Here is a 106,904-nt window from a genome sequence, read left to right as displayed (position 1 = left end):
GTTGTACCGCAGCGCTTACTTTGGTCACTTCGACCAGTCCCGGCTTAATAATATTTAAAAATTATGGAAACATGTGCATGAATTACATCAAACTTGGGCAAAGAGATTATTATTAATTGTAGATTACCCACATTTCTATTGTTTTTCTTAAAGAATGTAATAAATGGTAAATTAAGCACCGCAGATAAATCCTAATTTTATGATTACTAAAATATTTTAAGCCGGTTCTGGTTAGTTCAGGCAAACCATGATTTATTGTTGGGACACGCGCTTGCCGATAAGGGTACAAAAGAGATGATAATTGACGGTCAAAATTTTTATTAGTGCAATATAGCCTTAAACCTTCTGGGTTACTTTAATTTTCGTTTAACCAAGCTCTTACAGGCGCTGCATGATGGGCTGGAGCGCCATCCATTTGTAGCCACATATTATTAAGTCTTGCTAAGGGAAGCTCATCAATTAAATTTGGTATAATTTATGAGAAATTCTAAAAAAAATTCTCCCCCAAGTCGAGGGGGAATAATAACTGGTCCAGTTAAACGATTATCGAATATGTCAGCCCAAACATTAACACTAAATCGTTGCTAATGTTTGGACAATGTAAATACCTTTGGATTTTCAAAACCGTAGTAATGATAATTCCTAGTATTGTAAAATCCATCTCTTGAAAAATTTGCTTCATCGGTCCACATAATGTTTCCACAAAATTGAGGGTCATCTTGAACCTGTTCCAACAACCAATTGCAAAAATTTTCCCTTCTTACAAAATCTTCTGGCAATAATGCATGCACTTTTGTGAAATGGTAAGGATGGAGTCGCTCATCTCGAACAATTCTGCTGACTGCGCTAGACGAGGTATCCATCATATTAGCAATGGCACGACATGACGTTGCTGGGTCTTCTTCTATTAAATCTAAAACGGCTTCTTCCATTTGAGGTGTTCTTGTTGTTCTGGGGCGCCCTCGATCCCGATATAATGCTCCTTCTGGTACTACGCTCCTGTCTCCCGTATTCGTTGATTCAACCGTCTAAAAACATTGCTGGTTGGATGCCTTCTTTAATGGATATCTCTCCCGATATACTCTTGCAGCTGCGTTGCGGTGGCATTGCTTCGGCATTCGCCCAACATCAAATACATGTAAGCGTATTCATTATTTGTGAACATTATTAAATCACAATTCTGACAATTTAGGTGTCATTGGATTTGAAAGGTTTGAAGCTATTGTGATTAAAACATTTATTTGTATGCGTGTGCAATGTTGCCGCATAGTTTTTCAGGTAAAAACAGCATAAAGTAATCGCTTTAAAGCAAATAATATTGTAAAGCAAGCAATTGCTAACTGTGTTGCTAAAACCCAAAGTGTCATTTCTGTTAATTTGTCGAAAATGGTATGTTCATGTTTCCTAATTATTGAATTAAACGATTAAAAAAAAATATTTTATTAAATATTTAAAGCAAAAAGGCATGGATTTTTTTTAAACATTTTTTTGAACAGTATAAGTCATTACTCATCAATGTACCACTAAGTTGTTTCGCAAATTTTGGAACACCTGTATACAGGTGTTCCAGAAATCGTTACCCAGAGAAAAAATGCTTATGGAGGCAACAATTCTAAACGAAAATTTTGAAACAAAAATTTTTTAGCTCTAAAAATAATCGAGTTAAGACGAATTTTTTTTATCCTTTCTCGAATACTATTAAACTTAATCAATTTTTGTTTTAAAATTTACCATTTGTATTGCTGTTGGTACCCTCCCTTGCTTTATGGGTCATGAGTTCTGGGGAACCTGTATATGTACTATTCGAAGTAAAATCGCTTTTTGTGTTCCGGCCAGATTGCATTGCCTAAGCCGCAATCGTCCATATTCAATAAAAAATATCTTAATTTCTACTCCAAATGATATACAATACATAAAATAAACTATTTTATTGTTTATTATATTGTCCAACAATTTCAAAAAATAAATCAATGCAAGTGCAATTTAACATTATTCTTCACATTCAGGCATGACAAAAGAGGTGTTCTCCAAACGATAAGCATGATGCTTGATACAAAATTTTGACTCCATCATCGAGGAAGCTAGTGAGACCTTGCAATTGGTCATCACTTCTGCAAAATAGTAATTCTTCTCGTAAGTAGAGCAAATTTTTTTCTCCAGATTTGATGGTGGGTTTACTGTTGTCCATATGCGTTCTATAAATGGTTCGTCTTCAATTGAATTTTGCCAATAAACCTCAACAGCATAGGACCACTCATAATCCTTGTCCCAGATCAAAGTAGGTTGAGGCTTTGGAACTATTTTCTCATGAAATGGAGGGTCCACGTTAACAAGCACGACATTCGTATTAGAATACAGCTTAATCTTGGTAACGTTGTGTACTAATCCGAATTTGTTGTAATAAGGACTTTTAGAACGGATGTATAAATCCTTATACCTATGAAGTATTTAAAATTCTACATGTCTCGTTTAGAGATTTTCCAAAATTGTTACATGTACAAAAATAATTTACAGTGAATCTTCTTTCATTGTAAATCATACCAGGACACTGAAAAATCCATTTAAAGTCTTTCTTCGCGTGAACAGATATTAGCCAAGAATTGCGATCAAATCTCGCTTGTATCTCGGCAGGTATGATCTCTGTCTCCGGCAGCTTTTGTGTTGGGTCCGGTAGCTTTTGTGTTGGATCTGGTAGCTTTTCTGTTGGATCCGGTAGCTTTGGTGTTGGGTCCGGTAGTTCTTGTGTTGGGTCCGGTAGCTTTTGTGTTGGATCCGGTAGCTTTTGTGTTGGCTCCGGCAGCTTTGGTGTTGGGTCTGGTAGTCTTTGTGTTGGGTCCGGTTGCTTTTGTGTTGGATCCGGTAGCTTTTGTGTTGAGTCCGGCAGCTTTGGTGTTGGGTCCGGTAGCTTTTGTGTTCGATCTGGTGGCTTTTGTGTTGACTCCGGTAGCTTTTGTGTTGGGTCCGGTAGCTCTTGTGTTGGGTCCGGTAGCTTTTGTGTTGAATCTGGTGGCTTTTGTGTTGACTCCGGTAGCTTTTGTGTTGGGTCCGGCAGCTTTGGTGTTGGGTCCGGTAGCTTTTGTGTTGGATCTGGTGGCTTTTGTGTTGACTCCGGTAGCTTTTGTGTTGGGTCCGGTAGCTCTTGTGTTGGCATTGTTGGCAAAGTTTGCTGTGATTGGTTTATTTGAAAAAATAAATGTCTCTTATTGGTCGAATCTATGGTGAGTTGAATTCTCATAAGTAATATAACGAGTGGGCTGGAAATTGCCGGAAATTTTTCCGACAGACGAGTAGTTTTTTCGACGATCAATTGCACGAGTGAGCGAAGCCAATTGTCTGGAGAAACAAACTACGAGTACTGGAGGAAAAATTTCCCACAATTTCGAGCCCCCGAGTTATATTCGTCATGATAATTAGAATTTTCGTTCGTTGGTAATTGGGCCAGCTTTATGCCTGGCAAGAAAATTTAGTAATAATAATCTTGATAAGAATGAGATTAAAATGTTATGGGATTCATGATCTTCAGCTCTTGGTAGTGAGTAGGTTGGGGTTCCAATGGTCAATCCTGACTCGGTCGAGTCGTAGTCGTCGAACCGTCATTTAGGATTAGAGACCCCTGCTGCGAGGGGTTGTAAATCAATTGTATTTTGAAGTGTTGGTTGCCGACTTTTAGAAAATTGAGGACCATTTTTACATTACATTTTATTTTTTTCTAAAAAAACTATTCATAATTGAAAAAAATCAAGGAGTAAGCAAAAATTCCTAAAACTGTGCCCGTAAAACGACATGGCGTTTTTTCAGTTTTTATTTTTTTTAATAAATCTATTATGAATTTTTAAAAATCACAGTTTCCCGTGTACATTTCGATATTGTCTACACGTACCAAAAAAATCAAAACTTCAACTCTTAATTTGTGGCCGTAAAAAGTAATGGCGTTTTGCGCTATTTCCTATGCACTTCGGCCGGGGTAGGACAGAGCCTTAAGTGAAACGCGTGTGAGTTCTCGCGCGAGTTCTTGTTTATGTGTTTACACTGTTTGCAATAAATACTGCAAGTTTCTCACGCGAGAATATGGTGAGTTTTGGCTTTTTCAATTTCTCACAGACCTCTAATTTGGAACAGTTGCGAGAACTCGCGCAAGATCTAAAATGCTTGTATACACAGGAGAGAAAATAGCTCGCGCGAGAACTTCCGCAAGTTCCTGAAGCTGCGATTACACTTGCTTGCTCTAGCCCAGACCAGACATTCAAGATTTGAGTGACGTTTTTATAATTACTCAGCCCCTTTCTGCGGCTGGACCGTAATAAAACATTAAGATGCAATTGCACCCCTGATTACTGATGACACTTGATGATGACTATTATTCTATTTCTTATTAATTAACACAAAAATTATTGAAATAATAAACCAATTCATTTTAGAGACTAAGGCCCAAATTCTGTAACCTATAAAGGTACTTTAATAAAAGGATTGTCCTTTACATAAGGAAATTTCTATTCTCTAAATGATAAAGGATCCGTTACATAAAGTTGAAGTCCCTTATGATGTCCGTTGTACAACGGATGGTATTATGGTTCCTTTTTGTAAAGATTTGTCAATTCATATCAGTTTTATATTGTGACATTATCTGAAAAAACGTAAGACAATGGAAAATTTGATATTACTGATTGAAGAAGAATTACAGAAATCGGAGACTCACAAGAACTAATGCCCTCAAAAATCATCGCAACTGTTAGGAATGTCGTAATGTCGTCTCGAACAGTGAAAAGAAATTTAAACAAATCTGGATTGAGCAAAAGCGAAGACCAGCAAAAAAATATTACTCAGTAGGGAGCAAAAAGTTGCAAGCCAACGTTTTGTTAGAGACCGATGTTGGTCCTCGTTAACTGCAGGACGTTCTAGATGAAAGCACTCAGTGTCATGTTAATTAATGTACTTAATCATAAATATTGATATAAGTGGTAAAAGCTCCTTCAAAAAGAATTTATTAAATAGAGACCACAAAACTTGCAGCAGTAATTCAAGTTGAAAATGCTTAGAAAAAATCGTATATACTATTCGGAGTAGAAACGCTTTTTGTTTTTCATCCAGATTGCATTGCCTCTGTCGCAATTGTCGGGATTCAATAAAAAAATAGCTTAATTTCTACTCCAAATAATATATACATAAGTAAACTATTATTGTATTGTTTATTACATTGTCCAACTATTTCAAAAATAAATCAATGTAAGTGCAATTTAACATTATTTTTAACATTCAGGCATGATAAAAGCGGGCTCCTCTAAACGATAAGCATCTTCATTGTAACAAAATTTGTTTTCAGACATCTTGAAAGCTAGTGTCGTCATACAATTGGTCAACACGATTGCTAAATGATAAGTCTTCTTGTAAGTAGGGCAAACTCCTTTCGTCATATTTGACGGTAGGTTTATTGTTGTCCATATGCGTTCTGTAAATGGTTGATCTTCAGTTGAATTATGCCAATGGATCTCAGTAGCATACTCCCACCCAGTCACCCACGGGTTCACTTTGGGTTGAGGAATTGGTATTAGTTTAGATTGAAATGAAGGCCTGACGTTAAGGACCACGATTCCATCAATGTCAGGATACCGGCTAATGTGGGTAACGTCGTGTATTTCTCCTAATTTGTTGTAATAAGGACTGTTAGAACGAACGCGTAAATCATTTTTTGAATAATATAACGTGTTACATGACCTGGGTGTGTAGCTATCAGTTTCGTTACATGTACAAGACACACTTGTAATTACTACTGCGTCAGATGAAATCAAAGCAGGACACTGAAAAATCCATTTAGAGTTATTCTTCGCGTGGACAGACACTATCCAAGGATTGCGATCAAATCTCGCTTGTATCTCGGGAGGTAAAATCTCTGTCTCCGGCTGCTTTTCTGGTGGCTCTTTACATTCAGGTAGAACAAAAGAGGTGTTCTTCAAAGCATAAGCCTTATAATGACTACAAACATCATAGTCTTCCATCCGCAAACGTAGTACGTGGTTACAATTGGTCAACAACATTTTAATACGTAGAGACCTGCTGTAAAAACGACAAACTTTTTTCGTCAGATTTGATGGTGGGTTTAGTGTTGTCCATATGCGTTCTGTAAATGGTTCGTCTTCAGTTGACTTTTCCCAAATTAGCTCAGTAGCGTAGGTCCAATGAACCAGACGCTCCCACTCAAATGTGAAACCAGGGTTTGGAACTAATTTATTTTGAAATGGGGGCTCCACGTCAATGAACAAGTGAGTCGTCTTGCGAGGAAGATCTAGCGAGGAAATGTTGTGTAGTTGTCCTAATTTGTTGTAATAAGGACTTTGAGAACGAATTAATAATTTGTCCAATGAATAATCAGAAATATTACATGTTCTGCCTATAAACATAAAGGTAAGGTTTCTCAAAATTGTTAATGCACAAAACATACTTGCAATTAATGTTTTTTTACTCAAAATCAGACCAATACACTGAAAATTCCATTCGGAGTCATTCTTCACGTGAATAGACAGTAACCAAGGATTGCGAGCAAATCTCTCTTCTATGTAGGCAGGTAGGATCTCTGTCTCCGGCTGCCTTTCTGTTGACTCCGGCGGTTTTTGTATTGGCTCCGGCAGCTCTTGTATTGGCTTAGGCTTTGGGTCTTTATCGAAAATTATATTAAAATTGGTTCCATTTGGAAAGACTTTATGTAGACAATGACATTTAGCAGCTGCTGCAGGAAAAGGTAACTCGTAACCACCGGCATAATACGAATTCACGTCAATTACATATCCCGGCAAAACACAACGGAGACATAACGCCAAAATAATATCAGTTAGCACGAAAAATGATGCAGCTACTATTAAAATAAAGTCTAATGTGTGCGGATTCATTCTGACTAAACGTCAGAGCGAAAAAACTGTTGTGGCAACGCTTTGTCGAGTAAAAACGAATCGTCACAACGTGATTATTATATTCGAGTTGATCTTATATGGTCTTTTTTGCTAGGTCGTTAGGCGATGTTTAAAAATATTTATTGTTGCGGAAGAAATTAGAAGATACTCGTATTATTCAATGCTGTTTTAATTACCAAAAAAGAATGGTAACAAAACAAGAGGTAGGGATAAATAAACTAGGGCAGGTTCCAACAAAAGTCGCACAATATTTAAAATTACCAAATCCAGAAATGTACACTAGCCATTGTCTGTGAATTAGCTCCGCAACTATTTTGGTAGATGCAGGGGGACGACTTGATGGCACTTAAGAGATATGGAGGGTGGAAATCCACAGTAGCAGAGGAATACGTTGATGAATTTCTGGTACATAAGACTGCAACGTCCGAATCAAAACAATACTTCAATTTGTAGAAATGCACGATGTCGAAAAAAACACCTTACCCTCAACCAGTTCAACAGCATCAAGCTGGATGGATGAAGCTGTTCCTCAAGTTCTGTGGCAATGGCCTTGAAAGCACAGCATAATAAGTCTGTTGCGCCAATAATTTTTTAAAATTGTTCTAATTTTACAATTAATTTTAATTCAAAATAGGTTGACCTTTATTTCATTTGTTGTAACATCATAATTAGTTTTGTTGTATTTTTGAATAATGTAAATTGTGAAAACTCAACGATGTTACCAAGAAAGACAGTTTTCCATTACCCCGGATTGACGACACTCTCACAACTCTGTCAGGGTCGACGTGGTTCTCAACCTTAGACCTGAAGAGTGGATATTGGCAAGTGGGACTTCATCCCGAAGACAAGGAGAAGACAGCGTTTTCCACGGGAAGTGGCCTGTACCACTTTACGGTTATGCCTTTCGGGCTTTGCAACGCACCCGCTACATTCGAAAGACTAATGGAATGTGTGTTGCGTGGATTGACGTGGAAAACTTGTCTGGTTTATTTGGACGACGTTATGGTCATGGGTAAAAACTTCGATGAACACCTGAAGAACCTTCAAGAAGTGGTAGACCGGTTTAGGGGTGCCAATTTGAAACTTAATCCGAAAAAGTGCCATCTATTTCGGAAGAAAGTGGAGTTTCTGGGGCATACGGTGTCATCTGAAGGAATCAAGACCTGCGAAGATAAGATTCAGGCGATTAAGGAATGGCCCAGACCCAAGGACAAGCACGATGTGAGAAGTTTCATTGGACTTTGCACGTATTATCGGCGGTTTGTAGAAGGTTTCGTTAACATTGTTGCACCTCTGCACAAACTAACGGAAGCAAAGGCATCATTCAACTGGACATCAGACTGCGAAAGTAGTTTCAAGCGACTGAAGTTAGCTTTGTGCACTAGCCCGATTTTGAGCTACCCCAGGACTCATGGAAAGTTCGTCTTGGACACAGATGCCAGCAACATTGGCATTGGAGCAGTGTTATCGCAGGTGCAGGATGGAGAAGAGAGAGTGATCGAGTATTACAGCAAAGTGTTGAGCAAGCAAGAAAGGAATTACTGCGCTACAAGGAAGGAATTGCTGGCCGTTGTAAAATCTGTAGAACATTTCCACAAATACTTGTTTGGCCACGAGTTCTTGATAAGGACTGATCATGCTGCCCTTACGTGGTTACTACAGATGAAAGACGCCGAAGGACAAGTGGCTAGGTGGATTGAGCGGCTGCAGCAATACCACTTCAAAATCAAACATCGACCAGGAAGGCAACACAATAACGCTGACGCTCTCTCTAGAAGACCTTGCAAGGATTGCAAGCAGTGCGCGAAGATTGAAGGGCCATTGCCGGTAAACAGGATGGTTATCGGTTGTGATGATGACTGGACTACGGAGAATCTTCGGAAGGATCAACAAGCAGACCAGGAAATTGGGCCACTGCTGGCGTGGAAGGAAGCGGATAATGGAAGGCCGCATTGGGAAGATGTCTCGGAAAAGAGTCCAGGGTTGAAGGCGATGTGGGCGCAGTGGGACTCACTGCGAGTAGAAAATGGGGTACTGAAGAGGGCTTGGGAAAGCGCAGACGGGAAGAAAGTAACCTCCCAGTTACTAGTGCCCAAGAATAGAGTCCCCCAAGTACTCAAAGAGGTCCATGACGGAACATCAGGCGCTCACTTCGGAGTGAACAAAACCTTAAGTAAGGTTAGGCAGCGGTATTACTGGGTTGGCTGCCGGGAGGACGTCGAACGATGGTACAAGAGATGTTCAGTTTGTAGGGCGAGCAAGGGACCTCGAACGCGAACTAAAGGAGGCATGAAACAATACAACGTGGGAGCCCCGTTCGAGAGGATCGCTCTAGATGTGGCCGGGCCATTTCCAAAAACTGATGACGGCAACAAGTACATCTTGGTTGTACAGGATTATTTCAGTAAATGGCCGGAAGCGTATGCCCTTCCCAACCAAGAAGCCACAACAGTAGCTCGAGTCCTGGTGGATAATTTCTTCAGCAGGTTTGGAGTTCCACTCGAAATGCATTCCGATCAAGGAAGGAATTTTGAGTCTGGCGTTTTTCAAGAGATGTTTAAGCTGCTGGGAATTAGGAAGACTCGAACCACACCCTTGCACCCGCAATCCGACGGCATGGTCGAGAGATTCAATCAGACAATGGAGGAACATCTGTCCAAGGTAGTGGAAGAGCACCAGAGGGATTGGGATCGTCGACTGCCCTTGTTTATGATGGCCTACAGAGCTGCCATTCATGAAACCACGGGAGAAACACCAGCGAAGATTGTGTTTGGAAGAGAGCTGCGTCTCCCTTGTGATCTTCTGCTTGGTTCGCCTGGGGCGGAACGAAAGGAAGTACCGGAATTCGTCGACAACCTGAGAGAGACCCTACTGGATACACACCACCTTGTGAGGCAGAGGATCAAAATGGCTAGTGACAGAATGCGGTCCAGATATAATGTGACGGCTAATCATGAAGGATTCAACGAGGGAGACTTGGTGTGGTTATTCAACCCTCGACGAAAGAAGGGCCTATCTCCGAAGTTGACACCTACATGGGAGGGACCGTATAAGGTGATCAAGAGGATCAACGACGTGGTGTATCGGATCCAACGCAGCGCCCGTTCAAAGATGAAAGTGGTTCATCTAAATAGACTTTGTAAATATCACGGAGAATCAGGTGTTTGGTCTGATCGGGACGATCAGAACTAAGAGGGGGGCAGTGTTACGAGAAGATTCTGGAAGCTTCGAGCGCCAGTGCTGGAACGTTCCGCTCTGCTCTAGAGCGAGCGGTTCGTGGAATAATTCTTATTCATAGGAACTCCCGAATATTCTCGCAGCGCTCCAGCATTAGGCTAGTGGTAGGGGAATATCTGTATATAGGGGCGTAGTGATAGGATTGTAGATAGTCTAGTATTTGGAAGTCCTGTAAAGTGAATAATTGTGAAGTACGAGAGTGTTCATAGTGCACAATAAAATTGTTATTGTTACAAGCGAGACTTTTGATTTTTCGGCCAACGTGACAGTATATTGACAATTGTTTGGAGGAGAAGCGCAGTGACGACTCCAATTATTGTCTGAGATCGGTATAGTCCTTAACGTTCGTGATGCTTACATTTTTTGCACGATAGACAAATTTTGATTATTTTTGTAAAACTAAAAATGTTACAAATAATTGACTTTATTTATTTGTTTTTTTATAATTTCTGAAAACTCAAAATTTCGATATGAGAATGTAAAACAAATTAAATGGTTTTTAATTTACTATAAACTGATGATTTTAAAATTTTTCTAAATGTCTTAGTATCTTTTGGGCGATACTCAACTTTCTTATTTTAAATTGGCACCCATATTTTTTTTTCATAATTTGGAAGATATTATTTTTCTTGATTCAGAAATGTGTTATATGTTCAACTTTTACAAAAAAATATTTTTAAAAAAATTATCAAAATTGAAAAAAAAGCAACAAAAGTTAATAAAATCTAGGTGCATGGTGTCAATTATGAAGTAAGTTTGTATTTTACGTCCGTAATCTAAAAATTATACCTTTATTAATATATCACGTTTTCGATATCCTTCATGAATTAGATTTGTATTAATTCAGGTAATTGCAGTGTATTGTAAATATCTGCATATAATTTACTACAGCACAGAAATATAGATATTTACACAACAAGTATGGAAAGTGACCAAATTCGCACGAGTTTGAAAGTAGATGCACGAGGCGCCAGCCGAGTGCAGATATTACACGAATGCAAGAAAGACACTTTCCGACGAATTATGTACACTATTTTTCCTACGACCTTCCATTATCAGGAAGAAACCATAAGTTTCGACAATAGTTAGTTTCTTATCTATTCTAAATGTCATTTTTCTACGACCTCATGTAAAAGTGACTTATTCTACATAGTCAGATGGTTGATGTTTTCGTATATCCATTTACGAAAGTAAAAGTCACTAGTGTGATATGAATATATCCGCACAGACCTGTCAAAATTGTCTTGTGAGAAACGACCTAACCAATTCATTTTTATCATTATGCATGTTGTTTTACAGTAAATCGTTAAAATATTTGAGACAAAAATTCAAGAGTTACATTTGTATTAAAATAACTCAATTTTGACAGATCTGTGCGGATATATTCATATCACACTAGTGACTTTTACTTTCGGAAATGGATGTACAAAAACATCAACTTTCGGAGTCATTTAACCGTGTGGAAAATGCCACTTTCATATGGGGTCGTAGAAAAAAAAAATCTTGTATACCAGAGCTCATTACTATCGGTCCACTCGTTAAAAAGTGGACAGCAGCCCTTAGTGATTTTCATCGGTAACAATTGGCAGCAAAAGCGTTTGACCTTGACGCAACTGTGGCATGCGTAGAAGCTAATCATCTTTCACAATATTGCCAAAACTTGTTAAATTTTTATTAAAATCATTCTTTTGCAACAAATTTTTGATTAGTTATTGATTAATACACTAAACTTGGACAACGTGTTAACCTTAAAAAATCGTTACAATCAATTTTCCCCTTAGAAATTGAAAGCCAGATTTACACCCAAATTTTTTCGAAAATTTACACATGCGGAGAGTAGACTGATAGGAATAAGCTGCACTTTATATAAATTATTACACAGTGTAAGGTTATTTGCTGTTTATTAGCGAAAGCAAAAAATGGCACAGTCTTAATCAGAACTGACCTTTTGATATCCGCATAATTTTCTTGTTATCACACTTTTGACGCAATACAGTTCTCTGACGTTCACTAGAAAAAAATTCTATTTTTTCTTATTACAATACAAAGACTCCACCACCTATACATGCATAAAAAATAATTGAGGAAAACTCCTATCGCTTGTTTCCCAGCCATAAGCGACCGTAATTTAATAAACTGTAATGATTGTTTATTCCGGTCGACCAATTTTTGTTAATCCACGAAGTATACGCAGATGCTGTATTTCTGTGGTCAAACACTATTTAAATTAGATAAACGTATATCCTCAGCGTCGCTCAGTCGGAATCGCCAGTGTTCAGACTCATTTTGTAGTGAATAGATCAATTAAAGATAATTATACAACAATGCTGTGTAAAGTCGCTGCTACTTTGCTCTTGTTAGCTGCTTGTGCGTACGCTTATGAAGATTGTGGTAAGTATTTTGGATATTTTTCGAAAGAAAAAAATTAGAGACGGGTTCATTTAAGGACAAGTTAAGTACATTTCGGTACATTTGTATTTTGGGTTATTGATAATGATAAGAGTCGAGTCCGGCGTTATCGAGGGTCCAAAATTAGATGCTAATATGTAAAAATTCCATGTTCTGCTACAGTACCCGAACAAATTGGTAGTATTAACTGAAAACTTGGTATTTTCGTTATATAATGTAATGACACTGTACTTGCAATCAAGGCTGTTTACACTCTGAAATTTCGCAGATAAAACGCAGCACGAAGGTTACTTCTCATTCTTTCTTGAATTTTTCTGAGAAATATGTAATTTGATGCAAAAACATTCCTAGAAACGTCTCCAGGTGCTCTAATTGAGTCACTCATTCTATTAACAAATTGTTCGAATATTTTCCTCCTCTAATAGTTCAATATTGGAAGATCATTGTTCGTGTTGATGTAGGCACTCAAAATATCTCCCCGAAATGTTTACATTATTTTATCTTTCAGGTTCAGAGGCCGGCTCTGTGGTATCAGTCCAAGTCTCTGGTTGTTCTAACGATAAGAAATGTATTTTACACCGGAATTCAAACGCTACAATTCAAATTTCGTTCACCACAAGTGAGTATTTAGTAAGATCACGTCCGGTGCCCAGAAATTCAATCCCATGAATTATTAATTCAATCAGTGGATCATAATTTTGCATTGTCTAACTTTGAAACTACACCGAATGAATTTTTATACTGATTCAGTTTCGACCTCAGGAGGTTGAAGGTGATGCGACCGTAGATAGCGGAAGTGTCACGGTTTCGCATTTCTTTGAATTCATTGAATAAAATGCACACTTTTGTGGTTTTTAGATGCGGAGTCTGATACTCTTACCGCCATTGTTCACGGAGTGGTCCTTGGAGTGCCTTTTCCCTTCAATCTACCGAACTCAAATGGCTGTAAGGACTGTGGGATAACATGTCCCATCAGCGCTGGTCAAACGTATAATTACCAAACTACATTGCCAGTCCTTTCAAGTTACCCCAAGGTAATGATAATGAAGATCTTGCCAGGTCAATGAAACGTTAAAATATGCGGTGTTAAGCGGATTTAATTTTGCATTATCCTTCAATTGGGACTATCATCAGCATAATTTATTGCACAATAATATTTTATTCTTTTTTGTAGGTCACTGTTGATGTTAAGTGGCAACTGCAAGACAAAGACGGAAAAGACGTGATCTGCATTCTTATTCCATCGCAAATCAGATAAAGCGATCAATACTTAAGCCATGAGTTAATGATATGAACAATAATGTATTTTTAAAAATAAAGTAAAGTTTGATTCTTTATTAACTGAACGAACCACAACATTTTATCAACGAAGGACAGACTATAAAAACATTTTAGTCCATTTTTCTTGTTTTCATTTAGATAAGAAATGTATATTATTACTTACGTCAGTTAAAACAAGCGTTGAAGTTAAAAAAACACCAGTTTTTTTGTGAAATTCGTACAAGTAAACAATGCAGTTGAATTTCCTAGTTTTTCTAATACTCCCGGGATGTTTATGCGTATTTCAAGACTGTGGTAAGTGCGCGAACATCCACGTCCAAAAATCGTTTTAATCAACGCATTTTTAAGGTTCCAAACCAGGAACTTTCGTTAAAATGTCCATCACGGATTGTAATCAACAAGACGACAAATGCATTTTACGCAAAAGAGAGCAAATTACCATTTCAATCACTTTCAAAAGTAAGACAATGGGAAGAAGTTCGTTTCATTCATTTGGATGTTTTTAGATGTTGATACAAAAACTGTAGACGCAACGGCGTGTGGTAAACTTTCGGGGACAGAAAACTGTGTCACTTTTCCTTTACCACAGCCGGATGGTTGTAAGTCTGAGATAAGTTGTCCTGTTACGGCAGATAAGAAGAACACGTATTCAGCTAGTTTCAATATCCTTTCCATATTTCCAAAAGTAAGACGGTGGTTATAAAAGTTTTAGTTTTGGCAGTTCACATTACCATTGAGTATTCAAATTTATGGCCTTCAAGTCGCTTATCTTTAGTAGCAAATTCAACACTTGAGTTGTTTCAAGTTAGTGAAACTTTCTGGAATTTTAATTGAGATAAAAAATTCGCTTAAAATTGCTACTTTTCAAAGAGCGTTTATAACAGTTTATATCCGAATCATCAGTCAAATCAAAAATTTCACATACAAAATCTGTAAGTTTAGAAACCTGATATTCTTAAGTGTTAAAAATAAGTACGAAAAAATTTAAAGACTTACTACAATAATGTTGCTCCAACAATTTTTTATCAGTTTATTTTATGTTCATCCTTTCTTTGTTGTCTGCAATAAATTTAAATTACAATCTTCCTCCACTTCCAAGAATTTCATATCTTCAGGGGCTACTCCATAAAATTGAACACGGTTTTCAGGTTTCCGTTGATGTGGTGTGGCGACTACTGGACGACTCTGGGGCACCTTTTATTTGCGTCGTTATACCTGCAACTATTCGCTAGAAAATAGAGCAAGAGTGTTAAGAGTAATTATGATTTTATAATAAAGTTTTTGTTTGACAAACATTTAACACTGGCCAAGGTAATAAAATCTCACCCGGCGCATCCACCAATTTTCGAAAATATAAAACCTAAAAATTTTGGGTGAAATTAATCCTAAAAAATAAAATGGAATCAGGAGAATACCTATAAAAATATTAGTGATATAAAAAGACGTGATTAAACACATAACATATTTATTGTATGTCGTAGGAACGAAACAAATATTTTACAAAAGTATAAAAATAGGTTCATTTATCGTAATATACCATTTACAAGTTCTGTAGAAGTAGGCACTATCTTATGTACATAGCTGGAAAATTACTTAATACATAATGAATATCAGCTTTATGAGAAAATTAACTGTCTCTAAATACATGTATATTTATGTTTATGTTCGGTTAATAGGATCCGCTTTCACATTCCGACTGTTTTTTTAATTATGCAACAAATGGAAGAACATATGAAATTAAAATTCATGACTAGTATGGAAACTACCGCAAATTTGAAGAAACAAGCTGCATGGCACATAAGAATTGTAACTTGACATACATAAAACAAAAATAAAACATTAATCAAAATCATACTTAAGTAAAAACAACATGGAAGATACATAACAAAACACATTTAAAAATGTGAAATAGTACTTTCAAAACTGAAAGAAAATAATAATGGACTTAATAAAATATCCAGAAACTAAATAGAGATTCTTTTGCACCAAAAATTAGCAAAATTTTCCTACTTAACTCTTCATCATCCAAAGCTTATATAAATGGTTTGAAAAATCTGTTGGTTGGCAGTCAATGATGTGGTTGTTATTATCAGAGATTGGACTCGGTGGTGGCTGTATGAGATCATAGTCCACACTTTCACACAATTGTTCCGACTTACGTTTCTGGCGTCGGTTTTCTGTTGAAGTTTCACCTTTTTCCAAGGTCTGTCTGGCTTTGTATATTGGCTCATATTCAATCAACTGTGCTAAAAAACCTTCGTTTGGATGGATACAACAGCGGCGTCGTTTCACGCACTCGATAGCTTCTCTACAACGCAAAGAAATAACCAAAGAAACTAAAATAAATAGTAAAGTTACTTGCTACTCAGTCCATATTTCTCCATGATGTATGCTAAAACTAAAGTGGCACTTCTGGAAATCCCGTTGTTCCCATGCACTAAAACCTTCCCGTTTCTCTGAAAAGCTTCATCAATGAAGTGCTTCACGCTGGGAAAGAACCTGATGATGTTCTCAGTTACTGTATCTGCGATGTTGAGGGTTAAATAAGTAATGGAAAGATCATTGATTTGTGGCTTGATATACTGCGCTTCAATGTCTTGCCTAACGCAAATTATGTGCGAAATTCCATGATCCCGTAACGTTTTTAAACAGTGTTTCTGAGCTGAAGAGTATGGTCCCAAAAACAGCCCTGGGATAATCTCCTGCATGTTTCTCCTCATTGTATAAGTCCATTCGCTGCATTGCAACGTCGGAATCTCGTGCATCGGCTAAAATCATAAGTGGCTTAAATTATTACTTATTTTTAGAAAAAGCTTTTAGTTTGAATGACTACTGACAAGTGGGGGTTAGGTTTTATGTCAAGGCGCCAACTAAAACAAACTCGATAAAAACAAGATTAAAGCCACAGCGATGTGTTACAACACGAGATCACGCACAATTCACGATAAAATAGTGTCAGCACACGCATAATTGCGAGATTATAGCCAGAAAAAATTACTAACCTCATCTTGCTGAAATCTCACAGAACTGGAATTTACATCCAACATCTTAGTACGGCGTAATTAGTTTTAGGCGAAACTGTCGAAGGTCGGTTATTTCACTAGTTTTACGACATATCAGCCCTTATTTTATTGGAATTTTGTGGAATTTTAAACGCATTATTTCACAACTGCAATGGAGCAGCTTTAATTACTCGGGAAATGTCGGTGGACGAGGAGTAGATGACACACGCAAGCGCACAAACGCGCGGTAAATTCAAATAGGAATAGAAATTCAAACAAAATATTAAATTAAATTAACTAAAAAATCGCGAGAATTATTATGACAAAAACCGTATCACTTCATCTGTCGTAGATCCGAAATATAAAGCTTTGACCCTTTAGCAAGTACCTAAAAATTCAAACGGCCATAACTGAGTTATATGTTGAAAATTAAACGGCCATAACTGAGTTAGTAATTTGTTAAAAATTCTCACGGCTTTGGATTTAGCGTGACATTCTGCGTAAAATGAGCCAACATTTGTTGAGTTTGCTTAATAAATAAACGAGGCATTGGCCAAAAACTGTTTTGAAGAGATCATTTTGAGGTGATTTTCAATCACTGTGTTCAATGTGAAAACGACGTTTAATACCTTTGTGTTCTAGATCAATCGAAAGAGGAACTCAAAATCTATCAACTGGCTAAATTTGAGAACGATCGAATAAATGGTTTACGAGTTATGGCAAGAAATAAAAAAATTGAAAAATTTTCATCGACTATCGAATTTTGGGCTTTTGAGAACTTTTTCTAACGTAAAATAAGCCGAGAAAAACGATGGAGCAAACCGCATCTCAATATCTTTAATAGTTCTGAGATATTTAACTTTAAAAATTAGGAAAAATGAGGAAAAATGAAAATCAACTTTCCGAAACTTTGATCGGCCATACCTCAGTTATTTATTGTCGGATTTAAATTTAAATCCCAGATTTGGAATCTAAAGTTTACTCTAAAAAATTAGCGAGATATCGATATTAAAAATTTGGCATAGTTTTAGTCATAAATTGTTGCGAAAATTTGCAAATTTCGACTGTAGAAAAATCAAAGAACTATTTCTTATGTAAAAAATTGCGAGAAAAACGATGGCGCAAACCGCATCTCAATATCTGAAATAGTTTCCGAGATATCGAGCACGAATTGTTTTAAACCTTAAAAAATTTGGCCCTCTGGCGACAACCCAAACATTCAAACGACCATAACTCAGTTATTTGTTGACGAAAATTGAAAATTCTCATGGTTTTGGATTCGGCGTGACATTCTGCGTAAAATGAGTCCAGATTTGTTGAGTTTGCTTAATAAATAAACGAGGCATTAGCCAAAAACAGTTTTGAAGACGTCATTTTAGGGTGATTTTCGATCAATGTTTTCAAAATGAAAACGACGTTTAATAGCTTTGAATTATACATCAGTCGAAAGAGGAGCTCGAAATCTATCTACTGGCTAAATTTGTGATCGAGCGGACAAATAGTTTACGAGTTATGGCCAAAAATAAAAAAAATGAAAAATTTTCATCGAATGAGTCGGATTTTTTTTTCGCGAAAAATCGACTATCGAATTTTGGGCTTTTGACAACATTTTCTAAAGTAAAATGAGCATCTCAATATCTCTAATAGTTTCCGAGATATTTAACTTTAAAAATTAGGAAAAATGAAAATCAACTATGGGCAGCTTTAATTGACCTTAACTTGGTTATTTGTTCTCGGATCTGCATTTCCATCCCAGATTTGGAATCTACGCAAAATTCTGCGTAAAGTGAGGTATCATAACACAAGTTTGCTGAAAAAACTAGTGAGATATCGAGGTTAGAAGTTTGGCATAGATTTAGTCATGAAATTATTAGATTTTTTCGTTTTCCACAGAGTTCTCTAATCGAAATACTCGAGATTTTCAAATTGTTTTTCAGTTATCCTTAGTTAATCTCTCTACATTCTCTTCACAGTGCTTTAGATTTTGTGCTCAACAGTACTTGAGAAAATACGAGACTTTTTCCACACAAAGAAATGTAGATTAAAATTGATGAATATACAGAAATTACATTTTTTTTAACTTACATTATGAGTCATGTAATTCCCTATAATCCAAAGGCATCACCAGAAAATTACGTCATTTTTACACCTTACGATTAGAGTTTTTTATCTTGTTACGCCTTGTAAAAACCTTTTTCTCGAGAGAAATAAAAAAAGAGCGAGTTTACCGAATTCCTGGACGTTTATTGCTCATTTTTCAGAAAAATTAGAACACCATTTTCCAATAGTTTATTTCAGTAATAGGACATGTGTCAACATGTACAAAATAATTTAGTTCACAATTTAGTATAAATAAGAATAAACAGCCACAAATATAATTACAATGTATTCGTCCGAGATGATCTGCCAATTGATAAAAGAATGGAAACTAGTGAAGCTTTCCTTCTTACACCTAGATCTATGTAGTCCTACAAAAATATGTTTAAACTTTCCACATACAAGGTGTAGATTATAGCAGTAATTGGCTAAATAAACAGTGTTCTTTGGATTGAGAGAAAGATTTATTTGAGATCTACAATTATCATCAACGGCTGGCTTTTTGAAACAGGTAACACTTAAGACATTAACTGTTGAATTCATCTAATCTTATATTATTTTTCTCAGCGAAAACATTTTCACAAACGCAAATTTGGCAAGATAATTGAAAACAGCAATAAATATCCTTCATAGAAGCTAATATCACTTTGTACAAAAAATATCAGTTTGAACAAAACCGAGTGCATATTGCACGAAATTGATAGCGAAGATGTGCATAATACTTGATTAATATTTTCACATTAAACTTGTCACTTTACAATTACATAATGATTAGACTAGAATGTTCAAGCAAAATATATACACGTCACTTAAAAAATTAATCATAAAAAAATATACAGAGGAACAATATTAACAACCATTAAATAAATCAATATTGCAACTTAAAACTGTGCTATCTTAGCCTATACTAAAAGTATTTAAGCTAGATTTAGTTTTGTCTCTGTGCTTCTTCGGGGCTACTTTACGTCGGACATATAACTGAAACAACTGATGTTTTAACACTTGACAACATTTTATCCTTCATTACCTTTCAGGATATAATCCGTTAATAAAGTAGGGACTGTAGGGCTGTCTTCATTTATAGCTTTTAAAACTGTAAAGTACAAAAGTTAGTGCGGTTGTAAACTCAATACTTCGAGACTTACTTTTAATCAGTACTTGTAAAGTTTGATTATCCGGTGGTCCACTATCTAAGTGGTACGGAATAACAGTTGTTAAATACTAAAAACAGAAGTAAAATATTATGTTTACTCCACTTAATTCTTACTTTAGGGTCGAGCCCACTAGGTGTTTTGGACGCATTTTTTAAACTACGCTTCTTCTCCACATGGTATTGTCTACGTTTATTTTGCACAGCAAGAAGTAATGAAATAAAAGTATTCTTCAACTCCTTCTCATACTCGAGTTCGTCCCTCAAAGCCAACTCCGAAATCAGAGTCTCGGAAAACTCCCGTATTAAAACTTCTAATTCCAGAAATAATTCATTTAACTGCGACAAACTAAGATCCCGTAATTCTGTAAAATAATCTTAAATGACTCAGATAAATTAGTTGGAGATTAAGCATACTGTCTTCATAAAGAGGTGAACTTAAAACTTCCTTCGCTTTTTCCAGAGTTTCGTTCGTTTCTATTACAGAGTCTCGAGAGCCAGGGGAGCCATCTAACGAACAAGTTTCTTCCTGCATCATATCGTCGATTTCTTGGATCACTTCGTCGGCGGTTTTGAGGGGTTCTGCGTCTTGGTGGAGACCACCTAAGATAAGGGCGTGCATGTCCAAGTCGCTGGCGACGGCTTCATCTTCAGAGCTCAGCTCGAGGTCATCGTCAGGGGTCGTCACCTCCTACAAGAAAAAATTATACGTTATGTAAATCTTCATTCTTTTTATTCATAAATCGACAGTTAGTGGAGATTTTTCAGCCTTGAATACACGAAATCATTGTAATATAAACAGTTTATAACCATCAATTATCCTCACGATTTAAACTGAGCTGTTGGTTGGTTCACATTCCCAAGAAGAGTTCAGAATTGTCTTTATTAGACAATTTCAGTTACACTACAATAATGTTGGCAAAATGTTAATTAAAAACTGCTAAAAATGATTTTTCTTGGTCAAAAGAGAAAGTTTCCCGACGACACGAAACTTCTTTATCATCAACAAAACGCTGTACGTGCTGAGAATTACGTGTACCTCCGCAAACTACCATAAGTGTCTTTTATTGCCGATGGCAAAGTAACAATTTCATGAGTTTGCAGATGTAAGAATCAATAAATCGCCCCCGCTGTTACTGTCATTAGCTCGATGAAGAAAGTATGGATTTTTGACGGACTAGTAAACACCGTAGTGTGGAAGACCACACGAAATTACTTCTGTCATTAATCTCGATTGACAATTAAGTGCACTGAGTCATATCCAAAGAACCAATTTACACAAACCTAAATTAGCCCATGACGCAGAAAAGCAAAAACGCAGTTAGACAATGTGACCTTATAAAGCTTCCTCGGCTAGTTGAGAGAGTTATCCAAATGTTGTCGTTTTAACATGCAGATCATGTTACTCATAATCCTCTTAAGTAAACCAGTGAACTACCCAACTTTCCCATTAAAACTTACCTTTTCATTTAGATTTAGCGCTGGCATGTGAAGTTTCCTTGCGTACGATTTCGACCAGTCGATTGGCAGAATGTTCCCGAAGTTTCCCGTTATGGTCCACCACATTCTGTAACAAGAACATGTTAATCTTGACCTGATACAAGACGTATTGACAGAGGATAAAAATTTCAGTGGTGACGCAATGATTTACATACGGCCTTGCTTCGGGCACTAAGAGCCATTGCGCCCACGTCGAAAAGTAAAAAAGAAAAACCGCAGATGTCGATTCCAGACACGTAGTCTAGGGTTTTCTGGATATGGATGAGGACCGAACAGGAAAATAAGATATTTTGCTGAAGTTTGAGTCCATTTATTAAAATTCGGGGATCAGTTTAAACTAGTGGTGGAAATTGCATCATCTGCAACGAAATTTTCGACGTCTATTAGCAAGTTTGTTTATTTTAGTAGTCTGTGCAGCTTCTACTTGAGGATGCTATGTTTGCGGTATAGACTATGAATTACTTCTGTCAACACCCGTAAGAAGAAGCTAAAAGCTATCATATTTTACAGAATTCACAGTAGTTGTTTCCATGTTAAAATTTAATTATTTCTTTAATATCCCAGGGCATAAAAAAGTTTATGTCCCTTGTAAAAAATGCCGCTAAAACACCAACAGTAGACCCCGGCGAAGGTCTTTGAAATGAAGATGAATTTTTCAGGGTTTAGACGGTTCTATTTTAACAACAAATGCAGGAATGAAACGAATTAATTTCGTCCACAGATGTTTTATTCCTTATCAGCTTGTAAATTGCTACTCCTACATGCGACACCAAAAATGACTTTCAGGTCGTTGCTGTGAAGTGTAATAATAATCGGTAACGTTTTATTGTGCTGATATTTTTCAGATGAGTCAACCAATCGTGTGGGATATTCAGGGATTTTGGATGTATAACAGTATTTTTGTTTGTGAGCTGTGTGGGATAAATTTATTCTTAATGACGAAAAAATTTACATTAGCGTCATTCCCTGGAAAGATTGAAATATTGGCGTTGTTCAAATGTTTGTTGTTCATTAATTAATTTGCTGAATTAGAATCATGCAATGACGGTGCACAGTTCTCTGGTTTTTACTGGGAGGAAATATGTGTGTTATTCGGTTTAATAACACTTGATTGACAGAAATTGGAAATAGAATTCCAAGGAATATTTCTGCTGAAGGTTTCAGAGTAAAAATAGTGCGTTATTTTATGCAGTAAAAGCACGCGTTTGCAGGTTTTGATTCCCGTTTTTTCAATAAAAAAAAATGTTTAAACAACTTGGTTGGTTACAGTAATAAATTACTTCGGTTAAAACACAATTTGTTTGGTATTTCTGATTCAACAATACAAGTCTCGCATTGTTTTTTAAATGCGAGCCAAAACATGCAAATATTTTTAATTTCTTGGGGATTTGAAGCCATGAAAATAGTTATTGCTTGACCTGCAAATATTCTGTTTATAGCTCAATAATTCTAGTCTATGAAATTGCAATCATTCCCGTTTAAAACTATGTAAATCTGCTTCGGTTGATATATCACTTATTTATCTAAAACTTGGCTAGATGAGGGACCTCAAAATAAACTCAACTCAACTCAAAATAAAACGTCGTTTTCGGCCTGAAAAAGTTTCTTAAAAATCACTCCAAAAAGACTTTCTGAAAACCTATTTCGGTCAATATCAATTTTATTTTTGAAGCAACCTTCAGTAATTGGGGTTCATTCTTCGCGGAATTTTAAGTTGAATCGAAAACTGTGCTAATTTTTGACCTACGTCTACAAACAACTGAGTTATAACCGATAAAAATTTTCGGTTGTCGCCAGAGGACCAAAATTTTGAATCCGGACTAAAACTACAATTCGATCGATGCCTCACTTATTTTTGGAAAAAACTTAAGTTAAATGGACTTATTTTACACAGAACTTCACGCAGATTCCAAATCCCTACTCAAAATCCACGTACGAAAACAAATAATAGAGTTATGGCCAATTATAGCTTTGGCTTTTCTCGTGCTTTTGTTGCTTTTAGAATCCGCTTTCAGATATCCAAAATTCGACGCAGAAAATGATGCACCCAGACGTAAAACCGTTCAAAGGTCTGAAAAATTCATACCAATAGTCCGTTTTCTAATTGCCCGTGGACACGCGAAAAACAAGCAAGAAACACGAAAACACCAAATCACGAAACTATCCATTTTATTCGCAATTTTTTGTTTGATACGTTATTGAACCACTCGAGGGAAAATCAATACGCTCTTTATCGAGTTTGGCAATTCATTAAAAGTTCTTCGGCTCTATTTCTGCCGTCGTTTTCCGTCAAAAACAATGAAACTGATAACGTAGCTCTAGATACGCTTATTGTTATTACACCCTCATCCGTACTTAGAAGCAAATAACTAAAATGGTCCTGAATTATGTATGAAGGCACTTGAGGAAGATCGAGCGTGTGCAGAAACTGTGGGCGCAAACCGGAAATTAGCCAGTAGGTGTAGGCAGTAAAAGTAACTGAATGAAGTTTACATTAAATTTATCCGCGGAATTATTTTAGCGGTGCGCTTTTCTGTTTACAAATGTAAAACTTCGAAGATATACAAGTTTGCGCGCAAAAATTCCTCTGCATTGCAGGCGATTTTACCTCACTCTTCAAGCATCACTTGTTACCTAACCAACCAGGTAGAATTGGCATGTTTTTGAAAAGATAATTTTCATGGAGTCTTCTTCGTTTCAATTTTACAGCCATGTTCGCTCGGTTACAGCTCAATATTCGATCGGGAAATTCGGCAAAGCCAATATCCTCACGGTTTTACGACCTTCAATACAAATATCCCCTATTTATATCCCTCCTGGAAAATCTTTATGCACGCGAGGTTCAATTACGGTATAACACATAAAGCTGGTCCAGAACAGGTTTCACGATTTCAACAATGCAGACTGCTTGACCTAACATCTCTTGGTAGATTCAAGGTAAGATCGAGGGTTTGTTTGAATCAATGAAGTGGTCATACCTGGCACCTATTCAAATTCGGTGGGAAGTTGGGAACAATAGCGACTTCCTTTGGTCGATATGGTCTACTGGCAAAGATGACAGGTGCAAAATTCGGAGAGGGTGGTGGAATTAAAACTTAAAACCACAAAGCGATTCGTAACAGGTGCATTACTCAGTTTGTTATATTCAATGACTGCACGTTCCCACATTGTTATTTCTTAATCTACCACAATAAATCAGTGCAGATTGAATCAACTCCACGTCTCTTAGTTTAGCAGACCGTAATTTATAGTCAAGTTTGCTAATTATTAATAGATTTTGTAGGTTTACTGCAAATTTTTTTTGTTATAGTTGGCACGATCAGAACCACAAACCTACATATCGTGTAATGTGCGAAAATTACACAAACTTTCGTTTTCTCCACAGTAAGGTGCTTTAATTATTATGTAACGATACAGTTGAGATATCCTTGTATGGATTATGAACGCACAACCGGTCTCTTGTACTTTTGTACAGCTGTCGCACAATATTGACCGTTTGTTTATCACAATTTAACATATTGAAAGAAGGTCAAATATTTTTCAACATTCTCGAGACCATTAAAAGATGTGGGAATGATTGCTGCTAATTATTGTCACACTTGCAGCGATTTATTGGGCAAAATCTGACGAAAATTGTTTGGTAACGAGGATTATGTAAAAAATCGATTTCAGAGGTGTGGAATATTAAAATTCAGAGTCCAGGTTCATTCGACGCAAATCTTATTCTGGCGGAGAAAAAATAGCTACATTTGCACTGAATTTTATATTAGGGGATTCGTGTCCCCAAGGGCCCAGATGGATTAGTATAAAAACAAAGATAATGGAACTTTTTGTTGCTGGAACAGCTGCGTTTCCAGAGGGGGCACTTCTTGAGCCCATATGAGACAATTTTTTACAAATTTTGACAAACGCAGCGACAATAGGAATTTCAGATCTTTATGTTTTTTTATTCTCTATTTCTTCAACGAAATTTATTGGATCAAATCTTAGTGGTGACAAAATTATCAAAAATACAATTTATTCTCAAACACCAAATTTCGTCAAAAAATGCTGACGCGCGTTTAGATAGCAATGCTACCATCATCAGAGCGATAATTAAACTGGAATTTTAATTTATGATGGTAGCATTGCTATCGAAACGCGCGTCAGCATTTTTTGACGAAATTTGGTGTTTGAGAATGAATTGTATTTTTCATAATCTATTGTTTCAGTTTCTTAAGGTTTGTGAAAATTTCTGATGCACATTTAAAGTTATAATTTTCTCAATCTGGCAAAATATATGTAGAAACATAAAAACATAATATAATAATAATAAATAATAATCTAAGAGGAATAAGCACCTGGAAAACTTTAATTTGCAGCAGCACGTACAATTTTGTACATTATTGGTAAAATCAGTTTTGGAACAGCAAATTCATCCCACAATTTAAATATTTGAAAATCCGGCACCGTCTGCCTCTTCTTTAAAATTCTACGCATTTGGTTCTCAATGGACCCGAAAAAATTTAGTATCTGACCGGTAAATTTAATTACCGATTTCTTAGCAATGTTAATTAACGCAGACTCGTTTAATTAATTACACATTTATAGAAGACTGCAAATAACTCGTGTCCAGACATTAAAACGTGGTCAACAAGTCCTGTTAAAGGTCAGTCATACTGCTCATAAAATCGAAAACATATAAAAATTTAAGTAATTATCCGTATTGTCTGAACATAATTAATCGATGAAGATCAATACTTCGAGAAAAACAAGAAATTCGTAATGGTGGCGTCGGTATTTATTTTTTTCTTATCGTCTCAGTTCGTGCTCACATCCATTACCTTTTTTTCTCCACTCTAATGGCTGCGATCTGAAGATTACAGTCACACAAAGTTTCTTAAATATGTTAACGTATTCAGGGCGTTAATCAAAGAATCTTCCAACTGTTATTAACGTTATGTAAACGGTACAATTACGTAATAAAGATGTTGGTATTTTGGCACTGTAAACCAGCTTGACATTCCAAAAGAAAATATTTAGTCCCATTAATTTGCGCAATTATCGTTCACTTACTAATCGTATTGTATGTGAGACAACGGTGATAATCCTCGTCCTAAATTGGTCATTATTTATTTATTAACAAATCACGGACAGTGGCGTGGCTTTAGCTGCTCGTTATCGATTTACATGAGCGTGCAATAGTACTATAACTGGAACAAAGCCACATAAACACTGAGATATTGTGGTAAGGATAACAGTGTGGTATGCATCAATTGCCAGCAAAAATAGCCCTCGGATTATTGTCATCAATGCCCTTTTCCCTTTCCCGAGTTTAAAATAATTGGATAGCTCCTTTCGCTCGAAAATCCAGGATAACACGTTTAGCTCCTTTATTAAAACCCAAAAGAAGCTTATATCCGATTACTCATAAGCTAGAAATTTATGCACTTGAGGTTATCGCTCTTCTGTTGTTGTCCACTGTCCTATCGATTAACACGAGTTATTATTTCTGCTCTTCGTGCAGCCAACATCGCGTGACTTATTTGAACTAGCTTATTCGTGTTTTAAGAGCCGGCAGTTGCAGCAACGAATTTAATTATCGCCCTCAGGCCAACTCCATACGCTTGGTTTTAAGAAGCTGCGATCACTGTCACTTTGACGTAATGTCGAAACCGTGCGATGCCTTCACTCAAAATTTCCGATGCATTTCCGATTAGAACCTCTGGGTGCTTCGGCCGACACAAGCACTGAAGTTTGCGTGTACAAGAAAAACTGCCCCAACTGTGTTGGATTGGAAGAAGAGAAAGATGTCCTTCAAACCTCACTCTTTGCTCTCACCACTCATTTCGCACAGGTTCAATTCCGGTTGTGTCAGCTCGTCAATGCGCCTTTCGAAGAACAAGAAGATCTCGTCAAGTCTTTGGAACAGCTCGCCTTCACAGATGTGAACTTTCTCCAGGATTATTTCAATGGAAGTTTAGTTGAAAGGGTGAAAAACAGGCGCGGCAAACAAAGGTTCTTGTTAGGGCAACTAAAATCCCATTTGAAGCAATTAAAAGATGATATACAGGCGAAACAGGATAGGAAGCGGATCGAGTTATTAAATAATTTGCGTATGAAAGAGAGTTTGGAGCGGCAGTTAAAGACCCAAATTGCGGATTTAGAGCAGTTTATTCTATACTTGAAGAGTCTTCAAACCAAATGCTCGTGCAAACAAGAGAAAAAATCCTGCAAGACTTGTCTTTTCGAAATTATTGAACGGGGTTTCTCGCTTTTACAGTTTGCGGTGTTTCATTTCAATAGCTCCCATCAAAATAACCACCACTGGGGTGACTTGAGGGCCAAACTCGAACTTGCTATCATAGACTTGAAGAGGATGTTACGCTCTAATGAAGATCCAAACAACATCACCACTGTCGTCAGAAGAAGTTTAGCTACAAGTATTCAAGATTTGATGCAGCATGGGACTAAATCCTCTTTCGTGGAGCACTTTTCTAAAACTTCAACCCACAGCTGGGACATAATACTGTATTATTATAACTTTCGGAGAGGTGACGAGTTTAACTCGTCGACAATTCAAAAGTTGTCGCGAAGTTTTAACATTGAAATCGCAGGTGTTTCGCCTAAAAACAATAAGAAGAATCTCCTGTATATCATTGAAGAAATCATCTCCACACATTCGCGGTATAAAAGGAGTCGTGATTCGCATTTTAAGGCGTTCATTTGTGCGGGGCTAAACGCGAAGAGATTAGTGAATTGGTTGAATCTAATTTTCCGGTGTGGAAGTGTCATCGAGACTTTTTATTTTCCGTGGAGCTACGTGGCTAGTGCAATGCCTGAAGACGGTTTGAGGAGTTTGGAGGTGTTGACTCCTTACCGATTTGATCTTCCGGTTGATTTGGATGTGGAGAAATTTCGGATCGACAATGTTTTCGGGTAGTTTGTAGTAATAAATATTTAAGGTTACCAAAGAGAATTGTGTTGACGTTTCAGAAATGATAGAGACTCCGGGACTTGTCTCGTTTTATATCTATTAAAATTGAATTGGGTTTTAGTTGAAGAAAATATTCAGGCCCCTTTCACATTCGCGTTTTTATCGTAACGGGATCATAATTGCACACATAAATCCTCGGTCTTATTTTAAAATTTATGACCCTTGGTCGATGATCCGCTACAAATTTTCTGAAGTTCATTTACAAAGATGGACACGTCGTGTAAACAACATTCAAAATTTTACGAGCTCCAATAAAGTAAAATGATAGAACAGCTTATAACGCGCGAGTTGGATGAGAATACCACATGCAGAGAGTGTAATGGAACTAATGGAATAACGTTATGGGTCTTGAAGAAGAGTTGGAGAATTCGTTTAATAACGGATTTATGACGAGTGGCGAAGTAAACACAAGAAGATAACTACTTTTGATATCAAGATTAAAAAGACCACTTTTTTAAATTGTTGTGACCTACAAAGTTTGGTCAATTTCATTAAGGTTATCGTACTCAGAAACTCAGCAGTTTGTTATTGTTTTTGTTGTGTAAGATGGAAAAAGTGCTTAGAGAGCGAATAATTTCCGCGGCGGTGAAATGTTCGCAGGAGAAGCAGAATATTCCCTGTACACACTTGTCTACGATAACAATGATAACAGTATTGCAGTAGTCTCACGAAATTACACACGCCGAATAATATAAAAGAGAAAAGCCATTAAATTTGTCTACATTAGGTCGTAAGATTTCGAGCAGCTTGCAATGTTAATGTTTTTCTTGTGTAACATATGTTCAATAATAAACAATTTTTGCCCGCACGTCAAAACACTGGAAAATTATGATGTTCCACTAACTAAAAAATTTGATCTAGTTCTTTGCATTCATTAGCTGAATAATTCGTATTTTTTCAATGTCAGCTTCCTACGTCTAATGAATTACATAAATCCATCAACCACAACCGCAACATTGATATTGTTGCCTTCCTCTTAAACGTCACTCATTTTTTCACCAAAACCGCGTCATTACTATTTTGTCAAGCTTCTACTTCTTGAAAAGCCAACACGTTAATGGAGAAATTATCTTTACTAGCTTTCGGGTGCTTTCATCTTTCAACGAGCACGTGTAATTTTAGTCGGATTACTGTAGGCGACATTTAATGTTTCCTGTCTTGTAGAGCAGTTTTTTCTGAATCACCTTCTCCGAAAAGAGGAGTCATTGAACAGCTGTTATTAAACGATTGATGAATTTTATATTAGTTTTTTATTTGGTAGTATATAAGCTTTCAATAGGAGGAAAATAAAACTGCGTTTTGATCTGTGTTGTAATAAATCACGTTTATAGTTGATCGTAATAATGAATCCCAGGCGCCGTGTTCGATTTCTTTGGAGTTGCATGCTTAGTGTTGACTTGAAAGAAAGAGGACGTCTGAGGGTTATTTGATTTATGTCGAGATTGTAAATAATGAAGCGAAAATAATTGGTTTGCATTTTAAGCAAATAAACTCGCCATATCACAATCTGGGACGCATTTATTTTTGTTATTTTTTTCACATTTAATTTTATTAAAAATTAAATAATTGGTTCCAGTCAACTGAAAAAATGGAGTTAGGATCCTGTGATCCCGGAACCCGGAAAAGAAACGTATCGATTCAACCCTGAGATTGCCCCAATTTTGAAACTCCAATTTCCAAACAATCACCAGATATCACGAATTGGTAACGACCAGTTTCTTTATCTTTTTGTAAAAAGGTGGGCGCGACAGATAAGAGGAAATTTACTAATCTGCGATGTTTACACACGGAAGTAAAACATTTACTCATCTTCATAACGCACCGCTTTACAACCTGTTTATATCCGACGCCGCCAATTGTTTACAAATTTTGAAATAAGAATTCAATAACACTCAGTGAAATTTCCCTTGAGGGATTCAAATGTGTTAATTAACATTGGCAACGGACTTCCACTCGTTCTAGAAAGTGCGACTCTTTGTAAACACGTCGAGATTGACTAGACCTTTTTAGTCGCGACATTTCATCGAACTTTGTTCTTTACGCGACATCCGGGAGGTCCGTCCCTTTACCCTTTCGACGATGTTTTCCACGTAATTAACCCGAAGCGTCGTTGACATACATACTTGGGGCTAGGATCTACCCTAAATGAAGTTTGCCGGTGCCTGTCGCGCTTGACGTCATTGCGTTTATATTGAGAATTTCCTGCGGTACTTTGTGTCTGGATTAAACTCACAGTTGTGACCTTTGTCATGTAAATAGCCTTTTGCATGTGGCAGATAACAGTATCAAATCGTTTATGCTTCGGCATGAACTCTTCAAAGTTAGCCCACTCGTTTACATGTTGATAACAGATTGTCTGCTTGTTTATTTGTTGAGACCACGTGGGGTCAATTCGAAGATGCGAAGAGGCGGTTCGCGTCGGGGGAGTGAAATTTAGCCACCTTGACCAACAGGGTCCGTACGACAATAAAACTTTATGAACTGCAAAAACAATGCTAATATGCTAAGTAAGTTCGCGTCCCACTACAAGAATAGCAATTTTCATAAAGCGGAAACTTGCTCAATTAACGGAAATGACAGCTACTCTTCTTGTGATTCACGGCTCTGGATAATCTAGATCGTGACGTAATCTCCTTGTTTACATCTGCCCAAGGTATTGACCGGTGCATTTTCCATGGACGTCGCGACGGCTGGCGCCTCCATGTCTCCCTCATGGTATATTTTGATTTTAGTAATTTTGACGTAACAAGTGTGCGGGAAGCAAGAGGGGAGCAGCACCCTGCTTGTATTGATTTTCACCCCTCAACTAACCTCGTTTACGCAAGCGTAGTCACACAGAAATTGTTGTCAATTTTACTAGCAAGAACAATCGAATTTGCAATTGCAGGATCATAAAATGTTATCTTTGTTTAGCCTTGAAGAAGTTGAAACTTTTGGGCACCTACGCCCCTTCCTCGTTTTGTATCAAAGAAAAATTTGTTTATCGTTTTGTGGGTATTGTAATGAGTCACTGCATATAACTCCCACGAGGCTTTTATTTTGGTCGCCTTAAGAGTGACACTTTCGATTGAAAAATGGAGCATCACGGTTATTTTGATTTTTGGAGCACATAGACAATAATAGAAAAGGGATCAGTTATCAAACTAGTTGCAGCTACGTATAAATATCAATGACAGGACGGAAAATCCTGTGGAGATAAGACGTTTTCTTTATGTGCTGCTTTTCGGAATCTTGGATTCCGAACTCTTCTCAAGGCGTCTTTAAATAGCTTACACCTCCAATTAAAATTGAGGAGATCCAGCTCCTAATTATCCATAAAAAAAGGTGTAAACAAAGATCCTTTGGACTTACTGGCATTCGTTCATGATCTCCTCCTGCGTCCTGACTTGCACCGGGGCAAGCTTCTCCACCGACTCTTCATAGTTGCCGAAGCACTTGGTGATCTTGTCATCGAAGGTATTAACAAGATCCTCCAGCGACCCCGAAAACGTCTCAGTGAAATTGTCAGCAACCGAGGCCGTTTCACCCGTTTTCAAAATCACGTTTTTTGGCGCCAACTCCGTGTTTGAATTGTTGAGGATGTCCTCGTTGAAATCGTTCAAAACGTCGTTGATATCTTTGATTTTTTTGTTAAGATTGATATTGTTGAGTTCATTCTCGTTTTTTATGGTGGCATTTTGAAACTCGGTCGAACCCCATTCATCTGTTTCTTCAAATTGGGCTAGTGGTGCTTCAAATTTTAATTCGGCCATTTTTGTGGCCAAATCCCGCATGGCGATCTACCACTCCGCGTCACAGCCTGCACAACACTGCGGAAAGCGAGAAAGCGACATTCTAGCGAACGATACACCGTGCTGAGCGCAGAGATGGGCGCGGGAGAGACTGTCTTTGGGGAGCTTTTGACCTTTGGGGACGTCGACGCGGTCCACGGCTTCGAAAAGGCCAGGATAACTAGATTTATAATTGTAAAAGAAACTACAAAATTAAATTAAATATGAGGATTTTTAAAACCCGAGACGCAATCGATCCACACTGAAATAAAAAACTCGTTTAAGACCTCGTTACTTAATATTCGGTTTTTCAAAAATGGTTTCTTTTTCTTGATGTTTAAGCAAATTGAGAGGAGTTGTGGCTCTTCAACATCATAAAGAATAACAAAGTTAATGACATCATAGAGATAACTAAGTGTTCACTTAATTAAGTGCGATAATTCCGCAATTACTAATTAATTTTCAATTTGTAGATAATTTTACTCACAATTGTCTTACAAATAGGTAAATATAGATAATTACATGAACCGGATTAAAACAAGCGTAAAATATCGAAATAATGATAATGATGTGATAATTTCGTCCAATTAATTAAAATTGCTCGTTTGAGAAGAACGCAATAAAAATCGTAGATTCCCGCAAACTTCATGCTTTCATTGTTTTTCTTCAACTCATTTCAAATAACGGTGATTGTTGTCTTTGAGAAAGTTAAATAATATGCAAAATGAAAGATGATTATCGAAAGTATTAGCATCGCTTCACTAACGACGTCGCTAAAGACCAAATTATACGTAAAAAAAATAACCTAAGAAAATGCATGAAAGGAAAATGAGATAAATTTAAACGTGACTGAGGTTAGAAACCCCATTATTTAAACAAATAAGGAATCTTACGTAAAAATCGTAAATTAAAAGTACAATAGCCTCTTAATGAGAACGAGCAATAAATTTTTGTGACGGTTTGTGTGGCATATGGAGGATTCATTATAACAAGATATTATATCAAGACAATTTCGTAGAATTCTTGTTTTGATTTAAAACAGTGTTTTTCACCAAAATACGAAGGAAAACAAAGATTTGTTCGACCATAACGCACTCATCTCTACCGGGTTGATGCGTGTGATTCTGTGCGCACATTGGAACAGCATCAACTCTGGAGCAGTGATGGATGTTGCCTACCTTCGTGTTTTGATTTTTTATGATATGAAAGATAAATGAGTTTCGTGCCATGCTTATAATACAAACGATAATAACCAAATCCTGAAAGACTTCGAAAGTAATAAAGTCACTTGTAAGATTAATGTAACAGTTGGTACAAAACTGACTTTTTTGGCCATGTTTCTCTAAAATAGTTTCTAGATAAATAGTGCGAAAACTTTCCAGGGATCAAAATTTTCCTTTGTAGTTTTTCCACGTTCATGGCTTTTTGAAGTTTCCCTTAATTTTAAAATGCTTACTGGTTGTGAAACTCGGCTTCTCGAACGCGGGATATTATACTAATGTATTCAACATTTAAAAGTTGCGACCTTATCAAAATTTAATGTAAGTTCGTAAAAACATTGCGAACAGTTTTAATCGAAAAAGTTATCGTACTTATGCAACCAGTTTAATAGAAGTTATAACTAAAAATTTAAAGATAAATAAGATTAGATTAGTAAAACAAAAAAAAACGAACATTGAAAAATAATTACGTCGCAGAAATAACCGTCTTTTTTAGTTGTTTTTGTTTTAATTATTTTATTGATTGTAATGTGTATCTTTTAATCCACTAACTAGAAAACTTCTTCTGCATGTTTCTGTAAAGTGTGAATTTGCACGAGTATAAGTGCTACTAACAGATGGCGCTTCAAATCTTAGTTTACATTAAATTTGTTTTTTTTTATTTTTAGTATCCACATGTGTTACTAATGAAACTAATTAAATAAATGAAACAGACAAAATATAAAATTATAACAAATATTTGACTGCTCTACTGAGCGATGTAGCATAATAATTTTTTTAGTAGATCATTTTTTCCAATCATCAAAAATTTAGTCGCAAGAAGAACTAACTGGATGATAATATACCAGCAAGTCACTATCAGTTTTACCGGAAATAAGACTTATCTTTGTTATTTTAAATGCGACACTCTTTTAACATAATATTTTTTATACAAGTTACCATAATGGAAAATTTCGGCTTTACGGCAAGTAAGGTTATTCTCAGAAGATACGCTGATTATAATTATTGGCAGAATACCGCGTGCTCTGATTGTATTTTCCAAATGACTGATTTATTGTGGTTTTTTATCTCGGCTTTCAGCCACTAGGATGACACGGAAAACTAACTGATTAAGACGAAGAAAATTGTCATAATGAATGACTTATCAACTTATCGTTAATAACAAATATCATGAGTTTGCATTAGATAGCGAATATCCGTTTTACAAGTTTGTTTTTCAAGAATTCCTCAAAGATTATAAATAGTTCTGAAGTATAAAAAAATTCAAATTGGTGTGTTGGCGATAAGAAATGTATCCTTTTCCTCTGGAATTTTGTAATTGGTCGCAGTTTTTGTTTTTTCGTACAATTAACAAAAGCCAATAAAACCGACCAGAGTTGGATGGAGTTAAACCAAAGTTATAAAATTCTGACTATAATAAACAACAGTTTTGAACATCCCATGAATGAAAAGTTACGATCGACTAATTTGTTTAGAGGCATTTTTTGTTATAAAAACTGCTTTGATCCTGATCAAAGATTTTTTATTTTTTTTTGGGATATAATCCGAAAGTAGTAACCTTATTACTGCGGCATTAAAATCTTTAGGATTACAATATTTTAATATTATTAGAAACATGTTTAGACTTTTTTGCAGCATTAAAAGATTTATTATAAATTCATCTTCTTATGAATAAAATTGCTGTAAACTAGTGCCATTAAGAAGCAAGACTATGTGTGTCTCCAAGAATTGGCATAAAGAACGAAAAACAAAGATAAGAAAAACATCAAAAGTGGAAATGTACAAAGCAGTATACAAGGCGGCAAAAATTTAGTCCCTGCAGAAACATAAATAGCAAAATACGAATGTTACAAATAAAATATGATCCAGTTTGAACATTTAAAGTAAGAACGAACGACGACCCGTGAAATAACTAAATTTGTAATGAGGTACACAGCGGAGAAGAATATGAGGTCGAAAAAAGGAAAAAATACAGAATTCGTTGTGTCAACTCCGCGTCCATATAAATTTTTATCCGAGTCCCTTGCTGTCATAAAGTCCCAACTAATGAAATCAGCGAGTTTAATGATTATTTAATTTACTCTTCTAAACCTCGTAATGACTACCCCGAAACGAACAACGTCCACACGATGTTTGTTTGTTCCCACATTCTTATTACTCCCTAAAATTGATTCCATTTTCCACAAAATCCACTTTAATAATTTATAAACAATTAAGGATATCGAGTATGCGCAACAGTAATATGGATAAATAGGGGTTCACCATATAAACGAACCGTAAAGGGAAGAGAGATAGTAACCAAGTGTTCATAAGCTTCCTCAGTCGAAATACACATCTCCGGGGAAAACAGAGCTTCCGGAGTCCAGAATCCGCGCTCCGGAAAAATCGCGTCATTCGACAAAAATACCCAATGGTTCATTTCGAGTGGTTTAATAAGCCATAAATATTATGTTTCCATTTGTAACTCGCTAAAGCTCTTGAAAATGAAAAATAACAACACACTGCTCAGTTTACCGCGGTCAAAAATGGATTTTAATAGACACGTCCCTTTTAATATATAGCAGGATGCTGCTGTAATACATCCATTTAAAACGTATTGTAACCCTATAATTCTGTATACAAATAACGTTTGAAATTGTTGCTTCTGTCGGTGATAAGACCATAGTGCTCGAGTGATAAGATAAATAACAGTATAACAAATTTGTTTTTTGTCGTTTAGTGTTTGATATTAGAGTGGCGGTGGTGGTCACTTTTCCAATTTTCCTGCTCCACCATGGTAAGAAGAAAATTTTAGAATTTTAAGTAGTTGCACCATTTTCTCTTGCGCAAATAGGATTATGCAGATTAAGATAATGAAAAACGACGTAATTACTTGCGTTCAATTGGAAAATCATGTTGTGACAGTTATCATGAGCATTGACATGTTTGAAGTGTAATTGCTTACATAACAATTTGCGATTATCGAACTATTTGTGCAAGATTATTGATAGAACCATTTCCTGTTGACTGAATGCAAAACAAGAAATGCAGGCAATATTATTTCGGGATCAATAACAATTTAATGAGTTTTCAGGTAAAATTAAAATTTTGCGCCTCGATTTTAGTTATTTTAGAATTTAATTTCAACGTTAAATTACTTACTAGTTTTGTTATCATCATCCTCAATACGTTGAAGAAATGAGCTAGAATCGATTTATTTCGTTTACTTTTAATTTGATGGAGCCGTGTTTTGGCAGTTTAAGATCCGGCTAAGGATTTGAGTGGGATTGAGAATTTAATTTCGTTTCGAAATTGGCAGGTTGCACACCTGAAAGCGCTGGGTTTTATAAAAAGAAATGAGTTTTATTCACTGTGGTAATAATCTGAGACAAGTGTGAGGTTTCCAAGAAATAGAATAAGACGCATAATATATTATATAATAACTTAATCAATACCTCCTTATCGATTAATCTATAGCGCTTCTGAGAGTGGTAACAAGAGAATGTAATTAATGTTTTTATATTTACCACAGCTTGTGTGGTTTTCCTCGGTAAATACCGAAAGGGATTTTCATAAAACAGTCTCAAGTTTCATAGTTGAAAGTTATGATCAAGGAAACATGCACATAACTTCTCCTTATCCGACAGTTATTAATTCTAACTTTGTAGTTCATAACTTCAACAAATGTAATATCTTGTAATTATTGTTAGCGGATCGATTGTTGAGAAGAACTTTCCGCTTTAATTTGGAAAAGAGTTGAAGCTAGAAACTGTCTCATTGCAACACGCGCCGAAGATCAATCGCTGAATATTTATGACAGCGATGAATAACCAAAGCGATTTACATCTCATTCTAGTAATAAATAAAGACAGTATCGTATAGATCCTTGTAATTATTTTAATTAAACGTCATGTTGTGTTAGCGTCAATTTATTTATTTGAAAAAACGAGCACCCTCCTCCATATTTACAATTTGACCAAAACAAGTAATAAATCATATTGTTCCCATCTGCAGCCACAGTTAAATGTAATGAAATACATGTAGCTAGGTCATGTGAGCAGAACCCAGGATGTCGCTCGAAATTCCGCGCAGTATCCTGTGGGAAATGTCCTTCACTAATCCAACATTCCTTCCGATTTCCTGAAATTTCTATAAACAATACGATTTACAACTCCGATTGAATTCCTTTAGATCATATCACCACAATTCCCTTTCTAATCTTTTACATATTAAATTATAGTCGCAATGTGAATTTAAATAAAAAACATCACGTGCTCATTCATTTTGAATTCAATTAATTTTGTGATCGTTTAGCGTAATTGGAACTCAGACTAATACGAGAAGGAACATTTCCTGTTTTAGGATTATCGCGTAAATCTTTACACTGCTAGACGCTAAATTGCTCAGTTCAAGTACACAATATCCACACCCACAGTTGTCACAGACGTATTCATTTTAATTGCACACTTTTAGTTTTTATGTCCGGATAATGTTTCACGAGAAAGAGAATTGTGATCGGTTTTTCAATGTTACTCTGGTTCGGCTGTCACAGAATAGGGTCAGAATTCTCGTGTTTCATTACAAGTAGAGCAGGGCCGTATTTAAAGTAACGAAAGGAAATGAAAGGCTGGAGAATATGTGAATAAAAAAAAAGCGACACATTTCATGGAAAGAACAATACGATTATCTGATTAGATGAAAGAGCCAATTAGTTATGAACAGTATCGAAGGATTTTAAAACTTGAGCCGGAGAAAATTAAGAACTCAGTCTGAAACAGAGATTCTGTGCTGTTTTCACACTTAATGGATTTTCTTCTCGGTTCGTTTCATTTCTAGATTATTTCGCAGGCAACGAGCGATTTTGTTCCTAAAGACGACGAATTAATTTTTTGTTTTAGTCATTAAAAAGTCTTCTTTTCCTAGCACAAAAAAGAGATTCTTAGAAGTGAAAAACAGCTAATTACGAATGCATAAATATTTATCTAAATAATTGACAGATTTTCGCGTTAAAGTGGTAATAATAGAATTAATTCCCCGTACAAATGTTTGAGGTAAACAAATGAGAAAAATAAAATTAAACGCCTTAAAAGTTTCCATTTTTAGATTCAAACAATTTCCTTTTTACTCTCACCATAATTTTTCTTTTTAATTGACAATAAAACGTGTAAGACGACAAGAATGCGCCTGAATTATTCAAATTGCAGAAAGACCATAAAATCCATTCAATATTTTGTTGTTGTTTGCGTGTTTTTACGCAATTACGTTCCATTGTTTTAATTATTACATTTTTCTTTGTTTAGTGCGCCTTTTATAGTCTTCTTAGTGTGACAACTAACATGAAAAACAGCATTAATAGAGATTGCAATTCGTAATGGCATTCTTTTCATTCTTCTTGGAAAACAATCGGTTTTCCTTAAACTATTGGTTATTTATGAGTTCATTTCCAATTTCCTCCGATTAAATCTTAGAGTGAATGACTGAATTATTAATTTAATTCCGACCGTACAAATTTCCGTTCTTCTCATCAGATCGCTTGTTATTCAAAGAGCAAATTAGCAAACTCACTCTTGTTTATGTATTTTCCATTAGAACACTCGTTTTGAGTTAATGAGGCCGGGAAGTCTTCTGGCGTCGTTATCAAGATAACCGTGACTATAGCAACAAAAACTGAACAAACTCATCCAAAGCTCGTTTTTTTGTACTCTGAAACTAAATATCTCCTCTAATATTCCCTTTTCCCCATGAAATGTTAATTAATGCGAGCTTCCGAGCGTTTATGAAACGAGCAAAGCTCGAGCTTTATTTGTAGATGGTGATTACAGTCGTTTTCACATAGCGACAATGACAATTTAAATAAAATCAATAGCGAGGTAAATTGCAATTTACGACATCGTTTTCCGATTCAATGCTGTGAAGGTAATTGCATCGAGTGAGTTATAGGCAGTGTTACCAATTTTCGCAAAATAAAAGGTTTTCCAAGTAGAGATAAAATGGTCTTGGAACAGATTTTACAAAGTTTGTCAGTTTTCGGTCCGGAATCGAAAATTTTAATAAGGAAAGTGGAGTAATCCGACAGGGTAATCAATAAAAGTACAAAGCCTTCCTTCCGTTCGCTCCGCTTGTTGGGAGAAGATAAATGTGCGTGCTTATTATTTTCCTCCTTTAATGAACGAGCAAGGCTTCACTACAAAGAATTTTCTCGGTGTATAGAGAAGTTTATGTTCCCTTCAATACCATAAATTACATTAATCAAGAATAGTTGCTTGTTACTCGTAAGATTTCCATGGTAAAAATGCTAACTGGGACGAAGCTCCACATTTTAGACCTAATGTGAATCCCCGAAGTACGGTGAAAGTTCGGGTATTCCCAGGAGGAAAATGACCCAAGAATCCTCCGTTACAAACCGGTAAATTTTCGCATTTCTGGAATAATGAAAATGCCTGCAAGACTAATGAAATATTCCATGGACGCAGACGCATAAAATGTTTTTTGTGTTTTTCGCCCACAAACCCTGAAATTGATTTTTAAATTAAGATTGTTGATCGTGGGACAGTAATGTTATTTACTTGGCAAAAACTCGTGTAATTTAATATGATGGGACTTGAAGTGAATCCAGATGTTTAAAGCCACAATTGTACGTCATAGTTATAAAATTACCAACAACCTACGTGTACGAATCAGGTTTGCATGAACAATTATGTAAATTCGTCGTGAATAAGATTGGAAATTTAATTATCACTGTTCAGTATTTATACTTTTGTGCAGATTTTTTTGAATCGGTTTTTTTGTTTTAAGAGGTGTGGTGAAGGTGTGGAAAATAACTGAAATCCTGAAAAAATACGAAACGCAATTCTTTTTTTTTCGTAGATCGATTTGCAATTTAAACTGATTTTTTACAGTTTTCTGCTGATTTTATTAAAAGTATACTCAAAGGCGACTATTTTCCAACACTGTCAGAAACCCGAATTAGTAAAACTAAAAACATTCAAAAAATCAGGAAAATAGAAAAAAAAAAGATAAAAATTTAGAATCCAGGCAAGCACTGAACAAAAATTTTGAATTATAACTTCAAAACTCGATTTTTCCAAATGTGTAAGTGAAATTTAAGTTTAAAAAAAAGAAAATCTAGACCATCTAGAACTTGGGATGAGTACAAGCAACCTCATTAGGAAAAACCACTTCTTCATGCTTAGCGTGATGCCGAAAGAAATAGTAAATACACAATTAATTGAATGCCCTTCCAATTTTCCACCAACCTCATTCTCATGCTCTTTCAGCCCCAAAATTCCACTCAAAATTCCGGACTTCCACGAAATTAAACAGAATCTCTCTCACACTACAAACTATTCGTGTATCCAAACAAAATAAACTTCGCCGCTCGGAGCTTCCGATATTTGTTTTGATTTTCTCATTATTGCTCCAATTATTAATATTCCCCGGACTAATTAAGAATCAGTGTAAGTTTCCGTCGGGTTTCTTGTAAAATTCATACCTTTCTAACGACCGGTAATGACGTGAAACCAAAAGAGGGTTTTTCATATGATAACTCACTTCTTGGACATCATTAGTTTGTACGAATCACCGAAAATTTTTAATTGATAGTTACGCAAACTGGTTTCCAAGTTTGTTTATAGTTGAGCGATTTCCTACCAAACAATTTTTTAGGAAAATGATTAAGAAAGTTTCCGTTGCAACTATGCTAATCCAATAAATTATAATACAATTGATAAAGTACAATACAAAGTTGTCGTATTGGTTTAGCTAATACTCACACCTCTTAACACACCTTCTACGCACGTTTTTGCCTAAGGAGATTAAAAAAAGACGTTTTTTAATACAAATTTTCTGTTTCCGCATTCTTATCAAAGCGCCATCTGTTTCAAAGTTTAATAGCAGTGACCACAAATTTTGATAAAAAGAAAACCACAATCAGCTGTTTATTTACCTTCACCTTCGCAAAAAAAGATGCTGTCATGGCAAGACAACGGGCAAGGACAATAGCAAATAAAAAAAAAGCGCCTTTTACTTTTAGTCTGGAATAAAGATGATCTTTTTTAAAGTATGAAAGGTGCACGTGCTCAAGGTTGGTTGTAAAACATAAATTTGGCTAAAATAGTGAAACAATTTACAATTATTTTATACATTAATACAAGGAGTATCCTGTGTTTATATCAATTATTCTTTTCAGATAAATGATATAATAAGTTAATTCAAAGCATTAAAATAATTGTTTCGTCCTTGTTTGTCTTCATTAACGCGTCAAGTTCAGTGTCAGGTACCCCACATTTCAATAGTTTTTACAATTAAATTGGAAAAAAATCGTCTGTTGCGCTAGGTAATGGCCGTGGGTCCAACAAAATTACACACGCATGTCTATGCTCAAATTGACTCAAATTAAAATACTTTTTATTTACAAGACTAAAACGAACGCTCGTAAAGTTCGGAATTTAATTTAATTTATTTTTTTCTCACTTAAATGTCTACACAATCACTATTGTTGTACCCCTTTGGCAGTCACCGACCTTGGACTTCATGTTTTTACATAACAACTTTTAAATTGGCAAAAATCCACAAAAAATAAGTTTTCGTTGTAAGTCATGAACCGTAACGACAGGTTAAGTTTAAGGATTGATCCTTCACTCGAAACCTTGCTACCAGCTATGGTGATCTGAATCAAGGCTAAAACCTAGCAAATGTGTGTTAACTTGAAAGAAATCAAACAATTAATTTAAAACGTTGATTGAAATTAAAATTATGGTACGAGCTTCTGGTTCTTGTCAGAAAAATGGGATGCTAGCCAGTTGCTAGACCACGAACTTGTTGTTTACAGTTGGAGGAATAAATTTTGAGATTTCTATTTATTGATCCATTGATTTAATTATTGCGGAAACACGGCGCAATGGAAAAACACGAAAATTAATATCTTCCACTTATTTTGAATTGACAGGTCCTTTATTACCATTTGATAAATTTTCGAGAAACTTGTTTTTGATCATAATTTTCCATAAGAGCAAAATTTCTGGGAATAGACATTAATAATTTCTCAAAAAATAGCTAATTGGTGTTCTTGGCAGATCGAACACGTATCCATACCATGTTTGGTAGGATGCAGACGTCAGCAATGTTGTCGTTTTGTGTGCAAATTGTAGCATTGCGGTTCTTGAACTTTGGAATAACCCATTCCCATTTAATTACGCATATAAATTAGAAAAATGCAAATAAAAATATAAACGATAACTGAGTCGAGAAATTTGCAACAAGAAAACAAAAATATGATGAAGATTCAAATTTAAATTCTTTTAAAAATTTTTAGATTTTAATATCGTTGAATTTTTTGAATTCCCAGGACCTTTGAAACACTTGACTTCTGATGCTTTAGATAAATGGAATAAAAAGTTTTTTCGATTTTCACCAATTCTTTCGACATTTTTTTTTAAATTTGTAAAATTCTTTTTCGGATTTTTGTTGTAAAATAACTCCTGGGGCCTTTTGGAAACTTAATATTTTAATTATTTTAAAATTTAGCCCAACATGATAAAAAATTCCTGCTTCCCGTGCGATTACAAATTTTTGCAGAAATTGAGAAGCTATTGGTTTATCCCTGTTTCATTTTGCGCTATTTTCCCCTAATCAGAGTTGTTTTGTTTTTCAGTTATATAAACAGTTTTGAAGAGATAAATTTATTTATATATCGCATAAATTTAAATTAGTGCAGAACAACATTTTTATGATTTTTAAGCAAACTTTAGATAAAAGTTCTTTGTCATTTAATTAACTATAAATAGAACACGAGTTTTTCGAATATACATAATAAAAGCAAAAACCTTCATAATATTCATGCAAACCATTAAATAAATGTTTTTAACAAGGTATATATATTTATAATAAGCGTATTTTTCTCAGGTTGTGCTAAAATCAAATTTATCTCTTTGGAAAGTGCATGTTAACTTATCCATCGACTTAATGCCATTCTGATTATTTAATCACTTCTACAACAAATTTATCTCGGCTAGTAAGTCTATTATATAAGTATTACGTTAGAAAAGCCCCCAGGCAAATAATTGCGAATCGATTGCATTTTCACTCCACAATTCCACAGGAAAAATCACTCCAAACTCCCATTTTCTGTGTCATTACCGATTTATAGTTTGTTTAAACCGAGCTAAAAATCTCAACACATGCTGTAATAATTTAGTCAAACACATGTCGTCAAGCCGCAAAGTCAATAATCTCGGTTTTGGTTTTAATCGTCGACTGATTGATACTAATAAAGTATTAAAAAGCTCCACGTTAAAATGACAAAAAATAACAAGTGTTTGGAGCGTGCGTAGAACTCAATACTGCTTTTCAAGTTGAATAGGGTTCGGGGATATAATATAAAAGTGCTTGCGATGTAAAAGCAGAAGTCGCTGAAACTTTGCCAGTTCCAATCCGGATATTTTCGTGCCGTTGTAAGGATTCTTTCAGTGTTGAGGTGTTTTTCTCCAATTGACCATGGCGGTACAAATGCAACCCAGTTTCATCCTCACCGAAAAATTCGAAAAGCTCAAGTTCACCGATTTTGTGGTAAATATAAATTGTTTATACAACCTATTTTCAATGAAAACGGCCGTGTATGTTTACGTTTTACCTTCGAAACGATCGGAACATTTTAGTAATTAAGAAATCGTAGTATTTTGGTGACTCATACTCATTCATGCCACTTCCAAGACTTCCTGCGAAATTTCTTTGAAAACATTGATTTGAATTACTACGAAATTGTTACAATATTTACGCGTCAGATGTATATAATTTCATGTACAATGTCATTAAACCGTAAACAACATTAGCGAACCTACTCACGGCTGCGATTTGTTTACGCCTTGGAATAGGCGGAATTTTTTTATTTACTGAGAAAAGTTGAGATAACGTCACTTTTGAATTTACTTCGATTTGGTCACAAATTTTAATGAATGCTTTTGCAAATTCAACAAACAAGTGTTAACATACCGCGAGATGATAATTATTACATATTGCACTTGTAATTTGTTTACAACGCGAAATGGCATGCTAAAATGTCGATTAGCAACAAAATATTGCACTGTTTTCATTACATCATGTAATTTAAATGAATGGTGGGAAGTAAATACAACTTGAGAGGTTTTCGATTCAATGACAATTTTTATTCTTGATTGGGATTATTATTTAAACTAGTTTGTTTACGTCATATTTGTCACACTTTTCGGATTAGATCAAAATGTCTTGCGTAGACTCAATGTTCTTTACGAAATTAGTTCTTGTTTCTAGGAAATGTTAGCTTCGTGGCATAAATAAATTTACTAAATGAAACATAAATTGCACCAAAATATTTACCTAGTTCTATTTTTAAAGGCGTCTAGCAGCAGAGATTTGTCTAGCACAGTTCATTATTCAAATCTTATTATAATGTTTTCCCACATAGGTATTTACTATTTGTCAAGCATTTATATCGAAAATTATAGTGTTATTTATTAATTTAATGCCACAATAATTACAGAAGTTCGTGGTCTTATTTGTTAAAATGTAACCGCAAATAAACAATAATTTCTTGGTAATGTTTTGACATTTCTCGGTGCAATAACATTTTTTCTAAGCTCAAGGTTGTTACTATTATTTTCTATATATAATTTTAAATCAGTATTTGTTTTATTTTTCTGAAACATATCTTCTGTATTATGAATTTTTCGTATTAAATTTTGGAAAATTTTGCCGATTTATTAGACATTTTTTTTTTATTTGAAAACATGTTTATTAATTGCTGGGAGCCTAATATTATGATTAGAACTGTATGCTCGAGTTTTTGACAGATTTATTTCGTCTTTGGCGTTTTTTATTATATGGCCAACAACGGGGCCAATGTGAGTGAGAGCCAACGGCTAAAAGATTCGGATTTTTTTTAAATTGAAAAAAAAATTAATTGTAAAACGTTTTTCTTTCTGCCTTCACAAATCTAATTTGCGCCTGAAAGACAGGGTAGTATTGTCTGTACAACAAAGGTCAAAGAAGCAACGTTATCCATCCTGAACTCAGTTATCTTTTTAAACCCACGAAGTTTTTATGGAGATATATTGTAGAAGAAAATTTATTCCATTACATCATAAAAATATCATTTCTTCCGCACTTAATCAAATTCACGTCCGGATGAAATAGGGTCCTCCGTGGCATTGAAATGAAATATCCATTTTCAATAACCATAAAAAATATTCCGACAAAAGCATTTGAAACTCCTTGAAAAAGCAAGCACGTTTTATTGGCAATCCGAAATAAGTTTCAGGTTGTGAAGCCAAATTTCGAACGAACAATGTCCTTGCTTGTAATGACATTGACATTGCGCGTATTTGTTTTAAATAAGCAGAACAAATTCAATTTCACATTTTCTGCGAAATGAGTTTAGTTCATTACCTATTTATTGGAAACCTTCAAGGTTGGAACAATGCAACAAGTTCATTCTCAACCTTGTCAACTTGTAAGCTGTTGAAAATGACTGTCAACGCTGATTTTTGCATCATTATCTTAATTAACGATGAATTCTGGTTGTTATCTGTTTTAATTCAGTGTGAAATTGTGTTTTTGCATCATGAATTTGTAATTTTCCGTGACCATGTTGCTAATACGTTTCCAATGGAATTAACTGTGTTGGTCAAATTTTATTTGTTCATCGTATTTGCTCGCAAATAGAAAAATAAACGATGTTAAAAGCCCTTCAAAAAGGTGTTTGTTGATCAACTCTGTTTACTTCCCTGGAATTACTTCAAACACCAACAATTTATTTCATTTTACACTACCAATCTGAAATTCGCTGGGGCAATTTGCAATTAATTAAAAATATGCGAGTGCACGGTGCTGCTATTGATTTTATGTTAGCTCTGCAATAAAAGTTACCATAAAGAATCCGAAAGTGCAGCACTCAGTTACCATGGAAATAATGCACTGCTAAGGAACTCTGAGAGACAGACAATGCAATCATTTTTCATAATTGTATTTGTAATGTCGATTGTTGTTTATAGTCCGTCGATTCCGTGTCCACGCCTTCGACGCCTTCCACACCTTGCAGCCCACCTGCAGAACCCTACTCGATCGAGATAATAACAAATCAAGACAAAGAAGAAGTTGTCCAGTTCTTGCGCACCTTCTTCATCCGAGATGAGCCCTTGAACCACAGCATCGGTCTTCTGGATGGGAAACCAACCTGTGAAGAACTAGAAGACTACTCCGTCAAAGACCTCGACAACAACCTAAATCTTAAAGCAGTTTCCAACGGAAAAATCATCGGGATTTGTCTTAATGGCATCCTCGAAAAAGGCTACACCGACGAAATCGAAGAAGTGGACTGTGAGAATAAGAAATTCGCAAAAATCCTAAAACTCCTAGACCACGTCGCTGTGGAATCAAAAATCTTCTCTCATTTCCCCGACGTTACCAAAGCCGTCACAGTCAAAATCTTATCAGTGGATAGCTCGATGAGAGGCCGAGGAATCGCCAAAGACCTAATGAATAAAACAAGGTAAATGGAATTTTTATCGCGCTGTTTCGATGTTTCGAAAATCAAACGCTTGGCGTCGAGCCAAACAGAACGCAGATAGGTCAAGGTCTGCATTAATCTGAAGGTGGAGGTCGTGGTTTTTCAACGCTTTTCTCGAGGAAATTAATTTTCCTCACGCGAATTTGCTTTTACGCTACCCTTACACACAATTCAAGAATACGTCAAATCTTGCGCAGACAATCTTGTTAGAGTCTTTGTTAAATTTCCATCTCATTTCTGAGGATGATTGGACCGTGAAAAAACAGACGCGCAAGTTTTCAATTGCTCTTCAAGTTCACCCCGCGACCTGACCTTAAACTGGAATTCAGGAATTCATTAGAGTAATGGCTTCCAATAAAATAAAATGGAGAGCCACATTCGGGGGCGGCGCTTTGAGGTTTTCTCGAGTGGAAGTTATAAGCGAGGAGTAACTGTGAAGAGGCAGGAAATATGCACGGAAAAAATAAATCGCGAAGATTTCTCATTTTATTTTCTCTAGATCCCTCTCTTAATTTTATTTTTTTTATATTTTCGTTTGAAGTGCCAGGTGCGATTCACACAAGGTTGAATCTGTTGGGAGCACTGCCTATTAATGTCAGGACTACCAACTGATTTCAAAATTCGTGCACTGCTTCCCACTTATCCCCATTTTTTATTTTGCCATAAATAAGAATTTCATTTTCCTTTGATTACTGCGGTTTTAAGCAATTCCCTGAAGTCCGTTTCCACTTTTCTTTGCCAATTTAGAAAAACCGTAGTAACTTCAGTAGCCAGAAAGCAATTACTTTGAAACCACAAACCACCAAAGCTTTGCATGTTTTTTTTTATTTTGATGATTTATTTTGTTTTTTTCCTTTACAGAGAAATCGGTAAAGAGAGAGGTTGTGGTATTATAACTGCGGACTGTACTAGCCATTTTACCGCCAAAGCTTTAAAAAGACTTGGCTGCAATTGCATTTATGCTCTGAAATACGAAGACTACAGAGTCAATGGTGAAGTTGTCTTTACTCCTGAAAAGCCTCACGAAGCTGTGACTGTATACGCCCAAAGAATATAAAAAGACTACAAAAGTATTTTTGACAAGCATTCCCTGAAAATTGACAATAAATAACTTGCCAGTTGTATTCGTTTTGGAATACAATTTTAAGATAACATGTGATTGTATATAACAAAATGTACAAATATTTTAAAGATGTATTTTTGTTAGCTAATAAAAAGGATAAGGTTCAAAGTTTTAATCCGTCTCTAAACTAACACGTGTTTGTAATTAGGTGCCAATTCCTGTACTAACCCTCCGACTAGTCCTTGATGGAAGCCATCAAACAAATCATGAAAAAGCTTTTATATGGTATTTGCCAGGAGAATTACGTTTTTATTGCCGCACTTTAATCCCCGATATTTTTTTCCAGAGAACTTGCTCGAGCTCAGGGCTGCGGTATCATGACCGCAGATTGTACAAGTCACTTCACAGCAAGGGCTTTGAAGAAACTTGGTTTTGAGTGCATCTACACCTTGAAATACGAAGACTACAAGGTGAATGACGAAGTGGTGTTTACTCCTGAGAAACCTCACGCTGCTGTGACCGTCTATACTCAGAAAATATAATTCGTTGTCCTTTTTTTTGAGGTCGCACAATTTGTTTTGTCATGTTATTAAGGTTCTTTTTAACAATGTGATTTCTACGTCGTGATTATAATTATCTAACTAGTGTGGGTAATTGTGTACTTGATGTATTCATTTTGGAATACGTGGATTAGGTGGTGTTTCTTCAACCACACTGTTGTTTGTTCAACATGATCTGTATGTTTACATGGATTTGCTCATTATGGGAAAATGTCTGCAATGTGATGTATAAACTGTATTTTCAATAAAAATAAGTTAAGTAAAGTGTTTTATCAACAGGCGCATCAAGTTTTTTTAGTGATCACTACAGAACAGCGTGCTTGGTCTTACAAAAAATTGTTAGTGTTACAAGTTGGGTCAATAACATTACGAATTGATGAGTTGCTGGTTGTTAAATAAGAATTATCTATTCATGCAGGTACTAAAGTAATGCTTTTTCTGTATAATCGACGCTTTACAAACAGTGACGCTGCATATTTAAATAATAATGAACATACGTCGGTACTTTTTGCTTGTTTTACGTTGGACTTGTATTCAACATAAAGATAATATTTTGCTTGCATCCAAAGATAAGCAGAGCGGGCCATAAAAAATTAATATCTGGTCAATCAAATTGGACTTTCATTCAAGTTCAATGCCTAAACGTTAAAAATGATCAAATTTCAAGAGTTGCTTAAAAGTAAAGTGTGAGTCTGTATATTTATTTACTAATTTAAAGGAATTGATTTGCAGTTAAAGTGAAATAAAATTTAAATTTCCCTCCATTTCCCGGACTCGACCTTGCCATTACCTTGATCAGATGTTCTTGACACATGTTATGTCACAAATTAAACGTCAAAACATTTAACATGTAAATAAACCAAATTTTAATTTTTAAATAATGTTATGCAAAATTTGCGGTGACGTCTCAATACTTGCCCCCAAAACAACCACTTTATGCACAATCTCCAGGTATGTCAATGAAACTAATATAAAGAGAGGTTATCCAATCTATTTTTGTGCTAGATTTTACAAAACGCACTATGAAGTGCTCAAATTATCAAGGAGTTGTACAGGTAAAGACATAAAGAATGCCTTCATCAAACTTTCAAAAGAGGTGAGTTTAGTTTTGTTGCGACATGAACTAATTGATGATTTAGCATCATCCTGATGTCAACAAATGCAAACAATCCCATGAAAGGTTTCAAGAGATTAATGAAGCCTATAAAGTACTGGGTAAGCCTGAGACTCGAAGAGGTTATGACTTAGGTTTGGCAGTTACAGAGAGGCATTTATATGGGTACAGGCCTCATAAGGTTTACTACAGGCATCAGGGGCGAAAGTGAGATAATTATTAGCTCCGACGTATTTTCAATCGTCGTTTTAGTCCGTATGATGACCCGTCGTTTTGGGCCAACAGAGACAGAACCAGAGAGGAGTTTTATAGGGGGCAACCCTACTATGGTGTAAATGGAGTTCCTAAATTACCAAACGTGGCAATTTTAATGTGTTGTGTCTTGTTCTGTCTAGTCGGCATAGGGCTCCAGTGCTTACTTATCACGTAATTCTAGTGTTAACTTCATTGCTATATATTAATAAATTATTGCAGGAGATCTCTCACATTTAAACGTGAAGCTCTCAAAAGACGATCTCTAGAAGTTGAAAATCAGTTGAAACAGACCCGAGAAGCGGCGATAACTAATGGAAATGTGGCTCAACTGGAAGCCCTAAGAGGCAAACTCTTAGGAAAAGTAATAAAGGAGCCAGACAAATAAATCATTAAATTATTTATTTTAATACATGTGTTCTACTATAAGTGTCACATCCCTACTCACACAATAGGATTATTATGAAAATGGTGGCTTACGGAATACTCACATTCTAAACTTATGTACATACTGTGATGTCATTATTTTGATCTCCAAGTCAAACTACTTTTGTTGGGAACAAAAGTATGTGAGAAGTTGCATTCTCCTTGGTTTTTGCAGTATTTACCAAATTTGCAAGGCTTTGGATGGTAGAAAGCACAATTTACGTTTGTACAGTTAGGAAAAAATTTACATGTTTGGAGGGACGCTGCCATTTTTACGGGCGTGGAAGATGCCAGTCTCGGCCCTAGAAAAGTAGCAAATGTTACACAATGTTGTAAAAAAAAAGGGTGTAGATAGCCGTTTTTATCTGTCTCGGTAGTTCTCTGATGACCGTTTTTGTATCGTTGGATCGCAATTTGTATTATACGCCTAAAAAAAGATGCCGCGTGCTCCGATAACTTCAAATTTCGAAAAAACGCGTGCAAATAAAACATTACTTACCAATGCCCTTCGCGGCAGACGAGTGGCTATAAACGCAGTCTCTTCTAGTGCACGAGCTCCCGAATTTGCAAGCTGGATGCAAAAACAAGCACTTTTCCCCAAATTTGCAGTGTGGGAATTTCTCACAGTTGGTATTTGGATGGACGAATTCGCATTTCTCGCCGTGACGACAAGACGGCCAATACTTACACCTCTCTTTGTTTTTAACAGACGGAGATGCGTGCACTATTGGCAGTTTATCAGGAATATTTGGTTTGGCTTTCACAGGAGTGGTGACTTTATCGAAGATGATTGGCGATGGTGACCTCTTTTTGTCAAGTCTGGCTTTAATTGAGGGTTTTACGTTTTCTTCTTCTACTAAATCTTTGAATTTTGTTTTTTCTATACCATCTAGAGTGACTATAAACTTTTGTTTCAATTTACCGTTTTCGATGGGTGATTCTTCAGGTTCTGTGGCAATTTTAGTACTAGGGATGTATTTAGGAACAGGATTTGCTTGCTTGTTGACCGGCGATGGGATATATTCAGGGGTTGGATAAGGATCTTCAGGAGTCAGAATCTTCTTAATTTTATTTTTTTCACTTTGCGAGATTTTCTTCCCTTTTACTTTTTCGTCCTTTTGTTTTTCTTTGTACTTTTTAGTATACAGAGCGTCGGGCTAAACAAATTATTTTATTACGATCTAAACATTGTGGATACTACCTTTGCATGTCCTACTGCTAGGGTCTGAGCTATGCTCTTTTGCGCCTCCGCCATCGCTTTCAGCAGTAAATTCTTATTAGGCTGAGGGGCATCCGGCGGAATTATTCTAGGTTTAATTTTAACCATACTTGGCACCTCTCGGTTCTTGAAAGGCTCTTCTGGTTCTTCAATCGGTTTTACCGGTACCGACACCTTAGACATGACTCCTAGTCTGTTTAAAATGCTCTGGAAACAACTGTTAGTTTTCTGTCTATACAGACACTAACACATACTTCTTTTGGTCTCTCACTCTCCCTTTTATTCCTGAGGCTGTTCCTGTACCGCCGCTCCTTCTCTTCATCCCTGTCTTTGTTCCTGGAGTCATCTTTCTTGAAGTCCGACAAATCAATTCTATTTCTTTTAACTGGGGATGTGTCGTCATTTTCGTTGGAGCGTCGCTTTCCGAGTCTTTCTAACACAGATCTGCGTTTGCTGGAACTTTGGGGTTCATCATTAGTGAATGTTATTCTGGAGTGTTCAGACTTCTTTTGGAGACTAGAAGAAGTGTCAGGTGTTGGCTCTGATTTGTTTCTGTTGTCTAGATCTGGAGCCAATAATTCATCTGTAAAAAAACAGTTTAGAGCAGTAAAAGTTTTAAGGTGGTTTACCTGGCTCAGGCTTTAAATTAATACAGTCATCCTCGTCACTCTCCACTAATAAACCTAGTCTGCTCTTCACACTTTTAATTTTTTTCTCGATATCCTCAAGTTCCTCCTCTGTGGAAAAATTCACCTCAGACAGAAGAGGAATATCAAAATTGTCCTGTAAAACTTGATCAGACGCATTGTTGTTTGTTTTGTTTTCTTTCATTATTATAATTTTTCTCTGTTCAGACAACCTGTTTGCGTTAATAGGCAAGTCGTCAGTCAATGATTTAAAAAGTGTTTCTTCACTCATTGAACTCTTTTCTGCAGCCTCTTTTTTCACCTTCTTGTCCATCTTTTTATCCTTTTTTTCTTTCTTCACATTAATGTCCAAAATCTCGTCAGACTTTCGCTTGCCAGTCTTCTTATAAACATCTAAAAACGCAGAAATAAGCTCATAAACTATTTACCTTTACAAACTGACCAGGGTTAGTCACAGTGACTTCTTTCAGTTTTTTCAACACTATGTGGAGCCAGTCGACAAAAGTACCCGTTTTGGTGGATAAAAAAAGTTGTAGATCCTCTTTCATCTGCGATTTCGTTCTTTTATTAGCCACCATCACCATTACATAGTCTGGTAGTTCATCATCTGCAAATTTTAGCCACGTTACCAAACCCGTGTCGTCTTCAAGAATCTTCGACTTACCGACATAACAGTTCAATTCTAACAACTTTGCCTTGATAGCAGACTAGAATAAACAAAGATTCAGTTTATTATTATGTAAAAATAAAAACATAACCTAAAATACGGAGTAAGAGGTGTCATTTTACTTACTCGCATTTTTTGTCCGACTTCTGCTCCTATACTGGCCATGTTTGTTCCTTTTTACACGTTTTACCAATTTTGAACCCCGATAATCAATTAATATCTTAATGACTATAATAAATTAGGTATTGTTCGGTTTGAGGGGTTGACAAGGGTTGACGGCACCGGCCGGTAAGTTGGGCAACAGCACCAGCTGTCATTTTGAAAATGCGCGCGAGAACTGCGGTCTTTCAAACAATTTTTGCTAATCGTTATCGATTAAAAAAAAACTTCATTCTTAAACCAACTGAGAATCAGATATTACTCTTTTTTATTAATGTTCCAGTTTGTCCATCAATCATTCTGATAAAAATAGCAACAATATTCAGATTGCTAAGGAGAGGCCTGAACTATCCGCTCACCTAATTTATGTAAGACATTTGATCGAACATATCGGAAACATATTAGAGAACGCCATCTAAAATTAAATCAATATCCTCCAACTCTCCATTGCAACTAATAATTAAGTATCATTGCTATAACTCCATCTAAGGTTTGACGACAACCACATTCTAAGCCATTTCAGCAATCGCATGCATCGTTAGTAAATGATCTAGATTGTGACCCACGACGGGACCTTTACAAGCACATCCAATGTAAAGGTGAAAGGAAGTTGTGCCCGTCACAACACTATCTAATGTTGCACTGTTGTAGCCTTCAGCAAATTATATTAAAATTGAGCGGAATTAAAGAGTTTTTCTTTGTAGATTACATAATGGTGTTAAATGAAATCACTTTTAGCTAAATGGAAAAATTTCTCCAACTATTTTAGGAAACTGGGCTGAGTTTCTACCGCGTGTTGCGATTTCTGTAAAAAAATTTGCTAATGATGCTAACATTACGTTTTTATATGTCATTGCTAAATGTAACATGCTGGTTGAATTTTGAGTTGTACCTTTGGAAGTAATGCACTTCCGATTGAGTTACGAGATGCAATCTCTTCGCGTACCACTGTAGGTATTACTCAAGGTATTTTATCAACTGGAATTCTTACTTTATGGCACATGTCTCGCTTTAAATTACATCAAGATGCATTAGCCAATCGTCCCTACTTGACAATACCGTATTTGTTTGCTTCATATAAAAGCAATCACAGGAAGAAGTCTTCTCAGTTGGAATATCTCAATCTACAAAAATGTTAACACTGGTAAGTTTCCTCTATTTTATTTTACTCTTCTATACGCGTTATATTTTCAGATTCTATTCAGTTTGCTGGTCACATTTCTAAAAGCAGAACCAATCATTGATCCACTATGGGACCCTTTTGGTAGTCCTCACATAGGTCCAGTTTGGTCACCCCCTTGGCTAAAAGCCCCATTATTGGATCATGGACCAATTCTCGCTCCGGCTCCTATTGTGAAGACCGTGGCGCCCATAGCCCCCATTATCAAGACTATTGCTCCTGCAACAAGTTACGCCACTGTGACGAAAGTACACATTGCACATCCTCCTACCATTGTTAAGGTAAAAATAATATTAAAAAAGTATCTCAAAAATTGTTTTATACCAATTGAAAAAACGCGCTAAAATTTGTAGTTTTGACTCAATAATTGCGTAAACGACTGATTTGATTATGTAACAAAAATGGTGGATGCGCCGGTATTTCCAAATAAAAGTTCTAATTTTCATATTTGCTTTGAGCGATTTGTAGAATTAAATTCATCATCGGAAATAACATGAACTGTCTAATCAAATGGACAATACAAATGCATTAAAAGTTTCCATGCAATTTTATAATCGTTAGAACGCTATTCAGTAATGAAATATGAACCTATTTTATCTTTTATTAAAGCAACTTACGACGTAATTCGATCCTGTTCTAATTAGTATTCTAACAAATCGATTTGGAATATGAAGAACAAAGAAATGAAAATATTTTCGCTTTTTAGTAGTAATACGGTTACCGCTTTTTTTAAAACTTGTTTGAAATTCTGGTTTTAATTATTTAATTCTTGGATTGAACTCTTTTAAGCAGTTATTGTGTAAAAATGTAAACATAATTATTATGCCATTAGTTGGAATTTTACATTTTTTAGATTCTTTCTTTCGGATTTTTTTCTATTATTTGTGTTCTGTACTTGTTTCGAATGTTAGAGTTTTTCATCTACAGAGACTGGACAAATACTGAGATATTTGTGCAATTCTTTGTTTAGCTTCTCACTTTTTGTATTCTATTTACTACCGTTTTTGCTTCCGAGAAATTTTGTACATTGTGTAGACATGCACATTAGGACATGAAGTGTGTATTATAATTACAAATTTGTTAGTTTACCTCACGTCTATGTAAATTATGGTAATTTTGAGACAAAAACAACCATTTGCATTATTGTTTTGACTTAGATTGTAAAACTGACCGTGCTTTATCTAAATGTAAAAATATTAAGTATAATACTCAGTAATTTCTTTAAACGATTTATGCCGGTAAATGGTCCATTATTAATTCAGTAGTTTAATAGTTATTGTTTATGTTTTATCGATAATTTATAGCAGTATTAATTACGAGCTGTAGAAAGCTTTCGTGTCTATCGTCATCTAAATATTAAAAACCGTAAAGTTTTTTATTTATCTCGCTCGAGTTTCTAGAAAAACTTACATGTCGAGTACATTAAAAATTAATAAATCCGTTAAACTTGCATTAACTGTTTGAGTTGAAGGCAACAACCAAATACTCTTTGGTCATGGCTAAGCACTTTCCTTGCTACAATAAAAACTCACCTTCATTTCTCGTCATAACGTCTATTAAATAGCATTAGATCGGACGCACATTATTTATTGATGGCAATCCTTTCTAGTTTAAAGTACTGATTCAGAATACCGAATGTGAATGTGTCGTGGAAACTCTGTCACGCTATATAGCGTTTATAATATGATTATCTAGAAGATTTCCATAGCAAATTTCCAGTTTATTCAATAATTTTACGTTACTTCCGGTGTTGATGACATTGCCATCTTAAAAATCGACTGCGGGGTTAATAATTTAATAAAGCGAATGTCTTTCTTTTATGCGGTTAAACTGTTTGCATACGTGGGAATAAAAAAATGATCAATAAAATTGATAGAAATTGTTTGTATTCTCAGCGACCCCATAATTTTTTTCTTGACGGGGATAATTTTATTATATTGATTTAGTAATAATTGAGTCCTATTTATAGGGAAATGTAATTGTGATTTTCTTGAATTACAGACAATCCTGGCACCTCAGCCGATTATCAAAAGTTATTATCCTGCACCCTTAGCCCTCGCGCATGGTTATCACTGAAAAAGTTTTATTTATTTCAATGTATATATGTTGTTGCAGTTATAGTCTCATGTAGTTAATTTTATAATAAATATTTGCATCATTTTTGCATATTTCACCTTTATTTGTAGTGGTTGATAATGAGCTTTGTCAGGGTTATCAGCTGTACCACAATTAAAACGTTATTGTCATTCACGCGTGTGATTCATCGGAAGCTATTACTTTATAAATAATTTATATTGTTTAAAAGTTTCGTAATCGATATGCAAAGAGCATCGATTTACTCTATTAGTGGTACAGTAACTGACGAGTAGTTTACCGGTAAAGTTCTCGCGCGCAACATGACACACTTTGTGGCAAGTAAAACAACCCTTAGTAGTTTTCTGGACAACAGACATGGATAACTATGCATATCAACCTGATGATAACGGCAAACCATTTGCTATCACAAGTAGGTTTCCTTCTTAAATTATTTTAAAGCAAGATTCGATCATTTTCTAGGATACCCGTCGGTTACAAGACAAAATAATGACTACTTAGTTGAAGTAAACTCCAGGTCCAAGTTGTAAGTAATTTTTAATCAATATTAAGTTTTAATAGAGAGTTTATCTTGATATTGGGAGTTGTAATTGGCAGGGGGCGGCGCGCGATCATGCGGTAATTAAAAAAGAAAAACGACGTCTGTTCAGTCTTTATAAATTTAAGAGTTTTTTGTTGCCATTCTGTCTAAAGAGTTGGATGAGATTTGCGTCATTCTCAACCTTCGATTGGAAAATAATCTAATTGTAAGTATGTATTAATATTAAAGCAGATTTATATGGAAGTGAGGCCTAATACCACGCAGGTGTGTTGTATTTTACGCTTCGGTTAATTTTTTTAATTTTTTTTTGCGGTTTTATGTCTACAGCAGTTGCTAATCCAAAGCAAAGTTTTTTTTAATACTTGTGCAAATGTAAGAATATATTGCATCAATTTTATCGAACCAAAGAATTCACTTTGATGAATTAATCAATTTCTATGTAAATTTTTAATGAAGCGTTTAATTTTAAATTAACTACGAAGAAAAACGTCTGTGAACTATCCACAATAATCAACATGGAGAATCATTATTGGATTACTAAATTAATTACCTGTTTATTGGCTTGTCTCTTTAACTCGGAAAATAATAGAAAACGACCAATCACTTTAATGACGATTTAAAAAAATATATTTTTCTGTTAACTAAATGTTATTACAGTAATTAGTTCAAGAATGTACTTTTTTCTTGCATAAATTGCCTTCAAATGAGTGAATATATGCATGTATAAATAATTTGATATTTAAGATGAAAAAGTTTTACTCTACAAGTCAAAATTTTAAATGGTTAACTTCCGATTTTTGGATTTTCGGTTCTTGTTAGATTCTTTCGGTTCACTGATTTTGATTTTGAATTGTTGTATATTTAAAATTTATTTTAATTCTTTTAAATAAATGCTACACAGGTAGGTAGGTGTCAATTTTTCATAAAACTCGCTCATTGAATCCAAAAAAAAGTTAAAAAAGTTGTATAGGTAAAAAAAAGTTAAATCAGTAGAATTTTAAATTTGACATATTCAGATGTAAATGAAAAAGTTCTGTGACAAAAATAGAAACAAAAATTCTCACAAAAACGTTTATTGAATTTAGACTTTTTTTCAGTTCTTAAAATTAAAATTTTTAAATCTTAAAAAATTTCAGAGTGTGAAACAGATTTTTATGAGTACCTATGAATTGAAGTAAGTAGTAAATACATCGATAAAATAAAAACAAAATGTCAAGGTAGGTAAATATGTGTTTTATTTTGCCAGACAAAAATGTTTAATTTTATTTTTTGTGATAAGTGAATAACAAAATAAAAGTATCGTAAATACTTATAATAATACATTTATGTACATACACATTATTCATACTCATTTGATTAGTCATTAGTTTTGAATGTTTTGTAAGAAAACTATGCATAAGATAAAAGTTATCTTTTTATAGTTTTTCTATTGAAATAAGAAAATTCAAAATTAAATATTTGTCTCTCATCAAAATTTAAGTGTTTGGAAACTACAGTTTTATTATAAAATTTTCAATAAATAAATAATAAAAAATGTAGAAATCAGTCGTAAAAAAGCTAATAATTATTTATTTTTATTTCATGCCTTTCATAACTCTTACATTTCAATCAAGAAGTCAATGAAACCCAAATGAATATAATTTTTGTTGCGTGTCCGGAAGAATGAATAATTCCTGTTATTACTGATAAAAATATAGATACAATTTTATTTTTATTCCCGTGCCAAATACAATACCCATTCATCACCCGTCACTTTTTCAACCCTTTATCTTACAAACTTTCCAGCCTGAAGAACCCAAAATTTTACAAGACACTTGTAGCTGTCCTAATTGTTCTGGTCGTGCTGCTTTTGATCGTCATCATTGTTTTGGCAGTATTGTGTAAGTCATAGAAAAGAATTAGCTTGAATTTTGATGGATTTTTGACACCCTATTAACCTTGACATTACCTTTTTGGTTCGAGGAAAAGTCGTGTTGTCAACAATCAATACAAAATTGTGTTGAAAACAATTTTTTCTTCCAAGTAATTATCTATTATACAATTATCATTACAGATTCTATGAAATATTACCAAACTCGGCTGTGTACCACAGAAGAGTGCCTTCGTTCCGCAGCAAACTTACGCTTATCAGTAGATTTCAGCGTAGATCCCTGTGAAGATTTCTATCAGTTTACTTGTGGGCGATGGACCCAAGAACATCCAAACCATGGATGGTTTCCGTCATTTTCAACGTTTTCAACCATAAACGAACACATTCTGATTGATACTGAACGGCTTTTAACTTCAGAGAAGCAAGAAGATGAACCGTCTTCGATTCAACAGGCTCGGAATTTATACCAATCGTGCATGGACACAGGTTGCTATAATTTCCGAAAAAGTTTTCGCTCAAAGTAGTTTTTCAGAGTCGTTGGAAGCTGTAGGAATGTCCGTTGTGCACAAGTACTTAAAAGAAGTGGAGCTTCCTCTCGTTCCTAGTTTGTTCACAAAAACTGAAGATGAAATCGCGGCTTTTACCTTTGACTGGTTGAAGACCGAAGCTGTGATTAAAAAAACCTTCGCAATGGATCTTTTTATCGGTTTTAATGTCGGGTCGAGTCTTCTCAACCGGTCGGAGAATATTATTTATATGGGGGTTCCCACACATAATTGTCCCTTACCCAGGTAAATCAGTTTGGTACCCTTCCATAATTAGCACTGCATTTTAGCCCTCTTAAAAAAGACAAAAAAGCGGAAGACCAGATTGACTATGCAGAGCTCAGAAAAACAACAAACATCAATATTATCAAATATATGATCTCGACTTTCTACAAGAATGTTACCGCTGAAGACATCAATGAAGACGCGGTACAAAAAGCAGCTGAAGTATTAGTAAACATCACCTCTCACATCGATGAATTAATTTCGAATTACACTGTACTGGCGGATGACATAGTTCCGCATACTTTCAAAGAACAAGAAGATAAAGTTAATCAGATCCTCACCGATACGATAAGCAAAGATTACCCTCAGCTCTACGAAAAATACGTTGGTTACATGTTCGAGGGTGTTAACGTGACAGTGAAGTACGAAGACCTCATTTACTACAGCGTGGACTTAGAAGAAGAGTTCCTCCCCAAAATTATAAGTTACGTCATGACTACTTCTGACGTCTACCTCGAGTTGTACATGTGGTGGGTCACTGTATTTGCCATGATCATGAACACGTCCTCCGACGCCGTGGAGTACATTTTGAAACAAACAGCACCGTTTTACACCGGGATTAGTGTCTTGAGATCGAGGTGAAACGAAGACAAATTTAACTATTTTACTAGTGATGGTTGCAGGTCTTTGGACTGTTCCATCCTTGTCAATTCTTTCATGGGCATGGCAGTGAGCTATGGTCTCGCGGACAGAATGTTTACCAACAATACAAAACCAAAAGTACGTACAATTGTACCAAAATTAAATACCAAGGGTTTGTCAACAGGTTGAACAAATGTTAAACGACATCAAAATAGCTTTTGTTGAACATGTCAACACGTTGACGTGGATGGACAAAGAGACGAAGCAAGCAACTTTTGAAAAAAGTAAAGAAATGATTAGTTTTATAGGCTACCCTGACTGGTTGTTCGAAAAAGGAGCTTTGGATGTTTATTACCAAGGCGTGAGTTCCAGAATTACCATTTCACTGACTTTCTCCCACAGATTGTTTTACAGAACGACACTTTTCTGGAAAATATGATGACTTTCGTGAAAATCCTTATTCCCAGTCAGTTGGAAGAATGGAACAAAGTTAGCGAACGGAATTGGAGCACAGATCCCACTGATGTTAACGCTTACAATTCCTTCGGGGACAACAGCATCAGTAAGAAATTCGGCTTATTACAGAGTATCATAAGCTAACGAGCGAGTTTTAGATGTTCCCATGGGAATCCTGGCCTTCCCAGCGTACAACCTAGGATTAGAGTAAGTTCCAATTATGTTTTTTTTTTGCAATAACTGGAAATTTTAGAGTCCTGAATTATGGAGCCATAGGGTCCATTCTGGGACACGAACTAACGCACGGTTTTGATAACACAGGGCGCAAATACGATAAGTTTGGAAACTATAAAAAGTGGTGGTCCAACACGACGATCGAAACCTTTGAAGAAAAAACCGAATGCTTTGTTAAACAGTACGATAACTTCACAATTGAAGGACTCCCATCACACGTACTCTCGATTTTTGTTAAAAACGCAAAAAAATTAATTCATTGTTTCAGGTTCAAGGACGTAACACCTTAGGAGAGAATATAGCTGATAACGGCGGACTTAATCACGCTTTCAGGGCTTATCACAATTACCTAAAACGACACAAATCCGAGCCCAAGTTGCCCGGTTTTCAAAATTTTACAAATGATCAACTATTCTTTCTCGCTTTTGGAAGTGTAATGATCTCAGTTTGTTCTTTCAGTGTTCACATTCTTTGATTTTAGATTTGGTGTCAGACGATTACACTAGACGATTTAGAAAATGACATAGAGACAGATGTTCATTCTCCTAATAAGATAAGAGTAATTGGAACACTCCAGAATTCCGAGGATTTTGCACGAGCATACAAATGTCCCAGTGGTACCAAAATGAATCCTGGGAACAATAAATGTAAAGTGTGGTAATCAAAAGAGTGATAACGTTTTCAGTTTAGCTGTACATAACGCGTGAAATGTGTGCCTTTCGTGTGATATTAATTAGAGAGAAAAATATGTATTTATTATTATTAAAATATTATATTAAAGCTGCCAAGTTTGTTTTATTTCGACGAGTCTAAATAAACGTCCGTAAGATTTCACCTCCTTCTTAAAAATTTTGAAATAGGCACAGTTAATCTTTCTTGACCCATTCTGGTACAATATTCTAGCTACGCCGAAATTTAAATTTTTTACAAAAAATTATTATCTAAATCTATTTCGATCGATATCTCACTTATTTGTGGAGCAAACTTGAATTATTGGTACTCATTTTACGCAGAATTTCACGCAAAATCCAAAACTGTGCGAATAAAAAATTGAAGCGATTAAATTTCGAATAGTAAATTTTTAATTCCGAAATGTTTAAAGCTTCATATCTTCGAAACTAAGCCAGATAGAAAGATGCGGTCTTCGCCATGGTCTTTCTCGCGCTATTCTTACTTAGAATCTGCTCTAAGAGATGTCTTTCGCGGATGGTGTCTTTGCACGATACAATCTCTTCAAGTTTTTTACCATTTTTACCACAAAGAAAAGCACACATGTTTAAATCGTAAGCACGCGCCACGGAGAAAAAGTAAAAAAAAATGGAATTAACATTCTCTTCATTTACTTGTGAGCTGATAAACAGCATGATTTGCACAAAAATACCGCTAAACAATACGTCGCTTTTGACACTTTTCCCGTCAAAACATGAAACATGTGGGTTTTGCGTTCCAGAAGACTTAAGCCGCTTATCCTATTATCAATTCCCTTTGTGATTGTAATAATCATCTCAATTATAACATTTATCCGTAAAGTTTAATTTTATTAGCCAAACTAGAGTTTCACGACTTTGTAGACATTGTTACACATAGAGAACACATCGAAGAAGAACCTGAAAATTTTACAACTTCACAACACTAATGGGTACCAGTCGTAGAATGGAATCATGGAAAATGCAGTGTGGGTGTGGTAACATGCTATTAAATAAATCAAATTTTATTTAAAAATGGTTTTATTCACGAATAATTCTTTGGAATGTAGAGATGACAGTGACGGGCTTTCACGCTCGTTGTGCCATTCATCTCTAGAGAGTGATAATAAATAGCTTTCAATTCTGAGAGTGGATCAGATAAAAATGGACCAATTACTGTACATATTAAGACCTAAACTGTAAATTTCTACGCTGAATAAAGAAAAGAGTAATTGGCCAGTGCCGCGAAAGTAATCACGGGAACAATGCATTTTTACCATCATCATGTAGTCTTGACCATTCTTCAATTCTAATGACGAGATTATTATTTTAGTGAAAGTAATTTCGCCATGATATTATTAGAAAACAAAACTAAACCTCGTGACAATGATAAATTATTCATGGGAGCTTATAAAAATCTTCATAATTACAAAATGTTTATTTAATGTGAAAATGAATATAAACAAGAAAGTGTTAACAAAAAAACATGAGTTATCACAGCTCAGATTTGTAAATGGATGATTCAGCGAGAGGTAACTTCTTGTTTAGTATTTCGAATCTCCTCCGGAAATTCCAGCGACATTGATGGTTTTGGTGTTTGAACCCAGCGAGAAAGAGTTACCATATTCGGATTTTCCCTCAGAAGAACCTCCGGAAGAACCTCCGAGGTTGCTCAAACTGAAAAACAGAGATTTTCCCGTGTCGCTACTCTGAACAGGCGCTTGGTACTCTGATTGTCCTCCGCTAAAGTCAAAAGATTTTCCTCCCAAGTTCAAAGAAGCCAACAAGTCACTGCCTAGTCCTTCAGAATGGGAGCTTGAAATGGGTTGCAAAGTGATCGAACCATGGCCTGAAGCGTCACCGTAACTCTGACCATAAGAAGACTGTCCATCGCCGGAACCGCCTCCATGAGCTCCAATGCTGGAACCGCTTTCATAGCCTCCAATGCTAGAACCACCTTCATGACCTCCAATGCTGGAACCACCTCCATAGCCTCCAATGCTGGAACCACCTCCGTAGCCTCCAATGCTGGAACCACCTCCGTAGCCTCCAATGCTGGAACCACCTCCGTAGCCTCCAATGCTAGAACCACCTCCGTAGCCTCCAATGCTGGAACCACCTCCGTAACCTCCAGTGCTGGAACCACCTTCATAGCCTCCAATGCTGGAACCACTTCCATAGCCTCCACTGCTATAACCACCTCCGTAAGCTCCACTGCTAGAACCACCTCCGTAACCTCCACTGCTGGAACCACCTCCGGAGCCTCCAATGGTTATGTATTGAGGAACTGGGACTACAATGTTTTGTCGCACTGGAATTCGAACTGCATGTGGTACTGTGACTGGGTAGGGTTGTGGCACTGAGATTCTGACAGGTTGGGGTACTGGAACTTTGACTGGTACTTTTACTGGGTATGGTACTTTCCGGGTAACTGTGATAGGTACTGGTCTGGGTACAATAATATGTTTGGGTACTGGAACTGCTACTTTAACGGGACGTGGCACTGGTACTGCAACGGGTTGAGGAACTGGCACTGGTACAGTACGCGTGATGGTAACAGGGTAGGGTTGTGGTACCGGATATGGAACTGCGTGACTGACAGTGCTGACCGTAGCACCGCCACCTAATCCAGCACCGCCGCCTAATCCAGCACCGCCACCTAATCCAGCTCCTCCCCCGAAACCGCCTCCAGAATAACCTCCCGTGCTTTGGAGTTCTTCACCATGTCCGCCGCTTTGGATCGGTTGGAAACCTCCTTCTAGTTGAACATGTCCGGTAAATTGTTGCCCGCCGCTTTGTTGTCCCCCATGTGAATCAAATGAGAATTGATGACCTCCAAAGGAAAGTTCATTGCCTCCAATATCTCCAGTTGTTAACTGATGACCTCCTCCAAGAGAACTGCCGCCTCCAGACTGATGTCCTCCGTTAAAAGAAATACTGGAGCCAACGATTTTCTGTGAATCTCCACTACTAATTGAGCTGCTCAAAGTCCTTTTCACATTGTTTCTTGTATCAGCCTCGCCCTCTCGGACCATGCAAGCGACTGCTAATATCAATGATGCTACCTAGAGAAAAAAATGTAGAAATTGATAATTTGGGAACGACACTTACTGTAATGTGCTTCATGATATGTTTAGGTGAGTTCAAGAAGCAAATGAGAAGTGACGCCTTACCCTTTCTATGCACTCTTTTTATAGCTCTTACGGTAGGGAGGGCCTTTGGCGATGCCATCCATTTGCCAAAATTACTTTCACTGGAGAATCCACTGTAACATTCACGAACAACGATGTGTAGGTAAAACGGTAAATTGTAGCGTTGGATTGCAACAAAAAAAGCAGTAATTGTCTTAATGAACTTGATGTAATGACGGATGTATCGAGACGACCAGAAAAATGCGACGAGTAAAGAGAGCAATTAGAAAAAATTATACACATTTTAATTAATCAGATTAAAAAGCAGTTCGTGTTTGATGGACAAACCATTTTTATATGCAATTACATAGATGAAACCTAATTATACAATCAACCACTTTAAAGTCGGTGAGCTTCCATAAAATTTGCGATTGTAATCAAAGTTTATATTTGGGTTTTCCCCAAAACTGCATACTTGAGCACACAAACGTTTTTAATTAGCTCAAAACAAAAAATGCAGTAGTAAATTGCCGGGTAGAATTCACGGAAGCGTGTCAGTTTTGCCCCGATGTGTTCTTTTAGCCTAGATAAATCTGTTCAATTTTTTAGGCGACGCTAGAAGTGATCTTGTTATTTAACATTTAATTATTGCTGAAAGAGTACCTTTCATTATTTTTTACGGTAGCACCATATGCGGATGTTTATAAAAGTGTCCAGCTATAAGTAAAATTTAGGAAATATACCCTCAGGTTATCAACTAAATTGGTCTTTTACAACTTTAAAAATGCCCATTGTTCGTTTAAAGACGAATCGGTCAAAAAATAAGCGTTTAGCGGAATTCTACCTGTGGAAATCTCATTGTTTCAGGTGGTAATTTTTCGATGCAACGAAAGTTCCTGCGTGAATATCTCATTAAAGTAATCTCGGTGGTGAATGAGAAAGTAGTATTCTGTGAATACATACTATGTACGTCCAAACCTCTCATTGCTTTGTTTATTTTGAGGTTGTTTTTGATTTTACGATTGCTTTTAATTCTTCAAGTACAGGCGAATTGAATGACAATACAGTTAAGTTGGCCGAGAAATTACTTTTTCATATCTTGAAAGTACGAACGTCTTAATAAGAAAAAAGGATTTAATTAGTAAAGGAATGTAAAGTAATAAACTAGTCGTTTTATAGATAGTGCGTATATGAAACTTGATTTAACAGATCGGCTGATCTTTAGAAAAAAACGCTTTCTTCGCTGGTCGTACCATGAATAGAACGAAGAAGCTCCCATTCATAAAATTAATAATAGATTTTTTTAATTTTTGGCTGAATAAAAAAATAAGGCAGTATTTTATTAAATATGTTTGTTTCCTTATTGTCCTATAATACATAATAACAAAAAAAAAATAAGATTATCAAATTTGAATACTGAAACTTTGTTTCGTGATTATTATAATATGTATTTTTAGCATCCGATTTTCTTGAAATTTTCCCTCAGGCATAAATTAGTTTACGATTTTATCGTAAATTAAAGAATGCATGTAAGTGTGAAATTCCGTTAAATTAACGTTTATTATAATTATGAAGTGTGTGAGAGCACAACAAATACAACTAAATTTTTGATGGAATGCATTTTATCTTTCAATTCCATGGTATTTAACTGCTGTAATTAATAACCGTCGACTTAGTCCGCATGCCGGAACAAATTTATGCAGATATCTAGAATGTGGATCATTGTGATAATTAAATTATGCAACGCCACCACACGTTGAACAGAAGAATTTTCCATCAATGGGACATCCCATCAGTTATTTCGTTCTCAACTTTCATTCGCATAAAAAAACATGTTTGCTCGTTTTAATTTATTGAAAATACATTGCATTTTGACTGGTGTTTGACTTAATATTTAGAGTGATCATAAATGCTGGCTCCATAGCTGCCACCCAGTCCTCCGTAAGATCCGCCAATGCTAGAGTATCCACTATAACCACCGATGCCGCCGAATCCACCTCCGACGCCGCTAAATCCACCTCCGACAACCACCGGTTGTGCGACTGGGACGACAAGGGTTTGTGGGACACGGACTGGCACAGGTTGAGGGATGGTTACTGGGACTGGTTGGGGAACTGGGACACCGACGGGTTGGGGTACTGGTACTTGGATGGGTACAGTGACGGGATATGGTACAGTGCGAGTTACAGTATATGGTACTGGTCTAGGAACGTACACTGGGTTAGGAACTGGTACTGGGACTTGCACTGGACGAGGTACCACAACAGGAATGGGTTGAGGTACTGGTACTGCCACTGGGCGGGTGACGGTAACAGGGTACGGTTGTGGTACTGGTACTGGTACAGCCTGGCTAACTGTAGAAACGGTAGCACCTCTAGACCCAATTCCAAGCCCAGTACTGCCAAGACCGAAAGATCCTTGCCCAATTCCGCTTCCTAATCCATAGCCGCCTCCATAGCCGTAGCTTCCGAAAGATTTAATGAGACCACGTTTTTCCACAGTTTTGGCTTCGGCTGTGTCGGCCTTGCTGGCTTGGGATAAACCAGCGACTGCCAACAAGAAGACGGCTACCTAAAATTGAATCCCCAATCAAAGGAACATTTAACAAAAATATAGAAACTTACCGAAAAGGATTTCATGGTGGTGATTGAAGAAGCCAACACAAAATGATACTTTGTCAGTGGTTAACTACCTTTTTATATTAAAAAAAAGTGGAGGGGTTTTATTTTTAAGACAGTAAGGAATGGCTTTAGCATCAATTAGTGCTGCTTGGACGAACAATTAAATTCAAAAATTATAAATTGTTAATAATAATTATTATTGCTTTATTAGAATTTGGTTACAATTTTGAAATAAAGACTATAGTTTTGTCAACATTTGGAAAACCGAAATTATTTTGAAATACTTAGAATTCTAAGAATAAAATCGCGCGCTTCTTAATTTTGTGATATAATTCGACGTGCTTGGTTACTGATTAATATTAAAAACTTGTTGAAATATTGATGAAATTGTTGAAATATTTGTGTTTATAATTTTAATTGAAAAACTTTTTAGCAATCATTAAAATTTAATTATCTTTGTGCATATAAAAAAATAAATTAATTTATTTATACTGTTTAATATTGATAAATATTTCTATTCAAAGATTCATGACAGTACGTGAAATACATTACACTGGTCAACAGTGATTTTGTTGCCCTTGATGTAAGAGTGGTTTCGAATACTTCTATGCCAACAATTCACGAAACTATGAATGGTTTTGGAAAATTGGCTCTGATTTTTTTTCAATCTTAATTTTTATATTTTACTAAAAATCTGTAAAATTTAGAAAGAAATAGCAAGTATATTCTCAAATATTTTTTTTTGGAAATTATTACAAATTGTTTCGTTTGAATGGTTAATTAATGTACATAGAAGTTGAAAAAGAAAAAAAAATACTTAAAAACTTATGTTCAACATTAATGAAGCGCATTTTATAAGTGCGTCTTTTATATTTTTTATGCCCTTATTTACTGAAAATCTTGAAGCATTCCAACTTTTGCTGATCACGTGGCGTGCACAAAAGCGAATTTTAATATGATAATGAACAGTTTATTATAATTCGTGTTCTGAAGAGCCGACGTAAAGTCTAAATTATTAAAAATATAAAATACGCCAAAATCATAAAAACTAGAGCTAATTTAGTACTTTCAAGAATATATTTAAAAACTATGGTCTTGAAAACATAGAAATCCGCAAAGATATTCAAAGCAACAAAAAAAACATTTTTTTTGTTAAGCTGTGTTATTATTCAATTTGAAATTTCTACTATTAAAAAAAAACAAAAATAGTTTAATAAAAATTAGTATAGTAGAACCTCGATTATCCGGACTAATTGTTGCAGAGATCATCCGGATTCTCAAAAATCCGGATAACAGAATATATGTAAAAAGTACAAAAAAATGTTGCAAAACTAGAATTATTATAAAAGGTTAATAAATACAAAAATATTATAAATTAAGTTTTTTTTTAATATTTTGTAATTGTTTGATAGGTACAATTTTTTCTCTAGGTGGCGGCCAAGTCTCGAATTCGCTTGAGGTTTAGTAAAGCGACAGTGTCGTACTCCGGTTGTATTTCAAACCACTTCGAGCCATAAAAACGAAACGTTCTTGAAAAATACTCCAGTAATATTAGAAAACTCTTTGGCGTGTATTTTTTATTGGCATGAGACCAGTAATCCGGAGCGATAACAGAAAACTTTTCGTCACGTATTTATTTTTTTAAATCGGTGGATCCGGATAACCGTGCATCCTGATAATCGAGATTCTACTGTAATACATACTACTCGTACTAGTTGAACATGAAAGTTTAGATTCATTTTTCATGCATCGTAAGAGCTTATGATCGGCAACCAAGAATACAAAATTGATTTATGTTTTTTTTCAGTGCGCCAATACGAAATACCGTCTGGAAATTTAATAATAGATAAGAGGTGGAAAATGTTCTAATGTATTTAATCATTTCATAAAAATTTATTCAGTAATGCAACAGAAAAATTCCTATAAAAAATTAGTTAGAGGAGTTTATTCAGCGGTGAAAATTATTTTCTGCCTAATAATAAATTTATATCAGATTTTAATTACTTTATTGCAATAAATTATACAAAACAGTAATTGGAGGCAAAAAACGTTTTAAATTGAAGCTCTCGTTTTCACTTAACTAATTTTAAGTATTAGTTAAAATATTTGCGTAAATCAAGAAGTTTTCCGCTTGACATATTTTTTCTTCTTTGCATCATTATAATTTTATTACTTCCTATTCCATTTTTGTTTGCATAGATATAGCATCGTATTATAGATATATTTGATAAATAATTGAATTTATAATAATAATTGAATTTATCATAATCGTACCGTTCTGTAGTAAAAAATTATGTAAAAGGAATTTATTTATTATTATTCCTACACTAAAAAATGCATGTCGGCATTTTTACGAAATGTTCTTTTGATGACACAAAAATAGCCATTGTAGTAAAATAGGTCTTTATTATAAGTGCAGTATATACACAGATGGCAATACCATCAAAATCAACAAAATACTTATGGTATCACAATAGGATGAATCGATATGAAATTTGACAGATGATGAGATGAGGTGAGTGTTAAGTCTTTACTTAGTATTTGCCTCCGCCAAGAGAAATACTGGAATAGCTTGTGGCACCACCGTGACCTCCTCCAAGACCTCCAGATCCCAAAGAGATACCATGTCCGCCGCCGTAGCTGCTTCCAATGCTGATGGAGCCATGCCCACCTCCTAATCCACCGCTTCCAAAACTGATGGAACTGTGTCCACCTCCTGATCCACCGCTTCCGTAGCCGCCTCCATAGCTGCTTCCAATGCTGATGGAGCCATGTCCACCTCCCAATCCACCGCCGAGACCATGACCTCCACCGATGCTTCCACCGTATCCACCTCCGTATCCACCGCCGGATCCACCTCCAATTCCACCGCCGAAACCTCCTCCAAGACCACCACCACCACCGGCGCCGCCGCCGCCTCCTCCGACAAAGACAGGTTGAGCGACAGGTACAACAATGGTTTGTGGTACTCTAACTGGCACAGGTTGAGCTACAGTGACTGGGTAAGGTTGAGGAACTTCCACTGGGTAGGGTTGTGGTACCGGAACTCGAACTGGGACTTGAACGGGAACTGCGACGGGGCGAGTTACGGTGACAGGGTATGGACGAGGGACAACAACGGGTCTTGGGACTGGCACAGGCACGGCAACAGCACGAGGAACTTCCACAGGAACGGGTTGTGCCACTGGGACAGGGACTGGACGAGTAACGGTGACTGGGTAGGGTTGAGGGACTGGAACTCCGACAGTTTGAGTGACGGTGCTAATAGTGGCTCCTCCACCACCGCCTCCACCGCCTCCTCCGAATCCTCCTCCGACTCCTCCGCCGAAACCGCCTCCGATGCCACCGCCAAGGCCTCCACCAAATCCACCGCCTAGACCTCCTCCATGGCCACCGCTGAAACCACCGCCAAGACCACCTCCTCCATGGCCTCCGCTGAAACCACCGCTCAGACCTCCTCCATGGCCTCCACTGAAACCACCACTGAGGCCTCCTCCATGACCACCCCCGTACCCGCTGCCAATACTGCTACTAAATATTCCTCGCTTTTCAGTCTTCTTTTCGGTAGCCTCGCCGCATTGGGCAATGCTGGCGACTGCTAATACCAAAGAAGCTACCTGTTGTTTTGAAGATTTTTATAGACGTTGATGCGATGTAACCACGGACTTACCACAAGAGGCTTCATGTTGTGTGTAGAAGAAGAAACTGACAAGTGATGTCTTACCCTTGGAGAGGTGGCTTTATATATGAAAACGAGTGGAAAGGGTTCCTCCCCAATCTACCCACTAACAAGACGTACTTTCACCGGGTGAATCTGCGACGATATACTTGTAGTACCATACATTCACAACTCTGGACGCATCGCTGAACATGCAATGCCATAATCCTCCAGTTAAAATCACCGAAGCAACGAACGATTTAATAACAGATCCATGCTTCACTCATTGCTCATAAACCATAGAAAAATCATAAGAGGATTCAATGTGGGCCTACACAGCCATGCAATCTTAAAATATTTCACGAAAACACACTTCCTGTATAATTTAAGAAATTCGCTATCATTCACGAAATCAACAATGCATTTAGAAATTGGGTTGATGCATTATTATCAATTTTAATTAAGTATAATTATTACTGAAAAATCGTTGCCACACAATTAAATGAGACAATAAGTTCAGTGATGAATCCCAAAATTTAATTAACACCTAAAATAGGGCGACAGACTTCCACAAAATGCTCTTTGTTGTAATTCTCCGTGACGCAACTGACAACGCTTTTTTCACATATCCAAATATCCCAAAACAATCATTTCTGAAGGGAAATTTGAAAGTCATCAACAATAGCGAACACTTAGCATGTAGTGCAATTTTGAGACAAAGAACAGAAACTTTCCACTCAATCAATAAATCAATTAATAAAAATTGGCACGAGAAGAGGTCCCTCACCCCAATTTTGCTCCACTTTCAATCAATTTAAGAGTAATTACCCCAAATGAGGAAACGTGTTCTTTAATTGCATTGTTATCTGATCCAGAATTTAAAATATTAGCGTAAATAATTGATTAAATGGATTTTGATCGCGATTACGGTAACAGTGATATATTGACCAGGAACTTGACTGCCGCCTCCAGAGAGGACAGCACCGGTACTGAAACATTTCACACGCCTCTTCCTCAGTCGTATCTCAGTAGCAATAATTAAATCGTTAATTGAGCAATGAAAGTGGTCCAGTGATAGACTTAGTTTTACGTAAACGCAATCCCGCAATGCAATCCCTAAAGCAATTATGATAATCACGGAAAATAAGATTAATGAAAATAGTTCCCACAGTACTATTTCGATAGAATGTTGCCATCTGCGTACTGCATTTACCGCGAATCATTTTTCCTGATCACCACAACATTTTCAATAGAAAGTGAAGAAATGGAGGCTTCCTTATCAATCTTTTTTTTTGGACAAGACTTACTTATAATTTCTAATTACGTGAAACGACGCTTGAGCACGTCCAGTTGCTTAATTGTCGCAAACAACATGTCGTGCTCTGTATTTTTGTCAAACTGCAACTTCCGCTTCTATTGTAACGTAAACGCCCCAGTTCTGAAATCATAACAGTTGCGTAAGAAAAAATATTCAACGTATTGCATCGAGAATAGTCCCTGAAGGTAACACTGCAGTTATTTGCTCCAATCTCTTCAATTTTTCAACAAGAAACAGTGCTCGAGAGCATTCTGTACAAAGAGATGTAGAATTTTGTAGACTAAGTTATTTGGGTTAAACATAAAGAATTGCTCAACGTAATTTCAGACTACTGGTGCGAACTTAATGTATCTGCGGATTTTTGATTTGCGTTAATGGTAAAGTGAGAAATTACAGTCTTCCATGCATGACACTGTCGTAAGTTGTGCTATATAAGATTGGACGGTTCGATTTTCGTGTAATAATAATAACAGAGGTCGTTTTTTTAGCTTTATATCTGACTTATTGCGCCAATTTTCTATTTCTACACGAAATAATAACAGGAGTGGATTCATGTAATTTACATATGGTAACAGACGTGTATAACAATTACCCGATTTGATATGACTAGGAGGTATGTAATGTGGGGCAGAAACTTTGACTTTTCGAACGATAAAATTTCCAGACTTATTTTTCCCTGATGACTGCAGGAAAGTATCACGCTCATTAAATCGCCGTGAGAAAAAACGCAACGAGCATTAAATTAGCTTCTAAGAATGTTAGAATATCATCTTTGATCTAATGGTGCATTTAAATTGGATGTATTGAATTACATTTCTTGGTGCAGATTACTGTTAATGAATGGATACTCATTAGACATTATGTCGCTATTACTTAAGACTTGTTTATTACAATAACTTTTCTATTTTCATTATTTTGAAAGACTGTTCCATTTTTTTCGCTGTCGTATTGTACTGTTGTGTTTAACAACAAGACAAGATAGCGTGGATGTTATGCAAATAATCGGAGAGATCTTATCAGGTTTTAATTAATTCATGTATGATGCATTATTTCGAAAAGTATTAATGTAGGAACTGTTGTTTATTATTATTTATGTATAAATTTCTGGAATTGAGGAAGATAAAATTAAATGCTTCCGTGGTGTAGCATGCCAAGTTTAATTGTGAAACTTTGTACAATTTTATAAGAGTGTTTTTTACATTTTTCCATAATTAATAATTGCTTGATAGTTGCAGTAATTGCTCTCTTTTCATTTAAAACTATTATTCGGAACTATCTAGTAAATCAAAATTTTAACATCTGTTTATTCTATTGTTACGAAAATTCTGCCCAAACTTTCCACTTTAAAAAATTATAAATGTGTGTATTAAGAAAATTTTATCTTGCTACCGGAAATGACTAAGAAATTTTGATATCAAAGGACCTATAATTTTAAACTTTTTGTTTTTGGGTTGAAGAAATATTTATTATCTTAAAGCATCTGACGTATTAGACAACATAAGATTTCACGTTTTTGATCTTTCCAATTTGTATCTTATCTATGCTAAGATTACTAAATTTTGAGATTCTTAGATAATGAAGTTTAAAAACTCTTGGATCCTCAGTTTCTTAGGTTTGGCGAGCCAAAAAAATTGACCAAAATCACAACCTTAGAGTAATTTAAATATGAAAAAACAAAGAACAGAAAAAGTGAAATGTTTTAATTAAGAAACGACGTGTCGGAAGTTTTGGTAAAGCATTTCCTCATATTTCTTCACTTTACTAAATTCAACTAACGGTAAAAGCCCAGTCATTTTACTTTATTACCAGCATTATAAAAATAACAAGATTTTTTTAATATAAATTCTTACGCTTGTTAATTAAATTGCTAGAAACTAGCCCATTTTCATTGTGATTACAGTTCTAAGTTTTAATTGTACCATTGTCGACCTTTTACGACTGTTCTAATTGCAGCAATTCTCTTCCCAAAACCTGCATAATTAATAGGCAACCAACTATACACCGCAATTATCTCGTCCATAGACCCATTGCAAAATTTTACGAGAACCACAAAAATTAATTAAGTGCGAATTTATTACATAATGGAATTGTTTATCTGGGGCGTGGACTCGTCTAAAATCTGACATTTGATTTTTTCCAATACAGATTACGCGATCTGATCTAATTTATTTTTTCTTTGATGCGCAGAATTGTAATAAGGAAAAAGTCGTATCTTGTTTCTTGTTTATTACTGCATAAAAAAAGTGAACGCAAAATTGTAGCTTTAGGGCATGTTTCTTCCTTAGTAGATGCACCAGAACTACTGAACTATTAGATCTAGGCGAAAGTTGGGTGTGTCTGCCTGATTTTTGGTATTGTCCATCTTGTAATTAACACGATTATGTAACGGAGAATGAAGGTGATGATGGATGACGGAAAAAGGTGTAATAATATACTAAGTTTCATTTCATCTTTTCCTGTCCAACTCGTCTGAATCCACTTCGTTTCTATTCACTGCAACTGAACAGAAACTTTGTTATTATATTAAATTTCATCCTCTCACGTTTCTTGACCACGTAAATTTTATTACTAGTGTCCATTTAAGCTATAAGGAAAACTATGTATAAATTATTTTTACTACATAAGTAAAAAGAGCATAAAACTAAATTGATACTACTAAACGTAATTAAGCGTAAAATTTATTTACGTAAGAACCAAAATGTAAGAGCAAAACCATATTTTTGTAGTTTTCCGTGCGGTAGCTGCTCGTTTCCTCAAAAGGTGGAGCTCTAATGCACCTCGCTCACCAGAGAAAGTCCGCATAGTCCGATAAGCACCTTAATTGATATCACAAATCAATCAATAACACAATTCCTCTTAAGAAACTCCAAATAATGTGTCAAGTAATTGCAGAGGTGTGGCACTATAACAATACAATCAATCACACCGCCCGCTTCTTTATATTACATAATAAAAATCGCCGCAATTGAATATCGCGGAACTGTCCATTAGAAGGTCAACTTCCTGTTGCTTTCAAAAGAAGAGTTTAGGGATGAAGGTGATGGTACTTTCCCATGCGTTTTTTTGTAAAGTGGATAATTAAGTCCCATGGTTGGTTTAGTGCATTTTTTGCAAAATGGTAACAGACTGGAACAATTAGTTCCAGACGGGGGCGAAAGATTAGCCTTGAAAGAAGCGCCTCCTGCCCAGGAATGTTCACTTCGATGCAATTTCTGGTATACATTAAACGAGCTAACTACCAGACGTTCACTAGGTGTGGTCTAGATATCCGCAAATGCAGTGACGTCTCCTATCAGTTTAATTACATAGTAATCGGAACAAAATCGTTATCTAATGATAGAATTTTACGATTTTTAAACAAAAAAATTACAAAATTACCGATTTTGTTCCAAAACGTTTTAAGTGGCTTAAATGTGATCAGTGACTAGAGCCGCCACTGCCGCTACTTTTACTCGCCGCCCACCCTATCTGATTACTAAAACAATTAAAGATCACCGTGAGACCACTTGTAAACCAAAATGCCCCTGCAGTTATGCAGTTTCCCAGTGTTGCAACAAAGCCGTAATTGCTGCACGTGTTATCAAGATCAATTAACTGAGCAACGCATGTAAAATCGGGTAAATGGACTATAACCGAAGTACCCATACTATTTTTTTGTCATTTTATGTCGATTTTATTTAGAGCAGGTAGCGAAAGTGTTGCTTGATTCCCTTCACTATAAGTGATTGGACTGCTCTTTGTGTAATTTGTATGGTGCTAGGAAGAATACCATGTGACAATGGCACCGATTAGAGTTCCGTTTAGATGACAGCTGCTGGGTTACACAACGTGACCGAATTATTTGATTTTTATTAGTAAATTGAGATTTGAAAAATGCTGAGTTGGTCGTAAATCTCAAAATGTAGTTATTATAGCTCTCACGAGTTTCTTTCTATTTCGTGCTGTTATTGTGGGATTTTCTGAGCTACTGTTTAATATTTCACAACGTACGTGGATTCTAATACGTTGTTATTTATTACAAAAATGGAATTTTATAAATGAGGGTCTAAAAAATAACTTGCGACACTCGCTTTTCTTATGCAGACAATAAAGGTTTTGATCCACTGTTATGTTGTTATATAATCTCAAAGTAATACACGAGACACGTTTATATAATTATAGACATGTGCATGAAGAAATAATTTGATTTTAATGGGAATTTTACGAGAATTGTCGCTTGAGAGAATTACGCTGCTGAAATATTTATAATCTAATTTATTTTTTGTCAACTAATTTGTTGCTTAATGGTCAGAGAATAAACAATAATTATGGCTAATTTTTTATTACAAGTTTACATGGTGTTAAAAGAGAAACTGTGGGATCTCTAATGATGCTTTTATGAGAAATTATTTTTGTTTAACATTCGGTTAACACTCATTATCTTAAATAGCTGAAGATTTTGATGTAATATTAAGAATATTAAAAAAATAGTGAAAATATTTAAAGGTTTTAAAAATTGAGGTGTGTGTATATAGATTTGATACAACACTTAAAAAATGTTGATGGAACCGACCGAATTTAAAGAATCGAACAAATGCGAAGCACCTGAAAAACCCAAAAAATAGAAAAAAGTAAGTAAATGAGGAATTTCAAAAACTAAGAAAAAATATAATTTAAGTTCGCACACAGATCAGCAAAATTTTGAGCATTTGAAGACGTGTAGAATCAAAAGAACACTAATTGATTTGATGGGTATAAAAATCGGCCATCTAAAGAAGAATTTTTCTGAAGTTTTATAAATATTACAAGTTGAAAGGTTTCGAGAATTCAAAAAAACAAACATTAAAATGCTAACAATTCAATATTTGTTGTCTAAAAGATATCAAAACGATTAAAATTTGATAAATCTTAAATATCAAATATAAAATATAAAGTAGTATTGAAAAGACACAAAACGATGGCAAAGAGGAATTAAAAAAAATCAAAAAGTTTAGTCCAAGAACAAAATGCTGGTAAAGGCGCGTTATTGCATAATATTTGTTTGTATAATTAATATAGTGCATAATTTTTGACATATTTAATTATGCATACATGCTTAAATAATTGTAGATATTAGTCCAATTACTAATTCTTTCATTGAAATGGTTTCCCGGATATGACAACAATGTAAAAATAGTTTTCACGCGCCAAATTTTCTGCCTAATTATTCAAATGTAATAAAACCTGCAATTATGAAATATTTGAAAATACGTGTTAATTAAAACATTAATTATCCGCTGCGCTCCTTTCAAATTCCAACCATCAGTGCAATAACTGCGGGATTAGTGCAGTCTCTTTTTGTACAATCGGATTTCTGGTGCATTATGTAAACAATAGCTACGTTTTGATTTTTAAGTGGGGTCAATCTGATAAAACGCCCCGTGTCCAGTCCACGTCATCAATAATGCACTGCCACTCACTAAAATCGATATCAGGAAAACGTGAAAGTCATACAAAAAATATTCAAAACTCTCGTCTAATCTTCCTACACGTAATCCGAATTTTCACTTAAAAATGCATATTATTATCCGGTGTTCTTTTATTAAAGCCGTGACTGAAATATGAAGCAAGTTCAAGAGACTCTGGTTATTAAGAGATTGTACTTTTAAAACAGTCCATTTGTAATTACTTTCACGTTTCAGCTTCTGTCATTATCTCGCTTCCAGGGTTCAAGTTTATTTAACAAGGATAGGAGAGTGTTCCTTAGCAGAGAAGGTAAATCTTTGTTGTATTAAACATGCAAAAAGAAAGGTCGAATGTATAATTTTCGATGTGTAACTAAATTTCGCATTCACTCTTTTAACCGCAACTGAGTTAACTGAAATGAGATAGCAAATTCGACGTTTTTGCTGATTCGTTGATAATGAACTTCGATGAAAGTGAAATGGAAGGATTTTAAAATAGCTGAGGAGTCTCCGGATATCGTAATTTTGTTCCGTATATAAATAGTAACACTTCGTGATTTTGTCCAGTTAATACCAATTCTTTGACGACAGGAGTGTTATTATGAATCCTTTTGTAAGTAGAAATTTTGAGCGTGCACAAGTTGTGTAACAAGGTAATTTGTCTATTATCGTTGTTATTGTTTCAGGCTGTTATTTTTGCAATCTGCTGTTTAGCAAGTGCACGCGCACGACCCAGTTATGGGGGCCACGGAAAAGAGTACCTTGATGCAGTTCCCAACGATTCACACTTCTCCAAGTTACACTACCCCAAGTTTGATATCATCCACCTTGGCAGTGCTATCAAAGGCCACCTCCCTCCTGCTGTCGTCGAAATCAACAAAAAAGTCATTATTAAAGAACCACATCCTTATCCTGTGAAAGTACCAGTGCCGGTACCACATCCTGTAGAAGTGCCCAAGCCTTACCCCGTCGTCGAAACAAAAATCATTAAAGTACCACACCCGGTTCCTTACGAAGTGATCAAAAAAGTCCCAGTCCATTTCGAAGTGCCTAAACCTTATCCTGTTCCAAGTGAAGAATTCAAAGCCCCTCATTCCGCAGCACCGGTTTCAAGCTACGGAGGATCCTTTGAGGGCCATGCTCAAGAACTCAACGAAGGTCTCTCGAATTATGGTGGTGGTGGTTTCGAAGGCCACGACCACTTAGGAGCCCAAGAAGCTGCAAAAGAAGTCCATGAAGAAAGCCAGGAAGGAGGGTATGGTGGTGGTTTCGAGGGCGGATTTGAAGGAGGAGATGGTGGTTACGCTCAAGCTGACCAATCCTCATCTTTCGGGACACAAGTTCAACACCCAACTGGATGGATTCCCATTCAATCGACTGGACAGCAGGTGGAAGAACACCAACAATAGGGTCTCATAATACCAAAAATTCCTTCTTTTCTTGTTATTTTGTTGTATTGTTGATTTTTGTTAATAAATTAATTTTCTTTTTGTAACGAGTTGGTGAAATGTAGAAAGGCATTTCTACTTTTTGTACAATTTTTTTCTTGGCTATCAGTGACAACCACGTGAAAGTGAACAATTAGAGACAGTTCAGAACATTGATCGGAGACGCTAGGAGCGTTTAATTTAAATTACAGATTTAATTGAAGCCGGTGAGTTAATTAACATTGTCCGAATTGAACGTTGTGATTGAAACGTTAAGTTAGGAAACAGTGCATTTGACAGTGAATTATTTTGCTTTTTTATAGACGCTTTCGAATAGTTAAGTGTAGTAGCACATTTTTGTTTCATTTTTATAGTTTTTAATGCGCTTAATCGTTATGTATGAATGTAGAAAGTTTTAGATGCATTTTTTATAAAATTACTAATTATTTAGTGTTAAAAAATGATCCGGTTTATAGTCGTTTATTAAATTAAGAGAATTTGGTTTTTTGATAAAAACTCACAGAAGACTATTTGTTTACTAATTTCGAAAAAATGATTTTTTATTACACTTTGGAATGTATAGATGTGTACATAGAAAATAAGAGAACTCTTTACTAATTCCAATGTACAACAAAATTAAATTGAAATTATAATTGAAGTATTATACAGATTTTTATTGAAAAAAAAAAGCAAAATTGAAATTAAAATAAAAGAAAGTGAGAGTTCAATACTTTTTGCTGAAGTCAAATAGGCAATTTAAAAAAAAACAAAATTAAAAGAAATTGAAAAGAACGATTTTATTAATTGAGAGTTCTTTTTCTTAATTTTCTACTACTTAAAATCACGCGACGATTTTCGGTTAAAACAAACATGCAGAAGCTAAAACTATTAATTTTAAGGTGAAAATTAGCACAGATGTTACATTCCATTAATGACAAGTTTATTTAATATTAATTGGTCTACCTTCTAACATTTCTTTTTCTTTTCTGGTTAATAAATTATGCAACGACGTTTTATCCTCCCAGCAGCTTTTTAGTTCCAATTTTAAATGAATTGAAATTGTGATAAATGCCAGGCGAATAAAATTTCAATTTTAATAGGTATCACTTGTTCCGCTATCATGACAATTGTTCATTTTAATCACTTGTGAATAATGGCCAATTTTAGCCACTAAAATGCTGATAAAATCCATAAATATAAAAAGGGTTTTTATTTAGCAATGTTATCAAAGGCATGCGTCATTTGTGGATTACTTATTTCAAGTTGGTTTTATTTCGCCGCCGTTTTTTTGTTTCATAAGAAATTAAGTAACGACCTAACTTATAATTTAATTAACACATTTTTGTATTACTTAACACGATCTAGTTCGCTTAATTTATTATGTTTATTGTTGTTTAATTTGGCGAAAAAGTAGCGCTTGTTAGAAACTTCCTGCCGCTTTAAAACAGGTGTTAATGAAAGTCGTATTTAAAAAGAACATTTTATTACGTAGAAAATAAAGAATAAATATAATTAACTAAGAAACAGATGAAATGAGCAAATTATGTGCAACAATACTGATAAAATTTTGGATTACCGCAGTCGTTATTTAATGATGGAATCCTCCGAATTCCAAACCATGACCACCAAAACCTCCCAATTCAAGACCGTGGCTTTCGAGACCATGGAATTCTTCATGATGACCCTTGATGTAAACTGGTACTTTCTTCTCGATATACACTGGTACTTTGACTGGATAAGGTACAGGCTTGTGCACTGGGTAAGGTACGGGTTTAGGTACAGGTACTGGATGTGGCACTGGCACTGGTACTTTAACATGGACTTTGACTGGATAAGGTACTGGTTTTTCTACAGGATAAGGTACTGGTTTTTCTACGGGAACTGGGTATGGCTTGGGGATATGTACAGGATAAGGGCGGTCTACAGGAACGGCCACTTTAACAGGGTACGGGACAGGTATTTTCTTGACAACTGGGAAAGGTACAGGATGTGGGACAGGTACTGGAACTTCTTTGGTGATGGTGATGTGTTTAACATGGCCGTGTTCTTCGAGTCCGCCCCCGAAAGAACCCAAACCGATTCCGTGGCCTAATTCGATGCCTCCTCCTCCATATTCATGTCCTCCTAGACCGTATCCAAAGTCGAAAAGACCACGTTTGTCTTGTTTCTTTTCAGGGGCCGCGGCTTTTTCCTTTTTTTCGCCAGGGAAAGCCGAAACCAAACCCAAAACCAAAACAAGTGCACAGCTCTACAAACAAAAAAAATTAGCACTATTACTGAAGACACATCACTGTCACTTACTTGGAGCTTCATGGTTAAACTTTGCTAAATAACGACTGCTGCCGAAAGACTTCAGCCGCCCGTATTTATATTCAACATGTCAAAACTTTGCCATTTGGCTTTCTACACCCCCACTTTGTGCGTATGGGGCTACAAGAAAACACAATGCTGCGTCCACACCACAGGCCGGTTCCCAAAGTTACATAAAAATTCTAACGTATTGCATGATTTATAGTGGTCCAAGTTAGTTTAATATTGATTAGTGCGTGGCACGCATTTCACTAGTCTCTTGGATAACATCACGATGAGAGTAAAAGTTGACCTTGAATCATTGAGTAATGATTAGGATCTTCCGCAGTGAATGCAGGTTATGGTTGCCGGTACCATTCGAAGATCACCTTAGGTTTCTAGTTAGGAATTCTAAGGTAATTAGGTGATGAAATTTAGGGCATTCTCTATAACGCCAAACTACATTCATTAAAATTTTATATAACGAATCCGTCATGTTCGAATTGATAAAGCAATAATAATTGCAAATTAGCAGAATTATACGTTTGTGTGTTTGAATTAGCGCAATCCTTTCATCTACCATACGGTGTTGGTGCCATTTTTCATTTAGTTTTACGATTAAGTCTCACTGCAAATAGAAGTGGAATGCAGCCTTACATAATTTATTAATGTCCTGAGTTTCTATCTCAAAGTACTTCCCTGAAGAACGAAAATGTACACAATCCGTACCAGGACGAATCAGTTCAAGAAAATTTCTCAATGGCCAATCTAAAACATCAAGATAATGAATGCAAGTATATCGTGGAAAATAGAGCGTACTATTCAATTTCCTTTTATGTAATTTCTGATAACACAGTGAGTGGTGGAAATTATTTAAAATTAAGACCAAACACAAATTTATCTCAGTTTCGCCGCAAGCACGACAACCCAAACATTATGACATATTTAATAATCCTGGTTTTTGTTGCTGGATTTTTCTTGTGTTGAAAGTGTCGGAAATGGTGAAACATAATGTTTGGAAATGCTCATTAAAAGAAATTTTTATTAATTGCGTTGCGACCTTCTTAAAAAGAAACTTTTCGCGCTGGTAGGATATCAATGCAACTGAAGCGTGTTTCGGCGAGCATGAAAAAGTTGACCGTGTTTTCTGGTCGTGTCATTGTCAAGGCGACAAAGACGGGGGAAACGATGCGTAAACCAGAAAATATTTTGAGTTGCGGTGTGGCGGTTGGAAATTAATTTTGAGTTTGGTAAATGAAGCGAGTTGTGTTCGGCGTGGAAAATTGAGAATGCGAAGATTAGATGAGGCGAAATTTTATTCTATGGAAACATGTAAATAGAGAAGGAAATAAAGTTTGTACACAGATGTAGAAAAATCTTACAGAAGAATACATATTTAAATAAATAGATTAAGATTAGAATTAGATAGAAGAATAAAGAACAACTTAACACAACGAAATATTAAAAATTATGTAGATTCGATTCGCGGTTATTCGAAAATTTGAAAAGGGGACAAAGAAATTAAGGAACCGTCCATTGAAGGTATCTTTGGATCGATAAGATGAAGCGTCAGAAAGTTAAACTGAACACAAAATGGGAAAGTAGAAAATACGAATTTGAATCAGAAAATGAAAAAAATAAATTGCACACATTTAATAGGGTTACACTCTAAAATAAAACACAGGTTCAAAAATATTTTGGGTTAAATGTTGTCGAAACTTAGCTCGTCATTTAACGCCTATCATTACGACTCTATCAACGACATACAAATTAATTTGCAAAGCTGACTCTATCACTCAATTAGAAACAATAATGATAATGCGATAAAACATGATGTGATAAAGTTTTAGACACAAACAAAATTACTTGCCGTGTATATTTTTTACCACTAACCCAGAAATATTTTGTCACTGTTAAGGCAGTAAAGAAACTAAGTTATAAGAAAAAATGAAAACTAAAACGGTGTTTTTGCTAATGTGTGACTTATTTTTGATACAAGTTAATTCTTCATTGTTATCAGAATATTATGAAAATTTAATTAGGCAAACAATGAAAGAAGCTGACTCTTATGTCCGACCGGAATATAATGACGAATTTAAAAGTGGAATTCAATCACAACAAACGTTGGGTGAGAATGTTTAAAACAGTCATATAAAATAAACAAAATTAGATTTTGGGTCCTTCGATTTCATCATTGTTGGTGCTGGCTCTGCTGGGAGTGTTCTGGCAACAAGATTGTCGGAAGTCGACGATTTTAATGTACTTTTATTAGAAGCTGGAGGTGAAGAAGACGACTTTAACCAAATCATGGGTTTCTTTTCTACCATACAATTTAGTGACAGAAACTGGGGATACTTGACCACAAAACAAACTAAGAGTTGTCTAGGTAAGAAAATTAAGAGTTGTCGACAAACTATCGCATGGTTTTCAGGAATGAATAATAATAGATGTAGTGTACCGCGTGGAAAAATAATAGGAGGCAGTTCTGCTCTTAATGCAATGATATATGTTCGTGGAAATTCCAAAGATTACGACAAATTGGTAGAACTCGGTAATCCTGGATGGTCTTACAAAGATGTTCTTCCATATTTCATCAAATCTGAAAATTCCCAAGTCGTTGGTGACCCTGGGTACCATGGAAAAGGAGGGTTTTGGAACATTGAGTATACTCAGCCACCGTCACCATTTCTTTCTACATTTTTAAAAGCAAACAAAGAACTGAATATTTCAACCATAGATGTCAACGGTAGAACTCAGTGTGGAGCTTCTGAGATGCCCTATAGCCTAAAACGGGGAAATAGACAGAGTACTGGTACAGCATTCTTAAATAACGCTCGAGCAAGACGTAACCTCAAGGTTCTCACGAAAGTTTTGGTGACTAAAGTGATCATAGATCCTCAAACTAAAATAGCTGAAGGAGTTGAGTTTGTGTCACAGTTCCAAAAGTTTAGAGTTGCTGCAAAGAAAGAAGTTATTGTTTCTGGAGGTGCGATCAACTCCCCACAGTTGCTGATGCTGTCGGGTGTGGGCCCTCAACGTGACTTGGAAAAATTAGGAATTGAAGTCCTGGTAGATTTGCCTGTGGGACTAAATCTTCACGAGCACCCAACGTTTTTTTTCTTGGCGTTTCGGTCTAATTACACTATTCAAAATCAAAACCTTTTAGAGTCGATAGAAATGTACTTAAAAGGCGAGGGTCCGTTAACAAGAGCGTGGGGTATGAATGGTGTTAGTTTTCTACACAAAAAAAGTGAAGATGTACCAAAAGTAGAGCTACTATATTTACCGCCAGGTGGAGTGGAAGATCTACATTTAGCTCCAAGTTTCAATTTCAACAATACTGTTTTAAAGGAATTTGCAAAAATTAACCCCTCTACTGACATACAGGTTCGACTAGTACTGCTTCATGAAAAATCAAGAGGACGAATTACGCTCAAATCCAAAAACCCTCTCGATTTTCCAAATGTCGATCTAAATATCTTAGACAAAAAAGAAGACATTGAAGTGATGATTGAAGGAATAGAGTTCGTTTTCAAACTTATGGAAACAGCACCTTTTAGAGCTATTAATGCAACGGTTCTTGATTTTTCGTTTTGCACAGAATTTGAAAGGTACTCGAAGGAATATTGGAGTTGTCTTCTACCCATTTCGACAGCCACAATTTATCATGCGTGTGGAACAACTTCCATGGGTCTAGACCCTAAAATTTCCGTTGTAGACAGCGATTTGAAGGTACACGGATTACAACGGTTGAGAGTTGTGGATGCTGGTATTTTTCCGACCACGCTTTCAGGGCATCCAAATGCTGCTACTATAATGGTGGCGGAAAAAATTTCAGATGCCATCAAGCGTGAATATGGACACTTACAAACTGATTTGTAGATACGCGTTTTTAATCGAGTAATTAATGAGTTAAGGAAGAATTGAATACGGCAAAGAGGATAGGAATTTCAGAACACTTCACAAGGTTGCAGTTTGAAATAAAAATAGAAATGGCAAGGTCAATGTAAACGGCTATTTTCTTTGTATTCCACAAAAAGTGATAACAAGACTGTCGCCCGTTTATTTTATCTTTAAGTATTTACGTCTATAATTTTGTTGCAAATAAGTAAACAAATAAAAATAATATTAAATGCGATTCACCCAAAAAAATAACAGTATTAAAAACACTTGGTAAGGCAAATAAGCTATTAAAAACATGAAAACAAAAATACTGTTTTTGCTAACATGTGATATACTTCTAACACAAGTTGGTTCCTCTCTAACAGTTGAATATTACGAAAATCTTATTAACCACACATTAAAAAAAGCTGATTCTTATATTTTACCGGAAAATAATAAAGAATTTATAATTGGAATCCAGTCACAACGGACACTGGGTGAGAATTCGTAAAATAATTATAGCAAATAACAAAAGTAGATTTTGGGTGTTACGACTTCATCATCGTCGGTGCTGGAGCTGCTGGAAGTGTTCTAGCGACAAGACTGTCAGAAGTTGCTGATTTTACTGTGCTTTTACTAGAAGCTGGCGGCGAAGAAGACGATTTTAATCAGATCATGAGTTTCGCTCTTACAGTAGAATTGAGTGAAAGAAACTGGGGCTACCAGTCGACAACACAACCCAAGAGTTGTTTAGGTAAGAAAAACTAGTGTTTTTCAACACTCATGTTTGGCCTTCAGGAATGAATAAACACAGATGCAATGTTCCTCGTGGAAAATCGATAGGTGGGAGTACTGCGATCAATGGAATGATGTATCTTCGTGGATCTGCTAAAGATTACGATAAATGGGAAGAAATGGGTAATTTTGGATGGTCTTACAAAGATGTTCTTCCATATTTTATAAAATCTGAGAATTCTCAAGTCATGAATGATCCTGGATACCATGGTAAAGGAGGGTTATGGAACATTGAGTATACCGAACCACCATCACCACTGCTTTCTACATTTTTTGAAGCGACTAGAGAAATGAATATCTCAATTATAGATGTCAACGGTAGAACTCAGTTTGGAGCTTCGGAGATGCCTTATAGTCTAAAACGAGGAAAAAGACAGAGTACCGGGACAGCCTTCTTAAATAATGCTCGAGCAAGACGTAATCTTAAGGTTCTTACCAATGTTTTGGTGACTAAAGTGATCATAGATCCTGACTCTAAAATCGCTGAAGGAGTTGAGTTTGTGACAAGATCCAAAAAGTTTAGAGCTGTTGCAAAGAAAGAAGTTATTGTTTCTGGTGGTGCTATCAACTCCCCACAATTACTGATGTTGTCAGGGGTAGGTCCCCAAAACCACTTAAAGGAATTAGGAATTGAAGTCATTGTAGATTTATCTGTGGGACTAAATCTTCAAGAGCATCCTCTGTTTGCTTTCATGGCATTTCGAACCAATTACACTATTGAAAGTAAAGGTCTTTCAGAATCGGTAGAAATGTACCTAAATGGCGTAGGTCCATTAACAAGAGCATGGGGAATAAATGGAGTTGGGTTTCTACATAATAATACTGAAGAAGTGCCCAACATAGAGTACATTTTCGCACCGCCAGGTGGATTACCAGATCCAAATTTAGGTCCAAGTCTCAATTTCAACAGTACTGTTTTAAAAGAACTTGCAAAAATTAACTCCTCCACAGACGTACAGATTCTACTAATACTGCTTCATGAAAAATCTAGAGGACAAATTACTCTCAAGTCTAAAAACCCTCTCGATTTTCCGAATATCGATCTAAACATCTTAGACAAAAAAGAAGACGTGGACGCTCTTGTTGAAGGAATAGAGTTTGTGTTAAAACTGATGGATACTCAAGCTTTTAGAGCCATAAATGCGACGGCTCTTGATTTTTCATTTTGTTCAGAATTTGAAAAGCACTCGAAGGAATATTGGAGTTGCATGCTTCGTGTTATGACAACAACAGTGTTTCATCCCTGTGGTACAACTCGAATGGGTCCAGATCCTAAAAACTCGGTTGTAAACAGTGATTTAAAGGTTCATGGAATGCAGCGTTTGAGAGTCGTGGATGCTGGTATTATTCCAAGTACGATTTCGGGACACACGGCGGCTGCTACAATAATGATAGCAGAAAAAATTTCAGATGCGATCAAACGTGAATATGCATCAGTATCTAATGTTTAATTAAAATTCCTTTTATGAAAAAAAAACTCCAAAAATTAGGTAAAAATTTGAATGATGAATTAAGAAAATATGATAAATTCAAATTCTCATAGTTAAGCGCAAAAATAACAAAAGTTCAAGATGTATATAATTGCAATAAAGCAAGCAATAAAGTCAAAATAAATGACTAATTTGGTTCATTTATACAGTGCTGACCATGAGAATTATTAGTTAAAATATTCAACCCCATGATAAAATTAACAGTGAAAAATTTTACCCACTGTTAACAAACGCACTGTATGTACAAAACCGGATAAAAAAAATGTAAACTATTCATATCATAAAAAAATATCAAAGTATGTGACCGTGCACAATTATCTCACACAACAGTAGCTGTATGTTAAATTTTAATAATTTTCGCAGCGTCACCGACACATAAAAAATGAATAGAAAAATTTTGTTTCTCCTAATATGTAATTACTTTCTGCCACAAACCACTTGTTCTTTAAAATCTAAATATTACAAAAATCTTATTAACCAAACATTGAAAGAAGCTGATTCTTACGTTTTCCCGGAAAATAAAAAAGAATTTATAAACGGAATTGAATCACAACGGACGCTGGGTAAGAATTCTTCAAACAGTTACAATCAATTAAGAATGATAGATTTTGGCTCCTACGATTTCGTCATCGTTGGTGCCGGCTCTGCTGGTAGTGTTCTGGCAACAAGACTGTCTGAAATAGACGATTTTAATGTGCTCTTACTAGAAGCAGGGGGTGAAGAAGATGATTTTAACCAGATTATGGGTTTCTGTTCAATACTGCAAATGAGTAAAAGAAACTGGGGCTATTTGTCGACTAAACAAACCAAGAGCTGTTTAGGTAGGGAAATTCAATGCTCTATAAAAGACTTATGCATCGTTCCAGGAATGAACGATCACAGGTGCAATGTGCCATGTGGAAAATCCATAGGAGGAACATCTGCTATTAACGTAATGTTGTACAGTCGAGGAAATCCAAAAGATTACGATAAATGGGAAGAAATGGGTAATCTTGGATGGTCTTACAAAGATGTCCTGTCGTATTTTATGAAATCTGAAAACTCCCAGGTCCTGAGTGATTCTGGATACCATGGAAAAAAAGGCTTCTGGAACGTTGAGTATGTCCAACCACCATCACCACTACTTTCTATTTTTCTCGAAGCTAACAAGAAATTAAATATTTCATCTGTGGATTTCAACGGCAGAACTCAACTTGGAGTTTCTGACGTACCTTTTAACATCAAACGGGGAAAAAGGCAGAGTACTGGAACTGCATTCTTAGATAATGCTCGAGCAAGACGAAACCTAAAAGTTCTGACAAAAGTCTTAGTAACAAAAATTATCATAGATCCAAAATCTAAACTAGCTCAAGGAGTTGAGTTTGTGACACGATCCAAAAAGTTTCAAGTTGCTGCTAAGAAAGAAGTTATCGTTTCTGGAGGTGCTATCAATTCTCCACAACTGCTAATGTTGTCAGGAATAGGCCCCCAAGACCACTTAAAAGAATTAGGAATTGAAGTTCTAGCGAATTTACCTGTTGGACTAAACCTTCAAGAGCACCCAATGTTTACATCTTTGGCGTTTCGCACTAATTACACGATTGAAACTAAAAACCTTTCAGAGTCAGTAGAAATGTACCTAAACGGCAATGGTCCTTTAACAAGAGCGTGGGGATTAAACGGTGTTGGTTTTCTACGCAACAAAAATGAAGACACACTAAAAATTGAGTACGGATTGGTACCACAAGGTGAATTACGTGTACCTCCAACCCGTAACATAAATGAAACTGTTTTAAAAGAACTTTCAAAACTGAATCCGTCTACTGATGTGGTGATTGCACTGGCACTACTTCATCCAAAATCTCGAGGAAGAATCACGCTTAAATCTAATAATCCTCTAGATTTTCCGAATATCAATCCGAATATGTTCGACAAAAAAGAAGACGTGGATGATTTAATCGAGGGAATAGAGTTCGTTTTAAAACTTATAGGCACTGAACCTTTTAGAGCCATTAATGCAACGATTCTTGACTTTGATTTTTGTGCAGAATTTATAAAACACTCGAAGAAATATTGGGGTTGCATGCTCAGAGTATTGGTAGGTGCAGCCACTCATGTAGCTGGTTCAACTCGAATGGGTCCAGATCCTAAGACTTCGGTTGTAGATAGCGATTTGAAAGTTCACGGAATACAGCGTTTGAGAGTTGTAGATGCTGGTGTGTTTCCAACTACGGTTTCGGGCCATACGAATGCTCCAACCATAATGGTCGCGGAAAAAGTATCAGATGCTATTAAACATGAATATGGACACTTATAAATTGTCGTAACATTGTAATAATATTATATGGACACTTATAAACTTGTCGTTCATAACATACTTACATAGCATACCAAAATAAGAGTTTATAGTAAGTTTATCAGAAAACTATCAACTGATAATAAAAAGTTTACAATAACAATATCAAGTCGATAGCTAACAAATTAATTATTTGTCTCAGTAAACATTATGTCAATTCGAAATAGCGAGATGTTTTCAATTTATTTTGTTGTTACACAATAGCACTAAAAATCTATATTTTTTTAAAACAACTTAAATGTTTGAATTTGTAAAATGGGTTAGAATTGCCATAACTCCAAATTTGAAGTTGAATGATGAAGTTCGTTCTTCGCTTCAGGAATCACGCATCAAAAGCGTTTTCTGTAAGCTCACTTCTTTTACATGGTATAATTACACGCATATAATTACGATAAAGTTTTAAAAGACTCTTAAGGCACAAGTAAGGCCACAGTAAATGACTGTCGATTGGTTTAAATGCATAAAAACAGATAAAGAAAAATGTGAAACATGTATGAAAATAATCTAGCAATGTTACCGTGCGTAATAATAATAATTATGTCGCGCAACAATATCTATAAATAATAATATGTTCAGTATTAACAACACTTTACAAAGTAACCGACAAATCAAAAATGAAAACAAAAATTTTGTTCTTGATAATATGTGTTGGGTGTACCAACATATTGCTGTTTACAGCACATTTTTCTTCGGTCGTAATCTGTGTTTATATTGAGCTTTGATAACGATAAGTGATATGGCGCAGACGACCACGATCGAGACTGTTACCATTTTCCAGGCCGCTTAAGTATAAGCATGGATTCCAATTTCAACATCCGAAGGAGACAGTTCTCGTCTTCGGATAAACACAAAATTCAATAAAGTAATACAACTTAAGCAAGTGTATCATTAAAAGCCAGATACACGACATTACAATATGCATTCACTTTCTGACACAAGCCAGTTGTTCTTTAGAATCTAAATATTACGAAAATCTTATTACCCAAAGATTGAAAGAAGCTGATTCTTATGTTTTTCCGGAAAATAATGAAGAATTCAGAAGTGGAATAGAGTCACAACAAACGCTAGGTAAGTATTCTTAGAACAGTTATAACAAATTAACAATAACAGACTTTGGCTCTTACGATTTCGTCATCGTTGGCGCGGGCTCTGCTGGAAGTGTTCTTGCGACAAGACTGTCGGAAGTTGACGATTTTAGTGTACTCTTACTAGAAGCTGGCGGTGAAGAAGATGACTTTAACCAGATCATGGCTTTCTGTTCGATACTGCAAAAGAGTAAAAAAAACTGGGGCTACTTGTCGACAAAACAGACCAATAGCTGTCTAGGTAAAAACGTTCAGTGCTCATTTAAGACTTTCGCATGGTTTTCAGGAATGAATAATCACAGATGCAATGCGCCTTGTGGAAAATCGATAGGAGGAACTTCTGCTATTAACGTAATGGTGTACACTCGAGGAAATCCAAAAGATTACGATAAATGGGAAAAAATGGGTAACCCTGGATGGTCTTACAAAGATGTTCTGCCATATTTCATCAAATCTGAAAATTCCCAGGTCCTGAGTGATTCTGGATACCATGGAAAAAAAGGCTTCTGGAACGTTGACTATGTCCAGCCACCATCACCACTACTTTCTATATTTTTCGAAGCTAACAGAGAATTAAACATTAAATCTGTAGATTTCAACGGCAAAACTCAACTTGGAGTTTCTGACGTGCCTTTTAACATCAAGCGAGGGAAAAGACAAAGTACTGGAACTGCATTCTTAGATAATGCTCGAGCAAGACGAAATCTCAAGGTTCTAACAAAAGTCTTGGTAACAAAAGTTATCATAGATCCAAAATCTAAACTAGCTCAAGGAGTTGAATTTGTGACACAATCCAAGAAATTCACAGTTCTTGCTAAAAAAGAAGTTATTGTTTCTGGTGGTGCGATCAACTCTCCACAGTTGTTGATGTTGTCAGGGATAGGTCCCCGAAAGCACTTGAAAGAATTAGGAATTGAAGTCTTAGTAGATTTACCTGTGGGACTAAACCTTCAAGACCATCCAATGTCGACGTTTTTCTCGTTTCGGACTAATTATACAATTCAAACTAAAAGCCTTTCAGAGTTAGTTAAAATGTACCTAAATGGCGGTGGTCCCTTGACAAGAGCGTGGGGATTAAGCGGAGTTGGTTTTTTGCACAATAAAAAGGAAGACGTTCCAAATATAGAGTACGTATTGATGCCACAAGGTGAACTACGTCTACCCCCAACCCGTAACGTGAATGATACTCTTTTGAAAGAATTTGCCAAGCTGAATTCTTCTACTGACTTGGTGTTTGCACTAATACTACTTCATCCAAAATCTCGAGGAAAAATAACGCTCAAGTCCAACAATCCTTTAGATTTTCCAAATATCGATCCGAATATGTTTGACAAAAAAGAAGACGTGAATGATTTTAACAAGGGAATAGAGTTCACTTTAAAGCTTATGAACACTGAACCTTTCAAAGTTATTAATACAACGATTCTTGACTCCCCATTTTGTTCAGAATTTCAAAAATTTTCGAAAATCTACTGGAGTTGCATGATCAGAAATTTGGTAATTGCAGCTATTCATACAGCTGGTTCACCTCGAATGAGTCCAGATCCTAAGACTTCGGTGGTAGACAGTGATTTGAAAGTACATGGAGTACAACGACTGAGAGTTGTAGATGCTGGTGTTATTCCAACTACGGTTTCAGGGCACACGAATGCTCCTACTATAATGGTGGCGGAAAAAATATCAGATGTAATTAAACGTGAATACGGTCACTTATAAATAGTCGTAATAAACTGTTTTGTAAATGAGTGCATTTTTACTAATTGAGGAGTTCCATTCCAAAACTCGTCTTATACACGCTAGATGATTTTGAGTAAACAGCAATAAATCGTCTCTTTTCCAGTGGCTTTGGTATGATGGTCGATTTTAAACAGTCACTTTACATGGTATCTACGCAGGTTTCAAATATTTAGACATCTCCAATAGATGTTTAGAGACCAATAGGTATTTGAATTTTTTCAAATGGAGAAGGTGAGTTTTGGAAGGGAACTCATTAATTAAGACCTGAAGTTATAGTACAAAATTATCTAACATCAAAATTGATTTCTGTAAGCTCATTCCTAATTGGTATAGTTTTGATGGAACAAAGTTCACGCATATAATTACGATAAAGCTTTAAGTGCCTCTTTTGGCCAAGGTCAAAGTAAATGACTCTTTTCGTCGGTTTAAATGCATAAAAACAGATAAGGAAAATGTGAACCATTTATAAAAATTACCTATGAATGATACTGTGTGCAATAATTATCTCGAACAACAGTATCTATAAACAATATTTTTTTTTTCAGTAATTGTAACACCATACAAAACAACTAACAAATAAAAATGAAAAGAAAAATTTTGTTTTTGCTAATCTGCAACTACTTTTTAACAGAAGCTAGTTGTTCTTTGGAATCTAAATATTACGAAAATCTCATTACCCAAAGATTGAAAGAAGCTCCTTCTTATCGTTTTCCGGAAAATAATGAAGAATTCAGAAGTGGAATAGAGTCAGAACAAACGCTAGGCAAGTATTCTTAGAACAGTTATAACAAATTAACAATAACAGACTTTGGCTCTTACGATTTCGTCATCGTTGGTGCTGGCTCTGCTGGAAGTGTTCTTGCAACAAGATTGTCGGAAGTTGACGATTTTAGTGTACTCTTACTAGAAGCTGGCGGTGAAGAAGATGACTTTAACCAGATCATGGCTTTATGTTCGATACTGCAAATGAGTAAAAGAAACTGGGGGTACTTGTCGACGAAACAAAACAAGAGCTGTTTAGGTAAATAAGTTCAGTGTTCTTTAAAAACTTATGGATAGATTTCAGGTTTTAAAGATCATAGATGCAATGTGCCGACGGGAAAATCGATAGGAGGGTCCTCTGCAATTAATGTAATGGTGTACACCCGAGGAAATCCTAAAGATTACGATAAATGGGAAGAAATGGGTAACCCTGGATGGTCTTATAAGCATGTTCTGCCATATTTCATAAAATCCGAAAATTCTCAGGTCGTAAGTGATCCTGGATACCATGGAAAAGCAGGGTTCTGGAACGTTGAGTATGTCCAGCCATCATCACCATTACGTCCTATATTTTTCGAAGCTAACAAAGAATTAAATATTTTATCGGGAGATTTCAACGGCAGATCTCAACATAAAGTTTCTGACCTGCCGTTTAATATTAAACGGGGGAAAAGACATAGTACCGGAACTGCGTTCTTAGATAATGCTCGAGTAAGACGAAATCTTAAAGTTCTAACAAAAGTCTTGGCAACTAAAGTTATCATTGATCCAAAATCTAAAGTGGCTCAAGGAGTTGAGTTTGTGACAAAGTCCAAGAAATTCAAAGTTGTTGCTAAGAAAGAAGTTATCGTTTCTGCTGGTGCGATCAATTCTGCACAGCTGTTGATGTTGTCAGGGATAGGCCCACGAAACCATTTGAAAGAATTAGGAATTGAAGTCTTAGTGGATTTGCCTGTGGGACTAAACCTTCTAGAGCACCCAATGACTTCGTTCTTGGCGTTTCGGACTAATTACACCGTTCAAACTAAAAACCTTTCAGAGTTAGTAGAAATGTACTTAAAAGACAGTGGTCCCTTGACAAGAGCGTGGGGATTAAGTGGAGTTGGTTTTTTTTACAATAAAAATAAAGTTCCAAAAATAGAGTACATATTGGTATCACAAGGTGAACTACGAATACCCCCAACCCGTAATATGAACAATACTATGTTACAGCAATTTACAAGACTAAATTCTTCTACTGACTTGGTAATTACACTATTACTACTTCACCCAAAATCTCGAGGAAGAATTTCGCTCAAGTCTAAAGATCCTTTAGATTTTCCGAACGTCGATCTGAATATGCTCGACAAAAAAGAAGACGTGAATGATTTTATCGAGGGAATAGAGTTCATTTTAAAACTTATGAACACTAAACCTTTTAAAGCTATAAATGCAACGATTCTTGATTCTCCATTTTGTTCAGAATTTCAAAAGCTTTCAAAGGACTACTGGAGTTGTATGATCAGAACTTTGGCACTTGCAGCTGTGCACGTAGCTGGTTCAACTCGAATGGGTCCAGATCCTAAAACTTCGGTGGTAGACAGCGATTTGAAAGTACATGAGTTGCAACGTTTGAGAGTGGTAGATGCTGGTGTCATGCCAGCTACGATTTCGGGGCACACAAACGCTCCGACTGTAATGGTGGCGGAAAAAATAGCAGACGCTATCAAACGTGAATATGGACACGAATAAATGGTTTTGATAAACTGACATGTTTAATTAAAATCTCACTGCTTTAATAAGATTTATTACTTATATGTACTTAATTCTTGCTTATTAAGATAAATTGAAGAGTAATTTTTCAAAACTCAATAAATCCAATTTTAATCTAAATTATTGAGTTTGATGTGAAATTGGGATTCTTCTGGGTCTGCACATATAACGTCATGCCTAGCATTTCCTTCAAAACCATTTCAAAACTTCATAAATCTCATTAAACTTTATTAACATTAGTTGGTTGTGCTTTTATTTTTCATAAAACGTCTTAGATTTAAAATTTCACGAAACTGCGAAGTTTCAGTTACCTTTTGAAAGGAAAAATCTCAATCTTTAAAATTTTACTAAATTTTAAGAATCTTATTGTTTACATTGCATCAATACCAGTGGCGTAATTATACCGTTTGAGGCCCGTGGCAAATCCATCGGATGAAGCTCTCTCTCGCATTTTTTTAATTTTTATTTTATAATAAATCACTACGTGAAGTAGGTACTTACATGCATAATAATTAAAAGCGAATTAAACTGAAATCACAATTTTGTCTTATAGTATTTATTTATAGCTTTTTTGAGAGCTTTTTTAGCTAAGCTGCTTAATCTTTCGTGTCCCATACAATTTCTTAAATAAGTTTTTATCAATTTCAATTTTGAAAATGATCGCTCGGCACTAGTTGTAGTTACAGGAATAGTTAAAAATAGCAGAAATGCTGTGCACACTTTAGGAAAGCTTGAAGAAATAAAATGATTCTTGATGATTAATAAGTCAGCAAGTTCTCTTATAGAAGATGATGTTTCTATTATGTGTCGAAAAGCGGATCGAAAACTGAGAATTTTCTTGGCAAGCGAGACCGATATGTCTTTTTGATATAAATCCACAAATATTAAAGCTTAAATTTTAAAAAGTGGCAGGTTGCAAGACACTAAAAATTGGAAACAACTTCATTCATTCCAAGCAAACACGTTCTCAATTGATTAATGATGATGTCTAATACACGATAGATTATGTTCACTTTTAAGAAGCCCTCTCTGACTAGGGGCCAGTGGCATTTTGCCGTCTTGCCACCCTATTGTTACGCCACTGCTGACAACTGTCCATGCGAGTTTATAAAAAACAACAGATTAGATTGCACTGCACTTTCTAGCTATTAAGATAAATACACAAGTTCTTGCTAAACGCAAGGTCAAAGTTTTTCTTTAAGTTCTTCACAACAGCCGATAAAAAGAAAAAATAGCCATTTATTTTAAGTGTATAATGTTATAGATAATATTATGACAAACATTACGACTGATCATTAAATTTTTTGTTGTGTTAAACACGTGTAGAAAAGTAGCTACATCATTAAAAATATGAAGAACAAAATTTTATTTTTGCTTTTTTATGATCTTTTAATGACCTACGCAAATTCGTCTTTGAAAACTAAATATTACGAAATTCTTATTAATCAAACATTGCAAGAGGCTGATTCTTATGTGAGACCGGAAAATAATGAAGAATTTAGACAAGGAATTTACTCAAATCGAACTCTGGGTAAGAAGTTACGAAAAAATAATTAGACAATTAACGAAAATAGATTTTGGCTCTTACGACTTCATCATCGTTGGTGCTGGCTCTGCTGGAAGTGTTTTAGCAACCAGACTCTCCGAAGTTGACGATTTTAATGTACTCTTACTAGAAGCTGGCGGTGAAGAAGATGACTTTAGTCAGATCATGGGTTTCACTCCTACTCTACAATTGACTACAAGAAACTGGGGATACTTGTCAACAATCCAAAAGAAGAGTTGTTTAGGTAGGAAAATTGTTTTTTGCACTAGTTTATATGATTTTTAGGGATGAGCAATCACAGATGTAGTGTACCTCGTGGAAAATCGATAGGTGGAAGTTCAGCTATTAACGCAATGATGTACGTCCGTGGAAATTCTAAAGATTACGATAAGTGGGAAGAAACGGGTAATCCAGGATGGTCATACAAAGATGTCCTTCCATATTTTATCAAATCCGAAAACTCCCAAGTTATGAGTGATCCTGCATACCATGGAAAAGGAGGACTTTGGAATATTGAGTATAGCCAGACTCCTTTCCCATTTCTTTGTACATTTTTAAAAGCTGCGAAAAAACTGAACATTTCAACTGTGGATTTCAACGGAAGAACTCAATTTGGAGTCTCTGAGATGCCTTTTAGCATCAAGCGAGGAAAAAGACAGAGTACGGGAACTGCATTCTTAGATAATGCTCGAGCAAGAGGAAATCTTAACGTTCTTACTAAAGTTTTGGTGACTAAAGTGATCATAGATCCTAAATCTAAAGTCGCTCAAGGAGTTGAGTTTGTGACACGATCCAAGAAGTTTAAAGTTGTTGCTAAAAAAGAAGTTATCGTTTCTGGGGGTGCTATCAACTCTCCGCAGTTATTAATCCTGTCAGGGGTAGGCCCAAAAGATCACTTGAAAAAATTAGAAATTAACATCCTAGCTGATTTGCCTGTAGGATTAAATTTGCAAGACCACCCCATATATACTTTCCTGACAATTAGAACTAATTTCACAATTGAAATCAAGAGCCTTCGTAAATCATTAGAAATGTACTTAAATGGCGTCGGTCCGCTAACAAAAGCATGGGGAGTAAAAGCAGTTGGTTTCCTAGACAATAAAAATGAAGATGTACCAAAAACAGAATATATATTTATACCACCAGTAGGCGGACCAATAGATCCACACTATGGCCGAAGCCTTAACTTCAACAGCACCCTTTTAAAGGAAATAGTCAACCCCTCTACTGATCTAAAGATTTCAATACTATTACTTCATCCAAAATCCAGAGGACAAATAACCCTGAAATCTAAAGATCCACTAGATTTTCCAGAAGTCGATCTAAACATGTTCGATAAAAAAGAAGATGTTGAGGTTATGGTAGAAGCAATAGAGTTCGTTTTAAAACTTGTGAACACTGAACCTTTTAAAGCTATTAATGCAACGATTCTTGACTCTCCATTTTGTTTAAAATTTCAAAAGCTTTCGAAAGACTACTGGGGTTGCATGATCAGAGCTTTAGCAATTTCATCTGCTCATGCAGCTGGTTCAACTCGAATGGGTCCTGATCCTAAGACTTCGGTGGTAGACAACGATTTGAAAGTACATGGAGTACAACGTTTAAGAGTTGTAGATGCTGGTGTCTTTCCAACTACGCTTTCGGGACACACGAACGCTCCTACTATAATGGTGGCGGAAAAAATAGCAGACGCTATCAAACGTGAATATGAACACGAATAAATTATTTTGATAAGTTGACATGTACTTATTATGTAAAGTGCTTGTAATGTTTAGTAAAACGTTACTGCAAATTGATTGAGTTTTATCACTCAGTCTATTGAGATAAACTATTATAATATAGCCGAGAATATAAAAACCCCTTCAAAGCACAGGAGATGGGTACACACCCATTTCCAGTTTCTAAAGCCCAGACCTTTCCATATATTACGCGTTAAAATTTACAGCAAAAACCAGATCCGGTGTAAAAGATTTCATCATAACAAAAAAACATTTTTAATTGAAATCATTATGGGGACTGGACTCAGACCCATTTTAGCAGTTCTTTTTATTGATAAATAATGACTCATAACGCTGGTCTACAATTACTATTAACAAAGTATAACTATAATTCTTATGTTTTTTGATAGAACCAGCCCCACCAAAAACCGAAATACATTTTTTGGAAGGAAGCATGGAAGTCAATAGTAGTTGTCGAAATAGTGACTGTGACTGTGAACATATTAGTTCAGGTAAATTTGGTCTTAAATCCTAACAAATTATTAAAGGTTTGAAACTTGCCAGAAACAATCCTTGAGGTATCAGGAATTAAATAAAAAAAAAGTTCTCTCACCTAACGTGGGAGCTTCATCCCTTAAAATTAGAGTAAACACCCCAAAAATTGTTTTCCTGTGGTTTACCTACTTACTCATATTTTTTTACAACTTTAAGTCCTGACCTGATAGAACAAAATAGATTGTAGAATCAGAATCATGAAGCCATTCAACTTCAGAATACATTTTTTCTATAATTTCTTGACTTGGAATGAACGTCCACGCATACACCGCATACAGTACATACCCTGCTCCTACTCACCCTCATATTCGCACCGCATTTGGGCAATTTACATTCGCTGTACGCAAAAAATGGATACGACAATTTTTGTAGAAAATTTAATTGTCAACATTTTTTGATACTTTAATATTTGCTCTAAAGTGAAAGGTTTAAAAGAGAAATGAGGAAAATAATTTTTAGGGGTGTTTACCTCAATTTTAAGGAATGAAGCTCCCTCGTTAGGTGAGAGAACTTTTTTTTATTTATGTCCTGATCCCCCAACGATTGTTTCTGCGAAGTTTGAAAACTTTAATAATTTATTTTTTTAACGGTCATTTTCGATCTAATTTCCCTGAACTATAGTATAGAGCAATATCATTTGAATCTGATCAAGTTAAAAAAGTCCGGCATTAAAAACTAGTCGTGAATAATTGTCCTGCATTGTGTGTAATCAAAACTTTTTTTAACTGGCAAATGTTATCACTAATTCGAATATGAAAAACGTATTAGATTTTAAGTTACCAGTTTTTCTTAAATTGAGTGAAATAATACGCCCACGTCCGGTATTGGCATTGATAAGCTGTGTCGTCAAGGAAAATTTTTCTTTTTACCATCAAAGCGTTTCCTCTAGCTATGGTGTATGGGCCAAGACTCACCAGTAGAATTCGCACGAATTTTTAAACTTCTGGAAAAATCATGCACTTATTTTCGATTTTACTAAATTTTGTCAATCTTAGAATTTTGACAATTTTCCCCACGAGGTTATCAAAGACATAATGAAGATTAAATTGCACTGCTGATTAGATTGTGAACTATTAAGATATTAAGATAATTCACAACTGCATCACGTTTAAAGTTCTTGATAAAAGCAAGGTTAAAGTTTTGCTTTAAGTTCCACATGAAAACTGATAAAAAGAAAAGTTAGCCAATTATTTAAAGTGTATAGTGCCATGCATAATTTTAACGCCATACATTACGACTGACCATTAAATTTTTTTTAGTGTTACCCACGTCTAGTAAAGTAGCTACACTATTAAAAAAATGAAGACAAAAATTTTATTTTTGCTCATTTGTGATGTATTTATGGCCAACGCTAATTCGTCTCTGGAATGTGAATATTACGAAATTCTCATTAATCAAACATTGCAAGAGGCTGATTCTTATGTTAAACCGGAAAATAATGAAGAATTTAGGAAAGGAATTCACTCACATCGGGCGCTAGGTAAGAAATTACAAAAGAATAATAAAATATTAACAAAAACAGATTTTGGTTCTTACGACTTCATCATCGTTGGTGCTGGTTCTGCTGGAAGTGTTTTAGCAACAAGACTATCGGAAGTTAACGATTTTAGTGTACTCTTACTAGAAGCTGGCGGTGAAGAAGATGATTTTAATCAGATCATGAGTTTCTGTCCTACACTACAATTTACTAAAAGAAATTGGGGCTACATGTCAACAACACAAAAAAACAGTTGTTTAGGTAAAAAACTAATTGCTCTTTGCACTAGTTTACATGATTTTCAGGTATGAACAATCACAGATGTAGTGTACCTCGTGGAAAATCCATAGGGGGAAGTTCAGCTATTAACGCAATGATGTACATCCGTGGAAATTCCAGAGACTACGATAAATGGGAAGAAATGGGTAACCCTGGATGGTCATACAAAAAAGTTCTTCCATATTTTATAAAATCGGAAAATTCACAAGTCATGAGTGATCCTGGGTACCATGGAAAAGGAGGGCTCTGGAATATTGAGTATACTCAGCCCCCATCCCCATTACTTTCCTCATTTTTAAAAGCTGCGAAGAAACTTAATATTTCAACGATTGATTTCAATGGAAGAAGTCAGTTTGGTGTTTCTGAGATGCCTTGTACTCTCAAACGAGGAAAAAGACAGAGTACTGGAACTGCGTTCTTAGATAATGCTCGAGCAAGACGAAATCTCAAAGTTCTTACGAAAGTTTTGGTAACTAAATTAATCATTGATCCCAAATCTAAAGTCGCTCAAGGCGTTGAATTTGTGACACGATCCAATAAGTTTAAAGTTGTTGCCAAAAAAGAAGTTGTCGTTTCTGGGGGTGCTATCAACTCTCCACAGTTATTGATGTTGTCAGGGATAGGCCCGAAAGATCACTTGAAGAAATTAGGAATTGAAATTCTATCAGATTTACCTGTGGGATTAAATCTTCATGATCACCCCATGTACTCTTTCTTGACGTTTAGAACGAACGTTACTATTCAAGGTAAAAGTCTTCGTAAATCATTAGAAATGTACTTAAATGGCGTCGGTCCGCTAACAAAAGCATGGGGAGTAAAAGCAGTTGGTTTCCTGGACAATAAAAATGAAGATGTACCAAAAATAGAATACATTTTTATACCACCATTGGATGGACCCATGGATCCACACCTTGGTCCAAGTCTCAACTTCAACAGCACCGTATTAGAAGGAGTTTCAATATACAACTCTTCTACTGATGTACAGATTTCAATAGTATTACTTCATCCAAAATCCAGAGGACAAATTACGCTCAAGTCTAAAAATCCACTAGATTTTCCGGAAATCGATCTAAACATGTTTGATAAAAAAGAAGATGTGGATGCTATGGTAGAAGCAATAGAGTTCACTCTAAAACTTATGGACACCGAACCTTTTAGAGCTATTAACGCAACGATTTTAGACTTCCCATTTTGTACCGAACTTGAGAAGCATTCGAAGGAATACTGGGGTTGCATACTCCGCGTTATGACAACCACAATTTTTCATCCGTGTGGTACAACTCGGATGGGTCTAGATCCCAAAACCTCGGTTGTAGACAGTGATTTGAAAGTTCATGGAATACAGCGCTTGAGAGTTGTAGATGCTGGTATTATTCCAAGTACGATTTCGGGGCACACAAATGCTGCTACTATAATGGTGGCGGAAAAAATATCAGACGCCATCAAACGTGAATGGAACTAATGAAAAATTATCATAATTAACTGATTTTGTTATGTAATGCGCATGTCTTGTAACGGCTTATTAAAATAAAACTTCAAACAGAACGAGTTACAACTCTTGATTGATCCTTAACAATAGTCTATTGAGATAAAATTGTTTTTCAGTTTTATTATTAGTTAATAATTTTTCGTAATAGGTGTATGTTAAATCGATTTATTAGTACTGTTTTCTATCTTGTTAAGTTAGTTTAAACAGCCACGGCCGTTAAATTCATTTATCAGGCCAAGGACCTGTTAAATGGTGTCAAAAACATCAAATTATCAAATTTTATTGGAAATTAAATTACATAGAAACTTAAATAATTGAACTATTTCTTGCACAATTTCTAATTCTAACTTTTTCCAATAGAAACACTTTGTCTGGAGCTTCCAGTAGAAATTTAGTTACTTGCTCTGCATCCAAAACTGCAGCTTTTTTTGGTTTGTAGCCTTCAGAGTTTCTTTTAAGCGAGGTAAATAATCTTCTATACCTAGACAAAAACACGAAAAATAGTGATGCGAATGTTTTCACTTTGATCCTTACCCGGAAATATCAAGATTTTCGTTTACTTTCAAACAAGTTTTGAGCATAGATAATTTTGACCATAAACTGTTTGGAGAAAATTTAGTAGACACATTTGAGTAATACGCCAATACAACTTCTTCGTTTGTGCCCTCTACTTTCTTGCTTTTCCGCCATGAGACAGAATCTTCATATTCCTTTTGGTATCTTAGACTAGTCTTCGCTGGTAACAAAGCTTGACTCGCTGTTAAAGCTTGTGCAAGAATTTCGTCAGGAATGCTTACCGTAGATCAATTTCTTTGCATTTTTATGCCACAGAAAACTTTTTTGATGAAAATTGGCACGTTGTTTGAAAATAACAAATTCTGTTACCATGAATGCCGGACGTAATGACTTGATTTAATGAATTTTTATTTACGCTGATTTACGTTGTCAAAAATTTCAAAACTTTTAAAATGTTTTTCTTAGACACCTATTACGAAAAACGTTGAACAACATTCGGCCGATATTGCATTTAACAGGCGCGGAGATTTTATGTTAAATGCTTAATATCGGCCTTATGTCGTTAATAACTATTAATTTTTATCAACAAAACCATTACATTATACCTTTAGACCTTATGTTATTAAGATAATGAGGCTCAGAATCACACGGTATTTAGTCCATAAACTTTTTTCTGTGTCCGACTATAATAATTATAACTATAATAATTTTTTGTTGCAAAGAATCCGGTCTCACATATCCTGACTTCAAAAATTCTATTTTTTCCAAAATTTTCGGTGCTCCATATCTCCAGAACTACGACAGTTTATTTTAAACAAAATCCCCTTAATGCTGTCGAGTTCGTAAGCTCAGATATGAGGTAAAACTTCCACTAATCGACACCATTAGCAGATCTGTCAACTTCAAAACGATATATGTATAAAAATAAATTTTTATTCTACGCATGTATGAGTATTGTCATTTTCCTTAAAAAACTTTACAACAACTGAGATCACCAATTATCAACACTATTATTTTATAAATTTAATTAAGAAGTATCTGAATGAAATGCCTAGGATAACACGTTGTCATGAAGAACCCACAAAAAAAACGCAATGCAGGTAAAAAAAAGAAAATAGCAAGCAATTTTTAGCAAACAATTATTCAAAACAGCATACTTTTGGAAACGTATGATAACCATGGAATAAATTTTTTTTTAGTTGTCAGTCTCTTAAAGGTGTATTAAATTACCAAAGGTACCAAAAAGTAGAATTACTGTTTAGAATGTTCGGCAGGCTTTTACAACACACCCAACTCTTATTTTCGGAAAAAAAGTGCCAAGTATTGGTAAAGTAATTTTTATTCTGAACCAAGGTCAAAATAAATGGCTACATAGTTAGTTTCTATAAACAGCGATAATAAAAGAATTGCCCATTTACCTACTTTAACTGTTACATTGTTAGCGTGCAAATTTTTTTCACCCAATATAAATGTTAACCATGTGTTGCAAAGTGAAAACAAAAATTTTGTTTTTGTTAATATGTGATCTATTTATGACACAAGCTCACTCTTCATTGGGATGTAAATATTACGAAAGTCTCATTAACCAATCAACGCAAAAAGCTGGTTCTTATGTCTCACCGGAAAATAATGAAAAATTTAGAAAAGGAATTCAATCACAACGGATATTGGGTAAGAAGTGTTGAAACTATCATGGCAAATTAACAAAAATAGATTTTGGGTCTTACGACTTCGTAATCGTTGGTGCTGGCTCCGCTGGAAGTGTTTTAGCAACAAGATTGTCAGAAGTTGCCGATTTTGATGTACTCCTACTAGAAGCTGGAGGTGAAGAAGACGACTTTAATCAGATCATGGGGTTCTGTTCGACACTTCAATTGACTGAAAGAAATTGGGGCTACATGTCGACCACACAAACCAAAAGCTGTTTAGGTGAGTAAATTCAAAGCTCATGAGAAACCCCATGTAAGATTTTAAGGAATGAAGAATCACAGATGTAGAGTGCCTCGTGGAAAATCGATAGGAGGGAGTTCTGCCATTAACGCAATGATGTACATCCGTGGAAATTCTAAAGATTACGATAAATGGGAAGAAATGGGAAACCCTGGATGGTCATACAAAGATGTCCTTCCATATTTTATAAAATCTGAAAATTCCCAAGTTGTCAATGATCCTGGGTACCATGGAAAAGATGGGCTCTGGAATATTGAGTATACCCAGCCATCAGTGCCTTTACTTTCTACATTTTACAAAGCTACCAGTGAACTGAATTTTTCAACCATAGATTTCAACGGCAGAGCTCAGTTTGGAGTATCCGACATGCCTTTTAGTTTGAAACAAGGAAAAAGACAGAGTACTGGAACTGCATTCTTAGATAATGCTCGAGCAAGACAAAATGTCAAGATTTTAACGAAAGTTTTGGTAACTAAACTGATCATAGATCCTAAAACTAAAGCAGCTCAAGGAGTTGAGTTTGTGTCACAATTCCAGAAGTTTAAAGTTACTGCAAAGAAAGAAGTTATCGTTTCTGGAGGTGCGATCAACTCTCCACAATTGTTGATGTTGTCGGGTGTAGGCCCTCAAGACCACTTAAAAAAATTAGGAATTGATATCTTAGTAAATTTGCCTGTGGGATTAAACCTCCGAGATCATCCAATGTTTGCTTTCTTCGTGTTTCGTACTAATTACACGATTCAAAGGAAAAGTCTTTCAGAATCAGTAGAAATGTACCTAAATGGTAGTGGTCCCTTAACAAGAGGGTGGGCAGTAAATGGAGTTGGTTTTTTTCTACACGATAAAAATGAAGATGTACCAATAACAGAACACCTATTTATACAACCGGCTGGACCAGTAGATCAAGATTTAGGCCCAAGCTTCAACTACAACAGTAGTGTCTTGAAGGAAATCTCAAAGATAAATTACTCTACTGATGTACAGGTTCCACTAGTATTGCTTTATCCAAAATCAAGAGGACGAATAACCCTTAAGTCTAAATATCCTTTAGATTTTCCAGAAATTGATCTAAACATGTTAGATAAAAAAGAAGATGTTGATGCTATGATAGAAGGAATAGAGTTCGCTTTAAAACTCATGAGCACTGAACCTTTTCGAGCTACAAATGCCACGGTTTTGGACTTGCCATTTTGTACAGAATTTGAAAAGCGCTCGAAGGAATACTGGGGTTGTATACTTCGTATTATAACAGCCACAATGTATCATCCGTGTGGTACAACTAGAATGTGTTCAAACCCCAAAACCTCAGTTGTAGATAGCGATTTGAAGGTACACGGATTACAACGATTGAGAGTTGTGGATGCTGGTATTTTTCCACGCACGATTTCGGGTCACACAAATGCTGCTACTATTATGGTGGCGGAAAAAATATCCGATGCCATCAAACATGAATATGGGCACAAATAAGCTATGTAAGTTTTGTTAAAAATTAAATAAAAATATACTGAGTATTTTATTCTGGTATGAACCACTTTACTAAAACCGCGACAATGTAAGACAAAACAATAAATTAAAGTCGGCGCATCCACCATCTTTAGCATTTAAAATTAAGTCTACGAAGCTTATTTGTTTTAGTATTGTTTTTGGACGTATAATAAGAATAAGTAATTGAAAAATTAAACTTTGTTTAGGCTTCTATTAACCAAACCTCATAATTCTTAGCAGAGTTCTAACATAATGAATTATTCAAAAATTTAATTTACTTGGAACTTACCATTTTTAGATCAATGCAGTTTTCCACTTACGACACATCACTTCTGTTCATATTTGCACAATTTAAAAAACCAAACAAAAACTTTAAGATTCACTTAATAAACATTACTTTTTATAAAAAAGTCTCGCAAAAAACTAAAATGACATTTGACAGTTTGACGTTTCGACAATTTATTCTACTGGAGCGGCATCAATGCACCTACTGATGAGTATTTCAATCAGATTTTGGATGTGATAAAATTCCAAAAAAATA

General features: G+C 35.6%; 23 protein-coding genes across 29 annotated transcripts; 16 read left to right on the top strand and 7 right to left on the bottom strand.

Annotated features, from left to right (window-relative positions):
- Window positions 1-12,367: 12,367 nt before the first annotated feature.
- Window positions 12,368-13,894, top strand: LOC148170160 (ecdysteroid-regulated 16 kDa protein-like). The gene is made up of 4 exons (XM_088043385.1): window positions 12,368-12,530; window positions 13,057-13,167; window positions 13,407-13,582; window positions 13,723-13,894. The coding sequence occupies exons 1-4, from the start codon at window positions 12,464-12,466 to the stop codon at window positions 13,804-13,806; spliced, it is 438 nt and encodes a 145-aa protein (XP_087899511.1). The 5' UTR covers window positions 12,368-12,463; the 3' UTR covers window positions 13,807-13,894.
- A 75-nt stretch (window positions 13,895-13,969) lies between these two features.
- LOC148170159 (NPC intracellular cholesterol transporter 2 homolog a-like) lies at window positions 13,970-15,129 on the top strand. The gene is made up of 4 exons (XM_088043386.1): window positions 13,970-14,123; window positions 14,178-14,288; window positions 14,336-14,514; window positions 14,978-15,129. Exons 1-4 carry the CDS (start codon window positions 14,060-14,062, stop codon window positions 15,059-15,061), a joined length of 438 nt encoding a protein of 145 aa, XP_087899512.1. The 5' UTR covers window positions 13,970-14,059; the 3' UTR covers window positions 15,062-15,129.
- A 148-nt stretch (window positions 15,130-15,277) lies between these two features.
- Window positions 15,278-17,067, bottom strand: LOC148170158 (serine/threonine/tyrosine-interacting protein-like). Its single transcript, XM_088043384.1, has 3 exons — window positions 16,832-17,067; window positions 16,188-16,597; window positions 15,278-16,137 (listed from the first exon to the last, which is right to left on the bottom strand). The coding sequence occupies exons 1-3, from the start codon at window positions 16,874-16,876 to the stop codon at window positions 15,840-15,842; spliced, it is 753 nt and encodes a 250-aa protein (XP_087899510.1). The 5' UTR covers window positions 16,877-17,067; the 3' UTR covers window positions 15,278-15,839.
- A 2,038-nt stretch (window positions 17,068-19,105) lies between these two features.
- Unc-76 (fasciculation and elongation protein Unc-76) lies at window positions 19,106-32,386 on the bottom strand. Its single transcript, XM_088043240.1, has 7 exons — window positions 31,906-32,386; window positions 21,540-21,645; window positions 20,496-20,769; window positions 20,196-20,443; window positions 20,074-20,149; window positions 19,956-20,021; window positions 19,106-19,906 (listed from the first exon to the last, which is right to left on the bottom strand). The coding sequence occupies exons 1-7, from the start codon at window positions 32,325-32,327 to the stop codon at window positions 19,890-19,892; spliced, it is 1,209 nt and encodes a 402-aa protein (XP_087899366.1). The 5' UTR covers window positions 32,328-32,386; the 3' UTR covers window positions 19,106-19,889.
- LOC148170157 (RUN domain-containing protein 1-like) lies at window positions 27,243-28,819 on the top strand. The gene is made up of 4 exons (XM_088043495.1): window positions 27,243-28,111; window positions 28,175-28,496; window positions 28,554-28,581; window positions 28,616-28,819. Exons 1-4 carry the CDS (start codon window positions 27,262-27,264, stop codon window positions 28,817-28,819), a joined length of 1,404 nt encoding a protein of 467 aa, XP_087899621.1. The 5' UTR covers window positions 27,243-27,261.
- A 3,801-nt stretch (window positions 32,387-36,187) lies between the features above and the next one.
- On the top strand, window positions 36,188-48,950 carry LOC148170155 (arylalkylamine N-acetyltransferase 1-like). Of its 3 annotated transcripts, none has more exons than XM_088043255.1 (3): window positions 36,188-36,320; window positions 46,549-47,045; window positions 47,925-48,301. In XM_088043255.1, exons 1-3 carry the CDS (start codon window positions 36,318-36,320, stop codon window positions 48,118-48,120), a joined length of 696 nt encoding a protein of 231 aa, XP_087899381.1. In that variant the 5' UTR covers window positions 36,188-36,317; the 3' UTR covers window positions 48,121-48,301. The 3 variants fall into 3 exon arrangements, with proteins under 3 accessions (XP_087899381.1, XP_087899380.1, XP_087899379.1); XM_088043254.1 differs by lacking the exons at window positions 36,188-36,320; window positions 47,925-48,301 and adding exons at window positions 43,888-44,089; window positions 48,473-48,950; XM_088043253.1 differs by lacking the exon at window positions 36,188-36,320 and adding an exon at window positions 43,898-44,089.
- A 488-nt stretch (window positions 48,951-49,438) lies between these two features.
- On the top strand, window positions 49,439-50,462 carry LOC148170154 (uncharacterized). 3 transcript variants are annotated; one of them, XM_088043652.1, is made up of 6 exons: window positions 49,439-49,637; window positions 49,692-49,782; window positions 49,826-49,901; window positions 49,950-50,007; window positions 50,053-50,226; window positions 50,275-50,462. In XM_088043652.1, the coding sequence occupies exons 1-6, from the start codon at window positions 49,567-49,569 to the stop codon at window positions 50,438-50,440; spliced, it is 636 nt and encodes a 211-aa protein (XP_087899778.1). In that variant the 5' UTR covers window positions 49,439-49,566; the 3' UTR covers window positions 50,441-50,462. The 3 variants fall into 3 exon arrangements, with proteins under 3 accessions (XP_087899778.1, XP_087899777.1, XP_087899776.1); XM_088043651.1 differs by having other exon boundaries at window positions 49,944-50,007; XM_088043650.1 differs by having other exon boundaries at window positions 49,445-49,637; window positions 49,826-50,007.
- Nab2 (Nuclear polyadenosine RNA-binding 2) lies at window positions 50,438-53,343 on the bottom strand. Its single transcript, XM_088043649.1, has 8 exons — window positions 53,138-53,343; window positions 53,009-53,051; window positions 52,787-52,951; window positions 52,327-52,737; window positions 51,952-52,280; window positions 51,680-51,904; window positions 50,978-51,635; window positions 50,438-50,780 (listed from the first exon to the last, which is right to left on the bottom strand). The coding sequence occupies exons 1-8, from the start codon at window positions 53,174-53,176 to the stop codon at window positions 50,575-50,577; spliced, it is 2,076 nt and encodes a 691-aa protein (XP_087899775.1). The 5' UTR covers window positions 53,177-53,343; the 3' UTR covers window positions 50,438-50,574.
- An 887-nt stretch (window positions 53,344-54,230) lies between these two features.
- LOC148170152 (uncharacterized) lies at window positions 54,231-56,426 on the top strand. The gene is made up of 3 exons (XM_088043933.1): window positions 54,231-54,314; window positions 54,365-54,631; window positions 56,352-56,426. The coding sequence occupies exons 1-3, from the start codon at window positions 54,303-54,305 to the stop codon at window positions 56,424-56,426; spliced, it is 354 nt and encodes a 117-aa protein (XP_087900059.1). The 5' UTR covers window positions 54,231-54,302.
- A 281-nt stretch (window positions 56,427-56,707) lies between these two features.
- On the top strand, window positions 56,708-61,693 carry LOC148170151 (endothelin-converting enzyme homolog). The gene is made up of 13 exons (XM_088043064.1): window positions 56,708-56,856; window positions 56,907-56,970; window positions 58,771-58,865; window positions 59,039-59,341; window positions 59,388-59,646; window positions 59,691-60,263; window positions 60,309-60,405; window positions 60,452-60,628; window positions 60,670-60,829; window positions 60,882-60,930; window positions 60,977-61,175; window positions 61,226-61,390; window positions 61,439-61,693. The coding sequence occupies exons 1-13, from the start codon at window positions 56,802-56,804 to the stop codon at window positions 61,616-61,618; spliced, it is 2,376 nt and encodes a 791-aa protein (XP_087899190.1). The 5' UTR covers window positions 56,708-56,801; the 3' UTR covers window positions 61,619-61,693.
- Window positions 61,694-63,066: 1,373 nt separating this feature from the next.
- On the bottom strand, window positions 63,067-64,769 carry LOC148170150 (uncharacterized). Its single transcript, XM_088044263.1, has 2 exons — window positions 64,755-64,769; window positions 63,067-64,708 (listed from the first exon to the last, which is right to left on the bottom strand). Exons 1-2 carry the CDS (start codon window positions 64,767-64,769, stop codon window positions 63,188-63,190), a joined length of 1,536 nt encoding a protein of 511 aa, XP_087900389.1. The 3' UTR covers window positions 63,067-63,187.
- Window positions 64,770-66,629: 1,860 nt separating this feature from the next.
- LOC148170149 (uncharacterized) lies at window positions 66,630-67,439 on the bottom strand. The gene is made up of 2 exons (XM_088043739.1): window positions 67,399-67,439; window positions 66,630-67,345 (listed from the first exon to the last, which is right to left on the bottom strand). Exons 1-2 carry the CDS (start codon window positions 67,411-67,413, stop codon window positions 66,662-66,664), a joined length of 699 nt encoding a protein of 232 aa, XP_087899865.1. The 5' UTR covers window positions 67,414-67,439; the 3' UTR covers window positions 66,630-66,661.
- Window positions 67,440-69,859: 2,420 nt separating this feature from the next.
- LOC148170148 (uncharacterized) lies at window positions 69,860-71,140 on the bottom strand. The gene is made up of 2 exons (XM_088043734.1): window positions 71,066-71,140; window positions 69,860-71,012 (listed from the first exon to the last, which is right to left on the bottom strand). The coding sequence occupies exons 1-2, from the start codon at window positions 71,078-71,080 to the stop codon at window positions 69,930-69,932; spliced, it is 1,098 nt and encodes a 365-aa protein (XP_087899860.1). The 5' UTR covers window positions 71,081-71,140; the 3' UTR covers window positions 69,860-69,929.
- Window positions 71,141-78,316: 7,176 nt separating this feature from the next.
- On the top strand, window positions 78,317-79,289 carry LOC148170147 (uncharacterized). Its single transcript, XM_088043738.1, has 2 exons — window positions 78,317-78,407; window positions 78,481-79,289. The coding sequence occupies exons 1-2, from the start codon at window positions 78,396-78,398 to the stop codon at window positions 79,201-79,203; spliced, it is 735 nt and encodes a 244-aa protein (XP_087899864.1). The 5' UTR covers window positions 78,317-78,395; the 3' UTR covers window positions 79,204-79,289.
- Window positions 79,290-80,775: 1,486 nt separating this feature from the next.
- On the bottom strand, window positions 80,776-81,621 carry LOC148170146 (uncharacterized). The gene is made up of 2 exons (XM_088043740.1): window positions 81,523-81,621; window positions 80,776-81,469 (listed from the first exon to the last, which is right to left on the bottom strand). The coding sequence occupies exons 1-2, from the start codon at window positions 81,532-81,534 to the stop codon at window positions 80,810-80,812; spliced, it is 672 nt and encodes a 223-aa protein (XP_087899866.1). The 5' UTR covers window positions 81,535-81,621; the 3' UTR covers window positions 80,776-80,809.
- Window positions 81,622-83,381: 1,760 nt separating this feature from the next.
- LOC148170145 (glucose dehydrogenase [FAD, quinone]-like) lies at window positions 83,382-85,648 on the top strand. Its single transcript, XM_088043727.1, has 3 exons — window positions 83,382-83,638; window positions 83,681-83,896; window positions 83,942-85,648. Exons 1-3 carry the CDS (start codon window positions 83,458-83,460, stop codon window positions 85,390-85,392), a joined length of 1,848 nt encoding a protein of 615 aa, XP_087899853.1. The 5' UTR covers window positions 83,382-83,457; the 3' UTR covers window positions 85,393-85,648.
- A 35-nt stretch (window positions 85,649-85,683) lies between these two features.
- On the top strand, window positions 85,684-88,031 carry LOC148170144 (glucose dehydrogenase [FAD, quinone]-like). The gene is made up of 3 exons (XM_088043728.1): window positions 85,684-85,889; window positions 85,931-86,146; window positions 86,191-88,031. The coding sequence occupies exons 1-3, from the start codon at window positions 85,709-85,711 to the stop codon at window positions 87,636-87,638; spliced, it is 1,845 nt and encodes a 614-aa protein (XP_087899854.1). The 5' UTR covers window positions 85,684-85,708; the 3' UTR covers window positions 87,639-88,031.
- A 28-nt stretch (window positions 88,032-88,059) lies between these two features.
- LOC148170143 (glucose dehydrogenase [FAD, quinone]-like) lies at window positions 88,060-89,973 on the top strand. Its single transcript, XM_088044262.1, has 3 exons — window positions 88,060-88,240; window positions 88,283-88,498; window positions 88,544-89,973. Exons 1-3 carry the CDS (start codon window positions 88,060-88,062, stop codon window positions 89,971-89,973), a joined length of 1,827 nt encoding a protein of 608 aa, XP_087900388.1.
- Window positions 89,974-90,501: 528 nt separating this feature from the next.
- On the top strand, window positions 90,502-92,813 carry LOC148170142 (glucose dehydrogenase [FAD, quinone]-like). Its single transcript, XM_088044261.1, has 6 exons — window positions 90,502-90,530; window positions 90,589-90,707; window positions 90,758-90,845; window positions 90,908-91,080; window positions 91,123-91,338; window positions 91,384-92,813. The coding sequence occupies exons 1-6, from the start codon at window positions 90,502-90,504 to the stop codon at window positions 92,811-92,813; spliced, it is 2,055 nt and encodes a 684-aa protein (XP_087900387.1).
- Window positions 92,814-93,394: 581 nt separating this feature from the next.
- On the top strand, window positions 93,395-95,360 carry LOC148170141 (glucose dehydrogenase [FAD, quinone]-like). The gene is made up of 3 exons (XM_088043733.1): window positions 93,395-93,597; window positions 93,640-93,855; window positions 93,901-95,360. The coding sequence occupies exons 1-3, from the start codon at window positions 93,417-93,419 to the stop codon at window positions 95,325-95,327; spliced, it is 1,824 nt and encodes a 607-aa protein (XP_087899859.1). The 5' UTR covers window positions 93,395-93,416; the 3' UTR covers window positions 95,328-95,360.
- A 1,271-nt stretch (window positions 95,361-96,631) lies between these two features.
- Window positions 96,632-98,660, top strand: LOC148170140 (glucose dehydrogenase [FAD, quinone]-like). Its single transcript, XM_088043729.1, has 3 exons — window positions 96,632-96,879; window positions 96,923-97,138; window positions 97,180-98,660. Exons 1-3 carry the CDS (start codon window positions 96,699-96,701, stop codon window positions 98,613-98,615), a joined length of 1,833 nt encoding a protein of 610 aa, XP_087899855.1. The 5' UTR covers window positions 96,632-96,698; the 3' UTR covers window positions 98,616-98,660.
- Window positions 98,661-99,107: 447 nt separating this feature from the next.
- Window positions 99,108-102,468, top strand: LOC148170139 (glucose dehydrogenase [FAD, quinone]-like). Of its 3 annotated transcripts, none has more exons than XM_088043732.1 (4): window positions 99,108-99,124; window positions 100,427-100,647; window positions 100,690-100,905; window positions 100,950-102,468. In XM_088043732.1, the coding sequence occupies exons 2-4, from the start codon at window positions 100,467-100,469 to the stop codon at window positions 102,383-102,385; spliced, it is 1,833 nt and encodes a 610-aa protein (XP_087899858.1). In that variant the 5' UTR covers window positions 99,108-99,124; window positions 100,427-100,466; the 3' UTR covers window positions 102,386-102,468. The 3 variants fall into 3 exon arrangements, with proteins under 3 accessions (XP_087899858.1, XP_087899856.1, XP_087899857.1); XM_088043731.1 differs by lacking the exon at window positions 99,108-99,124 and adding an exon at window positions 100,277-100,365; XM_088043730.1 differs by lacking the exon at window positions 99,108-99,124 and having other exon boundaries at window positions 100,275-100,647.
- A 1,895-nt stretch (window positions 102,469-104,363) lies between these two features.
- LOC148170138 (glucose dehydrogenase [FAD, quinone]-like) lies at window positions 104,364-106,345 on the top strand. The gene is made up of 3 exons (XM_088044260.1): window positions 104,364-104,599; window positions 104,642-104,857; window positions 104,904-106,345. The coding sequence occupies exons 1-3, from the start codon at window positions 104,398-104,400 to the stop codon at window positions 106,343-106,345; spliced, it is 1,860 nt and encodes a 619-aa protein (XP_087900386.1). The 5' UTR covers window positions 104,364-104,397.
- The last annotated feature ends 559 nt before the right edge of the window (window positions 106,346-106,904 follow it).

This window comes from Gnatocerus cornutus, chromosome 8 (genome assembly GCF_029298725.1).
Source record: "Gnatocerus cornutus isolate USDA-ARS CGAHR chromosome 8, icGnaCorn1.1, whole genome shotgun sequence".
In the NCBI taxonomy this organism is placed as follows: Eukaryota; Metazoa; Arthropoda; class Insecta; order Coleoptera; family Tenebrionidae; genus Gnatocerus; species Gnatocerus cornutus.
This window is presented reverse-complemented; position numbering and strand designations above follow the sequence as displayed.

Excerpts from the sequence above, each read along its gene's own strand:
- LOC148170160 (XM_088043385.1), top strand. The coding sequence starts at position 12,464 with ATGCTGTGTAAAGTCGCTGCTACTTTGCTCTTGTTAGCTGCTTGTGCG. Across the intron at positions 12,531-13,056 it reads GTACGCTTATGAAGATTGTG|GTTCAGAGGCCGGCTCTGTG; the intron begins GTAAGTATTTTG and ends TTTATCTTTCAG. Across the intron at positions 13,583-13,722 it reads TCCTTTCAAGTTACCCCAAG|GTCACTGTTGATGTTAAGTG; the intron begins GTAATGATAATG and ends TCTTTTTTGTAG.
- LOC148170159 (XM_088043386.1), top strand. The coding sequence starts at position 14,060 with ATGCAGTTGAATTTCCTAGTTTTTCTAATACTCCCGGGATGTTTATGC. Across the intron at positions 14,289-14,335 it reads CATTTCAATCACTTTCAAAA|ATGTTGATACAAAAACTGTA; the intron begins GTAAGACAATGG and ends GGATGTTTTTAG. Across the intron at positions 14,515-14,977 it reads TCCTTTCCATATTTCCAAAA|GTTTCCGTTGATGTGGTGTG; the intron begins GTAAGACGGTGG and ends CACGGTTTTCAG.
- LOC148170158 (XM_088043384.1), bottom strand. The coding sequence starts at position 16,876 with ATGTTGGATGTAAATTCCAGTTCTGTGAGATTTCAGCAAGATGAG. Across the intron at positions 16,598-16,831 it reads TGAGATTTCAGCAAGATGAG|CCGATGCACGAGATTCCGAC; the intron begins GTTAGTAATTTT and ends TTATGATTTTAG. Across the intron at positions 16,138-16,187 it reads AAATATGGACTGAGTAGCAA|AGAAGCTATCGAGTGCGTGA; the intron begins GTAACTTTACTA and ends TTTGCGTTGTAG.
- LOC148170157 (XM_088043495.1), top strand. The coding sequence starts at position 27,262 with ATGCATTTCCGATTAGAACCTCTGGGTGCTTCGGCCGACACAAGCACT. Across the intron at positions 28,497-28,553 it reads CGGATCGACAATGTTTTCGG|AAATGATAGAGACTCCGGGA; the intron begins GTAGTTTGTAGT and ends TTGACGTTTCAG. Across the intron at positions 28,582-28,615 it reads GAGACTCCGGGACTTGTCTC|TTGAAGAAAATATTCAGGCC; the intron begins GTTTTATATCTA and ends ATTGGGTTTTAG.
- Unc-76 (XM_088043240.1), bottom strand. The coding sequence starts at position 32,327 with ATGCGGGATTTGGCCACAAAAATGGCCGAATTAAAATTTGAAGCACCA. Across the intron at positions 20,770-21,539 it reads CGCTAAATCTAAATGAAAAG|GAGGTGACGACCCCTGACGA; the intron begins GTAAGTTTTAAT and ends TTTTTCTTGTAG. Across the intron at positions 20,444-20,495 it reads TTCACCTCTTTATGAAGACA|AATTACGGGATCTTAGTTTG; the intron begins GTATGCTTAATC and ends ATTATTTTACAG.
- LOC148170155 (XM_088043254.1), top strand. The coding sequence starts at position 44,018 with ATGGCGGTACAAATGCAACCCAGTTTCATCCTCACCGAAAAATTCGAA. Across the intron at positions 44,090-46,548 it reads TCAAGTTCACCGATTTTGTG|TCCGTCGATTCCGTGTCCAC; the intron begins GTAAATATAAAT and ends TGTTGTTTATAG. Across the intron at positions 47,046-48,472 it reads GACCTAATGAATAAAACAAG|AGAACTTGCTCGAGCTCAGG; the intron begins GTAAATGGAATT and ends ATTTTTTTCCAG.
- LOC148170154 (XM_088043650.1), top strand. The coding sequence starts at position 49,567 with ATGTTATGCAAAATTTGCGGTGACGTCTCAATACTTGCCCCCAAAACA. Across the intron at positions 49,783-49,825 it reads TCATCAAACTTTCAAAAGAG|CATCATCCTGATGTCAACAA; the intron begins GTGAGTTTAGTT and ends TTGATGATTTAG. Across the intron at positions 50,227-50,274 it reads CTCCAGTGCTTACTTATCAC|GAGATCTCTCACATTTAAAC; the intron begins GTAATTCTAGTG and ends AAATTATTGCAG.
- Nab2 (XM_088043649.1), bottom strand. The coding sequence starts at position 53,176 with ATGGCCAGTATAGGAGCAGAAGTCGGACAAAAAATGCGA. Across the intron at positions 53,052-53,137 it reads AAGTCGGACAAAAAATGCGA|TCTGCTATCAAGGCAAAGTT; the intron begins GTAAGTAAAATG and ends TGTTTATTCTAG. Across the intron at positions 52,281-52,326 it reads TAATTTAAAGCCTGAGCCAG|ATGAATTATTGGCTCCAGAT; the intron begins GTAAACCACCTT and ends GTTTTTTTACAG.
- LOC148170152 (XM_088043933.1), top strand. Across the intron at positions 54,632-56,351 it reads ATCCTCCTACCATTGTTAAG|ACAATCCTGGCACCTCAGCC; the intron begins GTAAAAATAATA and ends CTTGAATTACAG.
- LOC148170151 (XM_088043064.1), top strand. The coding sequence starts at position 56,802 with ATGGATAACTATGCATATCAACCTGATGATAACGGCAAACCATTTGCT. Across the intron at positions 59,342-59,387 it reads CCAATCGTGCATGGACACAG|AGTCGTTGGAAGCTGTAGGA; the intron begins GTTGCTATAATT and ends GTAGTTTTTCAG. Across the intron at positions 60,830-60,881 it reads CTTCGGGGACAACAGCATCA|ATGTTCCCATGGGAATCCTG; the intron begins GTAAGAAATTCG and ends AGCGAGTTTTAG.
- LOC148170145 (XM_088043727.1), top strand. The coding sequence starts at position 83,458 with ATGAAAACTAAAACGGTGTTTTTGCTAATGTGTGACTTATTTTTGATA. Across the intron at positions 83,639-83,680 it reads TCAATCACAACAAACGTTGG|ATTTTGGGTCCTTCGATTTC; the intron begins GTGAGAATGTTT and ends AAACAAAATTAG. Across the intron at positions 83,897-83,941 it reads ACAAACTAAGAGTTGTCTAG|GAATGAATAATAATAGATGT; the intron begins GTAAGAAAATTA and ends CATGGTTTTCAG.
- LOC148170144 (XM_088043728.1), top strand. The coding sequence starts at position 85,709 with ATGAAAACAAAAATACTGTTTTTGCTAACATGTGATATACTTCTAACA. Across the intron at positions 85,890-85,930 it reads CCAGTCACAACGGACACTGG|ATTTTGGGTGTTACGACTTC; the intron begins GTGAGAATTCGT and ends TAACAAAAGTAG. Across the intron at positions 86,147-86,190 it reads ACAACCCAAGAGTTGTTTAG|GAATGAATAAACACAGATGC; the intron begins GTAAGAAAAACT and ends TTTGGCCTTCAG.
- LOC148170143 (XM_088044262.1), top strand. The coding sequence starts at position 88,060 with ATGAATAGAAAAATTTTGTTTCTCCTAATATGTAATTACTTTCTGCCA. Across the intron at positions 88,241-88,282 it reads TGAATCACAACGGACGCTGG|ATTTTGGCTCCTACGATTTC; the intron begins GTAAGAATTCTT and ends TAAGAATGATAG. Across the intron at positions 88,499-88,543 it reads ACAAACCAAGAGCTGTTTAG|GAATGAACGATCACAGGTGC; the intron begins GTAGGGAAATTC and ends GCATCGTTCCAG.
- LOC148170142 (XM_088044261.1), top strand. The coding sequence starts at position 90,502 with ATGTATGAAAATAATCTAGCAATGTTACC. Across the intron at positions 90,708-90,757 it reads CAGCACATTTTTCTTCGGTC|ACGACCACGATCGAGACTGT; the intron begins GTAATCTGTGTT and ends GATATGGCGCAG. Across the intron at positions 90,846-90,907 it reads ATCCGAAGGAGACAGTTCTC|CCAGATACACGACATTACAA; the intron begins GTCTTCGGATAA and ends TATCATTAAAAG.
- LOC148170141 (XM_088043733.1), top strand. The coding sequence starts at position 93,417 with ATGAAAAGAAAAATTTTGTTTTTGCTAATCTGCAACTACTTTTTAACA. Across the intron at positions 93,598-93,639 it reads AGAGTCAGAACAAACGCTAG|ACTTTGGCTCTTACGATTTC; the intron begins GCAAGTATTCTT and ends TAACAATAACAG. Across the intron at positions 93,856-93,900 it reads ACAAAACAAGAGCTGTTTAG|GTTTTAAAGATCATAGATGC; the intron begins GTAAATAAGTTC and ends GATAGATTTCAG.
- LOC148170140 (XM_088043729.1), top strand. The coding sequence starts at position 96,699 with ATGAAGAACAAAATTTTATTTTTGCTTTTTTATGATCTTTTAATGACC. Across the intron at positions 96,880-96,922 it reads TTACTCAAATCGAACTCTGG|ATTTTGGCTCTTACGACTTC; the intron begins GTAAGAAGTTAC and ends TAACGAAAATAG. Across the intron at positions 97,139-97,179 it reads CCAAAAGAAGAGTTGTTTAG|GGATGAGCAATCACAGATGT; the intron begins GTAGGAAAATTG and ends TATGATTTTTAG.
- LOC148170139 (XM_088043732.1), top strand. The coding sequence starts at position 100,467 with ATGAAGACAAAAATTTTATTTTTGCTCATTTGTGATGTATTTATGGCC. Across the intron at positions 100,648-100,689 it reads TCACTCACATCGGGCGCTAG|ATTTTGGTTCTTACGACTTC; the intron begins GTAAGAAATTAC and ends TAACAAAAACAG. Across the intron at positions 100,906-100,949 it reads ACAAAAAAACAGTTGTTTAG|GTATGAACAATCACAGATGT; the intron begins GTAAAAAACTAA and ends CATGATTTTCAG.
- LOC148170138 (XM_088044260.1), top strand. The coding sequence starts at position 104,398 with ATGTTAACCATGTGTTGCAAAGTGAAAACAAAAATTTTGTTTTTGTTA. Across the intron at positions 104,600-104,641 it reads TCAATCACAACGGATATTGG|ATTTTGGGTCTTACGACTTC; the intron begins GTAAGAAGTGTT and ends TAACAAAAATAG. Across the intron at positions 104,858-104,903 it reads ACAAACCAAAAGCTGTTTAG|GAATGAAGAATCACAGATGT; the intron begins GTGAGTAAATTC and ends TAAGATTTTAAG.